This window comes from Phoxinus phoxinus, assembly GCF_949152265.1.
Source record: "Phoxinus phoxinus genome assembly, chromosome: 20".
Lineage (NCBI taxonomy): Eukaryota > Metazoa > Chordata > Actinopteri > Cypriniformes > Leuciscidae > Phoxinus > Phoxinus phoxinus.
The window spans coordinates 15,304,114-15,445,560 of NC_136895.1; the positions used below are offsets into that span (position 1 = coordinate 15,304,114).

Below are 141,447 nucleotides of genomic sequence, written 5' to 3' on the forward strand. Positions count from 1 at the left end.
TTCGTCTCCTTTGACTGGCCTCCAATCGAGCGAAGTCAGCGGGGGTCAGTTTACCATGTGCAGGGCAAGCAAAACAGATAGATACTTCGTGCTCTGCCTCTCTCCTCCCCTTCTACTCAGATAGACTCAGAACATGGGCAAAGGGCCAAAGTCATCAATCTGTGAAGTCGAGTTTCAGAAAAATGTTTCCATTAGGCTTGTAAATACAGAATCGTATTTAGATTTAAAAATAAATGAAGATTCCTGCTTGAGAGTTAAAGAATTCGACTCGTGATTGTCATAGAGATGTCACTGTTTGAATGGATGGGAAGGCATGGGGGGTTGGTGAGGCTTTGGGGTTGCGGAGCTTGGCCTAGTTTCATGTCTGATCACTACCGTATGCAGCAAAGATCTCGCCCTCCGCTGCAGGTAGTCAACGAGTGCAGCACAGCGCACCCCGAACATCTGTGTGGTACAGCAGCCATGGAGGAGTTTCTTTGAAGAGCTCAGATGGCTTTTAGTGATGTGAAAAGAGAGAAGTAAATCAGAGATTAGAGAGTTCTGTGCGGAGGATGAATGCATGAAAAGGTTAGGGGTTCACACTGTGCCGTGCTGTAGAGCAAACAGAGATAAAAGGTGGGTTCTGTGCACAGATGACCTGGAAATGGAAAAACTCTGGAGATGCACACGGCGAGACGCTTCGGGTTCAAACCAACTGACTGCAGGTGCTCCGTTCCGTAGAATACTTTTTGTTTTGAACTTGTTTCATTTCGATGTCATTTTCAGTGTTTTTATGTTATCGGGTGAAAATATAACGAGAAAGACATTTCGTTTTACTTCTGAGCTTTCGTCATTTTTCTCATTATGTTTCTCATCAGATCCTCAGTACCGTAATACGTTCATTCTGTTCGGATTTGAAAAGTAAATAAATTAACAGCACAAAAAATGAAAGCCATGATGTAGGCCTATAAATACTTTACTATTGAAATAATAATATAATTTTCTTTCTCGTTAATTTTATGGTAATGAGATTTTTGGGGGATTACGGTAATGAGAATTGGGTAGGAATTTGCAAACAATGTTGCAACCGGAACAATATTATTATTAATATGATTTTTTACTCTTACTATTACTTTTAATCTTTTATTCTTATTTATTTATTTTACAATTTTTTACGTTTCATTTGATTTTGATTTTAAAGTGAAAAAAAAAATCATCACGACAAACATGTGATAGGTGCTTAAATTTGTTTAGATGTTGTGGACACAACACTGCACACAATATCTAATCGACAAATAAACTCCCCCAAACAAGTGTTTTTTGAACCACTGGAAAAGTGATTCATGAATGCATATGGAAAGCACACGAAAATAATACTTACGCTCTGTTAAATCACATAAATACACGCTGTCATGAATAATTTCCATACACCAATTTAATGTTAATTGCATGGTAATTTCATTGTATGCTTCAAATTGAGTAGTATAATATTATGCCAAGGAAATGTTACAATAGCAAAACAATAGTCTTTATTCAATCTTTTTACATAGATAAATATTTTATACGCTCACACAAATGTATGAATGATTAGCAGAAACGTGTGAAACATATGCTAATTTTACTTCTACATCTGGCGTTAATTACAGACAGAGGGCGGAGGATGGCTGGAAGGAGGATTCAACGGAGTCTCTTAGATAATGAATCCTACCATGCATGGAAACAAGATATTATACCAAACCATCATGGATTTTTTGTGTAAATCCGTCACATTTCACGGACACTCTGATTTGTCCCGTTTGCCATATTACGACTGCCTGTGATGACAAATCAATTGTCCGTCAAAAGAGAAACATTGAATCAAAAAAAGTACTTATCTTTTGGTCTTATAATCCCTGGACATCTTTCCAAACCACAATGCTTCTTTCCTTCAAGGTTTTTTTTTCTTTTGTCTGTTTTAACCCTCCTTTCTACATGACCCACTGCATGCTCTCCATGTCAGGCCCAGCTGTTACTACAAACTACTTGGAGATCGTACAAGCTCGCTAATTTCTCTCTTGAAATCCCACTGTTCGCTGTGAACCACAATCTGACCCATAGCAATCGGCTCATTTGTCTTTGCTTGAATAACTTCTAAACGATATGATATATAGCCTATGTATGTATATAAATGCAGGCATGATCAAGCACAACATTAGATATTATATATGGTGCTCTCTCTGTGCTAGTAAAGGTATGTGTAACCCAGCTGTATTCCTTTGCCTTACAGCTCCATTGTCCACCATATAGGACCCTTGGGGCTAATTATTGCAATTTACTGTGCCTTTTGTTATTCAAGGGAGATCCATGATATTATTTACTAATTTAGCTCCCTCCCCGTCTGAAATTGTTCATTTTTCTGCCCTAATCTGGCTGTTTTTGTGTAGTTTCTTCCAAAAAAAAAGTTTATTTGTAATCTTTGTTATTAATATTAATATTATTTTCAGACCACACCTTGTCTTTCAATCTCCATAACATTTAACTAAACAATTGGCTGTATGTATACGACTGACTTTTGGAATTGAAACCCCTTCATGACATTTTCCACGATCTTCACCAATTTTTAGACTCCAGTCTTTGCTTTGGTTGACCTAATTAGGATTTTTTTCTTTTTCTTTTTGGTTGTTCCTTTATGTAGTATATTGGAGTGGTATGAAATCTACAATGAACCGAGACTGTAAGTGGAGCTTTGACTTGTACCCCTTCATCTGGTCTTTCCTGCCATCATCCCTCTCTCTTCTGGCCATGCTGCATGGCCTCTCGTCCCATCCCCCCACTACACACTCTGTTATGATCCCTGTATTCTGTGATCCCATGCCCCCCCCCCCTCCCCTCACTAGACCAGCTCTATGAATCAGCCACAGGGAGAGACGGAAACGATTCTGTGGTTGTGGTAAGATTTATGGCTAGAAGTGCATGCTCAGTAGGGCAAAATGTTTATTGTGATGGTTAACTTAGACGTTGATTTGGTTGCTTTGGTTCCACATGCCAGCTTAGTTCTCTAAAATATGATATATGCAACTTTTAGTTTAAATTATATATTAGTTATTTATTGACCCAGAATAATTGTAGGTATTATAAGAATGTTAAATGTATTATTTAATATATTTAATGATTATGTTGGACAGAAATGTAATTTATTACTGTTGACAATTAAATGAGGCAAAAATTTTAAACATTAAAATATCAGCCATTTACTGATATGCAAAGCTTCTGTTTTAAGGCTTCTTATTGGATCAATAAAGGTAGACGTCATATAATGCTTGTCTTAAAGGCACAGTATGTAAGTTTTGCTGCTAGATGTCGCTTATTCAAAACAATAACAAATGCATAGTTTGATGAAGAATGAGCGTGGGATCTTGGAAGTTGTCGTCTTCACCTCTTCAGTCGATGGAAAGGAATCCGACGGGACTCCGACAGAAATCATGTTCATCCGTGAGCGAATGTATTAAAGTTTTATTAACGTCACTGTGGTATAGAGCAGGGCGGGAGCGAGAGCCTGGGACATTTTACCCAGCTGTTTTTATTATGCTTATATGCCACAGTCGGCCGCTGCCGTTTCTTTCGCTTTGTTGTTTATGTTTATTTTACAATTAAAGCTACATTTTATGTCTGCCTCCTTTTCCCCAAACTTGAACTTTATTACAATTGTTAATTGTTCTCTTAAGTTCGCATTTTTTTATTTCACTCAAATAAAAAAGACGCAAATGCTGAATCACTACTCATGTCGCTTTATCTGATGAACTAAAATTGTGGGGTAACGCAGCGCTGTTTTACTTGGTCAAAAAAAATCATACAAAAAATACGTTTGAGTGTGTTGAAAGTTATGTTAACGTTACATAACATAATGTGCATTCGCTCGGTGGCTGTTATGAGACACTTGTTGCCCATTGCAAGATAGATAGAACATCATATTAATAAAAGATGGATGACTTGTGTTGCTAAATGGCATGCAGTTTAAAATATATTGTATGGTGGAGAAAATGCTGCATTGGGCTACTGTTACTACAAATACAGCTTATGTTGGCCACTTGACAAAATACTGTTGTCTTTGAGGCATGGTACAAAAATCGTGATAAAACAAGAAATTCAAGCAATAGGACTAACCTGACTAAGGTATCCAAACAGTTGCTCACCTGTCTAATAAACATTATTAAAGCGTCTTTGGTGTTTCCATGGTTTCTACAGAAGTAAACCTGGAAATCGAGGGTAACGTGGTCATCACACTGACGCCGTTACACTGGTTAAAATGGCTGATTTCTCTGGAGTTAAACATTATTGGTACACAAGTCAACAACATTGTTTTAGTGTTTTTTAAAATCCACAAATCTTACATATTGTTCCTTAAGAAACAAATGGGCCTGGTTTCACAGACAGCTAGATTGAGCCAGGAGTAGGCCGTAAATTAGGAAGCTTTTATGAACGTGCCTTTGAAAAAAAACATTAACATATGTCATAGCAAGTTGCTTTCAGTTAAGACAGCTCAAAAATGCTTGGCTTAAGCTTTGTAAAACTTGTACAATGATGGCAATGATGTAACCAAATTAAGTACAGATCTAGTTACAAACTACCAAGTCGTTAATAAGCCCCAAGTTGGGTTTTTTCATACAAAACTAAAGAATGTTAAACTCTTAAACAGTCCTACAAATAAGTATTTCTGAATATTGAACCATTGGCGTTTATTTTGACAAAAATGTGCACGGTAAACTTTTTTTTTTTTTAAGTAGCCTACTATTTATAAAGTTTCTGCGCCGGATTATGAATAGGCTACACTTTATGTTTTTAGCCAAAGTAGCGATACAACGTGCGGGCGTCTACGTTAACCAGACTAATAAAATGATGTCACGCAGGCTGTGCTTAGCCCCTTCAGTCAGCCTCACTGAACACACAGCGTTCGTCACGAAATGGGCGGGTCTGAAGTGAATAAACGTGTAACTATTGGACATTCCATCTGCCTATCACTTCCTGTCGCCATTCTATTGGCAACGAGCATGCGGGTTTATCTCTCCATCTCTTGCTGCTCTTGTATAAATGCCGCTTACTTTTCTACAGCAACCTCCGCCGGAAATTATAGTTCCTATTATCAATTCATTTTTCCTTAAAGCATACCTATTAAACATTGACTGACAAATGATTAACAACCATTGTGCGCGTCCTGACTCATCCGTGCATTTTAATCCGTAGACCTTGTCGAATAAACTCTTGACTCCCCTGGGCACATGAAACTGGACACCCGAGCGTTTGAGGCCCCTCTTTCCATGCGGAGGAATACATTGTTGCTGCTCACAATGTGGATGGAGGTGGTCAAGATGTCTACTAGAAGAATGAATTCACCTCAATTGTAACAACATAAAGGAAGTCGTGGCGCGGGATTGTTTGGATACAGACCTGCAACATTGTATTTGTGACGTTTGTGTTTTGTAGGAGGATGTCAAAGGAGAAATAACACACATTGTTGCGCCTATCAGCCTTTAATGCGCCGTGCTTCAAATTCTTTCAAGTTTTATGTTTTTTCCCCTGCGAGATTCAACCATTCTTTTTTACAACTGGATGTAATACAACTGATAAACAGAGGTAATGCTTTTTGGTTATTTTGTAGTGTTTTACTGGGTTGCTAAGTTGAATAATTTTAGTCTCTCATTTACATCAGAGAAGTCACATAATTGCGTATTGAAGTTCAATATAGCAAGTTTTTGGGATGTCTGCTTATGGAAGTGGGGGGATGCAGAGTTTTTTTTTTTTTTTTTGCTTGCTTAGTGGCTGTGGTGGTGGTGGGAAGTCCTACCCAGTTTTTGTGCTGGTGGTCTTTAACCCAGTTCTATCCTAACAGAAATGACTCCTTTGTCCTTTTATCAAAGTAAGGATTAGTTTTGTGGGGCGCGAATGAGTTGAACGGACTAAGAGCGAGAGCTGTCAGTGCAAATTTAATTGACAAATTACTAATGACTAAAGTTACATATGCTACATTTGTTACAGTACTTGTTAAAATATATCACTTCCGACTAAACTTGAGCACCTAGTTGTAGTGCGTTGTATCCAGGTTTGCTTTTCACAAAGCCTTTGGTTAATACGGTTACTTCGTTGAATATTTTTGGCAGGAAATTCCTCGTGCCCCCACCCCCACTCGCCTTCATCAAATCGCGAGTCTCTTGAGGAAAAGTTGACATTTTGTCGCGGTACTTTTATTAACTTTAGCTTTATCCCCAGCCAAGCTCGTACGTTTATCTCACAACACCATGAATAATTGAGAATAATCGGCCGGAGGCCTGGTTAATATTGATAATAATGCCGTGCTTATCAAAATTACGTGCGTGCGATCGATGTGGCCTATCGGTTTTTGAAATGGTTTGCTATCGGAATACAATAAGTTTACAACTGAGAATAAATATTGACATTGTTCATGTCTGGGTAAGCTTAGCCGTACTTACACAAAGAAAGGGACGTGACTAAACACTAGTTCCACTTTCAATAATTCAGATGTGTTTTTTTTAAATAGGCTAGACCTTATCGTGGTATATTTTCCGTATTTTTATGCATAACGTGGATTTAGTTCGGGTTGGCTACATTATGGTGCTTAGTGGCAACACTGTTGCGCTCTCTTACAACTAGACTAACCGCCAATAAACTGCAGTGATGATAGCAGACTAAAGACAATTTTATTTTAAAGGCACGAAATGCCTTCCAAACGCGTTTTTCCTGGTTTTCGGTGTCACCTCATCCGTTTATTTATTTTTTTGCCGTAGGTGTGTGTTTGTGTTGTGTGAGAGTCAAGATAGGAACATTTACCGTTAGGGTGGGAATCGTAGGAATTTAACGATTCTGCTTCAGTTTCCTCATAATGATTCTGGTTTCCTAACTATTCCTCGACGAATTTAAAGCTTTTGGCGAAATCATGTTTTGAGGAAAAATGCTACAAATATTGCATTTACAACAGTATTTTGGCAAATTGTGTGAACATTTCAGATTTAAACAGAACCGGAGTGATATAGGCTAGCCTACATGTAACACTTTTTGCAAAGGTGTGTTCACACTTTTACAGACTTTTAGAGACACCATTAATGCAATTCTTTAAAACCGGGCTTAATTCTAAATGGAAATAGTAAACAAACAAAAGGTAGCCTTGCATATTTCATTCATTTTAGGCCCATGATGTGTAGGCCTGTCTTATGCACGTTGTCATATGAACAACCAGTTAGTAATTATGCTTATTTAAGTCGTTAATTTCGAATCAGATATAACGAAAGTAAAAACTTATAAGTGGGCTAGATTAATTCATCAACAGCACCGACTGATTCATAAGGATTGTTGATGCACGACACAGAACCGGTTCATAAGAATCATTCGTTCGAAAATGGAATCACGCGGGTTGAGCTGTATTTTGCATCACTTAAAAGAATCGGCTCCTAGAGTCATTGGTTCAAGAATCGGACTAGTCTGATCGCGTATTTCATACTGTAGATTCAATAATAAGAAGAATTGAAGAAACTGTCAGAATACGGTGATCTGAGCGCTTGAGAACTGTTATAGGACCTGTACGTCATAAATCATGCATTTCCATTTTTCATGTATAGGCCTAAAAAGAACCGGTTTTCGATTTCCAACCCTAATACTATGGCCTTCACCTCGTACGTCAACCAGCAGGGCTGATCATAGCAGTTAAAACGGCTCCATGTCTAGTTTCTGAGACATTTGTCAGATTTTACATGGAACAATGCCAGTATAGGCTACTGAGTGAAATATAGGCCTATATGTAGCCTACGTGTGATTTGGCTTTGTTTTGGTTTGCGTGAATTTTGATATCTTTAATGTCTTTTTTACTGAGGGGGGCTACATGTTTTTATTCAGCTGCTTTTGTTTGGGAGTCAAGAAAGCAGTGTGAATAAAATGTATTTGCAAGGTGTAAAAACACTTTTATTTTAGCCATTGGCTTGCAATAGTGTTATAATCAGACTGTTGATGGGAAAGGCTAATAAGAACTGCTAAAGCACACCACCTGTTGGCATGCAATAGCGTACAGGACTCCTTAAAGGGATAGTTCACCCAAAATGTTTAATTACCCCATGATTTTCTCACCCTCAAGCCTTCCTATGTGTATATGACTTTCTTCTTTCAGACAAATACAATCGGAGTTATATAAAAAAAATGTCATGGCTCTTCCAAGCTTTTTTATGGCATTGAATGGAGGATGATATTTTGAACAATTTGAAGCCCAAAAAAGCACATCCATCCATGATAAAAAATAATCCATACGGCTCTAGTGGGTTAATAAAGGCCGTCTGAAGTGAAGCGATGCAGTTGAGTAAGAAAAATATCCATATTTATATAACTTCCAGCATACGGCCTTGAAGAAAGTAGAAAGAAAGTCATGTACACCTAGGATGGATTGAGGGTCAGAAAATCATGGGGTAATTTTCATTTTTGGGTGAACTATCCCTTTAAGATGCCACTGAGAAAAGTTTGATCAAATTGGCAACTTTTAAAACATTTTACTCCAGTTGGAGGTTGTTTAAATGTTTTCCTCCTTTGTTTGATTGTCTCCTTTTATGCAAAACTACTGGCCAGATAACTATAAATCATACACAGGATAGAGATGTACAATAAGTTAAGAACACTGATTTGCATGTTCCATGTGCTGATGGATATCATTATTTCATGGAAACTGAATTATTGCTGATTTCATTTAGTTTCATTGCTGTCCTGATGTTGCATAACACAACAATTTTACTAAGAGTGATTGATATTACAAAACTGGTTGAGGACACGGATAGAAGGACTGACAAAAAAATGGTTTTACTTTTTCTTGTAATGCTTTTCTAGCCATATCGTTGTAACGCAAGACTAAGTGTAAAACATGCTGGATGTCCTCGGCCAAATTTATTATCAGGCAAGTTTTAGGTTTAAGATTGAATTCTTGGACAAAGATAATAACTTGGCACTGATGTTTCGTGAAACCTCCTCAAGCAATGCATAGTTAGTTAATTAAATTTAGTAAAATTTTTCAATCCATCCATGTCAAAAAATGTGGAACATGCAAACTCTGGTAATATACTCTTATGAGATATGTATATTATAAGTACAATACACTTCCACTTCTATCTACTATTCCATACGACAACACTTGACTTGCACTTCATCACTGCCTTTCTCATTCATCTGGTCTTTAGACGGCTCGCCACAGCTGTCTCTTACTCTGCTTTTCTCCTGCAGGGTGCTTTAAAGACCGAGTGGTATGAACGAGGCGCACCAGAGAATGGCTACAGTGGGAACAGATAAGGAACTCAGTGACCTGTTGGATTTCAGTGCGGTAAGGAAGAAACTGGAGTCTGTCATTGATCTGGACAAAAACTGCTTTATAGATTTGCATCTATCCTTATTTTCTTCTACAAAATCTGACCTTGTAGTCAGGGGTTATCAGTTTTTCTTCATTCCTCTTTGGACTGATCGCATCTCACGTCGCAACGCTGAATGTATGGAAGTGTTGTTGGTGGCTATAAACATGATAATGGATCATTAAATCATGTGCAATCCTCCGACTGGCTTCTGAGAAGTGTGGTTTGCCATTTGAAACGTCTTCGGCATAATAACCATCACTCAATCCTCTCTAATTTTAACATCTCACCATTTTTTTCCTCCTTATCCTTTCATTTATTATTCTCCATTCACCTGTTGTTAAAAATTGATTATTCCTGGCGGTCATGCCATCCTAAATAGCATTAAAAAATAGCGAATATAAAAATGTTAATCGCTTGATTCATTGGATGGCTCGACCATGCTTAATTTATTGCATTGGAAAATTGCCATCTACTGAAGCAGTGAATCAATTAAGACAATACATTGATAATCAGACGTGCCAGACCAAATGCATTATGATCTCACATCTAATTACAAATTGTTGATGGTTTAGTCACTCCCTCATATCGCATTAATTTTCCAGCCTTGAACTTTTGCAAAAACCGAAGGATTTGCGGATTATGCATTCAGAATCTTCTTTCTCGTGGTGTAAAAGATGTTTCGCATCATGAAAAATGTCTACCACACCAGAATGTCTCTCACATGCACCATGCAAGGCTGGCACTGTTGCTGCTTACAGGTTTATCTTTGCACTTCAAAAACAAAGACATCATCAATCCAAGTAAACGGGTGTTCTTCATCCATTTCTCTGAAACCTTCAAACCTACAAACCTTCTTTGTAGTTTAATCCAAGGATGCATCTTTAAAGAGCTGTACTACTTTATGAGTTTTTTTTTTCTTTTCCAGATTGATTCATTTTAGTGGGTTATATCTGGCAAAGGTGATGTGACCTTAAGCATTAAACGTTTGAACTAGTTTGTCACATTGCGTTGAGCCTATTGAAGCGAGTTTGCTGTGATATGCTATTATGCTTAACTCGATCTCTGTTTCTTATTTATCTGTTGTAGATGTTTGCGCCACCTGTGGCTAATGGGAAGAACAGACCAACCACACTTGCTAGCAGTCAATTTAGTGGTTCAGGTAAATATTCACTACTAAACGCATGCCATTTTTTTGCTTGTTTAAAGAGAAATGCCACATATTATTTGTGTTTAATAAGTTTAAAGTGGTGTGTTTTTTTTTATAGCAGTTGAGGTGTTTGGGCTAGTTGCTAAGTGCTCACTCCTCTCAACAGAGCAAAAGAACATGCTTCTTCTTGTTTTCCTAAATCCCCTCTTTTATGAATACACTGTAGTATATCCAGAGTCATAGCTTGGGGCATTTTTGCATCCCTTTGAACTGGTTGTTCTGTTGAAGCACCTATTGCACAAACTTGTACATCATAAAAACTTTGTTAGGTCAAGAGGAGGGACTGATTAGTTGCATTGCTGTTTGTAAAAATGGCTGAGTCCTAAACATTTTAACAGCCCAAATCTCATTGTCAGTTAAAAAGTTTGTATTTTGCTTTGTTTCTATGTTTGTCATCTTTTTCTTTATAACCAGTTGCACACCCCACTCTTACATGTTATTTTTGCTCCCATTGTTGGCTGGTTTTGCTCCAGTTAGGATTGTTTCACAAGCTGTCAAAGGCATGAACATCCCATGCGTTTCTCTTCAAGTCTTTCCAGCGTGTCTGTCTGTATCCCAATCGACACTCCAAACATTAGCCTTGAATAAGAACAATCTGAGAACAAAGACTTAAATAAAGGCCTTACGGTCTCCAAATGATTCCCCCACCCCACCGCGTAAAACACTCCTCCCCCCACACAAGAAAACACTTTCTCCCCCTGCCAACTGACAGGAAATGGACCTACTCTGCAACAAAGCTCTCTCATACCTCCCACCACCCCGCAGGAGGCCGCATGAAAACAGCAAAAGAAACACCGTGAAAGATCACCAGCTTCACTCTCGGTCTGTGGTGGCCTAAAGTGCCAATTACATAGCAGGGCCAAGCTAATGTCTCAGTTTGAGATTTTTATTGCGAGAGCTACCTGACACCGAGGTGACCCCGACTCTTAAATCTGTCACTTGGGAGATGCTTCTAGAAGGTCTCCACATCAGTCAACATAAACCTCAGTATTCAGTTTAACTCTTAAAGGAAGGGTTCAGTAAATCTTAAGCTCTGTTGGCATCATTTGTAGGCATCTTCTCGTTTACCACAGAAAATAATTATGACCCTATCCTCAGCTTTTTATTAAGAAGCTTTTTAAAGGTTTTTAAATCACTTGCGTTTGTCCTTAAAGTGTATTATTTGAACTGTAAAGTTGTCAGTTTTGTGTTGAGACCACTGTTCCAGCCAGATAAACTTTTAGTTATTCATCACCAATTGTTTGAAGTCTTCTATTTGTAAAAAGGTTTTCTTTTGCACAAATTGTCCAAAAGTTCATTACATGGTCATGACAGGAATTGCAAGTTTTGTATATACTTTTGCACAGGCAAGGTTATAATTTGTAATTTATCAAACTAGTCATGTTAAAAACTTATGTCTTCTAAACTGTGTATTTTAACATTTATTGTGTTGCCCTGTCCTTCTTTTTAAAGAACTATGGGACAAGTCATATTTTATTGTCTGTGGTAACGTGACAAATTCTGTTGATAGAGCTTGACTTTATTCAACCCAAAACATTCCTTAAAAATCCCCCTAAAAGTGTTGTAACATAAACTGTGATCTTGAATTAAACCTTTTTCCTTGCATGGACTGGATAACTGTTCAGCTTTAAACCGTGATTTACAAATTGGCCAGTACTTAAACTTCTGACTGTCCCCTATGATTCAATCTGAAAATCCACAAAGTAAGGACATGTTTAGAGGAAGCAATGGCCTTCAGAAGTGCATCTGTTCCTCAAGACAAAAGTGCTCGGAAGGGTGCTAATTGCATTAGGCCATCTCCTCCCCCCTCCTTGGGCATAGCCTTGCTGTTTGTGGGAGTTCTTGCATGGGAGGACTTCACCAGGCGTCCTCTCGCTCACCTCCACAGCTGCCCAACACGTCACCCACTGAGGACAGCGTTAGGACAGGACAGAGCCCATTTCCCCCCGATTACACCCCAACACACACACACACACACACAGTCTTTATGACTTCACATTTTATATCTGCTGCGATCTGAACATGAATAATGGCACGCTGTGGAGCTGATGCATTTGAAGGAGTGTATAAAGGAAATGATCTTTCCTCAACGCAGGAAATGGAATCAGTTCCTGCTTGACTGAATGTCAGATTTGTCTTTGTAGAATTGCATTTTGATGCTTGCAGCAAATAAGTGTCCAATAACTCAAAAGATAAATTGCATTGTTGTATATGCAAAACCAAATCTGACTGAAAAAGCACCAGTTTAGTTTGCTAATATGGTCGTTCCAATTGTCAGTCCTACTGACAAATGCCATCCAAAGCCATTCGCCATGTTAAACCTCTTATATGGTCCTTCTGCATCTGAATCCGTATCTCTGCCACTTCATTTTTCCCCCACATAAGATGATTCTGCCAGGGAGATTCTTTCACTCACTCAGTCAGTGCCCACTTCATTTCCCATGCTGCCTGCGTGGGCTCCATAGATCACGGCTGTCAGCGTGGATGTCGCTATTTGCTCTGCTTTGTTAGCTTCATCACTCATGCTCAGCCTTCAGTGGCCGCTCTGGCTGAGACCCCCTCTTCTCTCACACATTTTTAATTAGACCTAAAAAAAAAAATCAAAAGGAGAATATGAATATTCATAAACCAACTGCATTAATATGCACAATTATGCAAATCAGCATGCAATTAAGCCATGTGTCTTTGGAGAGCTTTGCATTAAGGCATAAGACAGGAGGCAGAGGGGAATGCTTTATGAGGAATTTCTGCTCCAGTACACTTTAAAACGTTTCCGCAATGTTTTTGAATATCCATATTTCTACATATAAAGCATATTGATGGCAATGAGGAGAACCTTGTACACACACACACTACATATCCTGTATACCTTGTTCTGAGACCTGTGTTGTCCCTATGGGTCTCCACTCCCAATTGTACAATGATGCTAATTTCGCAATTCTTTGATCAGCCTGTTTTTGTTCTGCTTGCCGTGATATTCCTCCCCCCAACTTGTCTTAATGAGATCCAGTGACTGAATGAATGCTCCCTTTATGGTCAGTGATGTTGAGGCTTGCTGAATGACATGGATATTAGTGTGGTGTGATGGTTTTGGATGAGATCCAGAGACTGTCTGACAAGCACCGAGAACCAGCCGCCAAATGTCCAATGGCCTTATTGCATGAACGGAGAATTAAGAAGGATCTTGATGGGAAGGTTTAGTGCATGCCAGAATTGGAGAATTGGTCTGACAGCTTGTGATCAATTGCTTTGTAGGTATGGAAGAGCGCAGTAGTACTTGGGCTGCCGGAGATCAAAACAGTCCATCTTTTAACCAGGTACGGGCAAACCCAATGCCTTGTTGGCCGTCTAAAGGTGTTGTTTGGGCATGTTTTATAGTTTTGACCTGCTTCTGTCTGTGCTTTTTCAGAGCTATGGAGAGGGTTCGCACTACAATGAACATGATGGACTATCTTCCCCATTCCTTGGCACAGGGATTAGTGGTGAGTTTTACCAATGTTTGGTTGGTTGATCTCAAAGCCGCTGGTGTAGAAACTGCCCCATGGGTTGCCTCGAGGTTGCCCAAGGTAAATGAGCTCATTTTTGGCCTCACCAAATGGATTCACTCTAAGAAGTCAATTCACTCTTAATTGACTTGTGATTCCTCCGATCATTGTGTTTTTTGGACATATGTATTTGTTAACAACACCCACTATTTTTTTACTCATAGGTAAGAATGAAAGGGGTCCATACTCTTCCTTTGGGGGCCAGGTAAGTTTAATCACGTCAAAGAGCAACTCTTGAAAGTGCTTCACCTCCTTGATATCATCCTCTCTCTTTTGATCCAAACCCACCAATCTGTTGTTCCCTATAGCCGGGGTTCTTGCCCTCAGACATCGCCATGCCTTCTGCAGATGCCATGTCCCCATCCGGTCTGAAGTCAGGCTCACAATTCTACCCTTCATACCCCAACAACCCCCGAAGACGCCCCTCTGATGGAGCCATGGGTAAAGAACATGCATCTCTTACTAGACTTGTGTTGGATCAGTCAATATTGAAAGAAAAAGAGTACCATGTCTGTTTTAATCTTTTTCACAGATCCCCAACCAAAAAAGATCAGGAAGCCGCCAGGACTGCCATCTTCAGTGAGTGACCTTTCCGAAATATTCTCTCACCAATGTTTCCCATGAGAAAGTTTTTTAAAGATTAAGATCTCAATTTTAAGATCTCATGTTTTTAATTATTAGGAAATACACTGATGTTAAGTCAGCAAAGTTATGCTCTTAAGCTTTTATGGTAAGCTTTTCTGCCAATGCTAAAGTACGTAAGAATTATATAGTGTCCATTACAGGAACTTTTAGAGTTGACTTCAGTACTTATGGCACCTAAAATGGTGTGGCATCTGAAATGGTTTGACATTAGTCCCAAAGCATATAGACAAGGGTTGTCACTGGAGGAGCACCTTCCTACAGAGTTTAGCTCTACAATAGAGTTAACATACATGCCTTAAAGAGGTCGCCCTCCAGTAGAAGGATTGGACACCGCTGCTATAGATCTTATTTGGAGCAGAAACATATTTAATATGGCGTGAACAACCAAGAAAAAGGCAGTGAGTGTTAGACATAAGAGTCCTCCTAAAAGATTCTATTGATGTGTCAATCGTTTAGCCAACAAAACATACCGTCTGTTCAATCAAAAGTTTGTCCACTGGAATGTTTTTGGAAGGATGTGTTTTAATTTGCGTCAAAATAAGAAGACCTCTTCCATGACTAAACTAAGGTTCATAATATTTCTGAACCTTTGGCCATTGCAAGTCGACATTAACTTGAGGAAACATGCAAGTAGCCATACCCCTTTCCAAACCACTTCTTTTGAGTAATGGGATGCGTAACTGTTGTTTCATAGTCTAAATCCACATTAGCTCAACACTTTGCCCTCTAAACCCTCTCCCCAAACACGATCCTACAGATTTGCCCATGCTAGACCTTATCCTCCCCCTCTTCCAAAGTGACCCAGTTGTGAGTCCGTTTTTTCTCTCTCTCTCTCTCTCTCTCTCTCTCTCTCTCTCTCTCTCTCTCTCTCTCTCTCTCTCTCTCTCTCTCTCTCTCTCTCTCTCTCTCTCTCTCTCTCTCTCTCTCTCTCTCTCTCTCTCTCTCTCTCTCTCTCTCTCTCTCTCTCTCTCTCTCTCTCGCTCGCCGCTTGTCTTAGCTCAGATTAATGGCTTCTGATGAGCTAGGGTTCTAGCTCCTGCTGAATCCCACTCTATGGCTCAGTATAACTTCCTCTTGTGCCGCCACAGCATTATAACACCCCAATGATTGCGCCAATGCTCACCTGCTACTTTTAGCATGCATTAGACATTTTAAGTTTAAATCCAAATTTGGCTCAGCACTAAAGGATATTGATCCTTAACTTGTCTGGGCTTGCCTTGATCTTGTCGAGTGCATCAACAAATCATTGTGAGGATGTGTTTCCTGGTGAACTTCAGAGAAGAGGGCCATTCGCAGGTTTTTTTCCCCTCCCTCATTTGTTCTTTTATGTGGTTTCTACATAATCGACCAGTCTATTTTGCTCCACTCCTACCACTTCTTCAGCAAGACCTCTCCCCCCACTGTTCTCACCCCTCCCCTCTTCAGCCCAGCTGCCTGTGGAGTTGGACGGGCTCCAGGAGTAGGCAGATGGCTCTGTAATTAGAAGTGCATCTCTCCATTCCCATCCCACTTCTCCCTGTTAAATCAAATTACAGGCAAAAGAGAAATATCGCTTTGCTGGATTTGTATTCTCCACTGGCCCTAGACCCACCCGCCCGTCGGCGCCCCCTCCCTCCCAAACACTCGCTCATGTATGCGCACATACAGACAAACATACAAATCATACATGTTAAAACGTGCTTGTTGGTGAATACGCTGTATGAACGTATGCCTCGAGGCTCCTGTATTCAGACGAATTTCCGATCATCATTCAGTTCCATTTAAGGCTTCCTATGAAAGATATATATATATATATATATATTGTATAATAGTATAATTTAGTTATATAATTATTATTATTAAAAACAAAACAAGTACCTGGTTTTTCCATTACAGTGTTATGGGAGATGTCATTACCCAGTGTGCTTAGCTTGATTTGGACTCACTCTTAGTGATTGTGCTCCCTGTAGCTGCCCTCCCTCTCCTTTTTTGGCTCATGGGAGTGCGAGAGGAAGCGCCGACTGTGCCATGAGATGGCCGTGGCGCATTTCCCAGCATGCTCTGTTCTCTGTCCCTGCCACTTTATCTGAGGGGGCACTATGGAAACACGCGTACACGTCATTTGTACCGAAAACCACAAAGTGCTTGCCAGCTTCATGGGATCCATACCAAGTTGCGCATTCATGTGAAAGCGATTTGCCTTGGTTTTTTTGTCCATATGAACCCTGTTACTATACGAATGTCATGTTTCTTCGTGTCCTTCATGTACCTTGTTTATAAATGCAGGTTTATGCTGCCACCTCTGGTGATGACTATATCCGTGATGGTGCTGCCTACCCAGGCTCCAAACCTGGCACTGTGTACCCAGGATCTTTTTACATGCAAGGTGTGTATATGGGGAAATACAATTATGCAGAAGTCTGTGCCACATCTAAAAACCCAATCTCCTCAAGCCCTAATGTGATGCTAATATTAATTGGTACATATTATGTTCACGCAGACATGTTGCAAACAGATTATTAATGATTAAGCAATTATCTTGTAGTTTTGTTTGTTTGATTTGTTTGAAATTAGGAACATGCACAAAGACAAATGTTTCTGTGGATTATGATAGCATGTCTGCACAGGTTCTTGTGCTGCTAACTAGTATTGATCCTTCCCATCTGCCTTTGTGTTCGCAGAGGGCCTACACTCCTCTTCGGACCACTGGGCCCCCTCTGGACCCTTAGGTCAGTCAGGATACACGGCTATGCTGGGGAATTCGCCACACATCAATCAGCCTGGCTCCTTCTCCGCAATAAACGCACAAGACAGGATGGTATGGCTTCTGAAAATTTTGAAGGTTTTGGAGAAGGGCTTAAATTTCAGAAGCTCCAATCACTGCGTTTGTCTCTACAGAACTACCCTTTACATGGAGCGGACGTCAATGGTTTCCATTCGGGCTCCGCAGCCTATAGCCACTCATCCTCCATGAATGGATCAGACAGCATTTTGGGTAAATTACCTTCATCGTTTTAATTGAATGTCCTCTAGGTTGTGAAATGAGCTTGTAATTGGGTTCAGATTGGATCTTAAAGTTGATTCTTCTTGTGAAATCAATTTTGGTCTTAGACTAGTCTGAACTTGAACTATAATTGAGGAAATGGCCTTCAATCTTTCATTCAGATTTTGAATGGTTATTTTTAGCGGATTAGCAAATTATGGATCAGATGAGGAGACATGACATTGATGTAATAAATGAAGGTAATAAGTTCTCTCATTCTCCCCCTCAGCCAATAGAGGCCCAGTCGCAAGCAGCTCAGGTGATGAGATCGGAAAAGCTCTTGCTTCGGTGAGTGAGCTTCCATTAATCACCATGAAAGAGCATTTGGCCATGTGAAGTCAAAGGATTATTCAGACTTTCAATGATCCTTTCATTACAGATTATTATTAGCCATATAGTTGGAGGTGTGCCGAGCTTCAAATTTAGTCATGTTCCATGTGTTTTTGATTGACAGATTTACCCTTCGGACCACAACAGCAACAACTTCTCCTCCACTCCTTCCACTCCTGTGGGCTCCCCTCAGGGCATTGCAAGTAAGATACGCTGTCTTATTCTGTCAAAGGTAGATCCGGTTCATTAGATCTGTTTGTGTTGATGGGTACCAAGACAAATATGTGAATGCAGAAGAAGCCAGAAGAATCGTAAATCATTCCCTTTAGATTGATGGGCTTTGTGTAGGCCGAGGTGTAAATGTGAATATGAAGCTCTAGAGCGCCATCTTGTGTTACAGTGGCCTTCCACGTGTTCCACACTAAGGCTTTGTATCATGTTCTTCTTAGCAGGTGCAGCACAGTGGTCGAGAGCTTCTGGCCAGACTGCTCTGTCTCCTAACTATGAGGGTGGACTACATGCACTTGTAAGTTTTAAAAGATCCCTTTTCAATGGCTCAAGTGTCACTTTTTGATTGGGCATTATTATTAAATACTATTATTTATATATTAAAACATTTAGTTATAAATTTCTCCATTTTTAAAATGCATCATGATATAAAATACCTCCTGATATAAAATTGTATGTATTCTTTAAGGTAAATATCAATAATATTTCTCCACAGCAGAACAAAATGGAAGACCGACTGGAGGAGGCCATTCACGTGCTCCGAAGTCATGCGGTGGGTCAGGCCCCGGGAATTCCTGGAGCCCATGCCGACATGCATGGTCTACTGGGTGCCGTCTCCACATCCAGCGGATCCATGGGGGGTCTCCCTCAGACCTTTTCCAACCCAGGACTGCCCCTAAGTAACAGACACCCTGCCATGGTTAGTGTGGAGACTTAGTAGTATGATTCAATGGATAACACAAAATGGCATCTGTGGAATTATCTTTTTAGTGAATTGGTTTATTTGGATGCAGTAGTCATTATTAGTATTGCTTACAATTTATTTTAAGGTGATCTTGTTAGTGTAATTACACAAAAACAATTAGTAATATTAATTAGCAACATGTACTCACTATAGGGTTTGGTTTAGGGACTGTTGCTTGTATTTTACTGAATTTACTGTTGTTACTATAGTAAGTACATCTTACATGTAATAAGGACACTAAAATAAAGTGTTGCCTTAATATTATTTAATACATAATATATGTTAATAATTCATATTAATGTCAAATATTATAATATTTGTTTTTAAAACGAGTATGTGTGTGTGTGTGTGTATACTAGGGCTGTCAATGTTAAACGCATGTGATTAATTCAAAATCCTTAACGCGTTACAATAATTTAACGCAAATAAATGAATGAAGCATGCGAAATTGCGTCATTAACTTAATTTGCGTCACGCAGTTAGATGATCTTGGGAGTCGTGAGTTTATCACACAATGGCGCAAGCACCTGTAACCCCTTAACCCGATTTCGCTTCTCTGTTTACGATCAGATAATTTTAAGCCGCTAAACTCCAGGAAAGTTTTCAGTCCAATGATCCTGTAAGCGAATTCATTCAAACGATCAGTCCAAAACTGCGCTAAAGAAAACCAGGCTGATTGCATCAGAGATGGCAGAGAGAATAGAGACTCACGTTGTGTTTTCAGTGAATTATTCATTCTAGTGTGTGTGTCATATTCTGTGATTGTTTCTGAAGAGCGTGAGCCTTACGCATCGCGCTGTGTGAAATACAGACTGAGCGGAACGTCAAAACATCCCACCGCTGTATGGCCGGATGATACGCAAACTATGTTTCTTGGCTGGATAAAGCAAACCAGCATCTCGCTAGTAAAGTTTTGATGGATGAGGATTGCAATCAAGGTAAAGACGATTGCGGTGACGTACAGGAGTCGTACAGTACGCACGCGTGAGTCAGTTAAATTGATTCGCAAACATGTGGTACTGTTCGGTATCGCAACTGGACTTGTTTCAAATGTAAACAAGTCTAACTGTAGCACTGTACACTGTGAAATAATGTAATTTTTTTCATGGGTGCTTTGTTGTGCATACATTTATGAATTTTAAGGACTCCTTATAGCATTCGGTTATTTGGTGTTCTTTTGGAGTCTCAGTGTCCCTTTTTTGGAAAGACACCTAAATTTACATTAAAAACAATGTGAAAATCCCCTTTTTTAATTCAAATGATAAACAAGATAAAAAGGTGTGATTAATTGCAATTTAAAAACTTTATATATATTAGGGCTGTCAACTAAATATTTTTTTCTGTCGAGTAGTCACTCGTCATTTAAGCCATTCTACTGGGATGTTTATGATATTAATTGAATTAGTTAAATATATACTTGGGGCGTGGCATTGGAAAATGGTTTCAGTTTCAGGGCTGAGAAAGAATATTAAATGTAACAATGTTCTACATTACAGAGAAATTCTAAACCATAATAATGAGCATTTAAGATATAAATTAAGCTCTCAAGCGCACGCACAAAGCATGCTACAGTGCAAAAGTAATGATTATGATCATGTTGGGAGAACAAAAACGCAGGGAGACTGTCTGATTTATTCATTATTAATCGATTTCTGAGTCCGTGTCGGCTGCAAAGATGTTAGCGATGCTGATTCGTCATCTTCATAGTGTAGTGGATGCGGATTTAGAGAGAAATGCATGTCAAGTTAAGCATGCAGTAAGCGCGGTACTAATTTAGCTTTCACACTCACGGCACGAACACTTGGATATGCGCCTAATAATATTGATCTAGGTTAACATTAACGTTAGAGCGAGCGGCCATGTAAAGTGTCTAGCGTTGTGCTACTACTTGTTTCAAATGATGTACTAAATGCATTAAAGTTTTATGCGGCCACACTGGAGAAATTATGCAATCTGATAGGAAATTTTAGAAGTTTTCAGTGTGTGTGTGTGCATAACTTTAATGTAACTGTCTACTTTTTGTTACTTTTTCAAAAGCGCAATACCTTCGCTTTAGTTTAACAACTATCAGTAGCTACCGTTTCAAATTAGCATCCCAAACGGTAATAACAGGACCGTAGTTTAGATCATGTAACACAAAACAATAATAATGCACCTGTGGGTATTGATATGTGCTAATTACTCTCCCTTGTTGCACTTGCCTGCAGGCTGGAAGCCATCATGACGACCATGCCTGCCTTCCTCCCAGCAGCACCCTGTTGCAGCCAGCTCATGCTTCAGGCACCCCACAGCCTGGAGGAGCACCGGAGGGTTTTAACAGTGAGCAGCAGTTTCAATTTCTCTTTCTGAACCTACCCAACATGTAAACAACAGATGCAAACGCTGAAAGTTGCGAGTTAGTTTCAGCGTGAAGCATTTGACGGTTTTCTGTCTCTAGATTCAAGTTTGCCCGGAGGCTTGGCCCACTCCACGCATTCGTCAAACAAATCCGACGTTAAGAATGAAGACAAGGAGGACGACGAGAACTCCTCTGTGGCCGATAAGTCTGAAGAAGAGAAGAAGGAAAGCAAACAGTCTCGCACCAGACCAAGGTACATGTTCGCCTCATAATGCATGAAAATGGCTGGACGTTTTCAGAACCAAAAACGCTCTGGCACATGATGGTTTGAAGCAAGTCTGCGTTGTCTTAATATGATCTACTACAACAATTGTCTACATTTCTGTCTGTCTTCACATGGGGCCAGGCCTGATTTTAAAAGTGTTTGGGCATCCCCGACACACAAAGTACCATGTTTTATAGTGTTCTCCCCTCCCCCATTTCCCAAACTCTCACATTGTTTTCAGAAAGGAGGTGTTTGCCCATCAAGTCCTTTCAAGTTTATCAGACCAGGGAGACGAGTAAGTCTATCTCCCACCATAGAGTGCATGTTTGTGAAAGACTCCGGATGCTCACTTGATCGCTTTTAAAACATTAAATGTCTGAATGATATTGTGTACAAAATGAATTTACAGTATGCTTCCATTGGCTTTTAAAGCCATTGAAACACTATAAGATGATTTTGATACAGGTGGGACTCTCCTATATGACGTTTTCATGAGTATAAACTAGAACCGTAGGTCTTTGAATGTGCAAAGCACTGCAAAATCAGCAGACAAAGCTCTTTTTTATATATAAATCTTTTAATTCAACATTCATCTCTTGATCTAAAAGGGGTTAGTGATTTTTATATACTACCAGGAAAAAGTTTGGACATTTTTATTCTTTATCTGTAACTGACTGTATATTGGATAAAGGTAGGTGAATGCTCATCATACGACGATAAGAAGCATGACAGGAGAGAGAGAACTGTTCAACTCTTTATAACTGCTTTGAATGTTCACATCCACTGGCATCGTTCAGTTTGGGCTGAATATTCTACAGCTGTGGTAGGCCACGAGGTATTAAATGTGGTCTTTATTAACACCTGAAGAAAATGGCGGAGCAAGTGACAGTGAAACTGAAAGTAAATCACAACCAGCAGCATACTTGATATAAGTTTCAGAATAAAAGTCCTTACAATATGCCACATATATGGAACTAAGAACATGATCATTATCATGAAATAGTGAAAATGATAAAGTCAGCAAAACTATGAAGTATAAAAATTATGACGTGAGGTGCATGCTGGGAGTTTGCATTTATGCTGCTTTTCTTCACTATCTGGTCCAACTCATGCAAAAAGTACAGGTAATTTTGTAAAGAAATCTATTCAGTTGTCAAAAGGTTTGGAGTCAGTAATTTTTTTTCTTCTTCTTTGAGATCTTGAAAAAAACTGTTTTTATTCCAAATAAATACTTTTCTTTTTAACTTTCGGTAAAAATATCAGTTTTCACACAAAAATATAGCAGTACACCTGTTTTCAACATTGATAATAATAATAAGAAATGTTTCTTGAGCATCAAATCAGCATTAGAATGATTTCTGAAGGATCATGTGACACTGATGACGAGTTATGTTGCTGAAAATTCCGCTTTGTCATGAAATTAAATAAAAAAGTGAATTTAAATTGTAAAAATATTTTTCTGTGGTTTTTATCATGTGGCCTTGGTGAGCATAAGAAACTTCTCTCAAATGCATAAAAAAACACAAAAAATTACCGACCCCAAACATTTGAACAGTGGTGCATATAGACAAAATATGTTTCTACTAAACTAATTTCATGTATGCATAAGCCTTTAGATCAAAAGGTATTTATCACAAGAAAACATTTATGTCAGGTGTGACCTAACATTTTACTGGTACAGCTTTAAGATGTTTATAATGGTTCACATTTATGCTTGGTAATATGCTTGAGCAGGCACCCGTTTTTTTATCGCATTATTTATCTTTTTTTAATGATTATTGTTTATTTGTTTTTTGTATTTAAAGCAATTTTTTCCTTAAAAAAAAAAAACCTGAAAAGTAAATGTATATGTCATTGTCTCTGCAGTCTAGATGATGAAGATGATGAGGATTTGCCGCCAGAGTTGAAGGTCGAGAGGGAGAAGGAGCGACGAGTGGCCAACAACGCACGAGAGCGACTGCGCGTGCGCGACATCAACGAGGCCTTCAAAGAGCTGGGCCGCATGTGCCAGCTGCACCTGACCAACGATAAACCCCAGACCAAACTGCTCATCCTGCACCAGGCCGTCAACGTGATACTAAACTTGGAGCAACAAGTCCGTGGTATGTGTTTTCATCCTTATTATCGATTTTTCTGTATCTAAACACAACAGCATTTACTTGTATAATGAGATTCTGAATATTCATGGGGAAATTATAGGCTGGGGGTGAAATATGGTAGGCTTTGATTAAACTTTGTCCACTTGGCCTTGTATACATCAACAGAAAATTCATTTTAAAAGGTATTACATTTAAAAGAAGACTTATTTTATCAATGCAATGCTTTGTTACATGGACAGCTATACTTTTCTAAAATTGAATACTTCCTTTTAAGTGAATCAACTGCTGTTCATTTAGCCTTTTTACATTAATTTTCATCCAGAACGCAACCTGAACCCCAAAGCAGCTTGTCTGAAGCGACGCGAAGAGGAGAAAGTGTCCGGGGTGGTTGGAGACACTCAAATGCAGCTGTCCGGACCACATCAAGGCCTTGGAGGAGATGGACGCAACTCTGTCAGTCACATGTGATCATGTGGTACGTTCATGTCCATTTATACATGGCCTCACTTTGTGTAACAGGTGATGCAAACACTTTCTGTTCACTAGTAGATATTTCCACCATTAAATTATGAACATAAATGGCTACAAAAGAAGAAGAATGGCTCAGAATGGCTCTGGCCACTGTGAAGGACTTGTATCTGTCATTCCCAAAATGAACTGATGCTCTATTGGCTTCAAAAGGAGACCCTACACCATACTAACTTAAGCTGCCAATGCAATATTTAATTCAATACGTTTTATTTAACGAGAACATTAATATAAATCCCTCAACATGGCTGTTTTCTTTCCTTAGATCCAGTGAAATTTCTTGGGGCTCCTGGAAGAAGTGACCTTGAATCTCTTCCACCGTTCTCACCCTCTCTGTGCATATCGTGACTCGGAAAGCATATCATCCACGAAATAAAGAGATGCACCCTTCAAACCATTTTGGACACATGAACCGACCCGCCAAAACTGACACAGCAGATTTTGTCCGTGATCACTCCAGACCGCAATTACCAGCACAAATGTGAAGAACTCTTTCTCAAGTCGTTTTGTATTTTTCTGCTTCCCAACAACGATGGATCATAGGAATAGACACATTTCTGACCACAACTGACATTTTTTCCACTGCAGAGAGTTTTGATCGAAAGACGAGACAAACGTCAATTTAATCATGGATTTGTGCCTAATTGTTACGTTTTATATAAGACGCAAACTGCTTACTCGTGTGGAACAAAAGTTTGGGAGTTGCTTGTATATGAGCAAGTCTTTTTTTGTTTTTGTTTTTTTTAAATGTGGTTTGTCATTCCCTACTGAAAGGTACAGTCTTACATGCATTGTGTAACCAAACCCCATGAGAAGTGGGGCGAACCTGTGGTGCTTTTGAGGACGGCATTTCCTAGCAGGCCTCTGCTCTGTGGGCCAGGGCTCTTCCAGAAAGGGAGAAAAGCACATGGGCATTCGCAGCTCTCCAGACTGTTTCATCTCTTTGGAAATATCACGCATCATCAGCTCTCACGATGCTATTGACAAGTTCAGCCAATCGGAAGAAACTGCTTCACAAAAGGAACATGAGCTTTTGTTACAATGACGACTATGCTTGGATTCCATTGCATTTCCAAGCACAAAATTGCCAAGTTGACCTTTCACCTCTTTCCTTTCGTAAGCCCTTTTTATTTTTTTCACCAGGATACGTTCAGTCATCACTCGCTCGCATCGTTGCCAAAAGTCTGAAAGTGTACACAAGTCCACCTCATGCATATGTAATGGATGTTATTTCGATTTGAGAAAAGAAAAAAAAAAATGTAAGAATATATATAAATATATATATTTTTGTTAGTCTATACATTGTAGATTTCTAAATAACAAAAACATATTAGTTTGAAGTGTCTATAGCGCAAGTGAACGGTCCGATGCGCCGTATGATTTCAAAAGACCCTGCGTATATTTTCAGAAACGCAAGGTTTGGGCGAGGCGACCCACCCTTAATTTTATCCCAGATGCCCGCCAATAGCTCTATGCTCATGATAAAGGGATTTGATAATGATGATTGAAGGCGTGTTGAGGTTTAAGACCTCGTGATGGTTTCCTGATTTCAGGGAACTGTACGTCACTAGAAGTGTTCTTAGGCAATGGTGTAGTGTGTAAGCAACATTCGCCATCATTTCAGTCTCGCCAATGCACATAATGCAACCTGTTTGAATGTAATATTCAAATGTACACGATCTCACGTCTCCATCAGACTGGCTTACTGTGAGTTTAGTTGATCATATTGTCATTTCAAGGTGTACGTCTCAACCCGATTTTTGTCATGTGCGTGAGATGATGTTCCCTGATGGTTTGAATTATGTATGTAGGTAAAAAAAAAAAATGGTGTTATAACCTGTGTAATTGTCAAAATGTCCACAATGGATATGATTTCTGAGTAATAACATTTCACCGTAAGGGGGATACTGAACTTAGGTTGTCCTAAAGTATAATGGAAACATAATATTAATTCTTGATAAATATAAAAAGTTCTTGAACATTTATATATTGTGGCCTTCTTATTCTCAAGACTGTCATTTTTTGAGAGTGATGCCTTGTCAGTGCCTAAACTTACTTTCATTGTAAACTTGACCATTTGTTTTATTATTTCAAAATGCAAAAATGGCTCATCCATCTTTTTGGATTTGTTTCGTTTCTTTCTGGAAGTATCTGTGTTGTAGTATTTAATCTGCAATTTAGAAACATGGTAGTCTTTCATCCTCATTATTATGCTGTGTGTGTGCGTGTGTGTGTGTGTGTACCTTTTTGGCAATTTTAGGATTCACTTCCTGTCATCTTTGGCTCAACTAGGTTGGAATTTGTTTTTTGTTTTGCTTTTGAGACGCTAGTGTCCTGTGATCTGTGAAGCACACCAGAAAATTGAAGGATCTTGGTCGATTCATCAGATGGGGGCCGGAAATGCTAGACTGTTATTCTCAAGTAATTCTTTTATTATCCATCTGATACCATCTCAAATGCATGTTCATTTTGAAAGTATCTATAAAATATGAGTGCTGGACTTGTTTTTGCCCCCTGCTTAATGTTTTAGATGCTGGAGGAGTGTTGTCATGTCATCATGGATTTTCTTGTCTGAAATTACTTTCTTTTTAATCCCTGAAGCATCTTGAATGTCCAACTGAGTGAACATTTTGAATGAATGGTCGTGCGCCGAAGTAAGATTGCTGCCATGATTTCCATCAGAATTAAGAAGTGTGTGAATTTTACAGAACCTGGTGTCTTGCAGTTGCAGTAGGGACATGAACAATACTGCTGTTGTCTTCAGAGTGCCTCCGGTTTTTGTCTTTATTATTTTTCGTCTTTGTTTTTATAAATATATATATAAAGTAGGTATTGAGAACTGTCCTGTATATAACAGTAATGTAGCAATAAATGTGCCATTTTTAATAACAGAATTATACATTTTTTTCAATGTCTTGCTTTGGATCTTGTATACCTTCAAATGAGTTAAATAAAAGAAAACATTGTAATAAAAGTCTTACCATTGCGTGTCTTTTGCCAGAAATGCTTAGAGTGAAGAGAGAGCTCTTCCCGTCAACACTTTTTTTTTACAGTCTATGGTTCAGTCACACCAAGAACGATAGTTATAAAGAGTTAGCATCCACACACCAACGGACGATACTGATTAAAATAAGCGCGCTGAAGCTTAAAATCCTCGCGCGCTTTAAAGACGGATTCTGGTTGGATGTCAAGGTGTATCATAAAAATAAAAACCGGCTTTAGCCTAAAATTTGAACGTTTGATAGCTTTAACTTTATATGTATTGTCCTTGATGTGAAAATGCCTTTAAACTACTATAGTTATAACAGTAGTTTACGTTTATATGCTACTACCTAAAAAAAAAAAAACATGAATATATTTTAAAGATTTTAAGTTGTGACAACTTAGTTATTTCTAGTAGCAACAAGAGTTGTTGCTACTAGGTAACTTGTAAACATATGGATTGGTAAGTCCGGTACACGCTTGTGAATCTGTGCTCACGGTTATTTATTTAATCAATTTTATTTTATTTTTTTACTTGTGATAAATGCCTTGGTGCATTATTCAAGTCAATAAATTTGGGCATCAGCAGTATTTTCTGCCATTTTCATTACAAAGCCTTATTTTAAAACGTTGCCTAAAACACTACATAGCTGTTTTATGCAAATTAGCAGTCTGCACAGTTCCAGAATTTTCTATCAGGCTGATAACGGGCAGCCTGGGGTCCTGAAACAGCCATTTCAACTTGTTTACTTATTGAACAGGAGGTTTGTGAGAAGATGCAAAAGATTATAAAGCTGATCGGACCTAAATATGTCTCAATTGCCAGAACGTGGTATGTTCATCCTTGATTTATTGAAGAATCAAGTATGTTAACTTAAGAGTCGAGCAGCTACTCTGCCATTTAGCATCCATTGTTATACTTCTGGAATAGCATAGTAACTATTCATTTATTAGTAATTATTTATTTCTGAAATACTTGTTTCTGTATTCCTTGCAATCCAGGGTTCCCACACTGGTCGGGTGGGGTACAGTTGGTGGAGTGGCTGTTGTCTATTTCACAGACTGGCGGCTGATTCTGGATTATGTTCCCTATATTAGAGGGAAATTCAAGAAGGATGATGATGACTAACGTTAGTTGTCCAACTCCTTTTCATGGATCTGTAGAAAACGGTTGTGTATTCCCACCGGGAACAAATAGCTTATGCGTTGATCCGCCAGAAGGCGGCGCTGGTGATACAACGAACAACCAGAAAGACTCAAGAAGATTGTCACTTTATTGTCACTTATTTTATACACTGATATGTTTGAATAATGTTTTAGTGTGCCCTAATGGGTTAAATGGGATGTTGACGTGACTGCAAACAACTAGCATTTCTTGCTTGCTTTCTGTCTGTACAGGGCTGATACTTGGGAATGGGAGATGATATGTGTCATGGCTTGACACATCACTCAGTTTGAGCTTGCATATAAAATATGTTGTATTTACTTTAAGTGTAATTTTGTTAATAAATTCATCATAAGAGACATATTGCAGATGAGCAAAAAATATAAATATATCTTACAGATGTAAATGCTCACATCAAATAGACGTCTATATGGTGTGCTATCTTGTTTCAGCCATGGAATAAAAAAAATCGACATTTTGTATCAGTGACTTTTCCTCGCAATTGTGACTTTTTTCTCAGCAATTCTGAAGAATGATAACGTTATAAACTCGCAATTTTGACTTTTTTCTGTTTTCTTTTTTTCAATTGCAAGTTAATATTGTATTCCGTGAGGGCTTCTATTTGCTAGTTTTGTCTGATTCCTTCTACTACTTGTAAGCTAGATTCCATGTTGATGGAAACAAACCCCATTTATTTAAGACTTTGGAGGAGGCCTTTGCTTTCTTGCCCACACAAAATGTTACCATGGTAACCATAGTTTCCGCCCAAAAAAAAAAAGCCCCTTAAGACTTCTCCCGAAATCCTCAAAAGAAAAGCCCCCCAGAACCTGTCTGCACACTTATTCTAGCACAATCCCACAGGATTTTCGTGATAATTTTTGTGTGGGATTTCCTGTAGGACTTTTAAAATCCATGACTCTCGCGCAGTACTACAACCGGGAATTTTAATAGTGTAGTGAACGATACTGCAAATAAATACAAATATCTATGAAATCTTACATGGTTTGAAGAACAACCGAATTTTTAAAATAGGCTATGTTTTACATTTTGACCATGGTAAACTATTTTGTACTCGACAAAGCAAAAAGCTGATTCACAGCAGACACAATGTAAAGTGAGAGACCTGCAGTAGTAGAATGAGTAGTTACATATTTCATCAAACACAACAAATATTAACTTGAAAACAAAACAGTGCATTGTATTATCATATCATGTGGTTTATGGTTAGCTACCCGACTACCGCAGGGCTTTGTCTCGTTAAGTCAACCCTAATCGGGCATAATGTCTTTCATTTGTCTCATTGAAGGGGGAGGGGAGTGAAAGTATAGAGGAAGAGAGGGGGATTTAACATTCACAAAAAAGGCGACACCAACAGAGAATGCGCGATGGAGAAAAATGAGTAAGTATAACCGATTTAATATCGAAAACGTATAAAATCGCGACCCGCATATCTGCATTTATCGTCACGCTGTTTTACGGGCAAAGCGATCGCTTTTGTTCATTTGAATAGATCAGTCTGGGCTACTAGTTTGCGCAGTCCTTTCAAGCGGCGACGATTTTTAAAGAAAGAAAACGGGTTTAGCATATGATAAAACTATGTAATAGGGTAACAAAGCGACCAGTACGGATGTGTGCACATATAAAATGAAGTATTTGTCTTAAACTGGAAATGGCAGGTCTTGCTAATAAAGTGTTTATTGACGTTGTTTTAACGGACCAGGTGCAGCATCTTTTTTCGTCCCGCGATTGTCATTTTAGCGAACGATGTTCGTAAGACACGTCGTTTTTTTACCAACCCGCTAGTATTTCATTCAGTCACTTGACAAAAAATGTTTGCTAAAATGTCACGTTTACTGGCAATGAATTGTTTACATTCACAATTGACCGACTTTACGTAAAATTCTTATGATACTGTGGTAATATAACGAAGAGATGCCTGAATTGCAGCATTGTCTACAACGAAAATACACATAATTATTCTGCGGGGGCCAGTACCGCAAATATGTAATCTGTATGATGCATACTTCATAAGTATATACTAATTTCCAAGCGGAGGAATCCTTCATTGAACAGAAGATCCCAAAGTGATGAGGCTACGATACGGCGCAACGTTTTGCTAAGTGACAAAGCAACATTATAGTTATAGACATTGTATTACTGTAGATTGGTCGTCGTTTGTAGATATATTTTATTAAAAACACGTTAGATAATCAGCATGTCAGGGGAAGCAGACTCTGTGGATATCAGAGAGTGTAAAAAGTGGGAGTGCTCGGATTGAGGAGGGAAAGCCATGTGTGTTATGTTAGGGACTGAGTACAGAGGGGGGATTGTCATGTAAAAGTAGGCCCAGCTGTGGAGAGGATTTTGTGTGCTTTATTTCAGGAGGGGGTGGGGGTGCATGTCAATTGAGCATTTGTATCGCATCCAAATTGAAATGGCTGTTTTTCCCCCCACAATTCAGTTAGCCCTGTTCACAACTACAAAACGTAGTACAGGTTGGTTAGCCAGAGTGCACTAAATGTGTGTGTGAATGAATACACATTACAGAAGTTGTGTCCCAAATGATGCACTGTATACTATGTACTCAACCATGTAGTGTATGAATTTTATAAGGTTATTTTGTCATCCAGTTTTGATAGCCCCAGTATAGCACCTTCTCAATCCACTACGCAAGAAAGCTGCGACAGTTGAGTGCGTGAAGTGTCCAACATTCTACGATTCGGTGAATTAAGTGCATCATGCAGGCATTTGAAGTGCACACTCTAATTTTAAGTGTGTGAACACAGTACTCACACTATTTATACAACAAAACAGCATATACATATTCTTGTTTTCTTTGAAACAAGTGAAAGAAACGATTTACCCATTGAGTCAGACATCCTATAACTAGTGTTGGCAAGATTCATTTGAACAAAGTTGTTTCACTCACTTTTGAAAGAAGTTTCATTGATTCACCTTCATTTGAGAAATTGGTTGCACTTTATTTTACAGTGTGTGTACAGAAAGTACTGGGTAATGGGGGTTAAGGTTAGGTTTAGGGATAGGTTCAGGGTTAGTGCCTAGTTATTACCCAGTTATTGTAATAATAACTATAATAAGTACATATTATGTACATGGGGAACAGGACTGTAAAACAAAGTGCTACCGAGACGTTTTACGTGTTTGTTTGCATTCCAGTTTGATGCTGTCACTCTAAATGACACTTTAATTGTTTATTAACTGGACTGAAGAAATGTGTGAAATTTGCATTGTGTATGATTCACCCACCTAACAAAGTTGGTTCTGGCAGAACCATTCAGAAGAACCAGTTATAAAGAATGATTCATTTGGATCTCCATTCCATTGGTTTTAACTGTGAAATTGTGTTTCATAGTCTGAATAAACAAATTTTCCAAGGATTCCTAATCAACGACATGTCACAAATAGACATGACTGTTCTTTTTTTAGCAGAGGTGAGGAAGAGGAGGAAGAACAGAGGCCAGAGAGGGGGGAGGCAGGTCGTTTGTATAGTTTGTGGTATTGTATTATTTAATCAATTAAAAAAACATCTATGTTGTTTCTTGTTTGCACGACCTTGACCAGCTTAAAGAGCCATGGACTAAAACCCCCATAAAAAAGTGTGTCCATATTTGTGCATGAACTTGAAACAAGCACGAAATCTTCATGGTATCATCATACAGAATATTCAGTGAACTCATTTTTGCATCACACCTGTGTCAACTAACTTCTACTACCGAATCTTGATTTAAAGGGCTGTGCAATGGTTTGTTTCAGATGCAGAAGTGCAACTGTTCAAGTGAAGAATGTTAAATGCACACTGAGATCTAGACAAACAGTATTACTATTATCTCAAACTATGCGAAACAAATGTGAACATTTGGCAGAGTAGATTGACAAGGACAGCTTACAGAGCTTAAAAGGAAGTCATTTAGGGCAAGTGTTTGAAAACTCCAGACACAGTACAGACTGTATTCACACTTCATTTGTAAGAAAGTTAATTGAGTTTAAATGAGATTTTGAATGTGATTTTAATTGCTATCATGATATGCAATGTTAAGAAACAGAAAGAGTTCTTCACAGTATTCATGATCTAATAACATTGTCATTTTGTCATCACAGGCTTGGGATATTTCAAAATTTGTTTCAAGTTAGGCATTGCATGTCATTGTTTGTGTATATTGTGTGTTAATATCCGTTTGCAACTACCGTCACCATAACTCATTCTCTTTCCAAATTTGCATCCATATGGGTTTATCAAATCTCTGAGATGTGTCCTATTTTGCTCCCCTTCCCCAGCCCCACTGGGAAGAAGTTCCGGAGCAAGCCTCAATTGGCTCGTTACCTTGGCAACTCCATGGATCTCAGCTCCTTTGATTTCCGCACGGGCAAAATGCTCATGAGCAAACTGAACAAGAACAGACAGAGACCCCGGTATGACAACAACAACCAGACTAAGGTGAGAGGACTTACATCAACTTGGGGCTCAATAAATTCATAAATGAGCAAACATTTTCATATTCATAAAAACATTCATTATTCTAGATTTATAGCTGCAGAGTGATATAGGCTGAGAAATTATCTCTGCATGGCTGGTGACCCTTTAAAACCAATTTCAAGCCAGTTTTACTGGTCAAGCTGGTCTACCTGCAACAATAACCAGAAACAGATCAGCAGTTCCCAGTTTTTCATCAGGGTAATCAAGAATGTTCCGTCTTTGATAGGGCAAACCCGACCTGAATACATCCCTCCCAGTACGACAGACAGCCTCCATCTTCAAACAGCCCGTCACAAAAGTTACCAACCACCCCAGCAATAAGGTTAAGACAGACCCACAGAAGGCCATTGACCAGCCCAGACAGGTAATACGAATCTAGGGGGCCGTTTACACGACAACGTTTTCAACTAAAAACTGTTCATTTAGACGACAACAACGTTTTGGGGGCCTGAAAACGCAAACTTTGGAAAACTTTTGTTTGAAATGTATTGTCTTTGAAATTTGTGAAAACGGTGACATCATGCGCAGGCATATTACTTGTTCAGTCTATAAACACGTAGTGTTCCTTTACAAAGTGACATCGCCAACTACTGGCCTGGCATGAATAATACAGCGTTTATAGTAGTTTTCGTGGCTCCGTGTGAACGGGGATCATTTTGATAATGTTGTTGTCTATGGGTGAAAAACGCAAAGGAAAACGGTTTTTAGTACATCGTTGTCGTGTAAACATGCCCTAAAATCTCAGGTTTTATTCTCCACTGTTAGTAGTTTGTCATAGTGGCACAATGCTAATATCATTTTCATTGACAGCTTTTTTGGGAGAAGAAGTTGGGTGGCCTCAATGCCTTTGACATAGCAGAGGAGCTGGTGAAAACAATGGATCTCCCCAAAGGCTTACAAGGTACGTCTGACGTTAGTTTGTGAAATCTGAAGAAAACGAGAGGAACAAACAAAAACTAATCAAAAGCAAGACAGAGAACACAAATAACATCAAACAATCACATACTCTCTTGAGCAGGTACTTATTTTGAATAAGTAATTACTTCACGACCGCTGAGAAAGTACGTTCTATATAGTATGAATGTAATCTGGACGCACTACATTTGCCATGTTGCCCTTATCATGTGACCTACCAGCGTCAGTTGCGTTGCTTCACTTCCATTCACAAATCCTCTCCCGTGGCCTCATGGGATAGTAGTGTCCATCGTATGCACACTTTAGAATCCCGCCGGAAATAGTAGGTCATCCGGGTACTTGTACATGTACATGAGTACATGAGTACTGTGAATTTGGACATACTCCTTTTGTCACATACTGTTTTTCGCCTACTATACAGTTGGAAAGTATGCGATTTCGGTTGTAGTCAGGGATATTTACGCTCAAGAATTAGTGCACTAACATGAAACAGGTGAGCACACTCAAGGCCAGGGTAAGAAACAACTAGAGAGAATTAAGTTTTCAAAATAAAAGACAACAAATATTTTGTATTTGCAAATATTTTACAATGTAATTTATTCCTGTGATCAAAACAGATTTTTCAGCGTCATTACTCCAGTCTTCAGTGTCACATGATCCTTCAGAGATCATTCTAATGTGCTGATTTCCTGCTTAAGAAACATTTAGAATATTATCAGTGTTGACACACAAAACAGTTATGCAGTTAAATTTTTTTTTTTTTTAGGATGAATAGAATGTTAAGCATAATAAAAATCTTTTGTAACATTATAAATGTCTTAACTGTCACTTTTGATCAATTGAATGCATCCTTGCTGAATATAAGTATTCATTTCTCTCATTAATTTTTAGTTGCATCAAAATACTAGGAAAGTTAGCTTGATTTATTTAGCGCTTTATACAATACATATTGTTTCAAAGCAGCTTTACAGTGATAACAGGGAAATGATCTCTGACTCTGTTGTATGAGAGATGAACTGAGCTGGACGATGACATCATTTTCGCAGATCTGCTTTATAAATGAAATGAACTAGTTTAATAATTCATGATGTTTACAACAGAACTGAATCAACACTGAACCTACTTCAGTTGAACAACAGCCGAAATGCGTTATTTTTCTGTTATAACTGTAAAGCTGCTTTGAAGCAATCTGTATTGTATAAAGTGCTGTATAAATAAAGATGACTTGACTTGAAATGATTCAATGATTCAAACAGAGTTCATTTCGTAAAGCAGCTCTAAAAATAAAATAGTGTGATTGTTCAGCGTAAGTCAGTTCAGTGTTGATTCAGTTCCGTTATAAAGATCATCAATTATTAAATTAGGTCATTTAATCTATAAAGCAGTTCTACAGAAAACAGTGATGTCATCGTCCAGTTCAGTTCTCATACAACAGCGTCAGTGCAGTCAGATCAATAATATTGTTGAATATTAGGTGTCCCCAACTAAACAAGCCAGAGGCGACAGTGGCAAGGAACCTAAACTCCATCAGGTGACAGAATGGAGAAACCAGGCTCAGTCAGAGGGCCAGCGTATGAACATGGTTTGATTATGATTCAGGCTGCATCACAAGTCAGAAATCAGACAGTGGATCGGTAGCATTCAAATATTTCATTCAGTTCCTTTTGCTTGAAGATCGGATTCATCACGCCGGTATGGAGCCGAAACTGGTCATAGGGTCTGTGCAGTGGACTTGTCTGGTTCTTGTGGTCTCTGCTGAGGATCTGTGTTGATGGCTGTCGTGTCGACAAGGTCTTCACAGGGGATTGTCTAGTAGACGGGGGTCTCCGCTGACATTCAGGGCCGTTGTGGTCGTCTTAGGGTGCAGGTTCACCATCTGATCTGGATACGGACCGGATACGGCTGACTACGGTAACCTCTGGATAAACAGAGAGACTAATATTAGCATGGATGACATTCTTCGTTCTTACGATATAAAAAGTACATAGGGTGTTAAGGGAAGTGTTCCTGGTTCCGGTTGACCTATTTTATGCAGCCTAACAATACTTTAACAGATTATAGAATTAAATGATAGAAATTGATAATGTGTTATGCGTCTGCCAGGTTAGAGACGTGTTTTTAGTCTAGATTTGAACTGACAGAGTGTGTCTGCTTCCCAAACAAGGCTAGGAAGGCTGTTCCAGAGTTTGGGAGCTAAATAGGAAAAGGATTTACTGCCTGCAGTTCATTTTGATATTCTAGGTATTATTTTCAACTGGCCGGAATTTTGAGATCGCTATAGACGTGAAGGATTATCTATGAATATGTGTTAAGAGCTCGCTCAAGTATTGAGGAGCTAAATCATTTAGTGCTTTGCAAGTAATTAGCAAGGTTTTTAAATGTATGATATGTTTAATCGGGAGCCAATGCAGTGTTGACAGAACACAGTTGATATGATCATACTTCCTGGTTCTAGTAAGAACTCTAGTTGCTGCATTTTGGACCAGCTGGAGTTTGTTTATTAAGCGTGCAGGGCAACCACCCAGTAGAGAATTACAATAATCTAGCCTTGAGGTCATCAACGTATGAACTAACATTTCCACATTTGTCACTGAGATATATTTTTAAGACGGAAGAATGCGGTTTTACTGATGCTAGAAATGTGACTTTCAAATGAAAGAATGCTATGAAAGAGCACATCCAGATTCCTAACTGACGACAAAAACTTGACAGAGCAGCCATCAAGTGTTAGACAGTGCTCTAGGTTATTATGTGCGGAGGTTTTTGGTCAAATAATTAAAACCTGTTTTTTTTTTCAGAATAAAGTAGTCAAATAGAGGTTTTAATCAATACATGCTACTAAAATTAATTAATTCTATAATATTTCATACGTCACTGAAGGTGTAGGCCCTGGATGCACGGATAAGACCCTGTTGTCAGCGATTGCCAGTGCTCTTCACACCAGTGCGGCTCCCATCACTGGCCAGCTGTCCGCCGCTGTGGAGAAGAACCCGGGAGTCTGGCTCAACACGGCTCAGCCTCTCTGTAAGGCCTTCATCGTCACAGATGAGGATATCAGGTATTTCAGCCTTTTGAACGATGCACAGTATCATATTTCATATGATAAATGTATGTGTGGGATATTAATGTAAGTAATGTTTCGGTCACAGAAAGCAAGAGGAGCTGGTGTACAGCGTTCGGAAGCGACTGGAAGAGGCTTTGATGGCCGACATGCTGGCCCAAGTGGAGGAAACATCTAGTGAGGGAGACTCACTCAAACAGGAGGGAAATTGTAATGAAGACAAACAGGAAGTATAGCAAAGGTAGTTGAGGAAAAACGACAGTTGCGTATTTCCGCTCCTGAAGGAAATAGTCACATAAACTGAAATATCCCTCTATAAGCAAGCATTGTTTTTTCCACAGGGTATTCATATGTCTGAAATACCTGCACATGAGTTTCCCAACACTGATCAACACACCACGTTATCATCTCCCAGCTTCGCTGAATATCCATGTTCGCCCACCAGTTGGGATCTCACAGAGACTGTTGGCTCGGTTTTATTGTTCATTTTTCTTTTTTATTCTGAACATTTTCTGAAATAACAAAATGTTGGAAAAGTGTAACAGTTGAACTGCCTTCTGCATTAAATGTTTTAAGTGTTTTTTGTTTTTTTTAGGGGGTATTTGGATTTGATTTGGAGATACAACAATCAAGTCAAAAATACAATCCTCCCGTTCTAGTGGATGCTAAACTTTATCACAGCTGACCTAAACTGATATGTTGATTATTCTCTGTGACTAAAAAAATGTTTAAGTCTCTGTCAAAAAGAGAAAATATTGACTTTGCTCCTTGTTAGTATTGTTACAATATTCCTAATTTCATAATTTCAAGTTGAAAATCAGTATTATGCAGTTCAAATTCAGTTTTTATGTGTTTTTCTCAATACCACATGTTTTATCAGGGGCAAGGCTTTGATAAACATTAATAAGTTACAAAGTGTGAAGGTATGGTTCGGTTTTCTTTCAGATTTTCTGTTTTCGACTCATCTGGTGCTTGTTAAAACTGTCTGATTTTTTTTCTTCATAAGCTGTTCATACTTGACACTGAATAACATTTCCACAGTCTGAACCTGGAATTGAAATGTGAATAGTGATTCATAAAATGTGACACGTGATTTATACTTAGTGATGTGTAAACATCCTGTTAAAATCAACATTTTGCTGGGTGAAAAGTATGTTTTTATAAAAAAAAAATTGTTCATTGCCCACATCATCACAATGATGTCCATGTTCTCTTCTACATTTCCTAAAATAAAATGTTCCTGTGTTGAATATCTTTATTGCTTCTTTCTGCAATGATGCGACAGGTGTTGTTGATACACTTTCTTTATGCTCAACCTATTTGTTGTTGATATCGCTAATGTGCTATCCAATTTTTTGCACTACTTTATAATTGTTCAGATGCAGAGCTGTTTTGAATGTCCCTCTCGAACATCAAGGATTAACGGTTAACTTACTATTACGGATATGATGGCTGAATCTTTAACAGACCAAAGGGCACCGGGCCAGTCACTCGCTCTGAGACACACATGAAAAGAACAGCTGAAGTTGTAGAGAGGTTTCATTTGAGTTGTCAAAGCAGAATTTAACTCTCTGCCCAGATGGCAACCACAGAGCTCTACACAAAGGTAAGTGCGTTTAATATTTTTGTATGTGTATAATAATTTTTTGCAGTTTCATTGGATGTCATTAAGATAGATAGATAGATAGATAGATAGATAGATAGATAGATAGATAGATAGATAGATAGATAGATAGATAGATAGATAGATAGATATAGTGTTGAATGTCAGTGTCATAGAAGACCGGCTGGATAGATAGATATATAGGTAGATAGATAGATAGATAGATAGATAGATAGATAGATAGATAGATAGATAGATAGTGTTGAATGTCAGTGTCATAGAAGACCGGCTGGTGTTAATGTTTAATGGTGCTGCGAGTGTTTTTATGCTGATTGAGGAGAAAAAGAGTGTCACTGGGTTGGGACAGATAGTCACTCAGGCACATGAGCCGGTTGTGTAACATTCAAAATACTGAATCAATTTCCTCAGTATCCATATCTTTAGACATTATAATAATCAAGTCTATAGTCTTTTTTTCTTTTTTTTTGCTCGTAGAAGGCCACCTTCCTGCACACCTGGCTTGGAGTTTCTAGTAGCCTAATCCTGAAGACCTTGATTAGCTGGTTCTGGTGTGTTAGGGTCAGCACTAAACTCTGCTGGAAGCGCAATGTAGCAATTTTTTGTTTGAAAAGTTGTCAACCAGTCTGCTTCACTTTCATCAGTTAAAACACTTGAAATATGAGAACTTACTTGTTTATGGCCTAGTTACACCGAATTAATTAGACCTTAGGTCAATTAGCACATTTAAGTAGGCTATAGGCAATCTTATAAACAAATATTTATTGGTGTGTGCATCATGAGACAAAACCGCTGACATATTTTAAGATATGTCCTTGCAAGTTGTTTTCTGTAAAAACAGCTCAAATATGCATTTTAGTCAGGGATAGGCCTTGTCTGTGAAAAGGTGTCTTAAAATTTGGGTAATATTAATTAGCGAAGTAGTGAGGGATAAGGAACACTTGTAGAATGGGCTTTGTATTTCAAGTAAACTAAATAAATAAAAAAGAAACAAAGTAACATTTTTTTTTTTTTCATTTGTAGCCTACATATCACACAATTTCATTTTAATAATTTGTTGGAGTCATAGCCTCATGGGCGAGTTCGAGTCCCGGCTCGGGGACCTTTCAAGATCCTGTTCCCACTTCACTTCCTGTCAAAACACCAAACAATAAATATATGATATGTCAATATCTGCCACAAACTAATGTGTGTGATTCTATAAGCTAAAAAAAATCCAAGTTTCAAATGACTTTGACTATGTTTTTATTTTATTTTGCTTTGTATGAATATTATGTTTCTGTCGCCTCTCAGGGTGCCTGTGTGTGGGTGCCAGACCCAGAAGCTGTGTGGGTGTCTGTAAAGCTGCTTCAAGACTATCATCCTGGAGACCAGCAGATCTTAATCCAACTCAGTGATGGCAGAGTAAGACAAAAACACACATGATACTGACATGAAACCATGAGGCCTGCAGAATGAACATGTTTTATTTTATATAGTTACACACTGTATATATCTACTGTATATATTTGCTTTTTAATAAGGAGATGGAGTTTCCAGTGTTACCTCCGGCAGGTCTTCCCCCTCTAGGTAACCCTGATATTTTGGAGGGGGAGAATGACCTAACAGCTCTAACCTTCCTCCATGAGCCAGCGGTACTTCACAACTTGCGAGTGCGCTTTCTTGACTACAATAGCATTTACACATACTGTGGTGAGTTAAATTCTACAGAAAACAGTGGCAAGTTGTTACAGCCATCACCCATTAACCTCCATTTTACTGGGTGTAAAGTTCAAGGCACAGAGATTCAAATAGCATCACTCATTGTTATATTGGCTACTGTAAAGAACATTTACCAAGCACTTAGTTTATTGGTGTGCAAATTATGCAAAGAAAATGATGGCCTTGCATGTTAAAACTACATTATAATTTTTTTTTATTTCATATACGTAATTCTCATTTAGATAACTTTCTTATACTTTAATAGGGATTGTGTTGGTGGCATTAAATCCATATGAACAGTTGCCCATCTACGGAGAGGAGGTGATTGACGCTTACAATGGCCAGGACACGGCTGATATGGAGCCGCATATTTTTTCGGTGGCTGAAGAGGCGTACTGCACTATGACCAGGTCAAGAGCCAGCAAATAACAAGAATAGTTCACTGACAAAAAAGTACCATCATTTTTTGGACAAATTACTTTGAAGTAGGCTACCATGCAAATTATTATGTAGATTTCAAAGTACCTTTTTCATTTTACCTTGTTACTTCACAGTATACAGTATGGAGTTTCATTCTGAATTAGTATCACATTACCTTAACCAACACATGTGGTTTTAATATGGTTTTAATCATAATTATATGTACAGAGAGGAGAAAAACCAGTCCATCATAATCAGTGGAGAATCAGGCTCAGGTAAAACTGTATCTGCCAAGTACACTATGCGTTACTTTGCTGTTGTGGGTGGTGCGGCCCAGCAGACCAGTGTGGAGGAGAAAGTTTTGGCGTCCAATCCCATCATGGAGGTACTGAAACTTGATTTCTGGCCTTTCTGGTAAAGTAGGTGGAGGTGATTTATTAGTCATTTCATTAGCTTAAATTATCATTTTAACCCTTACAGGCAATTGGTAATGCAAAAACAACCAGAAACGACAACAGCAGCCGTTTTGGAAAGTATATTGAGATAGGATTTGGACGTAAAGGGGATATAATTGGGGCAAACATGAAGACCTACTTGTTGGAGAAATCAAGAGTTGTTTTTCAGGTGATTGCTTGATCATATAGTGAATATCTCACGATTCAGTATCAAGTTTGGTTATTGAGATGCATTTTGTATTGTGACACTTGAACAGGCAGCCGAAGAGAGAAACTACCACATCTTCTACCAGCTTTGTGCTTCCAGGGATTTGCCAGAGTTGAGGACACTCAAATTTGGTAAAGCCTAAATGAATGTCTCGAAAACATGTTACTCAAACATATATGTGTGAATGTGTTTATTTGTGTTGTGTTGTTTTTGTTCAATCACCAAGCGTTACTGCATCTCACTAGATTCTGCGGAGAACTTCCATTACACCAACCAAGGACAAGATGTGCACATTCCAGGCACAGATGATGTTGTCGAGCTGGAGCGGACGAGAAATGCCTTTACTATACTTGGTAAGTTAAAATACATCCATATATTCCTTAAATACAACATGATGAACTTGAAACTTGTGGTTCACCCCTGCAGGAGTGCAACCGGACCAGCAGATGGAGATATTTCGTATACTGGCAGCTATTCTTCATCTGGGGAATGTCAACATACAAGCCAGTGGTCGTGGTGGGGACCGCAGCTACATTAATGTACAAGCACCATTTTCAATTATTGTGTACATATTTTGTGTACGAGTCAGAATTAAAATTTGAAGAACTGTTTGTTGTCTGTATAGATAAAAAAAAAAAAAACAGGAGCAGTGCTGTCCTTGCTAATTTTCTAACAAGTAGTTTGTGATAATATGGACATACTTCCTTATTCACCATACTGGCAGGCCGATGACCGCTCCTTGGCTGTCTTTGCTAAGCTTTTGGGGGTGGAAGGGGCTCAGATGGCCCAATGGCTATGTCACAGACGACTGGCGGTGGGTGGGGAGATGCTTGTGAAGCCCATGACGGGCCAGCAGGCTAATGAAGCACGGGATGCTCTGGCTAAGCATGTGTACGAGCAAGTATTCACATGGACGGTGCAGAGACTCAACTCATCCTTACGAGCACACCGGGAACAGCCCAAATCTTTCATAGGAGTTCTTGATATCTATGGGTAAGAGTTATTTTATATACGTAATAATCAATAAAATGTTGGATTGTTTTGTCAAAACATTTTTTTTAAATTGTTTATAGGTTTGAGACTTTTGACAAGAATAGCTTTGAGCAATTCTGTATTAACTACGCCAACGAGAAACTCCAACAGCAGTTCAACAGGGTAAGTTTCCAGATATTGGGACTTGGATTACGTTGGTGCCTGACTGAGTCTTTTTATATTTTTGTCTAGCGAATCGTGACTTCATGCTTGAAGCATTTCTCCACACTAGTGTAAACTGTACGAGTGCCTTTTTTTTTGTTGAGTTCAGAACTTCTCTAGCCATCAGTTGACTGGTTGACTCAACTTTGTTCATTAAGTTAAGTTTTAAGTATGTGGTATGTCCTTGTCAGCATGTGTTTCAGTTAGAGCAAGAGGAGTACCTGCGAGAGGAACTTCCCTGGAACCGTATTGAGTTCAGCGATAACCAGCCATGCATTGTGCTCATCGAAGGCCAGCTGGGCCTACTTGATCTTCTGGATGAGGAATGCAGAGTGAGCAAACTACATGTTGTAACAGAAGTGGTAATCACTCTTGTCATGTCACCAAAGTGTAAAACACATTCTCTCTCTGTTCTAGATGCCGAAAGGCTCGGATGAGAACTGGGCCCGGAAGGTTTACGACCAGCACCTGAACCACAGCCCCTACTTTCGTAAACCGCGCATGTCCAACTCTGCCTTCATCATTGTGCATTTTGCTGATTTGGTCAGAGAACATCTACTGAGAATAATTGAGCAAATGGTGGCACAAAACCTTTCAACGTTTGTGCTAATATTGCTGTTTTTTTTGTGTGTATTAGGTTCAGTACGAGTGTGATGGCTTTTTAGACAAGAATCGAGACACTGTGTTTGAGGAGCCCATCAATATACTGAGAGCAAGCCAGGTATTGTGTGAATAGTTCAATTATTGTATTTTAGTTTCGTACTCACTCTGCCTCCTCACAACTGTCTGTATCCTTCCCAGTCAGAACTAGTTGCAGAGTTGTTCCAGAAGGAGTCAGCAGGGGGATCCCTCCCCAACTCCTCTCTTGCAAACGGGAGCGTACGTTCAGGAAAGCGAGCTCACAGAGAGCACAAATTAACTGTGGGCTTTCAGGTGAGCTGCTTCTCCTGGTTCCTGTCTCAAATGGTTAACCAGTCATGGTCAAATCCATCTAAATCCCTTAAGGTATTCTCTGACTCTTTAGGTCTGAGATTTCAACCTTTTCTTACATGTTCTTTCTTTGTGTGTCTAGTTTCGTCAATCCCTGCACCTTTTGATGGACACCCTGAACAGCACCACTCCGCATTATGTCCGCTGCATAAAGTCCAATGACCTCAAACAGCCCTTTCTGTAAGAAAAATAAGATATCCTATGCGTTTATGTCTATCAGATTTTGGAGTAACCTTTTCTTGTCTCTTTTTATCAGATTTGATCCCAAGCGAGCAGTGCAGCAATTGCGAGCGTGTGGAGTCTTGGAGACCATCCGAATCAGTGCCGCAGGCTACCCCTCCAGGCAAGTACTCTTCTATAAGTCTGTCAAATAAGAAAAGCATAAGTTCCTTCTTACATCCCGACTCTTTTGTCCTTACTCCAGGTGGACGTACGAGGAGTTTTTCACCCGCTACCGGGTATTGCTACGTGGTTCTGTTTCTCAGGATGACATACGGCGTTCCTGCCAAAGTTCCCTGCCTTACCTCATCCCTGATCCAGAGCAGTACTGCTTTGGCAAGACCAAGGTCTTCTTCCGGGCTGGACAAGTTGCAGTACTGGAGAAGCTGAGAGGTGATCGGCTATGTGCAGCAGGGGTATTGATCCAAAGCTGGGTAAGAGGCTGGCTGCAGCGTAGGCGTTATCAGCGGCTCCGGTGGGCCACCTTCATCCTGCAGCGCTACACCAGAGGAACCCTAGCCCGAAGGTGGGTTAGAGTGTTACCTAAAGAACACACTGTGTACTGTAGGTGTTTAGGTCCCATTCTAGTTGTAAATGCTTTCTAATAGGTGTTTCTGTATGTTTGTGATCCCAATTTTGAAGTATATACTTCATTGTTTCCTGACCATTAGGTTGGCGTGGACCCTCCGTTATACACGTGTTGCTTTAATCATCCAGAAAACATACCGCATGCTGGCTGTGCGACAACTTTATATGACCATCAGAGAGGCCACCATCAAAATCCAGGCCTTCATCAGAGGCACCCAGGCTCGTCGCATTTATAGACAGGTGCTTTAAAATGTGTGTCTGGGTATAGTTGAAAGTTACCAGTTCATTTGACCCTACACCTGCAGATGCTAAGTGCTGAGAAAATGGCCAAATATTTACTTGATTATTCTAGTTGTTTGGTTTACTTTGCTATTCGGAAGTTCTAGCACAAGTAATGCATCTCAATGCAGCATCTCTGTTATGATATAATCAAGCAAAGCAGTTGGACTAATGCATTTTTTGAGTTCTGTAAGGTCTATGCTTAAATTAGTAAGGTGTATATGTTTGAATGTTGTTGCCTAATGTAAACATGATTATTTTATGATTTGTTTTATAAATCTCTTCTCTCTTTAGATGCTGACGGAGCGGGCGGTGGTGTTTTTGCAGGCACAGGTGCGAGGCTGGCTGGCCCGGTGCAGTTTCAGGCGAGTCAGAACTGCAGTGGTGCTCCTGCAGAGTTGCGTGCGCAGACGAGCGGCACGTAAAGAGCTGCTGCGCCTGCGTGCTGAGGCTCGATCGGTAGAGAAATTCAGAGAACTCAATAAAGGCATGGAAGTCAAACTCATGCAGCTGCAGCTCAGAGCTGACCAACAGGTGAGAGGGTGCAAGAAAGCTTTGAGCAATTATGTAATGACAATTTTTAAATTCTCTGACTTGTACCACCTGACTGCTGCAGAGTTAATTCGGGGTTGATATAGAAATCCATAAATCTGAGGATGTGAACAGCTCTGGGTTGAACGTCACGGGTTGCCATCCATCCAATTACAGTTACGACATGGCGTGCCGTGAATGCAGCATAAGCTCATTGTTTTGGTTCAGGAAGAACTGTATGATGCACACAAATAAATCATTTATAATAAATTCTGTAATATTCTATAAAAAATAAGAATTGTCCACTTTGATTTCACGGTGACTTTAACAGGAGGAAATATGAGCGTCCAGCTCAAGGATGTGTTGGTAGGCGAACATAGTATTTAAAATCCGGACAGATGGCCGCACAATGTGAATAATGTCAGCTTTTCTTTTCTCAGGCGAGAGAGAGTGCGTCTCTGAGGGAGATTCTTCAGGCCGAGCGAGGAGCTCACAGCTCTGAGCTGGAACAGCTGCGGTCAAGCCTCCTCAAACTCCAGATCCAACTGCAGGAGAATGCAAACACTGCTCCTTTACTCGCAGACAAACAGGAGGAGGACATGAGGAAAGCTGAGGAGAAGGCCGCCCAAGAGATTCTCCAGCTTACACAGGTGAGCCATGTTTCACATACACAGATAACATCCACCACTTATCTATTTATTTATTTTAATCTTTCTTATCGTGCAAGGCAGTTGGTTCTGTTAATACTCACCAGTTTTGATTGTTTACTTCCTGTTTACTCTAGGAAATCCAAGCTCTCCGATTCGAGAGAGATTCTTTGGAGAAAGAGAAGGATGATTTGGCTATTCGTTTACAGGATCAGGAAAAGGCTCAGGAGGGTAAATGGATTCAATTTGTGTCATATCTTGTTGTGGAATGAACCTCCACGGTTTCATCTCAATTCATGCATTGCATTTAATTAGTAAATAAAATGGCTGTCTAAGGCTCATTTGAATGTATTTAGATACACACAATAAATATAAAAATGATATATATCATATATGTAAAAGTAAAAAGTTGAATAAACTGCATGTTTCAGAGAGCCGGCAGCAGTCTGTGGATCAGGCAGGTGCATCAGTGCGAGCAGAGCTGGAAGAGGAGAGGAGGAGATACCAGAGTTTACTTCGAGAGTTCACGAGGCTAGAGCAAAGATATGACAACCTAAGAGATATGAGCCTATTCACCACCAATGAGGTACATCTTTAGAGAATTTGTAATGTGTATATACATATTTAAGGATATAATAATTGATGCCGGGCGGTTGAATTATTAGGGAAAAAATGCACACCTCACTTCAAGACATTGTTCAGATGTTGTATTTCAAGACATTTGTCAGGTTTTGAAAAAACTCCTGTATGTAGGACTAATTTCTTATGGATCTCATCTTACACCTTTGTTGCTAATTCCAAAACGTCATTTCACAGCTAGTAATGGAGGCTTGAGCCATTGATAGCAGACTAATGCAGTTATTAGAGAAAGAGAGAGAGAAAGAGAGAGAGAGAGAGAGAGAGAGAGAGAGAGAGAGAGAGACACACTACCCAGACAGCAACATAGTGTCAGCCCAGATCCAGGCCACATCTGGTACATGTGGATTCCACGCGTACCAAATGTGGGCCGGATCTGGGCCGACACTATGTTGCTGTCTGGGTAAGCGTGTGTGAATTACCTGAGTCTCTGTGCGTCTCTCAACAGTGTTCGACAGCAGTGTCTCTACAAATAGCGTTACAAAAAAAGTTTGTATGTTTTTTGTACGTTTATCTGCTCCAAGAACAGCGCCGTTATTACCGCACTAATTTCATGTAGCTTAAACTAAACTATTTTACTGATAAAATCACTTTTTTGTGCGAGTGTGTCCGTACTGATGTGTGTGTGCTTGAGTGCGAGAGAGAGCGGGAGAAAGAGAGTGTGTTTTCCATACATAGTAAAACGTAATTTTGTGTTGTGGGTTTTGGTTCTGTAGGCTGTAAAGACCTTTGAAATAATTGGAATCATTTGGCGAAGTGATATGGAGCTGTAATGCGGTCAAGACTTGCCTGGAACTACTTTTTCCGTGCGTTTCCCTAGAAATAACTGCACACCTTAAACGTTCGTCAACCAATCAGATCAACAACCCCGTAGTATAAATTATAATAAAATATATGTAAGAATAAAAGAAAAAAACAGGTAAACGATGCCCCTGTACATGTACAAATATGAAAATATGACAATAAACTGTATATTAATGAAAAAAATTATGTAGGCTAGTAGCTAATCATATTTTTTTTTCTTTTGTGTTAACATTGTATTTAATCTTAAACGAAAGCAAGAATATATATGTGTGCTCCCTCGCAGCATTCACGTGGACATAGGCGAACAGATTCGACTGTGTCTTTGGAGCCTCTTTCGCCCGTCACCACGCCGTTCTCGAGCTCGCCCGTCTTCCCTTCACCCGAGGAGATCAGGAGGATCAGCGTCACGTCAGCCACCGACAGGAGACCCTCACCCTGGAGCCATGAGCAACCTCTGGTCAGACATTAAAAGTCTCTTTCTAAAAATAAATAAAACAAGCTATATATTGCAACAATAAAGTGACAATATTTACCCACAGAACATCCTAATGGAGGATATGAGCGTTGCGAAAGACACAGCCGAGAGGATGAAGGGGGAAGATCTCAGATATGCGTACGATGCTGTACGGGTGGCCAACAAGTCAGTTTCCTTTCACTCATCAGACTAATACATTAAGACCCTATAAAAACATTGATGACTTACAGGCTATTATCGCCACTAAATTGTATGGTTCCAGGTTTCTAGAGACGCAGCTGTTGTCTCAGAGAGAGCAGTGGGAGAAGGAGATTTCAGCTCTCAGGATGAAACTCCAGCAGGCCCATGACAGAGATACGCCTGGAGATCCTGAGATAAATGTACCTGTTCCATCTGAACCTACCATTTATTGTTCTTTGTAGTGTGTACTTTGTTCAGTTGTCATTTTTTGCTTCTTTATGTGTGTGAATGAAGGAACTAACGGAGGAGGTGGCGGTTCGAGAGCAGGAATGTGTCCGATTACGTCGAGAGCTCAAGGAACTGAAACACACTGTGAGCCTCAGGAGAATCATGTCTTATGCAGGTCTGTGTGGGTCCATTTAAAAACAACAACAACAACAAACATCTACTCTATACTTAAAAATAAAGGTTCCAAAAAGCTTTTTTCCCCCTGGAAGAACCATTTTGGTTCCTCAAAGATCCTTTTAGTAGGCAGTTCTTAAAAGTGTGTTTTTAGTGTGAAGGACATTTTATTTTTAATTTATTTATTTTGATGAAAAGCTGAATGTTCAGCATCATTACTCCAGTCTTCTAGTGTCACATGATATTTCAGAAATCATTCTAATATGCTGATTTTTTTGCTCAAGAAACATTTCTGACCATCATCAATGTTGAAAACAGTTGCGCTGTTTAATATATGTGTGGAAACTTATCTTTTTTTCTTTTTTTTATGAATAGAAAGTTAAAAAGAATAGCATTTATTTATAATATTTTGTAACATAAATGTTTTTACTGGCACTTTTGATAAATTCAAATAAAAAATGTCCTGCTCAGGCCTAGCGATAGCTGCGTCTCAGGACCCAACATCTCCTGGCCCTCAGAAGAGCCAGACACTCAGCGGACTACTGGAGTGCAGGAAAAGAGATGAGAGCAAGCTGATCAAACACCTTATAACAGGTCAACAACACACACAACAGTTGGTTTACTTTTGCGATGGTTATTCAAGCTGACTGACAGGATTTATCATTGCTCTGTGACAGATGTGAGGGCGGAGGGAGTTTTGTCTTTGTCCCCTGGACTGGCGGCCCGGGTTCTGTTTCTGTGCGTACGGCAAGCGGACTGTAGTGGCGATCAGACGCGAGTGAAGGGGCTCTGCGGCGCTGCTGTCAGCGCTATTAAAACTGCCATGAAGGTGAACAACAAACTTTAGTCAAACAAGCATTTATATCTTTACATGCCATCAATTTATGCTTCTTATCCCTTATTTGTTTATTTCCGGGTTCAATAGAAATTTCACTCAAACTCAATAGAATATTTAGTGAGGTGAGGCACTTAGTGATTGGTATGGAAGCTTGTTTCCACCATGGAATAAAAAACTATTTTGATATCAAAATTCTGACTTTTGTCTCAAAGGAAAGAAATCTGAATTATGAGATAAAAAGTCACAATTATCTTTTTAATGTTTTTTATTCCATGGTGAAACCAGCTTCATACCAATCACTAAGTGCCTCACCTCACTAAATATTCTATTGAGTTTGAGTGAAATTTCTATATATATATATATACTCGCATTTGAGAGAAAAAATGACAGAATTGCGAATTTATACCTCACAATCCAGACTCTTTTTCTCACAATTCTGAGTCTATATCTTACAAAAAAAGTCAGGATTGCGAGATATAAACTCATAATTATGACTTTTTATATCTGAATTGTAAGTTTACATATCGCAATTGTGACTTTTTTCTATCAGAATTGCGGGATATAAACACGTAATTGCTAGAAAAAAAGTCATATTTGCTGGGAAAAAGTCAAATTTGCTGGATAAAAGTCAGATTTGTGAGTAAAAATAGAGTTGTGGAATATAAACTCGAAAGTGCGAGAAAAAATTCAGAATTGTGGGATATAAACGCAATTGAGAGAAAAAAAGTCTGAATTGCGGTATATAAACTCACAATTGTGAGGAAAAGTAAGAACTGCAAGAAAAAAAGTCAGAATTGCAGAATACTATCTCGCAATTGAGAGAAAAAAAAGTCAGAATTGCTAGAAAAAAAAGTGAGAATTTCAGGATATGAACTAGAAATTGTGAGAGAAAAAAGTCAGAATTGCGAGAAAAAAGTCTATCTTTTTAATTATTTAAAAAAGGAAAACTTGTTTTGTTCACGGAATAAAAAAAATGAAAGAATAATTGTGACTTTTCATCTCACAATTCTGACTTTTATTCTCACAATTGCGAGTTTACATCTCAGTCAGAATTGTGATAAAAAGCAATTACCTGTTTTATGCTGTTTTATATGGAGCCAATTTTTAGAGGATTTAAAAGCAGAAATGTGAGGCATATAAATTTAGAACTTACATGAAGACGTGTGTATAGATGTGTATATGGTGCAGGTAGGACATAACTTTGTAGGCCTATACCAGCAGTTGGCATTACGCTGGTTCCCTCGACAAAAACCCAAAAGGATTTTCCCATAGTTTTTGGATGATCTCAAAAAAACAAGCTGTCATCACACGTTTTACACGTTTTGTCCATCAAGATCATTCTCAAAGATGAACCTTTATGATTTTTGAAGTAAAAAGTCAAAGGTAGGCTATAAACAAACTACACCACGGCCGCCGCGTGTTTTTGGCCTACACATTTACATCATACCATCATACCTTAAGTTCAGGATAAACTGTATGTCTGTATCTAGGAAATGTGTGATGTGTGTAGAGTAGATTTTAAGACATTAATTGGTGATAATTGTGAACAATAGCAATGTGATTATTGCAGAAACACGGCAATGATCTGGATATGACGGCGGTGTGGCTAAAGAACGCTTACCTGCTCAAAGACCTGCTCAACCAGCACTCTCCCCAACAGGTGACACATCTGTACTCCAAATGATCTTGATTTTTTACACATTTTGGCAGAAATAACAGGCTTTAAAATGATTTTATCCATTTAATATTTGAACCTATTCTGGTGAAGGACGTGAGGGGCTGCGAGGAGTTGGTGCCTCTGGTGACGGACGTGCAGGAGTGTGTCCGAGCGCTCAGTGATCTGTGTATTCAGGCCTATCAGCAGCTGCTGTCCATCTCTGAGAGCCATCTACAACCTATGATCGGTACACTCATATAGACAATAGACCTTTCATACAGATCTGTCAATGGCCTTGATTGTGTACTCATCTCTTTACTTCAGTCCCAGCAATGCTTGAAAGTGAGACCATCCCTGGTCTGGCTGGTTCGTCTGTAAAGAGTGTGGGCCGCAAGCGAGCGGGTTCGGACCCCCGGCCTCCCGCCAGCACAGAGGGGACTACTATGTCAGCAGTCTTGAGGGAACTGTCAGCACTGCACACAGCCCTGTCCCGTCAGGATCTCTCCTCGGCCCTGCTGGAACAAGCCTTCCGTCAGCTCATGTACCTGCTGTCCGCCACCACCCTCAACAGCCTGCTACTGCGCAAAGACATGTGCTGCTGGAACCGCGGCCTCCAGATCAGGTCGGTTACATCAACATCTGCTTGAGGGAGTTGCAACAGATATTTATATCCTTCTATCATAGGTATAATGTGAGTTTACTGGAGGAGTGGCTGCGGAGTCGTTCGCTGCAGGCAGGGGGCGCTGTGAGCGCTCTAGAGCCTCTGATACAGGCAGCGCAGCTTCTTCAAATGAGCAAGAAGACTGAAGTGGATGGACAAGCCATGGTCCAAACCTGCAATGCATTGTCCAACCAGCAGGTGGAGTGCCTATTACATTGACATTTTGAGACAATTTTTTTTTACATAAAATGTAATTTATATACATATAAATTATTTATACATGATTTATATAAAATTATGTATAATTTATATTTATATAAAAATATATAACAAATATATATATATTTTTTAAATGTATGTGTGTATATTACAAAAATATATCTTGATATATATATATATATATATATATATATATATATATATATATATATATATAATTATAATATTGACTGTATGTTATTTTTATAAATCATGAATGTATATATATAACCTGATATAAATGTAATTTATATATATATATATATATATATATATATATATATGTATATATATACACATGATGTATAAAAATAACACATAGTCAATATTATAATTATATTACCGTTAATGAATATTTATTAATATATTAATTCTTATATATGTATGTGTTTATGTACATACACACACACACAGATATGTATATATATATTAATACATTAATAAACATTAAAAAAGTATTTATATGTGTATGTATTTATATATGTGTGTGTGTACTGTATATACATATATTACAAATAATTTTAATTATATTTATATATATAAATTGTGTATACTTGGCTTACATAAAATTATATATACACACGCACACACATTACAATATAAATGTTATTTCAATATACACATATGTACACACACACACACACGTACACACACACGTACACACACACACACACACACACACACACACACACACACACACACACACACACACACACACACTTTTAAGTATATATATATATATGATAAATTATACAGTTTATATAATTTTATTATATATATATAATCACAATTTTATAAACTTCTCACAGCTTGTGAAGATTTTAAGCCTCTACACACCTCAGAGTGACCTCGAAGAGAGAGTAACGCTCAATTTCATCCGCATAGTACAGGTAAGAGTGAAAGCACGTGAATGTGAGCGCTGTAACAGAAGATCACAGCAGGGTTTTGTCCAGGAGTGATAATGCTGCTTTTCTGTGGGGTTTCCCAGGGGCTGCTGAAGGGGCGCTCTGAGGGACAACCTCCACAGCTTCTGATGGATGTCAGACGGGTGTTCCCCGTCACGTTCCCTTATCAGCCGCCACCGCAAGTCACTGCCGCCCAGCTCGAAATCCCAGAGTCCCTCAAGATCTCCTTCCTACGCAGAGTTTGAATGTGGGTGTTCCTTTACCTCTTGATAAGCTTTTTTTGTTTGTTGCTTTTGTTGCCTTATCAAGGTCACTTTGAAATGCTATCTGAGGATTTTGTATACATTGTTATCATGCAAATTTTGAGCCCAATGTTTAATTATGTTAGCTTGACAAAGCCGACAAACTATCCATTCCTCCCTACTTACGTTAAAAAAACCCAAAACTAAATTACTAGATGAATTAGCGTTTTTGAACAAATCTCTTGAATGAATGATTCAATGACACATATATTTTTAACAGTCCCTTGTCGTCACCTACCGGTGTAACAATGTAATCGATACAATCATTTTTTGAAGTTACTTTCAAAAGGTGATTTACTCTTTTGATCGCTACCGTAGACCTAATTTTGGTGCATTCTAAATGTATTATTGTTATCTTTCTTTCTAAATATTTGTATAACTTAACTTTTTCCCATTTAATAAAGAAATACAATATAAGAATGTCTAGTCATATTCAAGATTTTAAAAACCGGTTTAAAAAAACAAACAAAAAAACAGACTATTGCACAGTGTATTTTTTAACCATTTATTGGAAGTAGAAACAAACCAAGGCTGGCAAGTGTTTTACCTCCTTCCCCGATAAGAACGATCATATTTAGAAAAACAAAAATTAGAAACATCTTTGTATAAAAAAATCTCTCATGCTAGTACTCTGTACCACTACACATCAGTAATACATATTTATATATTCACAAGCCTTTCAAAAATAGAAAATAATACCCAAATATCAAAATAAATGACAAAGAAAATCAAGAGAAAATAAATACAACAATTGAATATCACATCAAAGATACATGCTGGCACAAGAAGAATCTTTCCCAACATGCACTGCTTCTTATATACAGGCAAGGAGTGTCTGTTTGGGTGCGTGTGGGGTTATTGGGCGCAGTGTGCACTTGTGTCTGTGTGTGCTTTGTCTCGTACTACATGCTCACTATATCCTGTACTATTATTATTCACAGTCAGCAACACACAGCTTTAACATTAGAAATCCTATCATCCAAATCAGAGCATTTTCTTGCTACAGATGCAATTTTTCCAGTCGGCAGTCATTTCAACATTCATTAATGCCATTTCCTGTGATTGAACCCTACAACGAATGAAGGATTCAGTATGTAAAGCAAAACCAGCGAAGTTTGCAGCTGCGGGTTGTGCCGACCATTCGCGATGTAAACAATCCAAGGCTGTTGACCACTGATGATTCTGACTGATGCATAGACTATTTTTAGAGAAATAATATAAGGAAACATAAAAAACAGCTGTAGCGCAAGGTGCTCAATGGCTAAATTCACTATGCGACGAGATAATTTCACCTAAGTAGATCAATAGCGCGGTTAGTTTTTGACACTTGTGGTTTAGCGCAATACAGCAGGAAGGAATGAATATAGTGTTTAACCCACATTATAAAGCGTCTCTCTTGTGCTTTTCTAATATGGTGGATGGTTTGGCAGTAAAATGGCAGGATTCATCAGCGGTTACTATGGCAACTCTATAGGAGTGATTCTCAACGGCTGTGATTCTTTTGAGGTGTGAAACCAGAGATTGCTGTAGAGGGGGGGAAGCCCCATTTCACATGGAATGATCTGGAGTGGTATGACATTTAACTGTGATGTAATAAAGTGAAATCTCACTGAAACAGGCAGCTCTGGTGTCTAATATAAGCAGTGTTTGTCAATCCAAACTTGCACATATACATCGTGCCTTATCATGCCGACAAACACTTGATAAACTGCACAGGCACTCGTACTTGAACAGATCGGAAAACATATTAGATACACAAAAACAGGACAGAGTTGGCCTTGTGATTGAATCTTAATGTGCGAAGCGTCTTTACAAAGTGTCCGTATCTTATAGTCTTTACAATAAGTATAATTCGTTGGATTTCCTGCAAGTGGTGTCTCCGAAAAATAAATTTCATCCAACACCCAAGACATTTCCATACTACAGGAAAAAGCAACCACTCTGCATTCAGAGGTGTATTTGGTTGTAGGTCTATTTTTCCCCCGCAATTTTCTTGTGCTTCTAAACGATTGCATAACATTAAAAGTCTGACCCATAGTGGGTTTTGGTCCCTAATAAGTAGGTTAGGGTGTGAAATGGTGGTACATAGTGGAGAAAAGATACCCTGACATTAAGACACCTTTAGAAGGGTGCAGGAATGATTGACAGAAGGCCTCACTAAAGAGGTTTTCGACATCATTGCGGATTGCTTGATATGGAAAAAAAAAGTGTACATCATGTTTATATGCCTTAATCTGGTTCTATTTCACAGATGCATTTGAAAAAAAAATCTATATCTAAATAATATAAATATATTTTTTAATGTAATTACTATAATATAACATTTTGTTATTATTATTATTATTATTATAATAAATATAATAAATATTTTTTTCTGGATTTGTATTTTGATACGTGTGAACTGATAGTGATATTTAATGTTTTGCAGAATAAATAGATAAATGTGTTGGATTTAAGTACCTTTTTTCCTTGGAATAAGCATTATAAAAATCAAGGACATCACAAACATCAAGTATTTAAAAGATACAATATCCTGTGTCTGTTTCATGTGCCAAATTGTGCTTGTCAAACAAGCCCTTCCTGGCAGGTCTAATGGCAGTGCACTGAGTACAAATATATAACTTCTTTTGTCACGTAAACGGTTGGTCATTAAAGTGAAGAACCAAGATAAATATGTCTTGTGTATTTTTTTCTGTGTGCTAGTGCAACATCTGAGCATTAGGGGGCAGTGTTTTCAGCAAAGTAACTGTGCCTCGCTAGATACTTCCTGGTCTTAGCTCCGCCCCTCCTCAGCAGAACGCTGGTCGGATTTGAGTTTGACAAATTCTTTCGCGACGTCGTCGTTGTTGCGCTGGGACAGGATTCGCAGTACGGTCAGGCCGGTTTCGTCCATGTGAATGCGTTTACCTAGCGGTAGCCAGCATGCTACGCTACCCCGCGGTGCTACGTCCTTTAGCTGCAGTACCGCCATTCCAACGGTGCGGTCCTCTCGTGCAAAGCAGTAGTCTTTCACGCACACCTGCAGCTCGTAGCACTCCGGACCCACTTCGTTACTCAACGTGCTTTGGGAAAGAAGCAACAACACCAGGATTAAATTTAAATCAGGAACTGTAACATAGACGGCGGTACGAAGAAACTGAAGCGCAAGCTAAAGAAACAAGTGCATGCCACTCACAATGTAAAGGTCTCGTTGTATTTTGGAGCCCAGCTGTTGTTCTTGGACTTGGTGGCGTACTTTCTCTTCTTATCGCTGAGATGAGGGCCTATGATATAGACCTCCACGAAGGGCCGGAAAATTCCAGAAGTCTGCCAACGTAGGTCATTCGCAGCCACCACTAAAATAAAAAAATACATTGAATTGTTAAAATTTCTAAGACTTCCCTTTACTTGTGTCCTATTATACTGCAAAAATTAAGAAACTTGAGGGACCACTTGGTCACTTGGGAAAAATTCACAAAAACGTTTACCTATAGGGGTAAAACAGCTTGTCACTGGGGCAGTGCCCTTAAAGCAGGGGTGTCCAAAAACTGTTCTGCAAAGTTTGGCTCCAAGTTGCCTCAACACACCTGCCTGGAAGTTTCTAGTATGCCTATTAAGAGCTTGATTAGCTGGTTCAGGTGTGTTTAATCACGGTTGGAGCAAAACTCTGCAGGACATGGACCCCCCAGAAGCAGGTTAGTACACCCCTGCCTTAAAGGGACACCTTTATATCTTATTTACCCCTAAAATGTTCATAGTATTCCTTTAAAAGTACATATTATGATTCTAAAGTACTACCTTTTAAGGGTAGATAAGGTATAGTTTTAAGGGTACTGCCCTACTGACAAGCTGTTATAGCCCTAAAGGTAAAATCTTTGCATTTTTTTGGAGAACCTCTTGGCACCCTTTGAAACAAAGGGAAGTTCTCAGAGGAACCTAAAAGATGGAAGCCTCTAAAGATTGTCAATGGTTTTGAAGCACTTGACATGAGTGTCTAGAGGTTTTCCAGTTGGTGATCTAAGGAACCAAAATAGTACCTCACATTTCATAAAATGTTTACAGTGTAGTCTCTCCTTAACATTCTTCCCGTTACACTACGAAAATGAAGCTACTTGCATGCTTTGGAATAGGGAACTTCTCTAAAGAACTTACAATACAGAACCCCGAAGTTCGTACAAGAGATCTAGACTGTCAGCAATTCTTCTAGCAGCGCCGTTATATAGAAAAAGTTTTGAGCCTCTTAACAAGGTTTCATAGAGGTTTTCCAGAGGATTCCACCACATATACCTTTTCATTTTTGTTCTAGCCATTCTTCCCATTACAACGAAAATGAATCTACTTGAGCATTTAAGGTTCCAGATTAGCACACAGGGAAGACATTTTAGAGAACCCATGGACACCCTTTAAAAAGGGGCAATTCTCTGAGGAAATTACAAAATGGAACCCAGAATTTAATGCAATAACTCTAAAGACTTTTATCACTGGTTCCTCCAAGAACCCTACAGTAAAGAAAAGATATGAGAACTTCCTCGAGTACACAAGATAGCGGAGGCACCTTCAAATGGGTGCCTAGAGGTTCTTCAAAGGGTTCCTAAGCTTTAAGTTTCACCTTAATAGAAGCAACTTCTTCCAAAGTTTAAACTCAAGGAGGAATGCAAACAGGCTTTAGTTAAAAACGAAGGAGCACTACGTACCCTTCACTGTGACTTTGTGCTCTCCAGTATTTGGATGAGTGAAGATCTCTACATGGATAGACACCTCTCCAACTGCATCATCAACACCAGTACCTGCAGACAAGACGAGACAAGTCAAGACTCCATCTCTGGTCTGTCAGGATACTTTGCATCGGTATGGCTCAATGGAACTTCTAATCACTTCCTTTATGAATTCAGTAATCACAGAGTCATACAGAAGCAATGTATGCTTTGAGCTATTGGATTATAAAGAGGTTTAAATAGCGTAATGGTGTTGAACCTGGCTTGAGATATCATTAATAATATGAAAAGGAATTCAGGTAGTTCTTCCATGTTGAAGCACTTAATAAATACAAATTCAGAGCTTACTGTATTGATCCAAGTTCAAATGTGGATTTTTTTTTATTCCCACAGAATCTTAAATTAAATGTATAATAAATTTAGATAAGAGCTAATATACACCATTTTAAAAGACTGGGCTGTACAAATTTGACTTTACTTAATTGGGGTGATCCATTTGTGAACTTTTAAAAATGGCCGAAAGATGCAAATAAGCTCTGAAAATGATTTAACAAGTGATCCCTGCAACACATCTCTAAATCTGAATTTGTGAGTCTTATTCAGGCAAAACAAGTTGGTACACTTTATTCCAGTGTCTGTGTACAGCGCTAACAGCTTCTTGAAGCAAGCTAGCTAACAAAAATAGCAAGCCAGCAAGCTAATGCCTACATACAAATCTGACAAGACTTGAAATCATCAATGAAAATAGCTCACAATACACAGACAACCAAAATAAAGTGATGCCTCACAGGATTCTTTTGCCTCAAAGTGTTTACAATACAAAGAGAAGTGTGTTTCCTCAGATTATCATGAGTGTACCATCTGCACACATGCTGTGGTCACACTTGATTTCTGGTGTTTCATGAAGGGTTTATAACCATGATGGGGAGGGGGGAGAGCAGTCCTATTGGTCCAGTCATTCATAGGAAGGAGAAGACAAGGAGAACATGTGATATTGTCCTTCACTTGGTTTCAATGCAGGCAGGTACATGCGGAAAACCACTTCCATTCCCACACATCTGCATTCACACTCATGGAAAGCTGCCACGGTCGTTGGCATACAGTAAGCTACAATAATATTCACTAACAAATCCTTTTGATTCACTTTTTTAAACACTTTTGACTCCAATGAATTTTCACGTTCAACTAAATGCGACAAACATCTAAAACTTGTGCATCTCTCCACAGAATCTAGGGCAGCTGCAATCAAATAATAATTAAAAAATGGGTTGCTTTCAGCATCTGTTATATGTGTGTGGCTGTCAGAGAAACCGGCTGATAATGCAGTTTCTCTTTAGAGCGGAACTGTCTAAGCAAGAAGGGATTTGAAAAAGCTTGAACAGCAGCATGTTAACGTTGACGCTGACGGCTGTTGATGCAGCACTTTATGACTATTTCAAACCAAACAGCATCTGGGTAAATGTCACCAAACCTGTCCAGAAATGTCCGGGTCATATTTAACCACAAAATCAGAAATCGTTAATAAAATATTTGCAACATATTTTTTAATTGTCTTAAATATACATTTAATTTACTATAATTTATTTTTATTTAGAATAATTTAGCTAAAATTTTTAATATAATATTAAAAACATTTGTAATATATTATATATTTACAAAAAATATATTAAGCATTATTTAGCAATGGAAAAAACAAAACATGTCCAGATATATTTTACCCCTAAGATTTTGTTTAATATAATGAAAAATCTAAATGAACCTAAAAAAATTAAAAATATTTGATATTATATCACAAAATTTAAATATTATATATAATTAATAAAAAAATATTTGAGAATATATAACAATATACAGCAATATATATATATATAATATTTAACTTTTGTTATATATTATCAAATATTTGTAAATGTTTAATTTAATATAGTTTATTTTAAATATATTTTTAGGGTTCATTGAGATTTTTTGCATTATGCAATATTTTCATAAAAATATCCACTCTAACCCATATTAAAAACTGCTGCTGTTTTTGAGAATAAGTAAACACTAATTTGGCTCAAGCATATCAACGTCTAATATTGGTCATTTTGAAGCAACATAAATCATATCTCAAGTTATAATTACATATAGTCATGTGATTTTTTTACGGGGCCCTTAAATGCCAATTTAGGGCTTCTTTGAACTGATGTACACTGACAGAAAGCACATCACCTGACCCCAGGAGCGAACTCTGATTGGCTGAGGGAGGGTTGTCTTGAGCCTAAGGGATGAGAGGGAGGGGAAGCCACGTTGCGTGGTCGTGAGGGAAAACCACGCAGAGCAACAGAACAGACCCTGCCTGCGGACAATCTGAGTCAGTCGCAATTAATGTCACGTCTACATTCGACAACGTGATTCAGCGCTTGGAAAAATAACGTTTCGTCACGGTCTCTCACTCGCTGTCACTCACGGCTTGTCATCCGCAGTGCACACATGCACCTCACACTGCAGAAGTGCGTGCATTCCTCATTCACTGCCATTCAAAACACACTTCATCCTGGGCTTTCTTGCTGCTGTAGCGTCAAGATACATTTCAGATCAATGTATGCGAACAAACAGCATGTTCTTCCCAGGTACTCATACATGCAAGGCCCTTTCTGTGGGAAGATATGGGTGGTCGTGGGGCATGCGATTGGCCCGTTGGAATGGGAGGTGCATGATCTGATCGGGTGGATCACTGATTAGTTCTTCGTCGTGAAGGGCACCGGACCCCACGTGAACGTACCCTTCTCTGGGTACACGTCTTCACTATGGCTGAACCTTACCCCCTTCCCTCCATGAACTGGTGAAAGAGAAGGAGAGGACGCAGAAAAATACAGAGAGAAATTGAGACCACATAGTGATGGGGATTTGAGAGATGGAAAGAAAGAGATACAGAAGAAGAAAAAAAGAGACAGTCCAACAAGCTCAGCAAATGTTAACAGTCTTTAACAGTCCATCTTCAACCTGCTGTGGATTTTTACGCACACATACACACATTTGCAAACACACTTGCTTTTTAATATGTGTTTAAATAATTAAATGAATGTAGTGACATTTACTCTAATTACATTTTAAATGATAATCTATTAAAATGGCTCTGCCAGGGGCGTCTCGACCTAAAGTGTGTCAGGATTCCCAAAGTGTGTGAGGGAGAAAAAGAAAGACGGAACTCAGATTAAACACTAAAAGAAAATGCAATATAATTTTTTTTTTTTACAGTATATATATTATATTTATTTACAAACTTTTATGTTAGATGTGATTAACCACGATTAATCAATTTGACAGCACTAATAATAATATATATTATACAATAATTTTATATATATCCTAATTTTATTAAAGACTGATGCTGTGTAGAGGTAGAGAAAAGGTAAATAATATTTAAAGGCACAGCGAGATGTCTGGAAGAGCCTTACCTTGTGCATTCTGGGACTGAACGAAGGTCTTGATGAGTTTGTCGGTGGCCTGAGTGTAGAGGGACAGGGCGTAGTGCAGAGACAGCAGGTCTGGACTCTTCTCAAGGAACGTCTTCTTCAGTCCCACACCTCCAGCATGGAAATATTGCTAAGAAACCCCAAAACAACAGAGCATGCTTGAGACAATGCTGCTGTGTCCGGCACGTCGGGTTGCTCAAACAAACAAAGAGCAATATTTTGACAGCTACAAAGACACAGTTGATTAACTGTGTATATTCCCTGTAATAATGTTGATTCCCTGGGCTTTCCTACTGATTAAACTGGTTTTTAAAATAAATAAAAATCCTGCTCTACATCAAAAGGTGCAAAAAACAATCCACAGAATGTGGCAAAGGGCAAACGCTTGACTGAGAGTGTAAAGTGAATAATACAATGAAGGATAGTGATGTACAAAGTGCAAATAAAACATATATCTTTGTGTATCAGACTTATGTTTTTTTAATTATTTAAAATAATTAATATTCTACATATATGTAGTGTAGAAGTAAGAAGGTAACTTTAGTTATATATTTCCATTATATTCAGCGATCCACTATTTGAAGCACACTATTGCTGATGGTGTCGTCATCACTAACCAGGGGAAGACCATTTCTTTACACACACCTTTATAGTATCCAGGGCTAACTCAATCACTGCACACTGTTTAGGGGACAGTGCCTTGGCCTCCTCACGAACCATGTGCTCCTACAAAAAGAACAACATTTTCTAAGAACAAAATACAATGATCTTTTCATAATTAAAATTGTTATTCCAGGTTCATTTAAACCCGAGTAAACGTAATCCTGGGTTAATTTATGTCACACTTTGCACAAAAATTAAGAGAATTTTTTTTATTTAAAAAAAATCATTTGTTTATTAATAATGAATTTAGGTGTTATACTGCAAATTATTACAAAAAAATATAATAATGCTTTTTTATTTTATTTTACCAGTGACAATGAAGAGACAAATTACGTTAATTCAAACATTTTAATTCAAACATATTTAATGATAAACTGATAAAAAAAACACAATTTATTTATATAGTACTATTAATAAAACTATATACATTTATTTATAAATCAATATGTTTTAAAATATAAATTATTTCAAATAATATTAAAAAAAATATATCATAAATATTTACTTAATATTATTAATATTATGTAAATATTAATTTATAAATATTTATACATTTTTCAAAATGTAACTAAAATGACATTTTTTGGCCAATACAATACGCATTTCTGAAAATGAGTACGAAAAATTCTGTAAAAAACAAAAATTGTACGTAGCAAACTAACATACCTTAAGCTTGGAGAGTTGACCGAGTTCCTTGGCAGCATTGAATATGAGTTGAGTGCCCTGGAGGAAGAAGAGAAAAAAGGAGGAAGCGAGAAAAAGAAAGAAAGAAGGTATAGAAGAGAAGAGGGGACATTAGTCAGGTCACAGAGATCGACAAGGTTGTAGACAGAAATGCCACATCACAGAGGTCAGAAACAGTCTTAAACGTCAGACACACACTCGCACAATCCCAGCGTGCCCCACCCCCAAACACACTCACACACAGCCACGCATCGACACACAACTGTTTGTGCAACATTAAACGGTACACTAGCTACATACATAAGACAGAGACAAGAGTTGAAAGGTTTACAAAAACCAATAGGTCCACAGCCCGGGACAACAACACTCTGGTGATATATCTAGTATCTACGACTGGCCGATACTCTAATCTGTGGATATATCACTAAGTGAATGAGGCTTGTGCACCTTATTATACCATTATACAAATATGTACAATGTAGTCCTTCTAGGAAAACGAAATAGTTAGTATACAGAAATAGTGTGTATTTCTGAAATCAAAGAAAGAAATCGTCGCTTAGACCAGCATAGACATCAGAGTCTAAAGCGACTGTCATGCATTATTTAACCCGGGGTGTCCGAGCACCTGTAACAAACTATGTGAGGATTCGAAAGGGCACATAGTTAACTATAAATGGTGTCTATAGGGAAACCCACAACCGCATTGAAAACAAGGGGTAAAAAAAACACTGCTTCCACCGGTTTGTTTCAACAGGGGGACCCAAGTCACACAAAGAAGACACTGAGAATGAGAGAGAGAGAGAGAGAGAGAGAGAGAGAGAGAGAGAGAGAGACAGAACACATTGAGCTAAAGGGGATTCAGTTCTTACATCACTGTGACAAGCAAGCTTCACCCTGCCCTGTGAAAAGAGGATAGTGTAATTAACTTGAGAATTAGTCCTGGCGCTCTTTAATAGGCTGACAGTGTCCAATATCCAGTTACTGACTAACAGGCCAATCACATAACTTCAGGAAAAAACAAATTATGGAAAATGAGAAAAAAAAGAAGAAGAGGAAAACATGCTGTTCGTTACAGTTTGTTGTTACAGAGACAGAAATTAAAATTGTCATTATTTGTGCACCCTCGTGTAATTTCGAACTCGTTTTTTTTTTCTTTTCTTCTGTGAAACGCAAAAGGAGATGTTTTACAGAATGTTCACGCCACAATTTTCCATACAATGAAAGTGAATGGGGACTGGAGCTGCCAAGTCTAAAACATTTTTAAAGTTTAGAAAAAAAAAGAAAAAAAAAAGAAAAAAAAAACGTAATTTTTTTTAAACTATTACAATTTTATAATAAATTTAAATTAATAAAATTAAAAAATATTTAAATAATTCAGTTCAGCAAATCAAAATTTAATGATGTAAGATAATATAAACTAAATATTTTCCAAAATAATATTTTAAAAATGACATTTTAAAATTAAATTTTCACATTATAAATTGTGTCTTTATTCACAAAACTATATAGCAACGTTTTCAATTTTAGGATGGGGGTATACCTGGATGATCGTATTTTGGGGGCCGTGACATCTGAAAACTCCTGACTTGATTGACGTTAAAACTGACGTGACACAATCTTGACGTGCCATATTTGAATATACGCAAATGTGAATGACATTTGATTGCTATGGCAGACGAGAAGAATTTCTGTATCGACGCGAGGGTGAGTAAATTATGACAGACTTTTCATTTTTTGGGTGAACTGTCCCTTTAAATCAAAGTAGTTAACACTCATTTATTTAATATTTTTTAATTAGATTTCTGTACAGTATTCTAAGAGACCAACTAAACTGAGCAAAGGTAAAAACTATGAAATTCTTTCAAAGCAATTCTGAAAAGAAAATAATGAAAACATCTTCATATGAAAGCTAATGGATTGAAACAGGCAGAGCAAAAAACAAACAAACAATATTTGCACTGTAAAATGACAATATATATTTTTATATATATATATTTACAAACAACTGACAACTAGACTATATTGTTAAAATACATTTTATGGACTTAATTAAAAATTCTCAAGCCTGACAATAAGCCAGAAAATACATCAGTATGAGACCTTAGCGTTCGATCAGGCCAATTTTGGTACAACAACATGAAAAAACCAAATACCAGGACAGATTGACAGAATAATGTCTTGCAGAGATTAAAAAGAGAGGCTCGGGAGTTGAGGTGAAGATCAGACGCAAGCAACAACCCACAGAGGAGAGGTTTCAAACAGGTGACAGAGACGGGGAGGGTGGACCACCTGAAACCGGTTAACGTCCCCCAGTTAATAGACCCACCATGGGCACCGGACTGGGAGCAAAAGAGTGTCGCTTCCAGGAGAATGAGTAGAGGAAGGGGTTGGCAGTCATATGTGGGGCGGACATCAGATTGGAAGTTTCGTTGGGGTGGGAATCGGAAAAGGGCCTTGTCCAAGTCAATTAGGAAATGCACCATGCTGCAGCCACCTCGGGTATACAGACCACTGAGGTGGCCAGGGAAAGGAGAGGAGATGGACAAAGAAGAGAAGAGAGAGACAGCGAGAGAAAGAGAGAAAGACGTGACAGGTGAATGAGGATGCATTGGACAAGAGGAAGGGAGGACATGGCAGCCACACAGAGCAGAAGGAGGTGGTGGGAAGGGGTCACCCAGCGTGGACGGACTGCGGGACATACAGACGCACAGACAAAAGTGCTCTGGTACTTACTATCATCTGTGGAGGTGGAGCGGGGGGAGAGCGAGAATGTAATAACCAGAGAGAAGGGTCAGTGAAGCTACAAAGAGCCCCACATCAAATCAAAAGAAGCATTAACATTCAGTCTACAGGACCGGCTTCGGGCCTGATACAATATTACGGTAAGTCCCAAGGTCTGTGCTTGCCTGAGGGACTAAATCCGGCTTAGTCTGGAGGAATAATTAGGCTGAAAATGAAAAAATCTCACTCTCAGCATGTTCCAAACCGGTATGTTCTTTCATCCATGAAACACAAAAGGAGAAACTTTGACGAATGTTCAAGCTGTTCTTTTCCATTCAATGAAAGTGGACGAGGACCAAGTTAAGCTACAAAATGGACATAAAAGCCACATAAATAAATGTAAGCCCATGCGACTTATGTGCTATATCTCAAGTCTTCTGAAGCAAATCGATAAGTTTGTGCGAGTTATTTACTGAAAATGTCCAAACTTGTCATTTGCAGTAGCTTTTAATCCTCATTCAAATTTCTGCATGTTCAAAGTTGGGGTTTACCAAACTTACATTTTCTTGAATTCTTTACACAAAACCATTGTATGACTTGGAATAAAGTTCTTAAGTCAGATGGGCCACTTTTATAATGTCCTTTTTGAAACAGGAAAGTGCCTTCGTTGTAGAAAAAAGAACAGCGTGAACATACCGGTACTTCAAAACATCTCCTTTTGTTTCCATAGACGAAAAAAGGTCATACCAGTTTGGAATGAGTAAATGTTGACAGAACTGAAATTTTTGAGTGAATTATTACTTACATTTTTGGCATTTTACAATTAGCATAACAGCAATTGGCAACTGATTAACTAGGCCAATAGGGAGATGTTTCCCGTTCAAATGTCCAATATTTGAAAGAACTGATATGGGTCTCTTTTGTGTAAATAAACAAATACAAACAAAAATACAAAAAGAATAACAGTTATATCAAGACAAATTAAAAGCAGTACGTTGTCTCTGTTCCTGTAGAAATGCTCTCAAAATGCACTAGGATTCAAAACTGTAGAAATAGAGTTAATAAAACTTTTTAGTCGAAATTAATATACATGAAATGTACAACTGTATGACTACAGGACCAGAGAGCAGTCTCAAGAGGTGCTTGAATGATATGGTGCACTCCCAACGTTTTTAGAGTGGAAAGATGTGTCTTTCGTCCAAGGTGATTTGATTTGGGAAAGGGACATGTTTTGTTGGGCAAGAGGAGATACATTTCCAGTCCTTCTGAGTCTTCATGATCCATACCAGAATATACAATGCTGTAAACAATCTCCACATTTATATAAAATGATTTCTACATGTAGTATGTCTCAGAAATCTGCTTTTAATGAAGTTCTAAACAGCTCATTACCGTTTGGTCAGTCAAAGGCGGCAGAACAATCGTCTTCTCCATTGTGTTCATGACCAGCTTCCAAAGCTCCTTCAGTACTCGCTTCAAGACTGTCTTCTCGCAGATCTTGGCAAACAGCGTGAGGCTGACAGGAAAAAAAGGTAAGATTGGAAGTGTGAAATTTCCAAGAAGACGTCTAAATCTAAATTAGCATCTTACTTGCTGTCAAGGAAGTCCATGATGGGCTGGAGGACGTTGTCTGCGTCCTGTGCAACGCTGCTGCAAGCACTTGCTGGCACGTTCCCTGTCCCCTTCACCTGGCTAAGTATGTCACCCATCTGCTTGACATTTTCTTCGATGTTTGGTTGGAAACTAGTGGGAGAACAAGGTGGGGAACAGATGTTACTCCAAAAATAGAGCAAAAAAACTATTTCTTCCTGATCCCTAGATACCTCACCTGGTGGCAAAGATTCTTGCAAGGTCATCCAAAACATTGTTGAGCTTCACCTGGAGTTCTTTCAAAATGTCGCTAGCTTCAACATTCAACTGAAAGGGACATAAAAGGGTTAGTTCACCCAAAAAATCACCCTCAGGACATCCTAGGTGTACATTACTTTATTCTTTCAGCCAGACACAGTCAGAGTTATATTCAAAATATCCTGGCTCTTCCAAGCTATATAATGGGAGTGAATGGTAACTGAGATTTATAAGCCCAGGTGAGAGTCGACGCCTCTCGCGGTTCAAACAAATAGGGCTGGACAACAAACTCAAGCTCCTCCAACATTTCTCTTTAAAACTTCTCGTTTTTTAATTTGTGAGCGGTGTTTTGTTTTGCTCAATCCTCTGCACTTCCTCGTTCGTCAATACGTCATGGGTCGGGTGAGAGGTCACTCTTCCGCTGGAACTAGACTTGGGTACTGCCATTACCGGAAGGCAGTGATTATAGTTTATAAAGTTTTTCTTACAAAAACGCATCGCTTCGCTTCAGAAGGCCTTTATTAACACCCTGGAGCCGTATGGATTACTTTTATGATGGATGGATGCGCTTTTTTTGGGCTTCAAAATCTGTTACTATTCATTCCCATTATAAAGTTGGGAAGAGCCAGGATATTTGTTTAATATAACTATGGCTTAAAGAAGAAAGTCATATACATCTAGGATGACTTGAGGGTGAGTAAATTATGGGATAATTTTTGGGTGCAATGGTCAAAACCACCAGAACTTGACCATGCTTTCAGAAGGTTGTAAGTCTCTGCGAATCCATGCTTTGCTGAATTAATGTCGGCAGGTTTGTGGTTCACTTACATCTTTACCTCCCATTGCCTCAAACATCTTCTCAAGCTGTACCCTGAGCTGCTGGATGTTGTTGATGAGGATGCATGGCTGTGTGGAGCAAAAACGCTAATTAAAATGCCTGAAATCAACAAGACTATCTCAAACCACTACAAAAAGAGTACAGAGACTCTTTATTGTAAGCTGCATGGCATGTTCTGCCCATGTCAGATTTACAGACCTTGACAGCACCATCCTTTGCATTCTAGAATCAAAGAAAGAGAAACACAAACCGAATGGGTTAAATTCTGGATTGTGAATGAAACAACTATTTCAACAATATAAACCTGATTCCACAGGGCTTTTTAGACTATTACCACTTTCTCCTTGGTGCAGTGGTTGGGGTAATCCCTGGAGATAATGTCCGCATAGGAGAGCAGAACGTTGCTAATGGTCTGTGGGATAAAGATATCACGTTAAAACAAATCTCATGAACTATTTCACAGATATTAATGTTGCTAAAGACTGGGGTCATTTGATTTTGCCAAGTAAGACATGTTCCTGGATCCATTCCTGTCCATAAACATAGTCCTAATCCTATCCCTACCACTCTACCCATAAGTTATCAATAAAATCAGAGGGAAATGATAGGTGAATTACACTAATGTAGAAGCACCTAACCCTGGTTGCAAGCCTAAACTTGACATAAACTGTAAACTTGACCCTTAAATCTGATTGGTTGATCGGAATGTTGTTCCAGGATCAACAATGATGTTGACCCAGGACCACGCTGTACCTGGTGAAATCGCGTTCACCAAAGACTGGAATACACTACATGACTTTTGCACAGATATTTTGCCCCAATTTGCAGTCTGGAGGAATTGACGCTAGTTGCCGAATGTCAAACCCCGTCTGCAGGTTTTGGTCAGTCGAGGTCCAAAGAAAATCTCGTAGGGTATGAGGGGCACAGAGTCTGAAGTTTTTAGCTTCAAACATGTTTGATATTTTGAACTGATTTTAGAACACCTTGTTTTCACCTGTAATGCATCTCTGAGCAATAAGGCGCATGTTCATGCGTGAGTTTGTCAGTTTCAGAATGACTTGAAAAGTCTGGTAGTGTGTGATCCTCAGTTGTTAAGTGTATGATGCCCAGTTTTTCTCTTTAATCCTTAACAAAGTCGGCAAGCGTACGATGCCCAGGCCCGGTTTCACATGTAATTAGCTTCAATTAGGGCATTTAAGTTGCTTTTATAAACGTGCTTAAAAAATGGTGTGAATCTTGAGACAAAACAATGACACTGACATATTTTAAGATATGTCAGTGCAAGTTGCTTTCAGTTAAAACAGCTCAAATATGCATTTTAGTCTGGGACTTAAAGGGTTAGTTCACCCAAAAATGAAAATAATGTCATTAATGACTCACCCTCATGTCGTTCTAAGCCCGTAAGACCTCCGTTCATCTTCGGAACACAGTTTAAGATATTTTAGATTTAGTCCGAGAGCTTTCTGTCCCTCCATTGAAAATGTACATACGGTATACTGTCCATGTCCATAAAGGTAATAAAAACATCATCAAAGTAGCCAAAAATAACACAAAATAAGACTTTATTCAGCATTGTATTCTCTCCCGGGTCTGTTGTGAATCTGCGTTCACGACTCCGCAGTGACGCTGCTGACGGAAGACGCTGATGACGTGTTATCTGGTGCGCCCGAGCTTCGTTTACAGTCTGAGGGAGACACACACTATATTCAAGCTATTCTACATTGTTTGCGTGGATATCATTTTTTTAATGGTGCGTAAATGTGCATGTCGCGGATGAGACACTTTTACAGCGTGCGTTTCCCTCAGTCTATAAATGAAGCTCGGGCGCACCAGATAACACGTCATCAGCGTCTTACGCCATCAGCGTAACTGTGAAGGATTGACAACAGACCCGGGAGAGAATTCAATGCTGAATAAAGTCTTATTTTGTGTTATTTTTGGATCAAAAAGTATTTTCGATGCTTCAAAAACTTCTAACTAACCCACTGATGTCACATGGACTACTTTGATGATGTTTTTATTACCTTTATGGACATGGACAGTATACCGTATGTACATTTTCAATGGAGGGACAGAAAGCTCTCGGACTAAATCGTCTCGGTTACGTATGTAACCCTCGTTCCCTGAGTACAGGGAACGGAGACGTACGTCGGGTTCCCCTGACGAATTGGGATCACGCTAGGGAGCCTATTACCTTCGAGAAACTAAACAAAAAGCCAATGAACATTGGCATGCAACATTTGCATTCCGCGGACCCGCCTGTCAGCGCGGGTATAAAAGCCGGAAGTAAACATTGCATCATCGCTTTTCGCTGAGGAGCCGAAGTAACGGACCCCTGCGAAGGTGCAGCCACATGGCAAAGGGACGTACGTCTCCGTTCCCTGTACTCAGGGAACGAGGGTTACATACGTAACCGAGACGTTCCCTTTCGTCCAGGGAACTCCGACGTACGTCGGGTTCCCCTGACGAATTGGGATCCCTAATAAAACGCCATGGTGCTGGCCCCTTCCAGTGCCCAGCTAAGCCGCCCTACAGCAGTTTCAATAAATTTCGGGGGCTGCTAGGAATCCACTGCTGTTCCGCAAGACCCACACAGAGGACATTGGATAACACTGGGAAGCGTGCCTCAACCCCCGGGGGGGAGGCCCACTACGGAAAACCAGGATGCCTGATCTGGCCTGGAATACTCATATGAATTCACATAGTGAACATATGGGGTCCCTGAGATGGTCCCAACCATTGGAATTGGGAGCGCATACAACAAGGATGACGGCGCGAGTCCGTCGGGGAAGACACGGCTGGACTGCACGTGGCAAAAACCGGTACACAAGACCACTGAACACCCAGTCTGCTACGACTCTAGCTAGAGGAGCAAACCTGGCGCCGGGCGGTCCGCTACGCCGGGCGCCGGGGGGGTGATGGAGGAGCTCAACGAGGTTACCACTTAGGGGCCAGCGGAGCGGAAGAGACGCACTTATCTGATTACAGAGTGGCGCAGCAAGCCGACACAACCTATTCCCTCGACCCACTGGACGAAGCCAGAACCCGGGAGGAAACCGGTTCCACACGGAGGTTATAGAACCTAGCAAACGTGTTAGGTGTCGCCCAGCCCCCAGCTCTACAAATGTCTGTCAGCGAGGCGCCTTGAGCCAACGCCCAGGAAGCGGCAACCCCTCTAGTTGAGTGAGCGCGCAACCTGGGGGGACAAGGCTCACCCTGAGCCTCATAGGCTCGGGTGATGGCATCCACTATCCAGTGGGCTAACCTCTGCTTGGAGACGGCCTTCCCCTTCTGCCGGCCTCCGTAACAGACAAGGAGCTGGTCTGAGGTCCTGAAGCTTTGCGTTCTGTCAACGTAACACCGCAAGGAGCGGACGGGACAGAGAAAAGCTAGGGCTGGGTCTGCCTCCTCCTGGGGCAGCGCTTGCAGGTTCACTACCTGATCTCTAAACGGAGTGGTAGGAACCTTGGGCACATATCCGGGGCGGGGTCTCAGTGTTACATGGGACAGGCCCGGCCCGAACTCTAGGCACGATTCGTCGACCGAAAATGCTTGCAGATCCCCGACCCTTTTAAAAGAAGCCAATGCTAACAGGAGCGCTGTCTTAATAGACAGGATATCAAGCTCTACTGTCAGCAAAGGCTCAAAGGGAGGACTCTGGAGAGCTCTCAGTACCAGAGTCAAGTCCCAAGGGGGTACAGAGTGTACAGGGCGAGGAGGGTTCAACCTCCTAGCACCCTTCAGGAATCTGATGACCAGGTCGTGCTTTCCCACCGACTTATCGTCAACTGCATCGTGATGCGCCGCAATGGCAGCGACATACACTTTGAGGGTTGAAGGGGACAGCCTACGCTCCAACCCATCTTGCAGGAAAGAAAGCACAACGCCGATCGGGCAAGTTCGGGGGTCCTCCTGACGGGAGGAGCACCAAGCGACGAACAGGTTCCACTTCAACGCATAGAGGCGCCTCGTAGAGGGGGCTCTAGCGGAAGCGATAGTGTCTACCACTGCCTGTGGCAGACCACTCAGAACCTCCGCGTCCCGTCCAGGGACCAGACATGGAGTTTCCAGAGGTCTGGACGCGGGTGCCGTAGAGTGCCCCGTCTCTGAGAAAGTAGATCCTTCCTCAGAGGAATCGGCCAAGGAGGGGCTGTCGAGAGGAGCATAAGTTCTGGGAGCCAAGTCCTGGTGGGCCAGTACGGCGCCACTAGCAAGACCTGCTGCTCTTCCTCCCTGACCTTGCACAGAGTCTGCGCAAGAAGGCTCACTGGGGGGAACGCATATTTGCGTAGGCCCCGGGGCCAGCTGAGAGCCAGGGCGTCCGTGCCGAGGGTCCCCTCGGACAGGGAGTAAAACCACTGGCAATGGGTCGTGTCCGGAGAGGCGAACAGGTCGACCTGCGCCGCTCCGAAGACACTCCAAATCAGCTGGACCGCCTGGGGATGGAGTCGCCATTCTCCGGGCAGGGGGGTGAACCGTGAAAGCTCGTCGGCCACACGGTTGAGAGCCCCCGGCACGTAAGCGGCATGAAGCGACCTCAGATGCTTCTGACTCCATAGGAGGAGGTGGGAGGCGAGTCGCGACATACGACGGGAGCGTAGACCACCTTGACGGTTGATGTACGCAACGGTCGCAGTGTTGTCCGTACGGACCAGTACGTGCTTGTGTCTGAGAACCCCTACAAGGCGACACAAAGCTAGACGTACTGCTTGCAACTCCAGGCAGTTGATGTGCCAATGCAGCTGGGGCCCCGTCCACAGACCCGAGACTGCATGCCCTTTGTACGTGGCCCCCCACCCCGTGGCAGAGGCATCTGTGAAAACCACAGCATGCCTGGAAACCTGGATCAAGGGCACTCCAGCCCGAAGGAACGCAGGGTCCGACCACGGGGAGAAGGTTTGGCGGCAGTGCGGGGTCACTTGGACCCGGAACGTGCCACTCTGCCACGCCCACCTGGGGACTCGATCGTGAAGCCAGCGCTGTAGCGGTCTCATATGTAATAGGCCGAGCGGTGTAATCGCCGCTGCGGCCGCCATATGCCCCAGGAGCCTCTGAAATTGTTTCAGTGGAACCGCTGTCCTGCCTCGAAAAGACCTGAGGCAGGTGAGCACTGACTGGACGCGCTCCTCTGTGAGGCGCGCAGTCTGGGCGACCGAGTCCAGCTCCATACCGAGATAAGAGATCCTCTGCGTGGGGCAGAGTTTGCTCTTGTCCCAGTTGACCTGAAGACCCAACTGACTGAGATGCCGGAGCACCATGTCCCTGTGTTCGCACAGAACATCCCGAGAGTGAGCTATAATGAGCCAGTCGTCGAGGTAATTGAGGATGCGAACGCCTTGCTCTCTCATGGGAGCAATGGCCGCCTCCGCGACTTTCGTGAAGACACGGGGGGACAGGGCCAGCCCGAAGGGTAGGACTCTGTACTGATACGCTCGACCCTCGAACGCAAACCGCAGGAACGGTCTGTGTCGAGGAAGTATCGAGACGTGAAAGTAAGCGTCCTTCAGGTCGATTGCTGCAAACCAATCCCGGGGACGGATGCATTCGAAAATGCGCTTCTGCGTGAGCATCTTGAAGGGGAGTTTGTGCAGGGCCCGATTCAAGGAACGCAGGTCCAGGATCGGTCGTAACCCACCGCTCTTCTTGGGTACAATGAAGTAGGGGCTGTAAAACCCGGACCTCATCTCGGCAGGAGGGACCGGCTCGATCGCGTCCTTCGCCAGCAGGACATCGATCTCTTTCCGCAGGACAGGGGCATCCTCTGACCGCACACGGGTGAAGAAAATGCCCCTGTACCTGGGAGGCCGGCGGGCAAACTGAATTGCGTAGCCGAGCCGAATGGTGCGTAGGATCCACCGGGACGGAGCTGGAAGCGCTAGCCAGGCCTCCAGGAACCGAGCGAGTAGACCCACCCGAACCACCGGCGTACCCGCGGAGGGGCAGCAGGGCGGGGGACAGGGACCCGGCTCCAGCGACGACGTAGCGACCGCGAGCGGGGTCTGGGCGCAGGTACTGACACCTACCTGTCCACACCGGGGGGCAGACGGCAGAGAGGGTTCTTCGTGTACCCTCTGCTGCGGGCCGCCCCGTGGCGAGGGGAGGGGGAGAGACGAGGAACGAGGCCCTGACTCCTCGCAACCCCGTCTCTGCGCCTCCGTGGCCAGCCGCAGGCCGGGGCGACGCGGAGGGTTCCGCGAGGCCGCTACCCGCAGGCTGGGGAGAGGGGAGCGGGGGCCGTGTCGCACTGAGACGACACGCGCCGCCGCTGCGACCCTCTGGCACGGGGGAGACTGCGTGCCCGACAGTCTCGGCCGTGGATGACCTGGAAAAGGATGCGGAAACTGCTCTTTTATTGAGGAAGTGGGTACCACTGACTGAGTCAGTGGCGGAACAAAAACAAACAAAGGATTCTCCACCCGGCCCTCCCCCGGGGGAAGGAGGCGAATAGGGACCGCCTCCCGAAGAGCAGCAGCATCCAGTCCCAGGTCGCCCGCTTCAGGAACGACGTCCACCTCTCTTCTTCCTGGGAGGTGCAGGTGGCGTCGGAGCGGGCTGGGTCGCCCTCTTACGGCCCGACCTCCGTCCCCCAGGCTGAGGCTGCTGGCCTGGAGGGGGAGCGGCCGCAGGAGGACGACCTCGGCGACGAGCGGCCGGAGGCTGTGCAGCAACAGGAGTTGGGCCAGCAGCGGCTTTCCTCCTGTGCAGGACATGCCGCATAGCTTCCGACTGCTTCTGGGCGGCAGAAAACTCTTGGGCCAAGTTATCCACCGCCTCGCCGAAGAGGCCCCCTGTGGATACGGGGAAGTCGAGAAGTTTGTTCCTCTCGGCTTCCCGCATATCCGCCAGGGTAAGCCACAGGTGGCGCTCCTGGACCACAAGCGTGGACATCGCTCGACCCAGCGAACGTGCGGTAACCTTCGTCGCCCGTAGAGCGAAGTTAGTCGCCGCACGCAGCTCCTGCAGCAAGGCTGGGTCGGGACCACCCCCCTGCAGGTCATGGAGTGCTTTGGCCTGGTGGACCTGAAGCAGAGCCATGGCATGCAGGGCGGAGGCGGCGTCTCCACACGCCTTATAGGCCTCCCCGGTTAGACCCGAGGAGAACCTACAGGCGCGGGAGGGGAGTGAAGGGGCACCCCGCCAGGTGGAAGCGGTCTTCGGACACAGTTGCATCGCGATAGACCGCTCCACTGGGGGGATTCCCTCGTACCCGTGCGCCGCCCCGCCGTCAAGGGTGGTGAAGAGGGAGGGGCGAGGAGGCCCCCGCCGGTACGCCAGAGGCGCCGACCAGGACTTCCTCAACTCCTCATGCACTTCAGGGAAGAAGGGCACTGGAGCGGTGCGCGGGGCATCCGCACGCACCGCAGCAGGCCAATCATCAAGCCGCGAATGCGAGGGCCCGGGCGGAGGGTTCCACTCGAGTCCCACATTCGCGGCCGCCCTTTCGAGCATGGCAACCACCTCGGGATCAGCGTCAGCCGCAGCCACCGCACCCGAAGGGGGTGGAGCCGCTGACTCCTCACCCGAAGATGATTGCGCCTCTTCCGATGCCGCGATAGACATCTGGTCCTCCGGGGGCGCTCCAAAGGAAACAACCGGAACCGTGCGGGACGGCCCCGGAAGTTCCCCCGGAAGCGCCGCTGGCAGCGAGCTGCTAGAGGAGTGGGAAGCTCGCGAGGATGTTTCACCACACGAGACATTCCGCACTGTAACCCTCATACGCTCACCAACGGGAATGACCGAAGTAGCCGCCTGTCGAACTGAACCGACAGACGAACTAGATCGAGCATTCTCCGAAGGGACTCCCCCATATTTCAGGGATCTTAGTCTCGAGCGGAGCGTCGCGATGGCCATGCTCCCACAGAGAGAGCATGACTCATCCAACAACGCTGCCTCAGCATGCCTTAAGCCCAAACATGCGAGACAGTGTTGATGGCCATCATCCGGAGGGAGAAGTCTACCACATCCAGAAACGCACGGGTGATTCGACATCCTGAAAAGGACGCGAAACACCCGCCAGCTCTTTTAGAAAGAAAAAGAGAGAGAGAAAAAACAAGAGAGAGAGAGAGAGAGAGAAACGCCGAAGCGCCGAGGGACCAACGCAGCAGACAGGCGGGGGAAACTGCAACCCTTTGCTGCTGAAGGCGAAGATCGCTGCACCGCGCCGTCACACCAGCGATTTCTGCTCTCCAGGTATTTGTTTTCCGTTCTCAGAAGGCTTAGGAAGTCACAGGAAACTGAGGCTCCGAAGCGAAAGGCGATGATGCAATGTTTACTTCCGGCTTTTATACCCGCGCTGACAGGCGGGTCCGCGGAATGCAAATGTTGCATGCCAATGTTCATTGGCTTTTTGTTTAGTTTCTCGAAGGTAATAGGCTCCCTAGCGTGATCCCAATTCGTCAGGGGAACCCGACGTACGTCGGAGTTCCCTGGACGAAAGGGAACTAAAATATCTTAAACTGTGTTCCGAAGATGAACGGAGGTCTTACGGGCTTAGAACGACATGAGGGTGAGTCATTAATGACATTATTTTCATTTTTGGGTGAACTAACCCTTTAAGCCTTTTCTGTTAAACCTGGGGCTATTGTTTTAAAATCGGCTCCGGTTTTAAAAGTTGTGTAGTGTATTCCAGCCTTAAGTTAACTTATGTACCAATTTGCTTCATATGATCCACAAACTGTCTTTTTAATAATAATGTTGCTGTTAGAGGTAATACAAAATTTATTTCATTTAAGGGCAAAACTAGTTTGCAGTAGGTTACCAAAGTTTGCGACCAAAATCTCAGCTAAGCACTTGACTCACAGACGTTACGTCAGTTTGAAAGTTAATGGAATGATAATGAAAGTACTAAAATAAAAACGAGAAGTGTCTGCTTAGGACCTTTGCAAATCTCTTCATGTAGTGTCCAACAATCTGTGGGTCTGGGCACTCCAGCTTCTTAATGATCTCGAAGCTCTGGTTAAGCTGCGAGAAGACATCCACTACCGAACAGGAGAAGAGAGCGTGCTCTGAAGTTTGCTGATACTGTAAGAAAGAAAGAGTTGGATGTGCGGTCAGAAAAAGTTCTAGAATAGAAGGCGCAAGAGACCGCACAAGCAATTTGCGACCAGACATCAGGTGTGAGCTCTTTCGTCTGGAAATAATTGGGTTGAGGTGAGACTGTGACAGGTTCCCAAAGGGGGCTCGGTGGAACTAATGAACTAAAGAGCGTGCTTATTGGTTCAGGAACAGGCTGAGGTGCTCCGAGGGCACTCATTCATCACATTTTGACATGTCTGGCTGCAGGCTAGAGGTCTGCTGTTACTGTAACTTATTACAGCTGGTAAGCTAAATAATAAGAAAAGTTTACAGTAAATCATAAAATAAAATAAATGTTTTATCAGAAATTCATACTTTTTTCCATTACCAAATCAATTAATCACAATTCATTGCATCTAACATAAAAGTTTGTATATACATTTATAAATGTGTATGTGTTTGTGTTCAGCACCATCCACAAACACACATATATATTTACACATTTTTATGTTAGATGCGATTAATTGCGATTAATCATATTGACAGCACTATATATATTATATATATACGTGTATATATATATATATATATAAAATATATATTTAATGTATTCAATATATATATATAATATGTATATATATATTAAATATAAATATTTTTTATGTATTTAAGTAAAACATTTTAAGTATAAGTACTTATACTAACAACAATGGTTAAATGATGATGATGATTACAATAATGTAAAAATTGGTATGTTAAAGATTTTAAAGACATTTGTAATAATATGTTATTGTGATATACTATATCTTAGTAGCGATATTTAAAATGAAGTATTTATGCAACATTAAATGTTTTACATATTTCTAAGCATATTGAAAATATGGGATATACATTTTATTCATAACAACAATAATGAAAAAAAAATTTTTTTTTTGTGTTAGCATAGATATTTTCTTATTGATTTATAAACTATGATGTTTCTTGAACCTGCATCGAATGGCCTTGAAGCTAGGAAGCAAAAGGCAAGAGAAATAAATCTCACCCCATCTTTTTTGTCACGCTCCAGGGCTCCGTGCAAGAAGTCTCGAGACACTTCTTCATTCTCATCCAACCACTGGATGACAAATGGCTCAAACCACCTGCAGAGTAACATCACCACCTAAAGCTTTATTACCCATCATACCATGGTCACAGTGACATTTTTGAGCGTGCCTGACATAATTTTTGTGTGTGAGATGCCACTCACGCAGGATATTCAGGCACTCGGCTCTTGAAGAAAGGCAGATCTTTGCAGTATTCATTGTAAAGCCACTTTACTTTGAAGTGCAGGTTCATGTAATCGGCACTCTTGCACAGGCGGTTCTTTTCATGCTCTGAAAAGCGTGAGTTGAAGACAAAAGCTCTTCGTGAAACAGAAGATTTAACGGCACATAATACATCTATGCAAAGTGGAGGACCCCTACTGAATCAGCAGATGAGAAGAACTCCACCACATGTCAACTTTTCACCAAGTGTGAAATTTAAGTGGCTATCAGCGAGAAACCCCGCAATGCTTGAGTTTATAACTAAAATTATAACTAAAAAAAACTTTTTTAAATGCATCTCATCTGTTAGTCAAGTTATGATCATTCAAGACCTGAAACTTTTTAATTAAATATCATGAGGTTTTGGAGTCTCGAAAGTGATAGTGAGCTCTACAAAATGAATGATCAATCCATACAAAAATAAGATATAATCCAGAAAAAGTTGGGGTTTAAAAGACACTTCATATTTAGTAATATTATTAATTTGACTGCACTGACACTATCAGATGAGAACAAAACTTGAACTGAATTGAGCTGGATGATGACACCATTGTCTTCTTTATGGCTGAATTGAATTAGTTTCGAATTAGATTCAGTTATTGAACTAAACTGAATCAACATTGAACTGACTCAAAGTAAATTAGAATTAGAATTTGTCCCATATTTGATGAAGTTTGCATCATTGATTGTAATTTTCCTGTTTATGACTGTAAAGCTGCAAACAATCTGTATTGTATAAAGAGCCATATAAATAAATTAAAGGTGAAGAAAAGTCCCTTGACTTAGACTCACCTTCCATTGCGTACTTCATATCCTGGGCAAACAGGTTCCACATAACCTCTGCACTGATCTTTCCGACATTGAGCTCCTGGGGAAACCTGTGTGGACCAGAGCGAGCGATATTAAGATCCTAAACAGGATTATGAAGGTACATTGGGAGATTTTGTGAAATAACATGGTGCCGGACTTACTGGTTAAGGCAGGGGGTGTAAGAGTTCTTGTCCTCTTCAATAATTGAGACAATGAGAGTGATTAGCTTGGACCAGAAGTCCAGATTCTTGATACTTGGACCTTGTTCCTCTGGAGGAACTTCTCCTTTTTTGCTCTGCACAGAAAGAATTCATTTTGAAATCTAATGGAAGCTCGAAGCACATTATGTCTTTTCATAATCTGCCAAACTCTGGAAGAAATGACCCTACTAAGCGCAGAACAGGAATGTCTTATTTCAGCCAGCAAGCAAACAAGCAAAAATATGCCAACTACTCCAGGGGAACAAGATATGGAACAATCCTGCAAAGCTTTGCAGCAAAATATAGTAAGTAGCCCAGGGTTAGATGTTTAATTCAACAGGAAGAGTGTTTGATATTTATGAAGGGAGTCTGTAACAGCTTCAAAGCAGCATAAACAAAAGCTGCAAGATGAATGGCACTGATAAAATGACTTGGATTCTCCCGAGGCAAAACGCTTTGTGGCTTATCAAGGTTGTTGGGCAAGGAGTGTCGACTCACCGGGTCTGTTTGGTATTCTCGACTATACAGTTCATGGCAGTTGTTGAAAATGTATTCATAGGTAGAGTTGAGGCAAGCCTTCACACAGTCCTTCACTACCTGGCTGGCACGAGGAGGACTCTGAAGCTCTTGGACCTAGAGAAGAAGGGTTCATGGTACATTCAGATGGATAATTCAGCTACTGTACGAACAAAACTTTTAATATTGAAGGTAAACTTTAAAATCATTCAAAAGAAAGAAAATCACACAATTTTTTTTTTAAAAGAGAGTGGTATGAAAATCATACAGAAATCACACAAAAAACAAAATTGTATGAAAATCTTAAAGCTACACTGTGTGGGATTTACTCCCATCTAGCGGTGAAACTGTATATGACTACCAACTGAATATTACTTTCTAGTCCCTCCCATTCCGAGGGCGTTTTAACTCCTACGGTGGCCGTATTATTTCAAATCTGCCGGCAGTCGCGAGTAATCTCCATAGGGTAATCTCCCCTCGCATTCGTCACGGTGCCACTGAGTGTAAAAGTGTGAAAGGCGAAGCTTGAATTTCCAGGTATGTCCCTTTTTCGGCTAATGTATTTTCAAGATGGAGGCGCAACATGGCTGCCGCCATTTGAGCGACTCACTCATATGTATTCTGAAGGGCCGATTCTACGCTTACGAGAATACTTGATTAGTTGGTGGAAGTAATTACACGAATGGGCACATATCATTTTGAAAGAACAAAGTGTTTTTTTTGCTAAGAATCAACTTAAAAAATTACAGTGTAGCTTTAAAAGAACTCGCATACGGAAAATAAACTGTTTTTTTTTTATAAAACTTGAAAATTGTCCAGAAAAAAAGAAACATACAAGTGCTGTCAAATCGATTAATCGCGATTAATTGATTTGATTAATCGTGATTAATCAATTTGACAGCACTAAATCATACAGAAAAGAAAATCATATACAAATTTCAAAAATAATAATTTCAGGAATTGTATTGTAAAGTGTAACAGAGTGTTTCCTGTACAAAAAACTCTTGAATCAAAAAAATGATATGAAATACGAAGATAACAATAAAATTATATGCAAAAAGAAAATCATACACAAATATTCTGCAAAAATAATCACACACACACACACAAATTTTAGGATGATGTTGACACAAAGCACCAAATAGAGCTTCAATATATGACCAAATTTACACTGTCAACAGCATCAGGGATTCACAACAACTAACCTTCATCCTGAAAAATGTGATACTGGTCAGTAGGTCCACAGTAGACTTGAGGTCCTGTAGCCTCTCAGGACTGCTAGCTGGGAAATTATTCTAAGAGACACAAGAAAGGGTGTCATCAATACTATACTTTATACATTTTAAATACTAATTTATGCTTTTAATACAACTTTTCTGATCCTTCATACAAAAGCAAGAAAACATACAAAACCCCAAAAAGTCACAATACCCTGTACATAGAGAGGTCAATCCTCAGAGAGTTGTGGAGCTGGTCCAGAAGCTTGACAAATCGCTCTTTCTACAGAGAACACACAAACCACCCCAAATCATTGGCGCAAACACTTTAATGCTGACATTTTAGCTATGTGGTGACATGGTTGGCTCAAACACTCACCCCAAAGTTGGAGGCCGCGAAACGGTCCGAGGCAGATACATTGTTGGTGGCCTGGGTTGTGTGAGCGTAGTAAGCATTGATGTTGGCCAATAGGGTGCTCATGACCGCAGGCACTCCAGGACACATGTACTTTGATGACAAGCAGGCAAAGTGTCTAGAAAACAAGAAGGTACAAAAAGTACCTAAGTACCTAAGCAAACAAGTAAAACATCAATGCCAAAATTGCGGGAACAACCATACGTCATGGCTTGATAAATGGACTCCACTCCGTAACGCATGGCAAACTCATCGACAATTTCTTGGGGCGTCTCTTCGAAGTAAACCTTCCATGCATCATCACCCTTGGCATCTGGTATCTTCACCACCCCGTTGTTCTGGATATCCGTTAAATAGTGGAAAAGGTTCTATGGAAAGAGGGTGTTCATGCTAATGACTAATTTGACACACACTAGCAGGGACTGTGTAGCTTGTTAATGTTAATAAATGGCCGTTGGTGGAAAAGGAGATAGACAAACATGATCATGGTAGAATCAGACTGACCTCATGCAAGCAAGTGTACTGGACGTGGTACGGAGCTACGGTTTCCTCTCCTTTGATCTCCACACTGATGTGCATACGAATGGCTCCCGACACAGCAGACTTGTCTGTACGCTTGTCTGAAAGGGAGCACAATGAAGTTGGTAAACTTTAAAATCACGCAAATGAAAGAAAATCACAAGGAAAACGTACAAAAAAGTAAATCGTTCAAATATGAAAAAAGAAAACGTCAAAAATCATAAAAGAAAATCTAAATCATTATGAAAAAATAAAAAATTTAAGCCAAATGAGCTAGTGTTGATTTTAGAAGCGCAAAAAATTGAAAGTAGGATGTGTGACATCATCATCAATCATCATTTACTCACCCTCAAGTCGTTCCAAACCTGTATGAATATGTTTCTTCTGCTGGACTCAAACATAGATATTATGAAGAATGTTTGTAACCAAACAGTTGATGGGCCCCATTGACTTACATAATATGGAAAAAAAAGGTTAAACTTTATTTTGTGGTGTCCTTGTTACAGTGTAATTATACAATTAAGTATTAAGTAATAGTACGGTACTTAACTACATGTACTTACTTAATAATTAGGGCTAGGGTTAAGGTTTGGTTTAGGGTCAGTTGCATGTAAATTAGGGTCAGTTGCTGTTATTACTATATTACATGTAACGTGTAACAGGGACACTGTAAAATAAAGTGTGACCAAAAAATAGTCAATGGGGCCCATCAGCTATTTGGATACGGACATTGTACAAAATAGCTTCTTTTGTGTTTAACAGAAGAAAGAAATTCACACAGGTATGAAACAACTTCAAGGTTAGTAAATTCTGAATTTTCATTTTTGGGTGAACTAACCCTTTAAGTCTCTTTCAATAATAATATTACAAAGGGGGAATTTCATGACATTGCTATGTTAGTTATGAAAGTAAAAAGTAATGTAAATCGCTTTGAAACATAAAAAAAAAAAACACTGCCCGTGTAATATGTCACGCTAATTGTTCTATAATTGTTGGGTCTCGTTTCTAAAGGTCAAACGGGAGTCAATGTAATGTAAATAGAACACAAATACAACATTATATTCATCTTTTCAATGTATTTCGGTAATTTCTAGGAAAAATATTGCTTTGTTACTCACCCAGGTTGTACCAGACGTCCATTTCACCGCTCAGAGTTCGTACCTCGATGATGGTCTGACCGAGGAAGTCGTCAGACTCACGTTTGAACTTCTGCTTAACTCTGGACTTAATATCGTCGTCCTCGTCCCACACGCGCACTTTGATCCGATCGGAAGAATTGTGACACTCGCTGTTGAGATGATTTTCACCATGAGCACCGATAATGTGTATTTGATATAGCCGAGATACCAAAAATAATCCACTTACAAATTGAAGCTTTCATCCCATACAGGGTTGAGGTTACCGTAGATAGTCTTGGTTCGTTTTTTGGTCTTGCCAACTTGCACCGTAACATAAGGGTCGCTGGAGCCGGTCTTGTCCTTTGCCTGCAGGCCCTGGGCGCATAACACTGAGCGTAGAGAAACGGGGTTAATACTAAGATAACCGATATGACTTATAACAAACTTGTGCTGGTTGAAGTGGGTCATTACCGGTGATGCTGATCTTGGCCGACCACTTGGACGTTCCGTCCAGGACACTTTGCTTGATCTGCTTCATATGCGTCACATGCGTGGCCTTGATGACTGCAAACACTTCCTGAATCAGCTCGAATATCTCAGGCTTGTTCCGTTCACGGATCTTCATGCGGTCTTTCAACACCATGATGATGTTCTGCGTGCGATCCTCAGCTCCATGCTTGGAGCTTTTCTCCGCCGCCCCTGCGGAAGACGGATAAGGTTGATGTAAATACATTTTTATATTTACACTACCAGTTAATAAATCTGGAATAATCATGATTTTTTGAAAGAGGTCTCTTTTGCTTACCAAGGCTATATGTTAAAATATAAAGCTTTCAACATTGATAAGAACCATTATTAATAATTGAGTTTTTGCGAAATTTACGTGTTTTCATTAAGCGTATTTTCAATTCGCAATTTCAATTTGCACAATTTGAAGGGTAATGGAAAAGCGCAGCTACAGAAGACTGGAGTAATGGCGCTGAAAATTCAGCTTTGCATCACAGGAATAAATTACATAAAAAAATATATTAAAATAGAAAATAGAACAGTTTTTATACAGTTAAATATAAACTGTAATTATATTTTACAAATTACTGTTTTTACGGTATTTTGATCAAATAAATGCAGCCTTGGTGAGCATAACTTTTTATTTTTAACTGTAATTATTCCAAACTTTTGCCGGCGTATAAAGTGTATATTTTAAGTCTATTTACATTTAAATGAATACAATATTTGAGAGTAATGAAAGAAACTCAATAAGTAATCTTACTCTGCAGACAGTCGGCATTGAGTAAATCTTGACACTTCTCGTGGCACTTGACCCCACACTCGGTGCAGCGCATGCCCTGTCGAGCGATGCCCCACAGAAGCCCCTCGCACTCGTAGCAATAGGTGGGTGTGGTGGCCGTCCACACCTCAAAGTTATGTGGAGTGGTACATGAAATGGGGTAGATCAAAGCCTGCAGGGTCTTCTTATAGACGTGACTCTTCTGCAAGATCATTGAACAAATCAACAGGTAAATGGAAAATGGTTCTGCACTGAAAAATGTGAGTATCCAGGAAGAAAACAGGGCTGGTTGACATACCAATTCTTCATTGTTAAGTGTGCTGGAGGCCATGGCAGAAGTGATGCCTGCTTTTCGAGAGTTCTGGACAAGGGACTACAAGAGAAAACAAACATGTAGGGCTCAAAATAAAATTAAGAGAAAATGTGTGTATTTGTTTTTGAGTGAAAATATTTCATCGGAATTCTTTCTAAAGTATGCAGTCATAAATACTACATGTATCCTATATACTATATTTACCCAGGAGTGCTGGAAAAGGGTAGTACTCACCATTGCCTGCAGGAGGCGAGGCATTGGAAAAGAAATAAAAATATATATATTTTAGAAGTTTGATTCGATCTCATTTGATTACATGCATCACAAACTGCACAACCAAGGTTGATTAAGAAAAAAAGATGACAATTAGTGCTAAATTCAAGTTATACTTTTTATAAAACTACTGACTCAAACACAACAATAAAGTATTTATGTAAAGAAGTCTCGAAAAGTGCTTGTACAACAATTATGCATGAGGAAGAGCAGAGAGAAATAAGAAAGAGAGGTGGGTACTTTGTCTTCTAGATGAATTGTTTTTGACACGCATTTTAATTCTTATCGAGTCAGCACTTTGGCTTCTGACTTTTAGAGTCGGTGATGGTGACGGTAAGCTGTATTAAAACCGACAAACTGCGGAGCTGTTTCTCCCTCATCTTCCAGTTCGTGGCGTCAAAGAGAGCCTGGTGCCGTCGATGTTCTGACAGCCCTCCAGGGAAGGCTGCCAGGAGTGTTCTTGGCTGAATAAGTACAGCCAGACCTACACGACAGCTGTCAGCTAACGAACGATTTCTTTTTTTTTTTTGGCTCTCGTTACTTTGTTTAATCAATACATAACTAACTCTCCTGTCAGTCTAATGAGATGTTTTGCAGAAAGTGAAAGTCAAAAGTGTAGTTAATTACCATGCGCTGATGCAACACAACTCTTGAGAATTTTGTTAAAACTTAATTTCATTGCATACATTTTTTTTTTTTTTTTTTTTTAAACGGCACTACTATATTTTGTTGGCTTTGACCAGATTGAATTATTAAGCCGAGTCATTACCGAGGCAGAGCAAGTTTCGCTTTAGTGAAACAAGTTTTGTTTTCTCTCTCTTTGGAATAACATGCACTGAAGAAATTAGACCAGAAGCATGATGTTTTAATAAAGTAATGTTCAATTTAGATTTCATGTTGCCTCTATCCATGCAAGAACCAATGATGTTTAATGTTATTGCCACCCATCCTTTTTTCAAGTATAAGTGGGAAAGTTCAACAAGCTCTTGAAGTAGGTTATAGGCATGAAACAAGGTTAGCAAGGAATGAAGTCAGCTTAGGAAGAAATACAGAGACCAAAATGAATGGGACTGTAAAGGAGACATAGAGGCAGTCGTGAGGCTGACTGGACTGGTGGAGATTCATCAGGCTACAGGGTGAATGGTGCTGAGTAATGCTCTAATAATGTCTAACCCTGTAGTCGTGATTCAAACAGATGTGCCATAGAGACTTCTGTGATCTACAGACCCTTGACAGACTGCTGCCCAAAATAACCACGCTGACATACATAGATGGAGCTTTTGGAGAGTTAGGTAGGTGATGTTGGGTCCAGCAATGCTTTGGTTAAAACTTTGACGTACTAAAGCGGGGGTGTGTGACTCACCAGGTCTCGGACGAGAGGAATGGCCTTCCTCTTGCGTAGGTCAGGCATGCTGTCTATGCTGTAGAGAGCACCTCCAGGCCTGCGGATCAAACGGGTAAATGTTTTTTATTAAAATATATGTATATTATTAAAATTATTGACAATTTGAAAAATAGGGGTCTTTAAAAAATAGTGATAATCTTTTGAAAAATATTTTTTGGTGACACTCACCCTGCTTGCATAAAGAGTGATGCAAGTCCTGGAGTCTCACCTCGAGCCTGCGGACAACAGAGAGTGACAGAGGGATCAGTGACAGAGCTCCATATATCTCATTTTAATTCATCCAGTAAACCATATTAATTTTCTTTTCAATATCCATGCAGACCTCACAATGTAATTTCAAAGATATAATTCGTATTACAGAAAAAAGACCATTGTCTGTTTTGATTGGACCCAGAAAGAGCCTGCAGTCAGACGATCTCATTGACGTCAGCTGCAGGCCTCTCTCATGATTAGACCGGATTTGCCGGACATCTTTATCTCAATCATCATTATTCTATCATAACTCCATGTGTATCTCAGAGAAAGCGCGCCATAGCCATCGGTCAAAAAATGCGTTTACTTCGGTCCCTCACATTGCCACACCCACCTTTCAGACTGCTTGTCCAACTTCGGCAAAGCAGGGAAGAGTATGACAATCGCTATTGCAATGACAAAAAACTGAAAGAAAAAACACACAAAAACAAAAACAAATGGGGTGGAACACAAAAAGGGGCAAGGTACAAAATCTCGAAACGAAAACAGGTTTTATAAACATACGTAACAGTAAAATGTAAAACTGAAAAGTAAGTGACAAAAAAGTAACATGAAATGGAGAAGACAGGCAAGAAAAAGGACAACAACAAACGGCAGAACTAACCAGAGACTAGCGACCCAATGTTGGCCAACAGAACCAACTGAATAGGCATAAGCTGGCAAACTGTGATTTAAAAGGTTACTGAATTTCTATGTACTTGGAAGAAGCTGATCAAACAAATCTATTTTAGACTTCACAACTTCCGACTCTACATACCTCCTGCAGCTGAAGGCGAACCCTATTGAAGAATCGTAGCCAGTTGGCTTTGGCCCTTATTGCAGGGTCCACAGGTGGCTCCAGCTTGATTGGGCTGGGAAAAAATTGTGAAATTATTAGATTTAACCTGTATCCAGCAAAATGTAATGAAAGGCTACACCTTATCCAAGCTTTCAAGGAATCAGCACATGGAGCTTACCTCTCAGGAGGAACCTCCTCCTCTTGTTCTGGTTCAGGTGGGATCTCAATGGCAGAGATGGGCAAGGGCTCCTCTATATGAGCTGCCAGCTTCCCTACAGGCATTGGGACCTTCTCTGGCTCCAACTCTGAGACCCTTGGTGGGGTTGAGGTACGAGGTACCTTGGCAAAGACATCAAGTGGCTGTTGTAGGGGTGGTGACTCTAGTTTAGGCTCCATGGTCTGAAACGGTGGTTGGGATTGCGGGGGCTGTTGCTGGTGCATGGAAGCCTGTTTCTCCAGGGGTGGACGGCTGGTCGCCTCAGGAGCCAATGTTGGGGCAGTGCTGGTTGGGGTAGGGGTGTAGGGTGGCTCCTGCTCTTCACTGAGAGTCCCATCCAATGGATAAAGGTCTTCATCCACTTCATACACCATTACTTCCTCTTCCTCCTCATATGTGTACTCCCCTTCCTCCTGCTGGTAGATCTCGCCATCCACTTCATCATAGAGTGCACCTTCTTCACCCCCATCTTTGTTGTACTCCCCATCATCACTGTAGACGCCCTGCGGCTCATCCGGGTCCCAGACGGGTGAGTCTTTACCATAGCTAACGGAGGAATGGCAGGAATGGTAGGAGTCGTTCTCATCATAGAACTCTACGGAACCACGGAAGCTCTCACCATCCTCTGGGCCGAACTCTTCACTGAGTTGGGAGCTGCCGCGGCTCAGCTCACCCGAGGACGCGTAGCGACTACTGCCGGTGGGGCTGCGGGAGTAAAGAACTGTCAGTTATATTAAGTCATGGAAGAAAGAAGGTGGGCGACTGCTTATATGCAGATTTAACAGCAGTAAAAAGAGTTTGAGGCAAGAACAACCAACAACAGAGGAAAATGACACTTGTCAGCTAATAGAAGTCTCTCCCTGCTGAAAACAACAGCTTAAACCTGCCAAAGATGGTGTTCTGCTCTTACTTGGTCTTCCAGAAGTAAGGTTGGTAGACCAGCTCAAACCAGCTAAGACAAGCAAACAAATTAAGGTTGGTTTAAGGTGTTTTCTTCAGCAGGAAAATAATTTCTGCTGGATGGATGTATGAGTGCAGGTAAGGTGGTGAGAGAAAACAAGACGGAGTCCTGAGGCTCATTTGAGGAAGGAAAAAAAGTCGAAGGAAAAAAACTCACATAAACATATGGACTCAGAAAGAGCTATTTCACAATCTCAGACCAAATACACAAAAAAGTTAAGATAAGACGGCTGTGGGAAGAGTTGTCAGTGGACAAATTCGTCCAGGTGGACATAAGAAAGAACAACACATAAAAGAAAAGAGACACTGAGCTCACAAAAAGGGGGTGCAGCATTTTCCTGTTAAGAAAGGCCTTTTATCCTCACTGATGTATAAGCCAATTATGTATAGAAAGAATGAGAGAATGGAATAAGTAAGAAAAGACGCACTGCCACACACACACACACACACACACACATTATCGATTATGGGACGTAAGGTTTAGAAATGCATGAAGAATCAGAAGCGAAAGATATGAGGTGTGTAATTGGCTGTGAGCCAAAAAGCGTCTGGGCTTCAGATTGGAGGAAATACAAGAGCCATGGGACACACACACAATTACACATTCAAGGCTTCTGTCAAACCTTTCTGCCAGTTAGTTATATATCCTTGTCACCTTTTCTAACTCCCTAGCACACAAACCCATAAATTCCCAAGACACAGCTTTATTTCACACAACATCTTTCACAGAAGAAATTTGGTCTTTCAGTAAGGTTTGGTTCATGAGAAACAGAGAGGGTAAATCAGTGATATGTACATTCCATGGACTCTGTCAAAACCATCGGCATGGTCCCGCCTGCTGCCCACACACAGCATAGTGTGTCTAAAGGCTATGTAATTAGCGCACACTAGACTTTCGGAATTACAGCGTTATTCTCTAACTCTGTCAAGCATAAAGCAGCCAAATAACAGACTTCACAAAATTGCACCAAATTCCGATTACACGGTACAAAAGACACAAGAAAAAGCTTGTGAAGTGTATGGGTCGGTTACCTAATAACACGTGACAGGCCATTAACAGGTACACAGCAATCATGATAGAGGACAAAGAATACAAAGAGGTATAGATAAAATATATCAATAGATCATGTATGTAAAAGAAGGATTGTTGCGCATGCATGGCAAGCATAGCGAGGACCACAGGACCAGACAAGTCCAATTCCACGACATCATCACAGCAGGACGGAATCACAGGCTGGAGCAGGAAGAAGAGCAGGAGGAGGTGGAAGAGGGTGGAGGTGTAGGAGCTACGGAGACCCACCTATCAGAGAGCGATTGCCTACTGTCTAAGGAGTACTGGCGGCTGGTCCGCCTGCTCGAGCCAGAAGCCGAATCGAGATCGCTGCGGCCGTTGGTGGCGGAGTCTAAACTATCATAGCGTCTGGTGGGAGGGAAGGGGATGGGGGAGGCAGGAAGAGGAGGAGCATGAGAAATGTCTTTTTTATTCATTTTTCATCTCACCTCATCAGGCCACATTGGAAGGAATATGACCCAACTTAAGGCAATGTTTAACCAAGCTGCTAAGAGACTCATATCAAAAGCATCACTTTGGGATCAGGATCTGTCTATTAATAAGACTTTATAAAGGATTCAAGAGGCTTTGAAAGAGGCCCTGTCCCAATAGGCGCATATCATGTTGATTTGCAGTCTCAAGGCCTTCTCTCCCACAGCTGGGTGGCCCATTTGTTGTTATAGTTTTCCAAAAGGCTGCTCTAAGTTTTCTGTGGCTGTTATGCATCCTTTTTGGTGAAGACTTATTAGGGGACTATTACCCAACAGTCTGAATGGTAACTTGACTTGGAGAAGGACCCCGAGACCTTAAGGTGCCATTTGGGACAGGGCCAGAGTCTTAGAGCACAAAGTCTCCAGCATGCAATGCAAGAATGTTGGGAATAGCACTTTTGTAAGACAAAATGTTCAGAAAATAAAAGCTCGTTTTGAAGTGAACTGGGCAAAAAACGAGCAATTGAGGGGAAATGTTGCATTCAAATCACAAAGTGGCACCAGTGTGGCTCCAAACCCATGAAGTGTATACAATGACTACTCATTCAATCCTTGTATACAGTCATCAATGCATAGGAATAAGAACAGAGGAAAGTTGTACAGAGACAGTGAATTGTATTACCAACTAGCATTAGCAATAATACTGCACCCAAGAAATGGGAAATTGTACCTAATAGCTCTCTGGTTATCATAGTCATAGTCGTTCGTGTCGTTGTAACGGGAGCCATGGTGCATGTTTCGGATGGGGTATTGGTGCATGGATGCGTTGGGCTGAGAAGTGGTGTAGAACGGAGGTGGTATGCTGTTGCTAGTTTCGCTTCGGTAATCACTGTCTCGATCATCCACAGCACTGTCCGGATCTTCATCTGAGGAGCAAGTGTTTAATAAGTGTTTAATAGGAATGTTCCAGGACCAAAATGATGTTGATCCACAAACCCATCATACTTGAGAAAACAAAGTAAGTACACCAGCAAGCATAGATAAAAGTTTTCTGCATGTTTTTTTTTTTTCAAACAAAGATTACTTACTTTGTTGGTCCCCCCATAGACTCCAGTTACCTATGAAACCAATAAGTCAAGACAAATATTAGAAGTAGGCCAAAAAAATCGGTGATGAAAATATATCTTTGTGGAACACATGCCTCTGTTTGACCATGAAGAAGAAGCTTATTATAAATTTGAGTTGTGAAATTACTAGGTGTGACATGGAAGTGCACAGTGCATGAGAGTGACCTTGCCTGTGCACGCTAAGTGCTAATGGTTAATAGCTCTGATGTGAAGTAATAAAAAATGGCCTGTTCACAAGCCAAATCCACTCTAACAAGTCACTCCTCCTTATCCCACCCAGGCTTTAGATATCGCTGAATACGGTCCAGGAAATCTACACCATGATGATAAGCCATCCATCAAGTGCTCAGAGATAAAGTAAACTCACATTGGACCTGCTGATGGGGTGATTGGTCTTCTAATGAGGTTCTGTACAGATTAACCTACCAAGGGGCCATGTAATTTATAGTGTGAGTGTGAGTTGCGCTTGAAAGCTCACAGCACTGAGTTGATGGAATTGGAAGTGGTCTCTCGTGCTCCTCCTGGTATGTGTACTGCAAAATGAGCAAACAGAAATTATTGGCAAGCCAGTTTGAACAGATAAAAGTCTTTGTTTAATTAGGTCAGTAGTTCAAAAAATGCTGTTCAGGTCTCAGGAATTTCTCTGACAGACTCAAGTTAATGCGTGTTCTGCCCTTGGGCTCTGGGGAGGACTGTAAACACAACAAGACTGGAGTTGAATAAGAAGACTCACATCTTGGTCCCTCATGGCATTGAGCTGCTCCAATTTCTTGGCCCAGTATCGAGCTTCTTCCTCCGGTATATCTGAAAGTATGAAAACCATAAGTTAGCATCAAAACTCAGGACAAGCAGTGACCAAATACAATATTGGAGAAAGTAATAAACAGCAAGAATACCTAATGGGAGTTCGAAGCGTGTATCCAAAAGTACTCGATGAAAGGTGGGATCTTTGGTGCCACAGATCTCATTTTCAGCCATAATGACCTGGGAGTCTAAAGTCAACCATTGTCCTGGACCTTCCTACAACACAATAGAAAAAGAAACAGAGGTATATCTCCTATCAGAGACAAAGCTGTCTGTACATTTGGTTGGATCAACTAGGGAGGTACATAACTCTACCTGCTTGGGGTAATTTAACTAAAGTTGCAAGTTTGAGCCTTGCAACTTTATTACCGTTATCACATTAAACATGCAACTTAACCCCAGATTGCTCCAGGGACACTGTCCTTGAAAGTGAACATTTTTGCCAACATTGTAGAAACAAATTCCACTGGTGCCGGGTCATCTAATAAATTTTAACTGGTAGGACATTTTAACAAATATTAACACAGAGTCATAAATTGAATGGTTTCTGCAACATGATTGCAATGAGAGACAGGCATCAGCTACAGATCTCTACATATAGCTCTACAGAGAGTGAGAAAAGCTGCAAGCTGTTGGGGGCCAGGCCGGCCATCTGGGCTGTACCTCATTCGACTGTCGAATGCTGTGCAACGGGATCCACAATGTGCCAACCATGGTGTCCCAGATCAGTCCTTTGTTCCATACCTCCACTGTCAGGCCCAGATCCAGCCTGTTAATCTCACTGGAAGATGAAGTGACGGGTAAAATTGAAAAAAAAGAGAGATGGACAGAGAAATTAATATATAATATGACGATATGGATACTACACTCTGTTAGGAAGGTTTCATATATCTTCAGTTAATAACAAACTCACATATAAAATAAAGAGCCCTAAGGCAAAAGTTGCTTAGTTACTTATATGAAATTCACTAAAAGCACATTTTTAAATACTGTGGAGAAACTGCATGACTCAGTAATTTCATTTAGATTAGACATGCTGAAAAACCAGACCCCAGAGAATAGAAGAGGACAAAAAAAGATACATTTTAACAGAGGCACAATATTAATGGAAAAAGAAAATAGCAAGAAAAACCAAACAGGGTGCAGACAATAACGCCATCTGTGCCTTGGGCATCTCCAGTCACACTCCACAAGACTACACTCTCTAAAGCAGCATCAAATCCTAATAATAGCCTCAAATTTTACTTTAAAACCAATCCCTCTCAAAGACCACGGGGGCTAATCTTGGAGACAGTGGAGGCACCGCGTTAGACATTGCATAGCGAGATAAAGAGTAACTGAAGCAGATCTGGCTTATAGATGACTCAAGCAAGAATTTTGCAGGTATCATTAATTTAGAACAAACCCATAATGCTAAGCAGGAGCACTAACAATTGCATTGTTTTGCTTAGTGAGCTCCACTATTTAAATGTTTTATGACTAGTTTACTGTATCTACTCATCCAGGACAATCACAACACATATTTTATCTTAAGTTTATAAGACAAGATTTATTACATTCAGAGGTAGGCAACATCTGGGCCCTTGAGGGTGAAACCATTGGGGGTAATACCTGATTGCCATTACCTAGGGGATGCCAACTGTTACATAAGAAAAAAGAAATAGCCCCTACATCAATGTTCTTACAGTATAAGCCTCTAAACACACTCTACACAAGTTCGTGAACACACATGTTTACATACGTATTGCATTTCTCAGCGCTGGCACTAGCAAGCACATTAAGGGCCATATCATACACCCGGCGCAATGCAGCGCCAAGGGCGACGCAAGTGTTTTTTGCTAGTTTCTTTCAGCCTGACGCAGTTTTCACGTCCTGCGCAACATTGTTTAAATAGCAAATGCCCATTTATGCGCCCAAGGCCTGAAAATGCAGGTCTGAAAACGAGGTGTGTTCAGGTGCACTGTTGGCGCGTTGCTATTTTGAGGCAACTGAAATAGACTGCGCCATTGACCAACTGAAACCTGGTCTAAAGTCCTGGTCTAACGCAATATTTTTTTGTTATTTAAAGAGCACGCGCTCTTTAAATAACAAAAAAATATTGCGTTAGACCAGGACTTTAGACCAGGTTACATAAGGTCTATAGGCGGGTCCACAACACGCATACACTCTTATAACACACGCAGTCTTTCCATTTGTAAATTGCGCCATCCTAATAGTGAATCCGCCATGGCGCGAGTGCAAATGGCTTTTAATAGGAATGTGAAATTAAACTCTGATTGGTTTTTTTGCACGTTATGGCCAAAACTCATTAGGAGAGTAGAGACAACCCTTTTAGACCATGCGCTGGGCGTTCCGACCATTTTCCCCGTTGTTAAACTTGCAAAAGTGGATTCGGACACACCCTAAGTACACTTGCGCCGTGCGCTTTAGACCATGCACTTAGACCGTTAAAATAGGGCCCTATGCATGTACAATGGGACCTTATGCTTTCAATGCATTGGCCAAACATTTGCATCAGCATGTTTGCTAACTTGCATTCAATTTCTTTCCCATCTTTTTTTTTAGAGAAAGAGAAGTGGAACTCACAACATGAAGTCCTGTTCCCAACATGGCTGACTGCCTCGCACAGCTATAGTGGTGCTTTTCACGTTCTGAACCTTCAGTGACACGTAGGTGTTGAATTTTTCTGCATGAAAATAACATTTTATTGCAAAAACACAACAGATAGGTTACATGGAAAGCTAGTTACAGTGAGACTGCAGGCATACCTTGTGGTCCATCGAGCTTGGCTTTCTTCACTGTAATAGAGAGAGACGTGTATGTAAATAAGTGATAAACATAGGTATTAAAAATAATCACACTTTACATATCAGGCAGCGCATTTGAGATTCAATGTCAGCACATTTGCATTTGTGCAAGTGGAATTCCTCAAGGCCCTAGAATCCAGAATTTGCAGCAATTTATTTTCTTTTAGGGAGAGAGTTGCAATTGCACAACTTCAGTTTGAACAAACAAAAAAGTACTACCATGTTTTGTTTTTTTGTTTTTTTTTGGAAACGGTCCAATAGTACTGTAATGTTTAAACAGGCAAAAAAAAATTGTTCCAAAACGTACCATTTTTGGACATGGTCCAATGGAACTGCAATGTTTTCTGGCATCAATACTAGATTTGTGGATACGTTCCATAGTGGTACCATGGTAAATAAATATGAAAATAATTTAAATTTCCACAATATAGGGTGACATTATGTTTACCTGATATCAAAGGACCATGGAATTACCATCCAATACTATCACTGTACCATGGTACTACCACAGTACTTTATTAATAAATAAACATGAAAACCTTATAAAGGCTTTAAAACCAGAATGTCAAGCAACAAAAAAAGAATAGAGCTCATTCAAAGAAACAAATTCTCCAATGCACAAGTTTCTTACAGATTATACAGATTATTACAGATTATATTATTTCTTACAGAACATTTGAGTGGTTATGAAACTGCAGAGAGGGCTAGAGAGGCAGTCACTGTCAATTATGCTTAGGGGAAATCTAAAAAACAAAACAAAAAAACTGTTCTCCAACTGAGATCCTTTTCAAAGCCGAGTGACGTCAACGGCCCCATTCATAATTCATATTCCCCTATTCAGTGTGAAGCATCCTTGGGTTAAGGGGACCTTAAAATAATTCAGAGCCTTCCACTGTAATCCTTTACAGTCAGCGCTCCTCTCTAAATCCAGTGCAGAATTTCTCACTTCCTCAAAAACGCCTACCGGTTGACACTTTTAACCGCTGAGAGTAGCTTTAAGTTATAACGAATTTGAAGCATATGAGTCAGGGGCTTTTGAAAAACTGATGATATCACAAGCAAACCAAATGGAAATTGTCACGTTGAATTTATGCGTTTACCAACACACTGAAAATTATCACTTGAACGTTGAACATTTAGCATCAGTTCCCTGCAGAGAAGAAGGTATGTTAGTGTGAGTTTGGTGCTAGTTAAACTGGCAGATCAGATTAGTCAAAATTGGTTAAAGCTACTTAACAAGCATGATCTTTCCGATATGCCTGACTGACCAAGGAAGTCTAGCTGGTTAAGTTACAGTAGTTAGGAAGCCTAGTGGGGACACTAGCATCCAAAACAATGAAATTTGATGGGTTGAATGATGTTCCAAGAGTGCTAATAGCTCCAGACGAGATGGTTCCAAAGAAGAGAAGCCTATGTGATCAGTGCAGCATGGAATAAGCGCGGGAAGCGGGGTTTGCCCAAAGTAGTCAGTGTTTTCTCTCGCTCCAGGATGACTCTGAGTGGGGTTTTGTGTTGATATTAGGTATAATGAATCAAATTCAATTAATCTATAAAAAAATAGTAGGGCTTTTACATGTACTCTAAGGTATGAGTGCAGTCGACGTCATGTAAAACCCATAATCAGCATAGTATGTGCGTATGCAGCCTTTTTCTAACCAAGAAATACCTGAGACTCGTCTAGACATTATTCATAACGTCTAGAGAGAAATAGCGAAGACACCAAACGAGGATGAAACTTTCTATGTCGCAAACCCGCGTTCACACACGCTACCAAATGAAGTATAATTTGAAAGGCAATGCGTTAGGTTCTACATATATGCTAAGCGTTCGAGTCAAAACGGAAGTATACTTTGGGCTTAATGGTATTTCTGTCATGACAACTCTCGGAGTGTTTGGCATGGTAATCGACATGACAATGTGGATATGTTTGGTCTTGGCGGAATAGATCTGCTACGCTGCTGCTGTTGGTTATTGCTGCTGCTGCTGTAGAGCAAGTACGGGACTTGCTACTACCAATACATACAGACACGATGCTGTGAGCAAGTAAGATATACAATATAGCATACATGTATTACCATAGCAGATCTATACAGGTGGAGCTGGGGAAGGAGGAGGGTTTCGCGCTGCAACTGCTACAGAAAATACTGACCAAGTTGAGCAGCGAGCTCATTGGCTACTGATACAGCAGGAACACAGTTGTGCCCTATAGATAATGATGTGATTGCTAACAAACTGAGTTAAGGACCTTAACCAATTTTAAAACTGTGGGAGACCACAGACATACGGGCAGTTTCAACTGATTTTTAGCATTATAATCCTCCGACTGCACACACTAGAACTCTGCATAGCAATTCAAAAAGGAATACGGGTGATCTTCTTTCTCAATACTCCACTTTTATGGTGTTTGTGTGGCTACCAAGTTTCAGCTATAGAAGCACGCAACATCCGGTTGGTGAAGTCAAAATCCGGGATTCACGTCAAAGGCAGCCAGATCAAGAGTCGATTTGGGATCGTGCGACTCCGACGCGATTGGGAGTGGTAAAATAATCGTAATGACACCCCACAATTGAGGATTTGGATGCGAGAAGCCTCGAATCGGGCCACCCCCACTCGAAACGATCAACCGCTGCACCTCCGCTCAAAGTTCCCGCTCACGATTCACCGCTGCCTCCGCCCCGTCTCTGCCAGGGTTTCCTCTCTCATGCTCCCACGCACCATTTCCTGCCATGTGGCTGGCATGCACGTGTGCAGCCTCTTTATCTCTTCCCCTCGCGCTCCATTAATCTCTCTGTGTAGCCGAGCATGGGCAGAGCGAGCTATATCCTGACACTAAAAATAACCACTTAAGGGTCAATTTGAGAGAAGGGTTTTTTTGGGGTGGGGGGCTAAAAGCTTGGCATAAAGGGATGATATTAAAACAAGCATCAAAGGAAGCTTGGATTTAACATGTAGGCGTTGGTAAATCTGCAATCTGAAAACTAATTATCTACATGCTGGAATTTGATGGAATAAAGCTGTTTTTCTCTGTGGAGAGAAGCATATATGCTACATATTATATGTTATTGTAGTATGATTTACATATTTTTTATAGTATTATTATGAAATGTTAGATTTTTAAAATATTTTCCATTTAATTTTCATCTAAATTTAAATTGTTTTATTGTGTTGTTGTCATTTTTATTAGTGTTTTCTTTTATATATATTTCTAAAGGCCTATATATATTATATTTTGTTTGATTTTCAGTTTTAGTCATTTTGGTACTTCATTTTTTTTTTTTTTTTTTTGGCAACATTTCTGATTTTAATTTATGTATTTTAAGTTGAATGGTATTTATATTTTATTTTATTTTATTGCAGCCCTATTTCAATACCAGAAAACATCGCCAACTACTTGCCTGGCATGAATAATACAGTGTTTTTAGTCGTTTTTTGGGGATCCGTGTCGGGATCATTTTGATAACGTTGTCGTCTGTGCGCGAACAACGCAAATAAAAAAAGTTCCGGTTTTAGTACATCGCTGTAGTGCAAACGTACCCTCAGACCACTAGATCCAATGTCATTTTTTTTATGAATGTAAATATCAAAGAAATATTGTATAAATTAGGTGAAGGTCTGTGATTTTGCAGTTCCATATGAATATTTTCCAATAGGCTATCACTACAGAGAAACAGTGCTAAATTATACATGGTAACTGTTGTTAGTGTTAACTACAATTCAATCATATATCTAGGAAGTTAAATAGGCAGTTCTATTAAATTATTAATATGAAACGATCTGTGGCCACCACCCTTTAAAGGCAGTTCACTCAGAAATTATTTCAAAAACCTGTACAAAAATCTTTCTTTCCTTGAGGAACACATATGAAGATGTTTAGTAGAACACCCAGGCTGCTCTTTTCCATACAATGAAAGTCAATGGAGTAAATTGTAAAAAAAAAAAAATTTTTTGGGTGATTCCTTTTAACTACTCATTCCATAGTGTGTAATGATTTCCAGATTTGAATTAATAGCCTAGAATATTTTTCTTTTATACAAACCAGACATTTTAAACCCAGCTTAGAAATGGCACATTCAAATTCCATGAAAACTGGCGAAAAGATGGTTATGCAAGAGGAATTCAAGATTTTTAACTTCAAAACACATCCAGGGGGAATTAGGCAAGCCTTACAGTACATCTGCTCAGGTTTCTGCGGCAGGCGCCAAGCATGATGCCAGTCTGTGTGACACACACCCACACACCCACTGTCACTTTCGGACGCTGGTTGTGAATCTGCTGCCTGTTTAATTACAGAGTGGTGGCAGACGTGCCATGGATCAGAATGTCTGTGTGGGATGTGTTCAAAGAAACATGGCTTACAGTATCGTTCAGAATTCTGAGTCTCCTACAACAGATCTTCTACAACAGACCAATCTGATTTGCATGTCATCTTGCGTTAAATGGCAATCAAGAACTGAGTAAGGCACGCGGACATGGGCAAGTGGCCCATTGCACATGGCAGACCAAAAAGGCTAACAGTGAGTGCATGTGAAAGACATTCGGCCAAAAGGTTTACGCCGTCCCTCTCTATTCATATACTCTCAGACAAAACCCAGGGACCCCTAATGTTTAAAAAAAAATCTCAAATCTAGGTTGCATAACACTGGCCAGCACAATATAACCATGAGCTAAGAATAAACTAGAATTTTGCAGCATTTTTGATCTTGGTTATTGTTATTTTCTGTGTATACACATGATAATACACAAATACGGTATGTGTTCAAAAAACATTAACATAAAAAATAGCAACCAAAGCTAAAATAAAGAAATGATAGTTCAGCTGAATGTGTCATTATGCATACATTTTTTTATAAAAACAATCATACAACATATTATAACGGCAACAAAAGATAATATTAAGAAACATGACAGCAGTCTTATTGTCCCTCATTATTAATATTAAAACATTTTTAAAAAATTGAATATATATATTTTTTTATAAAAATATTGCTTAAATGTCAAATTGATTAATCACGATTAATCGCATGTAACATAAAAGTTTTTGTTTGTATGTGTATATATACTCTCTCTCTCTCTCTCTCTCTTCTCTCTCTCTCTCTCTCTCTCTCTCTCTCTCTCTATATATATATATATATATATATATATATATTATATACACAAAAACTTTTGTTATACGCAATTAATCGCGATTAATCGATTTGACAGCACTAATACAATATTAATGACATTTTAAATTAAATATTAAAAAATAATTCTGTACACCAATAGTGAATATTTTAATGCTTTTGCTAATAAAATATTATTATAACATTTTATTATATTATTATAGGCCAGGCCAAAAATGCATCACTTAATTTTACACAATAGGGGGTCCCTGATCTGTCCCTCTATCCACAAACGGGCCTCTGGTTTATATATCTGTCCATTTATCAATTTAGACCATTTAATGATTTAAAATGTTTTGAACTTTTTATAGCTACTTATCTGTAAGCATACCTAAGTAGAATAAATGTAGCAATTACAACAAAGAAAATGATGACACCTGTAAATGTTGTCATCTGCCATGAACGCTTTGAACTGTAAAGCCATTTTACCCCCGTACAGTAAACACAGTTAAAAATAGATGTATCATACATCAAAGTAGATCCCATCTGAGCAGGGGAGAAAAAGCTTTTGGAATATCAAGGGAACACACCCCTGAATACTGGCTGCATTTAAAACACGGGCGGATTCAATATACTGATATCCCTGTGCATTTCTAGAAACAAACTGCACACTTTATACAATAAATAAATACATGTAGCCTACATAAATAGAGGAGTAAGTTATTAAGCTAAAATACTAAAAAGAGGCATTGCACAGAGGATACACTCCTTCTCCTGACATTTCACACGGTCTGTAACCCTACAGTTCAGCTTCTGTTGCATGAATATAAACCAATAATCATATTAAACTCCACTGGAGAAGAATATTTAACCAAATTATTGATCCTTGATCAGAATATTCATTCTTGAAAGCACGTAAGGTGCCTAAAAACTATGCATTTAATTAAATGCAGTATTGGGTGATTTGTTAAAGACAGTATTTTTCAAATACAATATAATTTTATGTTAACCCTTAATATGTCTAAAGATTTACAATCAATGTATATTTAAACATAACCAACAGCTGGTATTTAATGCATCCATATATGAAAAAATGCACTTACCTCCAACACACAGCAGTGACATCTCTTTATTTATTATTATCCGCGCTCTTTTGAGTTAGCTTGGATAATAAAAATGTTCTTAAAAACGATTTATTATATTTTTTTATATATTGAGAAACCTCCCCTTTCTTGTTATCAAACTCTACCCCACAATATATAAAAATAACAACAGCTACTACTCCGAATCCTTCAGATAATTCAATCCGAGGGCGTTTTTAAACCACCCTCTCGATGTAGACCGCTGTTATCCGGGCTGTGTGTGAATGTTAGCGCTGTTTTTTCAGCCGCTCGTAACGCGCCGCACAGCCATCTTGTTCAGTTCAGCACCGCCGCCGCGAGGATAGCTACTACCGTGACGTCACGGTCCGAGCTGTGCACGAGAGCAGTGACAGCAGCAGCGCACGCGGACGCCTCTCCTTTCTAGAGCCGAAGCGTGGATGGATGGAGCAGTACTTAGATAAAACTGCACATTAAAAAGTGCCTTTTTAATTGGCAGATTCATGAAATACTGTTTTAATGGAAATAAGTCAGAAAAAAAGGCTTTGAGGTCCAATGCCCGTATTTAATGTCGAAAAAAAACTTAAAGGGATAGTTCACCCAAAAATAAAATACTTTTTTTTGTCATAGTTTACTCACCGCCATATTGTTCCAAAGTCGAATGACTGACCTTATTTTGTGAAATGACGATCCCAGTCTCCATTAACTTTTATTATTGAAAAATATTCTGCGAAAGTGAATGGTGACTGAGGTGGTCCGTCCATAGCATTATCTCCTTTATGAATTTTCCTAATTTCATTTAATTAAAAAATATAAAGAATGTTACAATTGTACCGCAATTATCTTCCAGTACAACGACTAGGGTATAGTGATTATAAAATTAAAACATTCTTTGACTTTTTACCTTTTTTGTTGAAAGTAACAATAAATTCTTTGACTTGCATATATTTTAGCTGCATTTAGTAAGAGTCACATTCAACTCTTAAGCATGGAGAAAACATGAGATGTATTACTTTTGCACAAGGGAACACACACACAGCTTTTTTCTTTAGACTGCAGGTTTCTTTATGTCATGGTCAATGTCACCCTCTACTGGATATGGGTTCAACCACAGAAGAATAATGGAATCATTTAAAAGAAAGTAAAGACATTCTTACCAGATTTTATTATCTTTTTTTTTTCACCACAAGTTTCCCCACCCAATATTAAAATAATTCATACAGTCAAAAAATTTCAATTCAAGTACATCACTAAAGCAGTGTAAACTCTGACACATGAAATATTTTAATGCTAGAATTCATCACCCTTCGCAATGCCGACTGATTTATGTTCTGTTCAAAAGGGAATGCAACCAAAAATCAACATTACTTGGGAATTTTAATTAAGACTAAGCATGTTACTCAACGTTTAGAGTAAAAATCATGGCGCAGAAATTCTCAAGAGCTTCTTGCAATCCACAGCGCTGTGCAGTAAGGCTTCAGAGGTCAACCAATGTAAAAAACGCTACTTTACATTTCATTTCAATATCTTAATAAAGACAATAGTAGCATGCCTTTAATCCATGGTTTCTGGACTTAGTCTTCCCATGAGCTGCTGTAATTGTAAAAACAGCAATAATATGATGTATTAGGTGATTGATGTCAATAAGTTTAGAATCCACTGGCACCAGTGTTACAAATTAGCTTATCGGTCAAGCTAGCCTTGTCAAAATATCCAATTAAACTGTAAACCGTATGGCCCTTGTTACACTCTTGTGAGGCAGAGACGTTCGAGGCAGAGCGTGGGGGTTCCAGGCCTTCCGAAAATACTTTGGTCAGCCTGACGTAGAACCTCTAAATCCCACCATTCAAAGCTTCTCACTGGAAGAAAATGAAGAAGAAAAAAAGATCACACACCAGATAGTATGATCTTATGCAGTGGTGGACACAGTGACAAAGTATTTTTTACTTCGCTACATGTACTTAAGTACATTTTTCAAGAATCTACACTTCATCATATCATAGAGTATTTTTATTTTTGGAAACTTGTATTTCACAACATTCCAAAGCATAATTTACATTTGAACTTCTCAAAATCACTTTTCCTAATGTTCATTTCTAATCCCTATAAGCAGTGTTTGGAATGTTTCTAAAAGCAGGGAAAATATAATATTGATATGTGACAATGACGTAAATCACTTTGAGTTATTATAACCCAGTTAATGTATATTTTACTAGAGTAAAAGAAAAGAAAAAAAAGTACTTTTACTGGAGTAATATTTTATTAGGGTATCTGTACTTTTACTCAAGTACTTAATTTATGTACTTTGTCCACCAATGGTCTTATAGTACATAATATCGCACAACAGTTACCTGTCTAGGTGAGCTAAGAGCTCTTGTAGCTTGAGGACTAAGCCGCGATGCTCATGAGGCCTGCTCTCTAACGTGTTACTCAAGCGACTCAGGTACGAGTCCAGCGTTCCAATCGATGGCGTCTCACCCGTGCCTAAACGAAAAACAAACTTGTTTCCCATTGCAATCATCTATCATGGTGCTAGCATTAAAGGCACTATATTGTACTAACCTGGCAAGGGCACAGTGGCCAGGCTGCTGACCAGTGTCTGTTTGATCACCTGCAGGTGGCGCTGTAGAGCCTGTGTGCGAAGCTCATCCTGGCCCAGCTCGGCTTCCAGTCGCTCTTTAGCGCTGAACATGTCGGCAATGTGCTTCTGGAGAACCGCATTCTGCTCTTCGAACTCCACGTTAGCCTTGCGCAGTCGTCGCAGCTCCGCTTCTCGCGCTGCGAATCGCGCCATTTTAAGACAACAGCTTTCCACGGGGATGTTTATGGTTTGAATATTAAAAACCCTAACTTACCTTTGTTTTGGTCCAGAAATTCTTCTGTGAAAATGGGGACGTCAAATCTGGTTGTAAAGTCCGAGTTCTGAAGGAAAACGTTTCATTAGCCAGGTTGCAAGAACAATGTCGTCGTCTTCCAAGTATCTACTTCAGGAATGTGGTGGAAACAATTAAGAATTCAGGCGTTGTTTGTACACTTACCTTAAAACCAGCTGATCCTGAACTGTTGGCATTGATAATGACAGAAGCCACCTCTTCTGTAAAAAGAAAAATAGGCAAATGCATCACATTTAGTACAAAAAAAAAAAGTACAAATTTGTACAGAAAAGTAGCATTTTTACCTCTCTTTATTCTCTTGTCCTGAACTTTTGCACATGTGATCTGATAAGCTTCACTTTTCTGATACTCCCTGAGTTCTCGTGCATACTGCATTTTGTCCCTTTCGGCTTCATCTAGGTAGCGCTGTAAACAAAATAGTTCCGTTTCATCATTCATAAGAATGATATTTCAGCTTAAATGGAAACAATTTGTCAGTCAATTCACAAAAATATATAATAATAATAATACCTGCTTATCATGAGGAGCCAGGCGGCTCCATTCTGCTCCGAGTCTCTTGGTGATTTCTGGGAAGGGAAGATCCGGGTGAAGGGCTCGGATGTGTTCGCGTCTCTCATTCAGGAAACGTACGTAACCGGTAACCGGAGCCTTGGGGCCATTTGGTAAAACCTTCTTTCTCTTTTTCCCTTTTGGCCAACCTCGCTTCTTTACCGGCTGTGAAGTCGATTGGTTCTGTAATAAATCGATTCAAATAGATATTAATCAAACTTGGGAAGAATGTATTAGACAAATATGAGTGTGCTTGACCACAAAACTTTTTACGATGACTCAATTACATATTTGATTGTACTTGTATTCTGTGATATATGATGATCTTACCTCCTCATGTGCCGAGTCAGTGTGGTGAGAGTCTTTAGACGCAGGAGCATCAGTTTGCTCTTGCTTTACACCACCCATAATATGAAAGTCAAGGAATTCTGGGACACAGAATTAAAGAGCATCCATTTAGATTGATGAAATACTTTCTTACCTGATCAATATATCATATGCATTGGTTGCATTTAAGCAACAGTGATGTTTGCGCACTTTAAGATCACTATCAATCAACAACATATTTGCATATTTGGGTAGCATGGTTATTATAGTTAACTAAAATTGTTTTAAAAACATTTCTCATTACTTCAAATAAAATAAACATTAAATGTATATATATATTTTTTTTACTTTTATCTCAACTAGCTTTTAATTTAGTTTAACTTGATGGACTAATAAAATCTATTAAAATTTTTTTTTTTTAAATATAGAGACATAAAAAACAAAAAACTAATAAAAATGACAAAATTATTACAACTTTACTAAAATGCAAAACATAAAAAGAATTTTAAAAAATATTAACGAAAACTATTATAGTATCTTAATGACACTAACATAACACTACGTTAGCACATCCGCAAAATGTTGTCTAGATAGACATCATTAATTTATATTTGGAAACACAACCATTATATAACTCGATTGTTGGCTTATTTGATCCGTGTTTTTTTTAAACACAAAATATGTTAACGTGCGTGTGAGTTGGAGCTTTTTTGGCGCATTAATGTTTAAAAATACTACTCTCTGCATCACCGGTTATTATTATTATTAGCTAATGTAGCATAGTTGGCTAACTAGCCACTGCTGAAGCTCAGATGAATTAAATAAATCGTGTCTTCATTTCGAAAGTTTATTTATATATATTTATATCTATCTGTTTGTATTTATCAGTAACGCTCGTGCGGTTAATACACAAAATTCCGACTTACCTAAATTAGTCCCCGTTTTCTTAACTCAAACGCTAGCTCCGCCACAAACGTTGGTTTGATTGACAGTTCCTTGGCGGTTTTCATTGGTTTGTGGGTTTTGGTAGGCGGGGAGAATGGCAACGTGCTTCGTTTGCATTGCGCATGACTGGAAATAAAGTTGTTATTATGGACTGCTAGAGCAAAGCCACATTCCAGCACTAAGTTGATAAATTTGATAAATCTGATAAATTTGTCCATTTTCTCCCATGACTACAAAACTGTATTAAATTGTATAGTTTGGCTACTAATTATGAAGTAAGCTTATACTGTTATGAATCAATACATTAAGTCGTATTTTCGCACTGCAGGCACCCTTTATTACCAACCAAACTTCTCTATAGTCAACTTCAACTTAGATGTCTCACATAAATTATTTTCATTGACTAGCATATTTCCTCTATTTTATTATAAGGTTGTTTTTAATCCTTGGAATTTAATGGGTTAGATTTTTTTAAGGGAAAGAAAAGGATTTCTATATTTGATTCACTCAATATGAGTGAGTCGATAATTCATTCAAATTTATATAAAAAAAATCATTTTAATTAATTAAATATTTTTAAATAGACTGCAGCAAATAACATTGTGTCAGAACTAGGGCTGTCAAAAGATTAATCGTGATTAATCACATCCAAAATAAAAGTTTGTGTTTGCATAATATATGTGTGTATACTGTGTAGAATTATTATGTAATACACACACATTCATGTATATATTTAAGAAATATTTGCATTTATATACTGTAGGCTATATACATTTATATAATTTATATTATATATAAATATTTTATATATAAATATAACCAAATTTTCTTAAATATATACATGATTGTGTGTGTTTTTAAATATATAAATAATTATACACAGTACACACACATATATTATGTAAACACAAACTTTTATTTTGGATGCGATTAATCACGATTAATCTTTTGACAGCCCTAGTCAGAACATGTTATTTAGTTTAGTAGTCTATTCAGATTTGAGGGAGAATTGTGATCTCTGGTAAAAAAAACACACAAAAAAACATGTTAATAAACATTCTCAATTTTCAGAATTGTGCAGCTCATTCAGAAAAACATCATAACCTCATGTGATGAAGCAAATTGTGAGAAGGAGGGGGAGATCAACTCATTAATACTCATTAAATTCTTCCAAAATAAATTAGAATCAGTAGTTGAAATTATTTCTCAGAATTCTTAGAATACATCTACATGCTTAGGTAGCAACATGTTTAAAAAAACTCCAATGTCTAGTACCATCCTCAAAACAAAACCTTTTATAATAAACATCAGATTTCAACCCATTAAAGTAAAGGGGCATACCAATATTATTATGTGTTCTAGATAGATTATTATCCTTATTATTTTGAGTTTTAGAATGCACTTAGCTTTTCTTTCCCTTAAGTGGATTCACCTTTAAATTTTCAAAGCTCTAAATTCCATTCTACAGTTTTTCTATTTTAATACAAATGTATTTCAAATGTTTGAATGACCTTTTAAATTCTGCATGCACCACATATACAGATGCGTACACATTGTATCTTTAATTTGGCCAAAAATTACACAGGTAATTATCTCTAAGCAGAGATTTTGTAAAATGAAGAGTTTGTGCCACACACAATTCATAAATGTTGTTCTTTGACCTTTAATGCGCCTGCCTTAATATTTAAGAAAAATTGTTTGGAAGAAACAAGAAATATATTTAATGTTATTATAGATTATAGAAGATTGTATAGCCTATTTAGTATCTGAAAAGTCACTGAAAGCAAAAAAAGAAGAAAGAAAAAGAAAACTATAAACAAATATAATTATAATTGTAGCATTGCCATTACAAAAAAAGTGAACTTGTAAATTCCTGTTATGTGATATTATTACACTGGTTTGCAGTAAGATTTTACACTAAACAAAGAACAAAATGAAAAGCAAAGTCAGAATATATTTTATTATAAAAGAAACGTCAAGATGTTACCTAAATCACAATTTAAAATTCATATATTCCCAGGTTTTCCATTACTGTGGGACCATATAGGTATTCTCATAATAAATTATATAAAAGAAAAAAAATCATATTCATTGATTATAAGAATAATATTAAAAAATTGGCAAAATCTATTAATATCGTTTTAGTTACTGTAATCAGTTATTCTTCTTATGTGGTTCAATTGAATTAAAACACTTAATTTTTGACATGTGGGAAAAGTTGCTCTCATGCCACTTTCCACATTATGCACTTCCTAGAATGTAAAATTTCCACGAACATCTGCCCCCTCTCCTCTCCAACAAAGCGTCAGCTAGAGAATAAAACTGTCACATCCTAAGCATGAAGAGAGGCTAAAATTAATTATAGTCAGGAAGGCCAAGCTAATTAAAAGGGTCTCGGTGATGTTCAAGTCTCTCGTGGGAAGGCAGTCATTTGGCCAGTATTTCTGGTTATGCGCTGTTGTGTATGTTTATTCCAGCAAAGCCTGCAGTGTTCACCATCCAAGATGGCTGCGGGTGAAAGCAATAGCCGATCCTCGTGTCTAAACTTGTCTAATTCGGGGCCTCTTGGTAATGCACCGCCGAGCAACAGCGCCCATTCTTCACCCGCGAGCAACGGGGGATCAATGGGTGCATCCGGGGGGATCAACCGGAGCGCGGGGAACTCGAACCCCCAGTCAGGGCCTGAAAACGGCGGAGGCGCCGAGTCTGCGGTGAGGAGCACGCCGAGCGCACAGAACCCTTCCCGGCAGCCGGTCGGTCAAAGCGGAGCGACTTCAGGCGCTGCGTCAAACATGACGGCGGCGACATCATCATCATCATCATCCTCATCCGCGTCTACCGCAGACGCGTCCGCCGCCGTGCCCTCGCTTCCCAGCAGCCCGGCTTCGGTTTTGGTTTATCGAGAGCCGGTCTACAACTGGCAAGCGACAAAAAGTACAGTGAAAGAAAGGTTTGCATTTTTGTTTAACAACGAAGTGCTAAGTGACGTCCATTTTTTGGTTGGGAAGGGAATGGGAGTGCAGCGCATTCCAGCGCACAGGTAGGGATGAATAGCGGTATGTTTATATGTTTTATTAGAATCTTATTTTGTATATTGCTATAAAAAAGCTTATGCCAAACTCTCCCGCTCGATTAATAAATTAAAGCATTTATTACGGCGAGGATAAATCCATATTTAATCCTCAAATGGCCGTGTTTACAGCCCGATCCCGTTGCTCTTCGCAGATTTGCTCTCGCTGTGGGAAGTGCCGTCTTTGATGCCATGTTCAACGGTGGCATGGCAACAACGTCGACCGAAATTGAACTGCCAGATGTGGAACCGGCTGCATTTCTAGCCCTTCTCAAGTAAGAATGGGCCGCGTAATGCTTCGCTGCACGCTTAATGCTCTGTCCTGCTCTTCTGTGTGTTGACCCCTGTTGTCGTAACGTCCTTCAGGTGCCCTCTGTCATTTAACTGCAGTCGGCAGACCCTTACAAACATTTATCATGGCATAATAATACACCAGTGGTTTCCACTGATATATCACACAGTTAGTTACTTTTGCCACTAATCTCCTACTACAACAGTGCGAGCAGCTTTTGGATTCTTTGTTAGTTTTTAGTTTTAAGCGATTGTGTTGGCTATAACTATGATATTTTGGTGGAAATCATTACCATGGTAAATGTTTGTCAAGGGAAAATGAACCAGAATTTTAAAATAGACACTGTGGACAGAAGTAGTCTCATACCACTATTAAACACGGATCAATATATGTATCACTATCAGTCTATTTATATCTGTCAGCCCAATGTTCTGATCGATATAGTCTATCGTTTTGACTCTTATCTATCTGTATGTCTGATAGCTTTGTTATATGTCTTTCTGTGAATCTGTCAGTCTATAATTGTTTTTTTCCCTTTTGCAAATACAGATTTTTATACTCGGATGAAGTGCAAATTGGACCAGAGACCGTTATGACCACACTGTACACAGCCAAAAAGTACGCAGTACCTGCACTCGAGGCCCACTGCGTCGAATTCTTGAAGAAAAATCTACGTGCTGACAATGCGTTTATGTTGCTTACCCAGGTAATCACAGGGGCTTCTTGTGTCCGGTTTCATGTTCACACTGGAACTGACATATCGAACGCCACCTTTGTTTCAAGTTGGTTCTCTCTGCCGTCTTGAGTTCCCATGTTTGACAGCTCCCTTTCAATTTCTAGCAAACAGAGCCTGGAGCTTACTGAGTGTGTTTGTTGTCTGCTTTTTGTGCACAATCTATTATAGATTACATGAAAACATGGTTCATTTTGCTTTCAGGCACGGCTTTTTGACGAGCCCCAGCTGGCTAGTCTCTGCTTAGAAAATATCGACAAGAACACGGCTGATGCACTTGCCGCCGAGGGCTTCACAGATATTGACCTTGGTATTGCTCTTAAGTATCAACTGCTCAAAATATCACAACAAAATACAATCAGAAAAGTGAGTTTCATGTTCCCTCCTGTGCAGACACGCTCATGGCAGTCCTGGAGAGAGACACGCTGGGTGTGCGGGAAGTGCGTCTCTTCGTGGCAGCGGTTCGTTGGGCGGACGCTGAGGCCCAAAGGCAACAGTTACAGCCCACGCCGGAGAACAAGCGTAGAGTGTTGGGAAAAGCGCTTTCCCTTATTCGCTTCCCGCTCATGACTATTGAAGAGTTTGCGGCAGGTAATTTCCATTGGTTTTACCTTGATGTCGGTTTACCAACTAATAAAAGTATTTGTATTGTGCCAATTATTACATTCTGATACAAAATTTCCTGAACGCTTTTCTGAAAAGTGGATCTGCAGTATTTCACTTGACAGTCTAAGCCAGGGGTCGGCAACCTTTTTGTCATGAAGTGCCATTTTTAAGTTTCTTAGTAAATCACCCCCACCCCCTCCCATGTATGAATACACAAACATATTTTACACATTCATAATGGCTAACATAGAAATATCACGGAACCTTTCATAAATTTTTTTTACATTTGTCAAATTCCTTTAGTTTGTTTGCTTTCAGGTTTAAATTAGACTTTGAAGAACAGATTTCCAATGGGCCTATTCCTGATAATTCATGCGTTTTAACTGATCGGATAGCTATTCGTTTTGTTAAAACTGTTCCATTTACACTTGGCAACATAAATGTGTCACCGCAAAAAGAATATAAATCTTATCTTTAATTCCCACGCTATATGCAAATTTAAACGTCAAAGAAAGCAAGATATGAGCCGAGGTTCATTGTATTGATCATTAGCTTATTTCGAGATCAAAGACCCCAATTGGAGAGAGAGCATCATCAGCAATGGTAAGATAATTTAGTGTCACTACCCCAGGGCTTGACATTAACACCCGCCAACCCGTGTAACGCAGTCACTGTTACTAGGCACTTTGGCTGATTAAACTATGTAATATATACATTTTTCAATTGTACGGTAGTATTTTAAAAAGGCATCTGAAACAATAAACTAAGTTCGATGTAGTGTTGTCAAAAATATAGATTTTTTTTTATATCGATACTGAAATCTTCTGTATCTGAAACGTGTAATTTTCCAATGTGTAATTTTCAACAGAATAGATACAAGATACCAGCTGCGCTTTCTCGCTCTCTCATCTCTCCGTCAAAGCGAGTTGACGCACAAACCCGCCTTCCTTCCCTCACTCACTCGTTTCATTTGCTCTGGATGAATATTGTTGGTGTTGCAGGGCTTGAATTTGCTGTGGGATTGTGCAAATTGCGCATAATTTTACTCATTCCACAGATTTTGTGCTCACCCCAAAGTGCGCGCACATAAAGCCATCTTAAGTTCAGTTTCGCTGCCTTATTGCACTTAAACAGTCAAGTACACACAAAATAATGTCAAAATGCCGGTCTTGGCGAGTATTCACGTAAACAGTCAGTTATGTTTTAAATGAATGTAAAGTTGAGAAAAAAACGCATGTATAACAGTATAAGGGATCGGTGTGGATTTGTGGCAGTTGCGCCGATGCGTGCTGCAGTAGCGCTGTCATATCAGAGTACCGTTAGCCGTTATAACAAGCTCTCGCACATTTAGTTTTTACCATGTTAGGAGGAGTAAAATGTATATTTGTGCCTTCAACAATCAGATGCATTTTGTCCAGTTTCATCTGTAATATGAAAAAATGCCCTCTTTTTTCACGATTAGATAGCTATGCGATCAAAGAAAACATGAAGTGACCAGGTACACATGAACAGAGTTTCCACATGCATCAGTCAATTTAATTTGTTGAATGTTTAATAGGATTCAATATACTTGGTTGAATATCTCTGAAATTTATAGCATTGACTGTACAGCGGAACAAGCTGTCAGTCAGTAAAGGTCCTTGCACACTGTCTGAAATTTTTGCGTGCTTTCATTGACTTGCGCAGTTTAATTCTAACACTTTAATATTATTCATAACTCCTAACTTAAAACAAGCTGTGTTACTATGAGGAATGATTACCTTCAAATGCGAAAGGTTGCCGACCACCGGTCTAAGCTAACAGAATTCCTGAGTTGCCATAGCACTAAACCTTGTGAATGTGTGCGATAGGTCCGGCTCAGTCTGGTATACTCACAGACCGGGAGGTGGTGAGTTTGTTCCTGCATTTTACGGTCAATCCGAAACCACATGTGGAGTTTATTGACCGGCCTCGCTGTTGCCTCCGCGGGAAAGAGTGCAGCATTACACGTTTCAGTCAGGTGGAGAGCCGCTGGGGCTACAGCGGAACCAGTGACCGCATCCGGTAAGCGTGTGTTTTTAAAACCATCGACTGAAAAAGTAATGTTGAAAGGGAACATGTGAAGTTGATTCTACCCATTTTATTTATCTGATATAGGGGAAATGCTAATAACTGTTGTGCGCAGGTTTTCGGTGAACCGCAGAATATTTGTGGTGGGATTTGGGCTCTATGGGTCCATACATGGTCCAACTGACTATCAGGTCAACATCCAGGTGAGAAGCAGGCAATTTCAATCATTTTGATTCCAAGTCCATGAATTCTTGGTTCTTGGCTAGAATAGGCTTCAATAAAAAAAGCAGATTTTATGCTACAAGCTGATTTTTGTGCTTAAAGTTTTGTACTCAGAAGTGTGAAAATGTAGTGGTAGGCAAGTGGTAACAGTGCATGTTTTCCTCTAATGTAGATCATACATACAGACAGCAACACAGTTCTCGGTCAGAACGACACAGGCTTCAGCTGCGATGGAACAGCCAGTACCTTCAGAGTCATGTTCAAGGAGCCTGTGGAAATTCTACCTAGCGTCAACTACATTGCCTGCGCCACCCTCAAGGTAAAACAGTCTCAGAATTAGAGTTTGCTTGTCTATTAGCTTTTAGGTAATTTATATGCAATTATGCTATTGTAAATGCCACATGCCACCGACATCAAATCATGGTTCATTATGTCGAAATCCAGTAATTTCAATAGGAATCTGCGTGAAGGGGTGTTGGCATGTGGATGAATGATGTCCCGAAGCATATTTTGCATTGAGTTCAAGTTTGTCAAGTGAATTTGCTGTGTTTGGTTTGATTTCTGTTTGAGTTGTGCTTTATATATTGCTTAAGTTCTTGACTGCACCCTTAAACCCCTCTGTTACTGAAGAATAAGCTTAATTACAAAGAATAATTCATAATATACTTAATTTAGTCATTCATATTTCATGAATTTTGAAATTAACTTTTGATGGGTTCATGCTTTTGCAGGGACCAGACTCTCATTATGGGACCAAGGGGATGCGTAAAGTCACACACGAAGCCCCCGCTACTGGTACCAAGACCTGCTTTACATTCTGCTACGCTGCAGGCAACAACAATGGCACTTCCGTAGAGGATGGACAAATCCCAGAGGTCATCTTCTACACATAATGACCAAGCAGAATCATCTCATGATTGAGGACTCTTGCATTGCATTTTGTGGCCAATTCACTGGTCTCTATGTAGACCGGCGACCAAATACTGATCTCTCATTTCTGATTTTGTTTTTAAGATTTGAAGCATGAGAATTCAGTCCTTCAAAGTGTACTTAGGGTACAGTTTCTGTTTCATCCCAAGTAGCACCTCATAGTACCACTTCGATGTTATGACCAGCCAATGTCATTGCTAATTAATGAACAAATAGCTGAATTTAGTCATTGCAATGATCTACTACAGGTACAGTTCAGTAACTCTATAGAAGGCAACTTTCTTCCATTTGTCTGTTTATTCGAATGTTGACAAGCGGTGTTTCTTTTGGTCCCATGTTTGACCCTTGATTGTTCAATGATGATCAGTCCTTCAAATCGCACTGATGCACTTCAGCTCCAGATGTAACAGCAAGTTTGGGGAAAGTACACTACATCTTGATAAAGACTACAAATCAGTGTAAAATTGACTGTTATGTACCCGTTTTGAGTGGCCTGCACCACTTGATAGAGGTGGAACTTGATTTATTTGATGGGAGTGTGAACAGTAGATGTTTGTTTTACCATAGTTGCCCATCTTGTTAATAGCGATAAACCACAAGAGCACTTGCATTCACAATGCCACTATGTATAAAATCTCTAAAGTATTGACCAGTGAAATACTGGACACATTTCCGTTACAGAATTAGCATATTTTCTTGAGATGTTGATATAAGGAAGATGAACAGGAAACAGCTTCTTGAATGTACCAATGCTTACCTTGTAAGCTCTGTAAATATGTCCTTGTCTTGTTTCTGTATGTTTAATTAAAGTCTGCACCCCTAGGTTGGGTCACAATGGATCAATTTATGCAGAATACACAACTAATACTAACAATTTTAAGGGGCAGTAGCTTTTGCAAAACTTTAGTAGAATGGTCTTTTGACTTGGTCTTTACTGAACAAAGTGTCAAATCTTGGGTTTCTTCTTGAAAGTCTAGGTATTTTTGCCCACCAAGTTAGACTGCTTTGAAACTAGAGAAACTGTCATATTTGCCTATTCTTGTTCCAATGACATTTAATATGTATTAATAAAGTGATTGCCTTGGCAGGCAAAGGAGTTAAAGTTGACATGCAATCGATCAACTTTGACTAATAAACCTTAAAGTAGACCGCATGTTCTTACATGGCACAAAAAAACAAACAAAAAAAACTGGGAGGGATAGAACTGCAGTACTTTGAATAAGTTAAAACCATTTATTTAAGACAAGATTGTATATTATTTCCATGCATCAAATGAAATTGAACCTGACTGAAATCCTAGAAGGGCTGCATTAATTTAAAATGTAAATGAAAGTTGTATTATAATAATCCCGAGTATATAAATGCACAAAATGATTACTCCTTGTACCTGCATACGTTCTCACTTCAGCATATAAAAGCCTAACCACAAAGAAAAAAAGAGACATTAAATCACTTATCAAATATGCTTTATATTTCAGTTTTGCAGTCAAAGGCTTCCAAATTTCCAGAAATACACCAACTTGGAGGTAGATTGCTAATGTTGTTTTATTACAGCAAGTTCAGAATATCCATGTTAGTATACAGGTTATGTACACAGTACATAAATTGTAAAACATATAGTTTAAATATACATTTTCCAATTCATTACATTCGAGTTTTAGCACAAAACGTCAACTTGAAATTCCACTAGGAACTGAGAAAAGCCACCGTTAGCCTGCTGGTCCATAATAAAGATGCATACTTAGTACATCTTAAAAATAATGGTCATTTTAATGTTTTAGTTCATATAAACAATCTCCTAGTGTTCTTGTCTGGTCCCTCTATATATGAGGGAGAAAGAGGAATGCAAGTCTACAATTTGTCTAAATAGTTGTCTAAAGCTGGAATGCCTTCTTTGAGCCCCTTGCGTTTTCGTGTGTCAGCCACAACCTGGGCAGGCTTAGTGTTAGCTTCCATGGGGTCTCCAGGCAGGATCTGCCAATGGTCAAACACACACTGTGGGAAAGCCTGGCCAGATGTGTTGGAGCGAAGGTCAGCTGTGAAACCTGTGTAAAGTTGACAGATTAGGCTTTGTAACTTAAAATGCATTGAAAAGAGAAAACAACAAAAAGGTCTTTATGATTCACTCACCAAATGACTCGTTGACCGGCAGGTAGGCTTTGACCACAAACATAGGTGTTCCCATAACCTGGGACTCCTCAAACACAAGCCCACGCTTCCTGTTCAGTACACCATAGATTCCACCAACAACTGACTCTGGGCACTGTAGATGGATGGAAGTAAGGTTGTACAATTATGACAAGTATGGTAAACACCAAAAGGAAAACTAGGCTTTCATTTGTGACCACTTGCATACCTGAATCTCCACCAGGTACACAGGCTCAAGAAGCCTGGGCTCAGCTGTGAGCTGACAGGCATAAAGCACTCTGCGAGCTGTGGGAATGATCTGGCCACCACCACGGTGGATTGCGTCAGTGTGCAGGGTCACGTCATGAACATCAAAACGAACCCCACGCATGTTCTCCTCGCACAAGACTCCCTAAAAAGCAGAGCACTTTTATAAACCGCATTATGAGTCAAACAACTAAACCAAGGGTGTCTCGCTCCAGGAGGGCCATCTTCAAGCAGAATTTAACCCCAATTAAACACCAGCTAATAAAGGACTTCAGGACTCCGTACTAGGAAGGTGTACAGGAGCAAAACTCTTTAAGAAGGTGGCCTTGGCCTTCAAGAAACAGGAGAGGACACTTGATTAAAAACGTGGCATTTAAATTAGCTTTCTTACCTCTTTAGTGGCCCATTGAAATCCAGCCACCACACTATCCTTGATCTCATTCAAGTATTGGACTCCCTTGGTCACGTCCACCAAGAGGTTGGGCCCAGTTCCATCAGGGCCAAAGCACCAGATCTTACGAGCTTCTGTGACTTCCCACTCGTACTTATCAGCAAGGTAACGGGCACGGGCCTTCATCTCCTGCCTGGCAGTGACATCACCCTTATCAATATCTTCAGGAAGACCCTCTGACAGAGGACGGGCTTTCATGAAGAGACGATTGTGCTTGTTTGGGGACTTAGAAAGGCACATTTGTTTGGACTCATCACTGACAGTCTCTCTGTAGGAGACAACTGGATCCGATTTCTGCAAATCAGAAACAGCAACTTATTAAAGACTGTATGGATATTATATTGCTCCAATTGTGCAACTCAAAATAAGTCAATGGTACCTTGAGGGGAATGCAGGCATGGTCCTCTTCAAGGTCCTTCAGACAAATCTCCAAATGAAGCTCACCGGCTCCTGCAATGATATGCTCACCAGACTCCTCAATGATGCACTGCACCATGGGATCTGACTTGGCAAGACGCTTCAACCCTTCCACCAGTTTAGGGAGGTCAGCAGGGTTCTTTGCCTCTACTGCCACTCTCACCACAGGACTGACACTGAACTTCATCACACGCATATTGTGGGCTTGCTCGAAAGTTGTGATTGTTCCGGTCTTTACCAAAAACTGATCCACACCTACCAGACCCACAATGTTACCACAGGGCACATCCTCAATAGGCTCAACATAGCGGCCCATCATCAGAATGGTCCTGAAAGACAAAAACAGCCAAGTCATTTCCAATCTTAACTAATAGTTCTTTTTTGTGACAAAACCAAGGAAAAATAAATAAGCTTGTTGAAAAACAAACCGTTGAATGGGTTTGATGTAAAGATCCTCCTTTTTTCCAGGAGTGAAGTTTGGCCCCATTATGCGAACCTTCAGGCCAGTGGACACAGAGCCAGAAAAGACACGACCAAATGCATAGAAACGACCTTTGTCAGTGGTCGGAACCATCTTAGAGATGTACATCATGAGAGGTGCTTTGGAGTCGCAGTTCTTGATGCCTGAGAAAACCAAAGATTTGGACTATAACCAACCTTAAATTGTTAACTCTAGGAGAAATGTGAGCAGTTCCTAGCACAACATACCCATGGCAGCCTCATCATCTCCAGGTCCTTCATATAGAAGCTCACAGCGGTACTTCTGTGCAGTAACTGGTGAGGGCAGGTGGATTGTGATCATCTGAAGTAAAGCCTCTCCTGCTGGCAGCCAGCGACGCATCACAGCCTTTAGCAGGGGCTTGCCCTCCTTCTCCTTGTCTTCAACATCTAGCTTAATGTCCAGCTTCTCAATTAGTTTAGCAATTTCCTCCTTCTTGAAGTTCATGACAGCATCAAATACCTACAATGGGAAAATTTAGAGCTCCATATAATTGCTATATGCACATGGCAGACAAATCAATCTAGAGTTAACAGCCATATCAGACTGAAATCGTTCATCAAAACAATCAGGTCAAAGTGAAGAATTTTAAAAATCATCATTAAATGGCTTCTATAACAAATATAACATTGTCACTCAGTGTAGATTAATTACTTTGAAGATAGGGTCCAGGATCAGTTGAGCAAAAGTCCTGGGAAGCCTCTTGCCATCTGGGGAGGTGGCAGACTTGCTGAACTTGCCAGTAGCAGGGTCAAAGTACCTGCAAGCAATGGCCACAAGTGTTACATAAAAACTACATTAGATTAAGTTGTGTTCTGTTGGGTCATCCTTTCACACCTGTCTCCCCAAAGCTTCTTCATCATGTCCTCCACCTTCTTGCAACGCTCAGCTGGTCCCAGCTGGGCTTCACCTTTGGCTGCAAACTTCATCACGTACATCTCAGCAAACTGCTTCAAAGTGAAGGCCCATCCATGCAGTCCAGATCCAAAGCCAACAGTGCCAATGACTGGATCAATCTAAGAGCAGGATGTTAAAAATTGAAATATTTAGGACAGCCAATCTTAAATTCAACCCAAAGATATCACAGAATAATAAATTATTTTAAACTTTTAAAGGCCCCATGAACGAGCCATGAGGCACTCACCATAATGCTGCCCATGGGTCCATGTTCATCCTCGCCATAGGTGGAGATAATCACATTGACATTCTCAACAATGCGCTGGAAGGTCTGGTAAAGCTCTTCAGGGGCCAGCTGCAGCTCCAGCAGTGCACGGTCCATCTTGTTCATCATCAATACTGGCTTTATCCTCTCACCAATGGCTTGTCGGAGCACAGTCTCTGTCTGCACGCAGACACCTGCAAGGACATAGATTTTTGACATTTCAATAAAAATTCCACAGATTCAAGCAACATAGTCATCTAATATCTTCTACCCTACTGTCCAGTATTACCAAAACACGAGCATTTTAAAACCAGTGACAATTTACGTACTTACCAGACACACAATCTACCACCACCAATGCTCCATCTGTGACACGCAGTGCAGCTGTAACCTCTGAAGAGAAGTCAACATGCCCAGGGGAGTCGATCAGATTAATAAGGAAGCCTAAGCCATCTTTGCATTGCTTAATGAAGGCCATATCATATTCATTGAGCTCATAGTACAAGGAGATGGCACTGTGGGGGCAAACAGTGATGAAATCAATATCTCAGTGTTAACGCACACATGCATTTAATTCTCAATGTTTGTACATCAGCATTTAGATGTAATGATATTGAACAAACGTTAAAACTCACACGGACTAGAATGAAAATGTTTAATACTCACGTGGACTTGATGGTGATGCAACGCTCCTGCTCGTCCTTCCTTGTATCCGTGAATCGGGTTTCACCAGCACGGGCTGAGGCGATGATTCCAGCTTTTGACACCAGCGAGTCAGTTAAAGTGGACTTGCCGTGATCAACGTGCGCAATCACAGACATGTTACGGATGTTAGACTTCTTGTCCATGATGCCACGGATCTGGTCTACTGTGAAGTTCACCTAGGGATGTGAAAAATGGGTAAAAAACTAAATAAGGCACATTTCTAGTTTTAAATAAGGATATTTTCCTAAATGGGCACTCAGTCCAAAAAGTATTAATGGTTTTGGACGATATACCGACCAACCTACCACCCTAAATGACTGAAGGTTTTAACTGTAACAGTAAAGCCATGTGATAGTTGCATCACAGCATGTGAAATACACACATTCATATAAGTCTCTGCAGTACTCAATCCTAACAAATTTCTAAGTAGTGGCTGTTGTATCAGTAAAATGTTTGTGAGTTTAGATACACCTTTATTATATTTTTTAAAGTGACTTGAACACTTGGCTAATAGCCCATGTGATCTCAAAAGTGTGGCATCAATGAGGGGATATTTAGAATTAAATTCTAGAAGACCGATATATCAAGTGATCACCTTATGCAAGCGTATATTTAAATATTTCTTTTAAATCTTATCTTGTGCATACCTTTTAATTGCAAAATCAAAAAATACTTGATCTCCAAGGCATTACTGGAGAACAACGCGCCACTTTGGGCAGGTATTACAAAAGACACAATGTCTGTTTTCACTGTTTTGCTGACACAATTTAAACAGACCCAAGAATCAGTGAAGCTGACAAAAGCAGGCTAACAAAGCAAAGCAGCACAGTGGGTAAAAAGTGAAGTGATCTATGATATAGGTTCACAATATCTTTACAAACAAACATTGAATTAGAAATAATCAATTCATCTAACAATTCTTTTCAGCAGTAACTGTCCATATAATTTTCTTAACTAAAACGAGCCTTCTGAAACACTTCTCAGCATGTGTACAGCATCCTTTCTGTTAAGTCAAATTCAGTAAATCCGAGCATTTAAATCGTAACAAAATGTTACACTTTAGAAGACTATTAATGTATAAATTAAACATGATCATATATCGACTTACCATTTTGCCTGATGTTTTTGGATTCGTTTAAACGCGAACCCAGTTTTACACCGCCAGCCACGTTGGGACACAGGCAGGAAGAGACCGATGACGTCAATGTTCATAAATATATATCAAGCGAGCGCCGTACGTAGTGTACGTAATGACGTCAGGGCATTTCTCAGATTTAAAGGTTTATGTCGGTACACGATCCGTTCCACCTGCACGATCCGTTTCACGCATGCGCGTAGTTACGTAGTAGAAAACGTCACGGTTTTCCTACACTATCGGTACCGCGCATGCGATGAAACACTTGACGGCCAGGCGGCACAACTTGCGGCATATTTGTGTAACGTTAGTTGTATTGTGTTTAAAATTTCGACGTGTTTACGTGGTTGCCTATCCAAAACAATAAAGGAGTTACATGAACATACATGATCAGTTTCCTCCACACTCTCCTTTGCGATTCATTGCTGTATGGTATTAGGCTTAATTTAATGTTTTGGTCTGAGGTCAGTATTGTCAAAGACGGTTTGTATTTTTATTTATTTATTAAAAGCTGCTAATATTAGTTAACTTTTAAATTGAGTAATTTTGTATTAGTATGGGTCTATAGGCTAATATATAGGCTATCTATATAATCTAAATGAGGAAAATAATCCCTTCAATGTTGTTTACAGAAGACAATAAGGACCATAATATGCGTTTCTGCCTAGACTATCTGCACTTACATGAAGAACTACAAACAAGTCTGGGGAAACGTTATAGAGTATTTCAAACTGACAATGAATATGACTTGAAAAGAAGCGTGTGCACATAGAAGTGACATGAGACCAGAGGTGGACAGTACTGAAGTACATTTGAATATCTTTATTTAAGTTTAAAAAAAAAACTCTCTCTCACACACACACACACACACACACACACACACACACACACACACACACACACACACACACACACACACACACACACACACACACACACACACACACACACACACACACACACACACACACACACACTCTCTCTCTCTCTCTCTCTCTCTCACACACACTCTCTCTCTCTCTCTCTCTCACACACACACAGCTCAGCTGTGAGTGAATGAAAGTTTAACGGTACAAATATGCGCATGCGTGGAACACATCGTGCAGTGTCAAATCGTCGCAAAACAGAATTATCATTTGCGCATGCGCGTTTTCTACTGCGTCTACTACGCATGCGTGAAACGGATCGTGCAGGTGGAACGGATCGTGTACCGACAGTTTAGAATCCTCTGATCGCTCCCTGACAAAGATGACAGAAAAGTGATTTTCTTTTTAACGTTCGATCGAACTGGAGTTTTAATGGCCCGTGCTGATAGTTAAATCTAGTGATAGGGTATAGCTACAATGCCGATAAAATAGACAATTTATTTCTCAAATGATATCATAGGCTAGCTACTCATCATGAAATGGCTACAAAAAATTGTTGCTTATTTTACACACTCAGAATTCCCTATATGTATGGAAATTGATCATTTAAATGTTTTGCTTAAACCGTTTCTTTCATATTTAAGCCTATTCAGAATAAAATGGGCATTCGAACAGAAGGTGGCGCCTCATCACTATTCACTGTTGTAATTTCCCCAAAGTCTTGCATTCTGTTTTACACTTTTTTCTTCTTCAACAAAACACACATGTAACATATAGAAAATACAAATGTTTCACATAGGCCTAATGCTCTAAGAATTCCATAGCACCATAAAACATTAATAGCCTACATTTATTAACAGCAGGTATTGTATTCACATATTAAAGAGGAGGAAGAAAGTACAAAATATGACAGAAAAGGGTATGGCCTATGTGTATCAAAACAAAAAAAGAGGAATTTAATTCTTTGTAAATGTCCATAGATGAATGCTTTACGTCTTGAAAGTTTATGTCTACCTTTTGTCGTTATAAAAATAGCATCTCTATATGTTCATTTTAATTCCACTTAACATATTATATAAATATTTCACATCAATCCAATTTTTTTAAACAATTTACTATTTCTATTTTATGAAAAACACAATATACAGTTTTATATATTTTTAGGAACTGGGTTGTTTAATAAATGATATGTATAATTTTAAAAGTATATTTCTTAACTGTATTATATGTATTATTATCCAAATCAATCTCCAATTAGTCTCAAATTGGTTACTCCAAAAGTATGTATTACGAAATGTTGCAGGGTAATGAATCAAACATCTGAAAAATGTATTAACCCATTTTTAAGCCAATTGTTGTAGAAGATTGATTTATTCTTAGTTTGTTGATCTCAAAGTCACATTTTAAAAGCAACTAGTCCACCGTTTTTTATTAAGATTTGGAATTATATACCATAGCTTATCTTTATATAATGTTTAATCCAGTTCAACTTGAAAATTGTATTAGAAGTAAAAAAAAATTCAGACCTCCTTGATTTTATTAATTACATGAAAATACTTCTATTGAAATAGGAGGCTTGGTTTTTCCATATGAAGTTAGATAAACTTTTTGACAAATCCCTCAAAAAAAAGTATGATATTTTTAAAATTTCCACCATACGGGTTTGGAAATTGGATTGTACTCTGACATGTCTGACTTATTTAAAAAAAAAAAAAAAATTATACAGCTTCTGTTCTTATTTACCCCTCACAATAAAATGACCAAAACAAGGTGAAAAGTAGAACAATACGTTTACTAAAAAAGTTATATGTAGAACAAAGAAACAACATTATTTTCTACACCTTTTGGGTACTAAGTATAATAATCTCTGACCTTTTAAATTTCAAACAGTAGGTATAACATCACATCACTAGATGTAATTTTAGAATACAACTGCACTTCCCTTTAACATCACGTCAGGGCTATCATTACATTCTTATTTCTTCACCCTCAATGATGGCTTTGGCTCAGTCGAAGAAGGCTTTTTCCCTCTTATATACTGTCTATGCTTTTTCCTTGCTTTCCTGCCTCTTCAATCTGTGGCCATGTTTGATTTGTCATCTCTTTGTATTTTGTGGTTAAGTCTTCACCAAACTTTTTTTGAGGAATTATGCATTCTTTGCACATTTCCATACCCCTTTCTTTGGTCGATCTGCATGTAAATCTTGTTATCACCGGTTTTGCCATCTTCTCTCCATCCGATCCTAGCTTGCGTTCATTTGGGAGCGAAGATCCTCTTCGGGGTCTTGAATGAATGCCTTACAGATGTCAATCATGTGTTGTTTATTGTCTTCTCCTTCCTGCTCTTGTGGGCCATACAGCCTCAGGTTCCATCTTTCCGTGATGGCGTTGTAAATTTCACAAGCAGTTGTAATTGGGATAGCATGGAATTCTCGGTAGAGGTGAGTGATTCTAAATGGGATGTAAATCAAATATTTGAAAGAGCATATTTTAATTAGCAGAAATGTGTTTATGTGTTTTGGATGGGAAGTCAGTGAAATCTACTTTGCCAACATGCGCTATTATGAATTTTTTTTTACTCTAAGATATTTTATACATATTTACTGTCTGTACTGGCAAACGGAGTAACCCTTCATGACGTATTAAAAAGTCATGGTATTTATTTTACCTTTAAAAACAGGCTGTGTTTGAAAACATTCAAATAAATGATTAAGTTTTCGTTTTTAAAGTTTACTTTTTTTGGAAAGGATGTAAACATACAACCATCGTAAGGAAAGAATTCTAAGAACTTGACACTTTTTAAAGTTTTCTCCGTTTTGTCATCTCAGTCATCTCATTCATCATTGCCCCTTTAACATTTTAAACTCAGGATGTTTAGCGCCCTCAAACACCACCGTAGAACCGGGCCTGTCTGAAAGATTCACATTCAGTGTCAGCCCTGTAACCCGCTAAAGCTGCTAGATAAACACTGTTACAGCTGGATTGAATATATGATTCAGCAGATTGCAGTTTGGCTGGGGTTGTGCGTTTCCTTTGAAGCCAAGAGCATCAGAGCAGCTCGATGCATGCACTCAACTATGACAGATTTTGCACTTCAGAGCAAGAACGTTTCATTTCTAAACATTTCGTGCTCTATTTTTGTTTGTCTGCGGGCTATTCTGTACAGCTACAGGTTCGAGTGGCTGGCACATCCAGATGGCTACAGCGCCCACGCCGATTGAATGTAAATGAGAGAAAATTGGTACACAAATGCATTTGAGCTCTAACCGTCTATGTGATAGCAACTTGTTAAAAAGACATCTGAGGTTTGAAACAAGTCAAGGTCACAGGGTTACTGAATACAACCATTTTGAACTGAACCGAGAAAAATGTTTTTTGACAGTGACACTATATAGGACACCATCAGTCTGACTGGAGATGAAATCAAAGTGACAGAAAAGAACAACTTGGTCAGGCGCATGAGCCTGAAAATATTGGACATTTTTTTCAAGACTACGGTAAAAACCTGTTAATTGGGTGGTAGGCTAAGTTCCAAGTTTATACAGTGAAAAACTGTAATAGATCTAATGGGATTGCCACAGGGATATTTAATGTATTTTTACAGTAAAATGCGATTAACTGTAGTTTTTAGAAGTAAAAAAGAACAAGTCTATAATTTACAGTGAAAAAACATAAATTGACATCCCAGAATTCCGTATGTGACAGCCCACATTTGGTGGTTTTTCATTGAAATAAGATGTAAGACATTGTAGTCTGCCTCGACCCAGATTCCACTCCATTCCAGAATGAGCTCATCCCCAAAATGGCTTAATTATCATAGAGATGAAGGAAGTCAAGTTATTTTGTTTCTTCACCATTTGGGTTTATCACATCCTGAACAAATGGTCATCAATTGTAGACTGGGAATGGGTGTGGGACACAGAGAACCATCTCAGACAAAGGGGTGTCTCAACTTTATTAACATCACAGCTGTTACAACAAGAGCAACTTCATTTACATTAAAGGGTTAGTTCACCCAAAAATGAAAATAATGTCATTAATGACTCACCCTCATGTCGTTCTAAGCCCGTAAGACCTCCGTTCATCTTCGGAACACAGTTTAAGATATTTTAGATTTAGTCCGAGAGCTTTCTGTCCCTCCATTGAAAGTGTATACGGTATACTGTCCATGTCCATAAAGGTAATAAAAACATCATCAAAGTAGTCCATGTGACATCAGTGGGTTAGTTAGAAGTTTTTGAAGCATCGAAAATACTTTTTGGTCCAAAAATAACACAAAATAAGACTTTATTCAGCATTGTATTCTCTCCCGGGTCTGTTGTCAATCTGCGTTCAGGACTCCGCAGTGACGCTGCTGACGTAAGACGCTGATGACGTGTTATCTGGTGCGCCCGAGCTTCGTTTACAGTCTGAGGGAGACGCACGCTATATTCAAGCTATTCTACATTGTTTGCGTGGATATAATTTTTTTAATGGTGCGTAAATGTGCATGTCGCGGATGAGACACTTTTACAGCGTGCGTTTCCCTCAGTCTATAAATGAAGCTCGGGCGCACCAGACAACACGTCATCAGCGTCTTACGCCATCAGCGTAACTGTGAAGGATTGACAACAGACCCGGGAGAGAATACAATGCTGAATAAAGTCTTATTTTGTGTTATTTTTGGACCAAAAAGTATTTTCGATGCTTTAAAAACTTCTAACCCACTGATGTCACATGGACTACTTTGATGATGTTTTTATTACCTTTATGGACATGGACAGTATACCGTATATACATTTTCAATGGAGGGACAGAAAGCTCTCGGACTAAATCTAAAATATCTTAAACTGTGTTCCGAAGATGAACGGAGGTCTTACGGGCTTAGAACGACATGAGGGTGAGTCATTAATGACATTATTTTCATTTTTGGGTGAACTAACCCTTTAAGAGTGGTAAACTGTAACAGGATAAAAGGTTTAAGATTTGGATGTTCTGGGTTCATTCTGACGCCGGTGAACCCAAGGTGCTTTGTGTAGCATACTTTGCCACTGCTATGCTGTAATAGACGTCATTTTTTAGATATTCGACGTCCACATAATTTATGTACTCTAGGGTTTTTTATTACATCCTGTTGTTAAATTAATGTTTATTGCGTCATGTGTGTTAACCATGATGGTGCTTGTGTGTATGACAGTGTGCACCTTCTATTTTTAGTATTTGTGGAAATTTAATCAAAATTATTCAACCCCCATTGCATTTGTGAAGGGCGATGATATCAAACCTAGCCAGTTCAGATATTTCAAGTGTTCTAGCTCAAGCACACCTGGTGCAACTAATGAAACCCTTGATTAGTTGTAGGTGTGCTTGAGACAACAGCTGTTTTGCAGATTTGTGTTGTTGTGAGGGATTCTATTCAGGGGGTTGAATAATTTTGAGACCGCAGAAATCGTTGAAAGTTGCTTTTCAGTTGAATTTGGGGAAACCACTTTAAACATTTGTTGTGTTGAGTTATTTAAATTCCTTTTTTTTATTTGTTCATTGCAAACATCTAAGAGAGTCTGTATACATTTTGTCAATAAACCTGATTTGCAATGGGGTTGAAAAATTTTGATTACAACTGTACTTGTGATGAACTTTGATTATTCATGATTGACGTGGCTATCTTTTTGCTAGACGTGTTTTTAAAGTTGTCATGAAACGGATATTGCGATACTTTTGAGATAGGCTAACTTCATCTGATTGATTTTGAAGGCAGCTAAATGAATACTTCGCTGCCTTTGATATCCCACAATCCTTTGCGTTTCGTTCTGTGATAATGTTCCCATTGTCACATTTAACTGTGCCTTTAATATATCAGGGCTCAACTCTAAGATTTTTCCTTAAGCTAAAAAATAAATAAAGATGGCATATGAAAGTAGGTTGGTGTTCAATTTGTGTGTAAATGTATACTTTTGGCCAACTTTTTCCCCTTTTGATTTCATTTCTAGTGAGAAAATAGTATTGTAGTATCGTTCATTAAACCGTTACACTGCCTCAGAAATCAGTTTCGTGAGGTACCTTCGTGCGCAAACCCTGCCTGCAAAGTCATGGCCTGATAGGGCAGCGAGGCAACAAGTCAGTGTCTAAGTTTTCAGATGCACCAGTATTTTTTCCTATTGTGACATGTATCCGAGTGAAACGGCATCTCGAACTAGACAAAATGGAGGGCGGTACTTGATTTAGTCCATCAGGAATTGATTGGATGGTTGTGGTTCGCTGTTGCTGTGATCTCTTTGTCAGTGACGGGTTGCCCCGCTATTCTTGTAAAGCAGCAAATGTCCTTGTCTGAGTCATTAGGGCTTAATTGAAACGGTAAGGAAAATCTGCACAGCATATTCAAAGCCTTTTAGCTTGCCATTGATTTTTGCCTAACTGTGATGTCTCAAAAGGGCTTTCGCCTTATAGTAAACATTGCTTTTATAAGGAAAAGACATTGATGAAGAAGGAGAGGGTGAAAACATCCAGGAGAACTTTCTGTCCTTGAGTTTTCCTTCAAACATTCCCTGAAATTGAAACTCCATATCTGAGTTCCGCGCCGTGATTATGTCTCTTGTGGAGAGGTACGTGAGCGCTTCTTAAAAAGGGAGCTGATGCTTTGAATCATGTGCCTGACGCTGGTGGAAAGCACACATTAATCCAATGGTGCAATTGATTCCTGTTTAAAGTTTCCTGCATACAAATGACATTGTCCCTTAATTGATGACTGCATCTGTGCTTGCTTACGAATAGTAAGCAAAGAAATGGTTTGGGTAAATTTCAACAAAGTCGGTTTGATACACAATAGATCTCCTCTGAGAAAGACAAATGATTTTTTGATGCTACAGCCTACAAAATAGATGACTCCTCGTAAATCACGATAGCTTTCAAAGTTGGATGGGCCTGTTCAGCCTGAAAGTTTTATGTGGCAAGTGATGAAAAGGCCTTCGGATTAAAGTAGATGGAGAATGAGATGTACTTGCTTTATAAGAAGACACAGTGCCAGATGAGATGCTATTTTTTCCCTGTGTGACTCAGAACAGCTCCGACATCAAGAACAGGATGGGAACAGGTCTTTGCATTCAGAAATAAAGACAAGCCAACGCTATCTCACGACCAATTCGTACGAATTTGTACGAGTGATTAAAAGGTGGCTAATTCGTACGAATTTGTACGACCTCACTCGTACGAATTTGTACGATTTGTCTAAACCCACGTGACGGTTGGGTTTAGGGGCGGGGTCAGGAGTAGGTCATTCGTATGAATTCATACGATTTTGGCAAATCGTAAAATATGTACGATTTAGCAAAAAACGTACAAATTCGTACAAGTGAGGTCGTATGAATTGGTACGAATTAGCCACCTCGTAAAATTCGTACGAATTGCCGTGAGATCGGGTTGGACAAGCAGTATAATAATACAATGATATTTAAATAATAACATTAATATGAGTTAAATGGAGCCAATAATAACAATAATATTTTTTTTTTTATAAATGCAAGACACAAAATAACCCAAGAACAGGATATAAACAGATTTTTACCACTTCAATCAATCAATCAATCAATCAATCAATCGATCGATCAAAGAAGTAGTATAATTATTCATCAAATTACAATTGGTAATTCAAATAATTTAATAATAATAAAACAGTCTGGTGAAGTCAGAGAAGTATATTTAATAATACATTTATAATTGATAATATTTTAAATGATTCAATAATAATAAAACAGCATGGAGAATCAGAGTAGTATAATTATCAATAAAATGATAATTGATAATAATTAAAATGATTTAATAATAATAAAACAGGTGGAGTCAGAGAAGTATTATGGTATATTTAATAATAAAAATATAATTGATAATAAAATAATTTATTTATAACATTTAAAAATTATGTTTATATTCGTAAGTCTAAACAGCTCAGAACAGGATATTAACAGATCTTTACCATTTAAAAACAATAAATAAATAAATAAATACAAATGATTACATTCTAAAACTAATAATAATAGTATGCTGAATATATATACAGTATATATATACAGTATATATATATATATATATAATATATATATATATAAGATAAAATATATAATGTTTATTATGTATATTGTCTTTCTGGATTATCACAACTGTGTAAAAGGTCACATTACCTCAGACAGAGAGGAAAAAATGACCTTTGAACTATATGGATTAGGTGTTGTCCCATAACAAATGTCTGAAGTTTTTACTTGAAATCACATTGAAGCATTGAAGTAACTTGAGGAATGTTTTTCCAGGGATGGGAAAGGTAAGTATGGTACACTGTCAAGGAATTTTTGTTAGCAAAATTTTTACTTTCTTCTGGCAGTGTATGTAAAAAATAAACATAAAAAAATGGTTCTAATTTTTAGATGTGAGGTGGCCCTTTTAATGCAGTCCAGTCTTTTTTTACTGGAGTCAATTATTTGAATGCTACAGATTTTTACTTGATACAAATTACCACAGAAGTGGCGATGTTTGGTTGAAATATAAGCTACACTATTTCTCCAGGGTGTTCCCACATTTTTTTTTGCCACAACAGCCAATCAAACGCAGCCCTGAGGATGATGAGATGATTGTTGCGTTGGAGTTCGAACTTTGTCCTGGGTGAGCAGAGGGACACAGACAGAGTCAGGACAACCTATTGGCAGATGTTTTGGTTTTGTCCCATTTAGACGGCGTTACCCCTGGACAGTAATGGAGCACTATTCAGACCAGGTAAGTCCTTTTGTTTTGAAGTTTTATTAAGCTAAAGAGAAATTAGTATTAAACGTAGTCTACGTTATCTAACCTGCGTGTGCAATATCTCATATAGAGCAAAGTTCAAAAAAACTGAAAAGTTATGTGTTCTGTCTTCTCGTTTCAACATTTGGTTGCTTTTAACGGTTTTTGGTGCTTTTATCCATTTTCTATTTTCCATTTCCATTGAATTCCACTGACAACAGATGAATTAAACAGCAATTATATTCATTGTGTCATAGGGCGGTGAGGGGTTAGAACTGCTCGATTTGCTCTTCGATAAAAATGATGGTATCCTACGCCATGAGAATACGGGACAACAAAACCATCAGCTTTGGCCAGTTCAAGATCATCATGTAAGTCGAAGTCAACAAAGTCCGGCTTCCTTCGAGTTTCTTCAGTTTTTCGGATTTTGCCATGGCATATTAAAGGGATAATTCACAATTTTTTTTTGGATTGTCATCATTTACTCATGTCATTCCAAATCTGTTTGACTTCATTTCATTATGCGGAACATGCTGTAGATATTTTAAAGAACCATTTTTGTCCATTTGGACACCATTTACTTTCAATGTATGGACAAAAACAGTTGTTCAAAATATTATCTTTGGTGTTATGCAGAAGAAAGAATTTAACATCTCACCTCCACCATCCTGTATTTTCGATTGCCAGATGATAAAGCCTGCCCAGGGAATACCGAAGAATATATTTTGAAGAATTTTTTTTTGTCAATTTGGACCCCATTTACTTTCATTGTATGGACAAAAATAGTTCTTCAGAATATTATCTTTTGTGCTCTGCCGAAGAAATAATTTTATATCACACCTTCACCATCCTGTATTTTCGATTGCCAGATGATGATGCCTGCCCAGGGAAACGAGGACTTCTTGAACGCACTTATAGGTGGGTGCGACTCTGTTTCGGAGTCTCCAGTTTGGTCGCCCTCTCCTAGCGACAGCGGAATCAGCGAAGACCCGCATTCGGATCACATCGACAGTCCGCCGCCAACCGCAAGCCCCCCCGTGGAGCCTTGCATCGTCATATCTCAGACTCAACACAATCTCGACACAAACTTCCCATTTGAAATGAGTGAGTATCAAGTATTCGTGAAGCGAACCTTCCTGGTGACTAGCGATATATTCACTGTACACAGATGATTAGCCTCTCACTTATTAATTCACAGCATTGTGCATTGGTTTAGTAAACTTTCTGAAGATAAGCCCCTATTCCTGAGCTTTGTGAATCTCTCCATAAGCAGACAAAGAAGAATAAATAGTATTATCTGTTGCCGCAGATGGCTGGGAGACTGGCTTCTTCCCAGACAAATCTGGAGGGATACAGCGGGCATCTGAAACTCCACAGGCACAACCGACCACTGGATTCCCCCTAACTGTCAAGGACCTCCTGCTATCCGGCACACCAGAGCCTGTGAGTTTGCACTCAGGCGTGAAGCTAGGTAAAATACACAAGGCAGAATAGGGAAAAGGTGAACTTTAGAGAAGATAAAAGCTGAACTTAATAGGTTTCTGACAATCCAGGCACATAGAAACATTGATTGGATTTGTTACTTTCATGTCCGATTGATATTGCAGACCACAAAGGTGTCCCAGCAGTCCTACCAAGAACTGGTTCTCACAGAGGATGAGAAACGACTCCTTGCCAAGGAAGGAATGACTCTGCCAAATCAGTTCCCGCTCACCAAGGTACCTTCATTTGGAAATTACACCATAATAGTAGAGCTCAGTTGTTTGTCTTTGTAGCTCAATGTTTCTGCTTCCCTCCCGTGATCAAGTACGAGGAAAGGATTCTGAAGAAAATCCGCCGAAAGATCCGCAACAAGCAGTCGGCCCAGGAGAGCAGGAAGAAGAAGAAAGAATACATAGACGGCTTGGAGAGCAGGTATTGACTGTTGTGCTTGAAACAAATGAAGCAAAAGCGGATGCTACGTGCATCGAATCACAGAGGGAAAATACATAATCTGAGTTGATGGAATTTGCAGCAACCGAACACAACCCCCCCTGGCATTACACCAGGTGGAGGTTTACAGCTGTGTCCGACAGTTGGCTCGAGAGCGGATTTGATTACAACCTGTTTTATTTTGCATTGTTCTTAAGAGAAATTTGTTTTCGTAGGATGGCGGCATGCAGTGCACACAACCAGGAGCTGCAGAGGAAAGTCTTCCAGCTGGAGAAAAGCAACATGTGAGAGAATCATTTATTTGGTAATCTTCACAACTCCATACAGGCCCCTGAAATTGAACTTTCCCCCTCCCCGCTCTCTCCATCTCTAGCTCCCTTATGGAACAACTGCGTCGGCTCCAGGCGATGATCATGAACGGATCCAAGAAACCGGCCCAGACTGGGACCTGCATTCTGGTGAGCGTAAAAAAAAGCACATGAAAGATACAGGCATACAGTAATCATGCTTTGGGCTTTTAAAAACACACACTAGACACATACATAACACATGGTATTTTCTATGGCACTTGCCGGCGTTTTCTTTAAGCATGTGTGTATTAACCACAAAATATTTTACATCAACACATTCTTGGTCCTATTTTGAATTATTTATCAGTTAATTCTGACAATCTTTATTTAAAGCAATCCAAAAGCAGTAGCACCAAGGACAATTTGATAGAAATATGCAATACAAATACAAGCTGAACACTGCAAGGAGAGAAATAAGAATTTTATTTTATAAGATTTTTTTATATACAACTTTATTTATTTAATAACTATTTCTGTCAAGATAATAACATAATCACACTTTTTTATTTTTACAAAAAGATAAAATTTAGTCTCTCCAACATTGTTTCTTATTAAACATCTTGTTTCATTATATATACAGGGCCTAAAATTAACACACGTACAGAATGCATCGGTGTATTCGTGCATTCGGTCTTAAAGTGACAGCAGCATAATATACCTACTGCTGTCTGCATTTCTAAAGTTAAAAACACTCACTGCTCTTGACTGAATAACTTTTGCAACTTTAATAAGGATTAATCAATATTTAATTTATACAGTGACCATGTAGTGTTATTTCTCATTTGATTAGTCTACTTTATTCAATTTCTGTACCTGAAAATATAACATTTTCATTGCTATCTAAAATTTTAGTGTCACATCGGCCTGTTTTTGCAAAAACTGTTTCATGGACGGTAAAAAATATTTATGGCCGCTACATTTTTTTCCAGTTCTAATTCAAATAAATGCTGTTCTTTTGAACTTTATTCATCAAACAATACTGAAAATGTTTTCCACAAAATATTAAGCATGCAGCACAACAGTTTTCTGAAGGATCATGTGAAATTGAAGACTGAAGTAATGGCTGCTGAAAATTCAGCTTTGCTAACCATTTTGCCAAATTTCCATTTCTGGTTGACTTCAATTTTGTAAATGTAAAAAACTGATGTTTCACAATATCGTACATTGCATTGCCTTTCCGCACAAGACATTGACTAAAGCAATTATCAGTGTTCCCCAACATGAAGGAAGCCAGTAATCACAGAACAAGGAACTCCAATCTACAGCTACTTGAGAACATACCTCAAAAATGGATGTTACATCAAAGTTGTGCTTCACTAATGGCCGTCCGTGCCGCTCCGTTTAAGCTTTCCATCTGCCTCTGTCCCTCAGGTGCTGCTCCTGTCATTCACCTTGATTCTGCTGCCCAGTCTGAAGCCCTTCTCTGATAGCAAGGTCAGCCAGCATGGAGACTTCAGTCCATTGAGAGGTAAGTTTTCTGGCCGAAATATCTCCTCCATCTGGTCCTTGAGGGGAAAACCCCATTACAACCTTATATCCTGCGACTGCTAAGTTGAGAGGAAAATGTTATGCTTGAAAAACAAGTGGTAATTGAATCCGTGTAATGTATCATTTGTTTGACAAGCCATTATGTTTTTGGTGAAGCCTTATGACAGTAATTGGAAGGACTGAGGGAGGTGACGAAGACTAGAAGAATGCCAAACAGCTTAGTCATGTTTCCCACACATTGAATCAACGGCGTGGAAGAAAAGTTGTAATTTGTCCTCATCAAACCCGCTGTCAGTGTTTCTGAAGGGAATCAATTCTAATTTTGCAGGCTAAGCGTAGGTCATAGTTAAAGTTTGGCATACTTGATCACCGTCTTGTTCGATAAGCGTCCTGCTCTCCGCCGCTCTTTTGAAGTGGGTGGCTGAAGTTCAGGGAAAAAGAACAGGGTAAAATGTGTCAATGCGTGACTCACTCGACGGTTTATTTCATCCAGAGACTTCAAATAACTGGCATTGACCAGCTACAGGAAGTAGACTGAATTTTTAAAGTCATGAGTTTGATTCTGTGGGATTTACTATACAGTATGTATTTGATAAAAAAGTGACACTTTTTTATCAGGGCGTTTCGGGCACTTTTATGTCCTTAAGGTTTATTAAAAACAGATTTCAACATTTTAACATCAAAACTTGGAAAATGTAATTGTGCTTTTGTAAATCGTTTTTGCTTCTTTTCAGATGGCCCGTATGTTATTGTTTTACCCTTGTCCATCCAAAATATAAAAATCCATTATAGAAATATGAATTCCATGGAAACTAAATCTAAACAAATAGTGAATAATGAACTATTTTAATATTTATCGTATATTAGCGTTTTCTATCAACTAGTGGCATAATTTCCCCAACCCCAAACAATTTTTCATCCAATAAGGTAAATACACAAATGTTTTTTTTATTTTTTAGCATGAAATACTAGCTATGAAATTAGCCTTAGCCATATGATTCTGCCATTTTATTAATCACAAAATGTCATTACCATCACAGAAAATTATGAAATTACTTGAGATGTGGTGGAAATGAATTACAGAAAAAATTAACAGAAATCTCTTAGTAGGCTATACACTACTGGAGATTATTAGTAGAATAATTACATAAACTAGTCAGTGTGTAGCCTATAGGCCACAGGGCCAAAAGTGCCCACATTTGAACAAACTTCTTTAAATAAGAAAATATATAATTAAGTTGCGTTTGTTTTAAAGAACGATAGCACATATTTTGGCAAAAAGAAGTCTGAAGTATCTTTCTTACATTTTCTTGAACCCCTTGCAGTTCAGTCACGGTCCCTGCGCAACCTCCAGTCTTCCCGCGTGCTGCACACCCTCGAGCATCCGTACTCAGCGACTGAGGACCCCAACATTCTCCCGCGCTTCTCTGAGGATAAAAGTATGGAGGAGATTGCGTCGCTGCTGGGAAGACTTCACAGGAGACCAGAGTTCACCAATTACGACTCTGAATACCACAACCACAGTTTTGACCAGCATGACGAGCATCACCATGGAGACCCCATCACTGGGCATGTAGCGACAGTGACCTTGAATCCGCGACGTGGCTCACGGCGGAGTCCTCATGCGGATGATATGTGAAGGGCAGAAGGGGATTTACCCGGGGATTTGTCAAAACTCCTTTAACAGCGCTTTTAAAGACGGGACCCAGCCAACAGATGGCTGGAAGCTATTTTTTCCCAATATTCTTTCTATACTGAAGTAATCTTTAAGAGATACTGAAGCTTAAATGATCAAACTTCGAATAAAATAATAAGTCCAAATTTTATCTGCTCATTTGGAATGGGAAGTGCTTATTTTTCTCGTTTTTAAGCTTGACATTTAAGAAGCGCATTGTTTTTTTAGATTTTTTTTGTTTGTTAATGTAGGCTACGAAAATGCTAGGCCTATTTTCTAACTATAGTCTAAATGAGGGATCTTTTTGCGATAATTGACTGTAGGCAGGCTACATCATGGCTAGTCTCGCGTAGCCAGACCTTCAGACTGACGGCTGAAGGTCTGGAATTCATAGCAGCTTTCTTTGGCCAAGGCCCGCCCATAAGGCCGTTTGACCGACATGTCAAACAGCCAATTACAGTTCGTTTCGTTCAGCGTCACGTTTCGGGGAGTGGAAATGTCCCCACAACAACAGACCGGCGTGCAACAAGTCTCCACTAAGTGCCTCAAACAAAACTCCTGGACATCTCTTAAAGAGTCTATGCCGTGAACCTTGCATACTTTCTACGTTTAGCTGATCTTGATAAATGCTCATTGTCACTCATGTAAACACAACAGTTTTTCTTCCGCAATCACACGTCTGCGCTTTGTTTCCCGGCGGACCGAAAATAAACGCGACACTCGCGCCCCCCGGAAATCCGATAGAATTCAACCAATCAGATGACGACTTCGACATTCCTGAAGTGTTTCCAGTTAAGTGTACCATATGCATCAGACGTTTAGCCAACGTTCCGTGGGCGTGACGTCTGAGGCTAAGACTACATTATGGCACGCTTGATAGGCTAGGCTAGCTACTCGCTACGACATGAACGTTTGAAACTAAATTATTTAAGCTTAACCTGTAGGCTAAAGGCCTATTACCTTAAAGCTTCCGCTATGAACAAATGTTCCACTAACAACGTACGAAACAATCAGACTAGCGACATTGCTGCAATATTATTTGAAATAGACTTTCTGCAATATCAGGCTCACGAGGTAGCTAATTCCCACTGTAATCGATAACTGAGACGCAAGATAGCGACAGTTGCCTGTATTCAATTCAATTCAATTCAATTCAAATTTATTTGTATAGCGCTTTTCACAATACATACTGTATGAAACAAGAGCCCGCGGTGTGACATATAGGCTACGAGAGATATGAAAGTAGCGCCGGTTTCCCTCACGCGAATGAGCGGAATGATATGCGTTGATATCAGGCAGCTGGATGAGACAATCGACCAATCATAGTCAAGTATTCCAGAGAACTGTATAAAGAAAGTATATAAAAATAGTGTAATAAAATTGATTGAGTGGAAAATATAGGCCTATATATGAATTTCAAACTTCAAGGAAACCTTCAAGGAAATCTGACCTTTTATACAAACTAATTAAGATGTTTATTTTACTTTGTTATAGCCTAATTATGTACAAATGAAAGGTTATGAAATATTAATAATAATACAAATCCCAGATGTGACATCAGACTTTTGGACTCCACTGTATATATTATAAGCCTAAATATCACTACAAATTTGAACCATATAGGCTATGCTCTGCCAATTTATTACAGCTGAGGTGAATAATAATACGAAATCAGTTCTTTCAAATTCATTCATTTTACAATTTGAACCCTGGCTTCAACAAGTTTGTCCTAACGGAGTGTGTTTGTCTTCCCTTTGAAGACAGTTTTACTTTATTAATATGAATGCTGAAGTAATTTTTTTATGGACTAAAAACAAGTTAGTTTGCATAAATTGCTTTTTGATTACAACTGTGCTTTTTCAGTAAAATCACATTGTGTTGAATTGTCTTTCAGTTTCTTACAATGTCTCCCCCCCGCCCAATAAATGTTCTAAAATACGTCTTATGAAATGGACAACTCTCTTTCTTCAACTCTGGGTTGATATCAACACATAAATGCCTTTCAGCACAATTTGGATGTCACGAGAGACAGAATGAGGCCAGTGCAGATGAGAAGAACAGGTGAACAAACCATCGCACTAAAAACTAAAATGATCATCCTTGACAAATAGTTTTTTTAGGCATCCCTAAGAGAGATGCACAAATGAATAAATATGAAAGCAGTAGTTTGTGTAGAGTAGATCATAATAAATCAATACATAAATGTCAACTTAATTTTTTTCTTTGCCATTTTATGAACTGAATAATGTGTGCTAAGGAATGAGAAAACAGTGTGGGTGGTATTTCAAGTCCCTTTCAGATAAGGAAACTTGGGAATAAATACAAAAGATAGATGCATAATCTTTCTATTGTGGTTGATAGTATTGGCTTAAATGTAATTGACTGCAGGGTTCAGCAGCAGGTTTTGATAAAGACCAAACTATTGTTCTAGAATATTTCAGTCATGAAGAGAGATGAACTTGTATCTTTCATCCACGTGGACTGTGTCGTGCCTCTTCACTTTCACATCTCCCTTGGGCCCGCTCCAGTTTGCACACTTTAAAAAGACTGTCAAAGAACTCCATTTTACTTGTTTAATCTGTCATTGGTTTGATCCACAAATAAATTGATCTTCGCTGCTCAAGGCAAAAATATGCAATTCTTGGCTCAGTAATCTTCAAAATCAACCCAACAACTAAAATGAAAGACTCCATTCTAAAATCAATAAGTTATCACTTTAATTCTGGGAATTTCTGGGTTATTTTCAAGACCGGTGGGTTGTAATTAAAAGTCTGTGAATGTGAAAAAAGCTTATGTTTGACCTGTTAGAGAGAGACAGATAGATAGATAGATAGATAGATAGATAGATAGATAGATAGATAGATAGATAGATAGATCATATGCCAAGTATAAAAAAAACAACAACACACACACATACACACACACACACACACTGTAGTTGCGTACATAGAATAATATAAGTAGGCTACATGTGTATTGTAAATTAATAAGTAGGCTAAAACAAATGGGGGAAAAATGGATTAGATCAGTGCACTTGTAAACATTACTATCTATAATAAATCAAGAAAAAATTTAAAATAGCACTTATATTTTAAATAATACATTAATAATAATGTATCAAATAAGATTAAGGGACACATTATATATCTGGACGCAAAAAAGTAGGCACATATATTCAAAGTCTTTCAGGCTATTATGTATTCGTCCAAAACAATATTTCTGTAGGCTACACAATCAAATTTAAGTCAATGAGCTATATCCGTATGACTTAAAAAACTTTACCGTGCAAATTCGTATGATGAAACATAACACGTGAAAACTAGGTGTCATTGCTTACAGTGTTTATGTATGTATCTGACATAAAGAAGCGCGTGCCTCAGCAGCGCGCGGATGCGCGTCATTCTCATCGGAGTATAAAAGAATGTGCGCGCGCTGCAGAGCGCACAGAGGTGCGCGCGCGAGAGAGAGGCACAGATGAGACCGCGCTCTCGCTGCCGGTGAACTAATTATACTTGCTCGGAAACAAAGTGAAGTGGTCACAATGAACTTGAGATAATTTAGATGAATGGACTCTTTTGTTTGTATAATTTCACCATGACAAGAGACTGAGTGAGCGTCTGCAATGGAGAGGAACACCACACACACTCTGGATCTGGGAGAATGTGAGCACACACTGGAACCCAGCGGGGCTCTGGACAACTGCACGGACTCTGTCAGCGGGAACCATTCTTTACGCTGCTGGCTGCAACTGTTGACAAAGGAGTCTAGTTCAACACTACAAGGTGATGGGTCTAGTTTGGCTGTGCGTGTGATGATCGCCCTCATTTATTCGGTGGTGTGCGCTCTAGGACTTGTAGGCAACTCTCTGGCGCTCTACCTGCTACACTCACGCTACCGTCAGAAGCAGTCTTCCATCAATTGCTTTGTGATGGGTTTGGCTCTTACCGACCTGCAGTTCGTCCTAACCCTACCGTTCTGGGCCGTAGACACGGCGTTGGACTTCTGCTGGCCCTTCGGCAAAGTTATGTGCAAAATCGTCAGCTCCGTCACCACTATGAACATGTACGCCAGCGTATATTTCCTGACCGCCATGAGTGTGGCCAGGTACTACTCCATCGCGTCCTCGATGAAGATGCACAGTCGCAGAGCGGCGGCGGCTGCCGCCAAATGGATAAGCTTGGGCATTTGGGTCGTATCCCTGATAGCGACGCTCCCGCATTCCATTTATTCCACCGTAGTCCAAGTTGCAACAGATGAGGAGCTATGCTTGGTGCGCTTCCCCGAAACGGGAAGCTGGGACCCACAGTTGTTGCTAGGACTGTACCAGTTGCAAAAGGTCCTGCTTGGTTTTCTGATCCCACTGGTGGTGATTACCGTATGCTATCTCCTACTTCTAAGAATCGTGCTAAGCCGCAGAGTTAGCGGCGTGGCTGGCTCCGAAAGTGAGCAGGGTCGACACAAGCGGCGCTCAAAGGTCACCAAGTCTGTTGTGATCGTCGTCCTGTCGTTCTTCTTGTGTTGGCTTCCCAATCAGGCCCTGACACTGTGGGGCGTCCTCATTAAGTTTGACCTGGTGCCCTTCAGTAAGGCCTTCTACAACGCCCAGGCGTACGCTTTCCCGCTGACTGTGTGCTTGGCCCACACAAACAGCTGCCTCAACCCGGTGATCTATTGTCTAATCCGCCAGGAATTCCGCGCCGGACTCAAAGAGCTTCTGCTGAGGGCCACGCCGTCCTTCCGGAGCCTTACTTGGATGCTCCCGCGGAAGGCAAAGGTGTCCGAGGCGCCTCCGGTACTGGTTCTCGTGCAGATGGATGTTTGATGCTTTTCAGAGAAAAGCGGATCCTTCACGTTCAACTTTGTTTTTTTTGATTGACAGGATGAAGCAGGCGTGAGAAACGTCCTTTGGGAGCTGCCCCACTTTCCCTTCCTCTCGTTCAGAAACTCTTGCGCATTTCTCCCCTAACTTCCTACGTACCTTTCGACGCGGAACTGTTTTCACATGCATCTCTGGTTATTGGAGCCACTGGTGAATTCTAGACACATTCACCTGTTTGTTTTGCTGCATATTAGCAGCAATGCTTGCTTTAGGATTTCCCCCCTGAGACATCCTTCAAGGAAGCGCAACATTTTTCAGCCTTTTCTTCTTCAAAAAAAGAAGAAAAAACTGTTGAGATGTGGAGGGGTTCAGCCCTTCTCTTGTTTCATGAGATATAAAAAATTATTATGTGAGGATCAGTGGTTAATCCATTAATCATTCAATACATTGTCAATTATACATTTACTTGCAGTTGTGTAGATATAATGAAGTTTCACACCATTTGATTTGTCTTTCAGTGTGTTTAAATCCTGTACAAAAGAAAAACTAAACTAATAAACTATCTAACTGACAAAATCACAATTTTGTGAATGACCAGTCAAACAGTGCAAATAATGATTTTGACCATTTCTTTTTCATTTCAATTTTACATATAACTGGTTGTTTCTAAAGTATATTCAGATATACTTCTAAATATATGAGACTTTAAGGGAGAGTTCACATACAGATTTATTCACCCTCAAATCATTTGAAATGTTCACTTTCAGAAAACACCAAAGGAATTGAATGTCTGAGCGGCTCTCTTCTTCACAATAAAAGCGAATCGAAACCAGGGTTTAAAAAAAAGAAGAGAAAAAAGCATAAAAAAAAGTCTCTCTGATTCAAACACTATTTTCAAAGTCTTCTGAAATCATGTGAAAGCTTTTTGTGAGAAACAGACTGAAATTTAAGTCAGTAGGGGAGAGTGGGGTGATTTGTGCCAGGGGGAAGTAGATCCACCCCTTGTTTTTGGAAAACCATAGAATAAATTGGTCTTTGGACCACATAATTTTGAAAAGCAATCAATTTTACTCATCCTCCAAAGAAGAGAGACACATGGCATGAGAGGTAAACACATTTTAGCTCAAAAAACAGTTTTTTCCTTTCAAAGTAAAATTTCTATGATTAAGGTTTTTGGATTGTAGTGTCTGAACAAATATAGACAAGTTTGAAAACATTTCACACATGTTTTAGTGCTTTAGCAGGCTATACAATGAGTCTATACAGTAAGCATGAAGTTAGCTCTTAACTGCTGGATCATGCTAGTTTTTCAAACTTGTGGGTCTGGGGTGATTTGTGCCAAAGGGCCTGGGTTAAGTTGTGCCAGATCCAGACCA

General features: G+C 39.7%; 9 protein-coding genes across 17 annotated transcripts; 6 read left to right on the forward strand and 3 right to left on the reverse strand.

Annotated features, from left to right (window-relative positions):
• Positions 1-4,968: 4,968 nt before the first annotated feature.
• Positions 4,969-27,266, forward strand: tcf3b (transcription factor 3b). Of its 4 annotated transcripts, XM_079592811.1 has the most exons (22): positions 4,969-5,315; positions 5,440-5,589; positions 9,223-9,319; positions 10,434-10,506; positions 13,810-13,871; positions 13,964-14,036; positions 14,264-14,304; positions 14,408-14,540; positions 14,632-14,678; positions 17,010-17,109; positions 17,405-17,541; positions 17,622-17,718; positions 17,996-18,054; positions 18,221-18,299; positions 18,546-18,622; positions 18,821-19,024; positions 21,277-21,388; positions 21,507-21,660; positions 21,914-21,967; positions 23,539-23,774; positions 24,094-24,246; positions 24,565-27,266. In XM_079592811.1, exons 3-21 carry the CDS (start codon positions 9,245-9,247, stop codon positions 24,237-24,239), a joined length of 1,959 nt encoding a protein of 652 aa, XP_079448937.1. In that variant the 5' UTR covers positions 4,969-5,315; positions 5,440-5,589; positions 9,223-9,244; the 3' UTR covers positions 24,240-24,246; positions 24,565-27,266. The 4 variants fall into 4 exon arrangements, with proteins under 4 accessions (XP_079448937.1, XP_079448936.1, XP_079448938.1 ...); XM_079592810.1 differs by having other exon boundaries at positions 5,025-5,589; XM_079592812.1 differs by having other exon boundaries at positions 5,072-5,589; positions 18,824-19,024.
• Positions 27,267-29,555: 2,289 nt separating this feature from the next.
• Positions 29,556-38,169, forward strand: mbd3b (methyl-CpG binding domain protein 3b). Of its 3 annotated transcripts, none has more exons than XM_079592862.1 (8): positions 29,751-29,845; positions 31,894-31,962; positions 32,743-32,902; positions 33,168-33,305; positions 33,752-33,842; positions 36,737-36,914; positions 37,006-37,158; positions 37,259-38,169. In XM_079592862.1, the coding sequence occupies exons 1-7, from the start codon at positions 29,832-29,834 to the stop codon at positions 37,151-37,153; spliced, it is 798 nt and encodes a 265-aa protein (XP_079448988.1). In that variant the 5' UTR covers positions 29,751-29,831; the 3' UTR covers positions 37,154-37,158; positions 37,259-38,169. The 3 variants fall into 3 exon arrangements, with proteins under 3 accessions (XP_079448990.1, XP_079448988.1, XP_079448989.1); XM_079592863.1 differs by having other exon boundaries at positions 29,776-29,845; positions 31,897-31,962; XM_079592864.1 differs by lacking the exon at positions 31,894-31,962 and having other exon boundaries at positions 29,556-29,845.
• A 327-nt stretch (positions 38,170-38,496) lies between these two features.
• Positions 38,497-53,273, forward strand: LOC306988721 (unconventional myosin-Va; the record flags this gene model as incomplete). Its single annotated transcript, XM_079593857.1, has 35 exons — positions 38,497-38,523; positions 39,832-39,942; positions 40,062-40,230; positions 40,505-40,649; positions 40,888-41,044; positions 41,140-41,283; positions 41,372-41,453; positions 41,568-41,675; positions 41,749-41,861; positions 42,047-42,315; positions 42,396-42,477; positions 42,708-42,848; positions 42,934-43,059; positions 43,154-43,237; positions 43,318-43,449; positions 43,589-43,686; positions 43,763-43,849; positions 43,931-44,251; positions 44,397-44,553; positions 44,887-45,126; positions 45,564-45,773; positions 45,908-46,001; positions 46,202-46,356; positions 47,494-47,667; positions 47,750-47,850; positions 47,948-48,065; positions 48,160-48,268; positions 48,739-48,861; positions 48,945-49,096; positions 50,676-50,765; positions 50,874-51,009; positions 51,087-51,384; positions 51,447-51,621; positions 52,491-52,571; positions 52,670-53,273. 35 exons carry the CDS (start codon positions 38,497-38,499, stop codon positions 52,829-52,831), a joined length of 4,971 nt encoding a protein of 1,656 aa, XP_079449983.1. The 3' UTR covers positions 52,832-53,273.
• A 120-nt stretch (positions 53,274-53,393) lies between these two features.
• unc13a (unc-13 homolog A (C. elegans)) lies at positions 53,394-94,647 on the reverse strand (the record flags this gene model as incomplete). Its single annotated transcript, XM_079593214.1, is given in 42 exon segments — positions 53,394-55,950; positions 56,064-56,223; positions 57,562-57,654; positions 61,023-61,170; positions 61,686-61,766; positions 62,370-62,426; positions 63,257-63,286; positions 66,501-66,624; positions 66,699-66,851; positions 66,937-67,025; positions 67,785-67,862; positions 67,993-68,016; positions 68,129-68,206; positions 76,672-76,815; positions 77,852-77,948; positions 78,056-78,182; positions 78,906-78,991; positions 79,085-79,218; positions 79,622-79,756; positions 80,845-80,934; positions 81,071-81,139; positions 81,236-81,389; positions 81,476-81,639; positions 81,776-81,891; positions 82,909-83,078; positions 83,156-83,297; positions 83,380-83,607; positions 84,179-84,398; positions 84,495-84,569; positions 86,146-86,224; positions 86,356-86,402; positions 87,197-87,290; positions 87,396-88,139; positions 90,607-90,802; positions 90,965-90,994; positions 91,482-91,536; positions 91,737-91,807; positions 91,900-92,023; positions 92,471-92,588; positions 94,394-94,493; positions 94,576-94,618; positions 94,621-94,647. Coding segments are annotated over 42 exon segments (5,283 nt in total). The 3' UTR covers positions 53,394-55,661.
• Positions 94,648-101,958: 7,311 nt separating this feature from the next.
• On the reverse strand, positions 101,959-105,648 carry hmg20b (high mobility group 20B). Its single transcript, XM_079594054.1, has 9 exons — positions 105,513-105,648; positions 104,590-104,687; positions 104,221-104,442; positions 103,995-104,115; positions 103,855-103,910; positions 103,672-103,738; positions 103,379-103,594; positions 103,168-103,300; positions 101,959-102,675 (listed from the first exon to the last, which is right to left on the reverse strand). The coding sequence occupies exons 2-9, from the start codon at positions 104,665-104,667 to the stop codon at positions 102,663-102,665; spliced, it is 906 nt and encodes a 301-aa protein (XP_079450180.1). The 5' UTR covers positions 104,668-104,687; positions 105,513-105,648; the 3' UTR covers positions 101,959-102,662.
• Positions 105,649-107,771: 2,123 nt separating this feature from the next.
• Positions 107,772-114,603, forward strand: btbd2a (BTB (POZ) domain containing 2a). Of its 4 annotated transcripts, none has more exons than XM_079593532.1 (9): positions 107,779-108,481; positions 108,757-108,876; positions 109,443-109,599; positions 109,831-109,936; positions 110,020-110,217; positions 112,083-112,275; positions 112,397-112,484; positions 112,676-112,822; positions 113,235-114,603. In XM_079593532.1, the coding sequence occupies exons 1-9, from the start codon at positions 107,982-107,984 to the stop codon at positions 113,394-113,396; spliced, it is 1,671 nt and encodes a 556-aa protein (XP_079449658.1). In that variant the 5' UTR covers positions 107,779-107,981; the 3' UTR covers positions 113,397-114,603. The 4 variants fall into 4 exon arrangements, with proteins under 4 accessions (XP_079449659.1, XP_079449658.1, XP_079449656.1 ...); XM_079593530.1 differs by having other exon boundaries at positions 107,840-108,571; XM_079593533.1 differs by lacking the exon at positions 108,757-108,876 and having other exon boundaries at positions 107,772-108,481.
• A 279-nt stretch (positions 114,604-114,882) lies between these two features.
• On the reverse strand, positions 114,883-120,310 carry LOC306988818 (elongation factor 2b-like). Its single transcript, XM_079593965.1, has 13 exons — positions 120,170-120,310; positions 119,023-119,237; positions 118,690-118,871; positions 118,339-118,550; positions 118,032-118,210; positions 117,849-117,954; positions 117,404-117,656; positions 117,124-117,319; positions 116,658-117,024; positions 116,219-116,572; positions 115,790-115,972; positions 115,564-115,696; positions 114,883-115,478 (listed from the first exon to the last, which is right to left on the reverse strand). The coding sequence occupies exons 1-13, from the start codon at positions 120,170-120,172 to the stop codon at positions 115,285-115,287; spliced, it is 2,577 nt and encodes an 858-aa protein (XP_079450091.1). The 5' UTR covers positions 120,173-120,310; the 3' UTR covers positions 114,883-115,284.
• A 9,344-nt stretch (positions 120,311-129,654) lies between these two features.
• creb3l3a (cAMP responsive element binding protein 3-like 3a) lies at positions 129,655-135,311 on the forward strand. The gene is made up of 10 exons (XM_079593966.1): positions 129,655-129,801; positions 130,065-130,178; positions 130,677-130,911; positions 131,117-131,250; positions 131,415-131,525; positions 131,615-131,721; positions 131,955-132,023; positions 132,113-132,197; positions 133,461-133,557; positions 134,903-135,311. The coding sequence occupies exons 1-10, from the start codon at positions 129,781-129,783 to the stop codon at positions 135,214-135,216; spliced, it is 1,287 nt and encodes a 428-aa protein (XP_079450092.1). The 5' UTR covers positions 129,655-129,780; the 3' UTR covers positions 135,217-135,311.
• A 3,335-nt stretch (positions 135,312-138,646) lies between these two features.
• Positions 138,647-140,637, forward strand: rxfp3.2b (relaxin family peptide receptor 3.2b). Its single transcript, XM_079593700.1, has one exon. It carries the CDS (start codon positions 138,875-138,877, stop codon positions 140,072-140,074), a length of 1,200 nt encoding a protein of 399 aa, XP_079449826.1. The 5' UTR covers positions 138,647-138,874; the 3' UTR covers positions 140,075-140,637.
• Positions 140,638-141,447: the final 810 nt, after the last annotated feature.

Coding starts and splice junctions, on each gene's coding strand:
- btbd2a (XM_079593530.1), top strand. CDS start 107,982: ATGCGCTGTTGTGTATGTTTATTCCAGCAAAGCCTGCAGTGTTCACCA. Junction 110,218..112,082: donor TATTGAAGAGTTTGCGGCAG/GTAATTTCCATT, acceptor TGTGTGCGATAG/GTCCGGCTCAGTCTGGTATA. Junction 112,485..112,675: donor ACTATCAGGTCAACATCCAG/GTGAGAAGCAGG, acceptor CCTCTAATGTAG/ATCATACATACAGACAGCAA.
- rxfp3.2b (XM_079593700.1), top strand. CDS start 138,875: ATGGAGAGGAACACCACACACACTCTGGATCTGGGAGAATGTGAGCAC.
- creb3l3a (XM_079593966.1), top strand. CDS start 129,781: ATGGAGCACTATTCAGACCAG. Junction 131,722..131,954: donor ATAGACGGCTTGGAGAGCAG/GTATTGACTGTT, acceptor TTGTTTTCGTAG/GATGGCGGCATGCAGTGCAC. Junction 132,024..132,112: donor CAGCTGGAGAAAAGCAACAT/GTGAGAGAATCA, acceptor CTCCATCTCTAG/CTCCCTTATGGAACAACTGC.
- mbd3b (XM_079592862.1), top strand. Junction 31,963..32,742: donor GGTCGTTTGTATAGTTTGTG/GTATTGTATTAT, acceptor CCCCTTCCCCAG/CCCCACTGGGAAGAAGTTCC. Junction 33,306..33,751: donor CCATTGACCAGCCCAGACAG/GTAATACGAATC, acceptor TTTCATTGACAG/CTTTTTTGGGAGAAGAAGTT.
- LOC306988818 (XM_079593965.1), bottom strand. Junction 118,872..119,022: donor TGCATCACCATCAAGTCCAC/GTGAGTATTAAA, acceptor TTGCCCCCACAG/TGCCATCTCCTTGTACTATG. Junction 117,025..117,123: donor TACATCAAACCCATTCAACG/GTTTGTTTTTCA, acceptor TTTGTCTTTCAG/GACCATTCTGATGATGGGCC.
- tcf3b (XM_079592811.1), top strand. CDS start 9,245: ATGAACGAGGCGCACCAGAGAATGGCTACAGTGGGAACAGATAAGGAA. Junction 10,507..13,809: donor CAGTCAATTTAGTGGTTCAG/GTAAATATTCAC, acceptor ATTGCTTTGTAG/GTATGGAAGAGCGCAGTAGT. Junction 18,300..18,545: donor CTCCCCTCAGGGCATTGCAA/GTAAGATACGCT, acceptor TGTTCTTCTTAG/CAGGTGCAGCACAGTGGTCG.
- hmg20b (XM_079594054.1), bottom strand. CDS start 104,667: ATGGGTGGTGTAAAGCAAGAGCAAACTGATGCTCCTGCGTCTAAAGAC. Junction 104,116..104,220: donor TGGCTCCTCATGATAAGCAG/GTATTATTATTA, acceptor TTTTGTTTACAG/CGCTACCTAGATGAAGCCGA. Junction 103,595..103,671: donor ATTTCTGGACCAAAACAAAG/GTAAGTTAGGGT, acceptor CGCGATTCGCAG/CGCGAGAAGCGGAGCTGCGA.